This window comes from Salvia splendens, chromosome 21, assembly GCF_004379255.2.
Source record: "Salvia splendens isolate huo1 chromosome 21, SspV2, whole genome shotgun sequence".
NCBI classification, from domain to species: domain Eukaryota; kingdom Viridiplantae; phylum Streptophyta; class Magnoliopsida; order Lamiales; family Lamiaceae; genus Salvia; species Salvia splendens.
Window position 1 is genome coordinate 25,005,753 of NC_056052.1, and position 110,083 is coordinate 25,115,835.

The 110,083-nt window shown below is 34.5% G+C and overlaps 14 protein-coding genes across 24 annotated transcripts; 9 read left to right on the top strand and 5 right to left on the bottom strand.

Moving 5' to 3' along the window:
- Positions 1 to 9,582: 9,582 nt before the first annotated feature.
- On the top strand, positions 9,583 to 14,521 carry LOC121784930 (homeobox-leucine zipper protein ATHB-8-like). Its single transcript, XM_042183205.1, has 17 exons — positions 9,583 to 9,912; positions 10,425 to 10,638; positions 10,731 to 10,890; positions 11,004 to 11,104; positions 11,197 to 11,287; positions 11,377 to 11,472; positions 11,565 to 11,678; positions 11,749 to 11,832; positions 11,933 to 12,088; positions 12,180 to 12,254; positions 12,359 to 12,658; positions 12,735 to 12,920; positions 13,016 to 13,231; positions 13,328 to 13,653; positions 13,763 to 13,868; positions 13,958 to 14,107; positions 14,210 to 14,521. The coding sequence occupies exons 2-17, from the start codon at positions 10,427 to 10,429 to the stop codon at positions 14,354 to 14,356; spliced, it is 2,520 nt and encodes an 839-aa protein (XP_042039139.1). The 5' UTR covers positions 9,583 to 9,912; positions 10,425 to 10,426; the 3' UTR covers positions 14,357 to 14,521.
- Positions 14,522 to 22,349: 7,828 nt separating this feature from the next.
- Positions 22,350 to 26,550, bottom strand: LOC121784946 (leucine-rich repeat receptor-like serine/threonine-protein kinase SKM1). The gene is made up of 3 exons (XM_042183227.1): positions 26,342 to 26,550; positions 23,520 to 26,049; positions 22,350 to 22,899 (listed from the first exon to the last, which is right to left on the bottom strand). Exons 2-3 carry the CDS (start codon positions 25,990 to 25,992, stop codon positions 22,565 to 22,567), a joined length of 2,808 nt encoding a protein of 935 aa, XP_042039161.1. The 5' UTR covers positions 25,993 to 26,049; positions 26,342 to 26,550; the 3' UTR covers positions 22,350 to 22,564.
- Positions 26,551 to 32,781: 6,231 nt separating this feature from the next.
- On the bottom strand, positions 32,782 to 33,651 carry LOC121783952. Its single transcript, XM_042182137.1, has one exon. It carries the CDS (start codon positions 33,482 to 33,484, stop codon positions 32,924 to 32,926), a length of 561 nt encoding a protein of 186 aa, XP_042038071.1. The 5' UTR covers positions 33,485 to 33,651; the 3' UTR covers positions 32,782 to 32,923.
- Positions 33,652 to 40,628: 6,977 nt separating this feature from the next.
- On the top strand, positions 40,629 to 44,054 carry LOC121783400 (monoglyceride lipase-like). Its single transcript, XM_042181454.1, has 7 exons — positions 40,629 to 41,247; positions 42,241 to 42,279; positions 42,387 to 42,457; positions 42,896 to 42,960; positions 43,079 to 43,168; positions 43,260 to 43,352; positions 43,434 to 44,054. Exons 1-7 carry the CDS (start codon positions 40,826 to 40,828, stop codon positions 43,869 to 43,871), a joined length of 1,218 nt encoding a protein of 405 aa, XP_042037388.1. The 5' UTR covers positions 40,629 to 40,825; the 3' UTR covers positions 43,872 to 44,054.
- Positions 44,055 to 44,912: 858 nt separating this feature from the next.
- Positions 44,913 to 45,799, bottom strand: LOC121783605 (lachrymatory-factor synthase-like). Its single transcript, XM_042181731.1, has one exon. It carries the CDS (start codon positions 45,468 to 45,470, stop codon positions 45,030 to 45,032), a length of 441 nt encoding a protein of 146 aa, XP_042037665.1. The 5' UTR covers positions 45,471 to 45,799; the 3' UTR covers positions 44,913 to 45,029.
- A 3,326-nt stretch (positions 45,800 to 49,125) lies between these two features.
- Positions 49,126 to 54,845, bottom strand: LOC121784743 (casein kinase 1-like protein HD16). The gene is made up of 17 exons (XM_042182964.1): positions 54,219 to 54,845; positions 53,737 to 53,868; positions 53,582 to 53,655; positions 53,428 to 53,497; positions 53,267 to 53,322; positions 53,086 to 53,157; positions 52,709 to 52,803; positions 52,534 to 52,600; positions 52,308 to 52,437; positions 52,012 to 52,230; positions 51,764 to 51,906; positions 51,516 to 51,690; positions 51,306 to 51,396; positions 51,067 to 51,224; positions 50,790 to 50,978; positions 50,499 to 50,711; positions 49,126 to 49,957 (listed from the first exon to the last, which is right to left on the bottom strand). The coding sequence occupies exons 1-16, from the start codon at positions 54,309 to 54,311 to the stop codon at positions 50,652 to 50,654; spliced, it is 1,824 nt and encodes a 607-aa protein (XP_042038898.1). The 5' UTR covers positions 54,312 to 54,845; the 3' UTR covers positions 49,126 to 49,957; positions 50,499 to 50,651.
- Positions 54,846 to 57,041: 2,196 nt separating this feature from the next.
- LOC121784489 (histidine-containing phosphotransfer protein 4-like) lies at positions 57,042 to 60,394 on the top strand. Of its 9 annotated transcripts, XM_042182630.1 has the most exons (6): positions 57,042 to 57,227; positions 57,336 to 57,430; positions 58,637 to 58,777; positions 59,770 to 59,841; positions 60,039 to 60,111; positions 60,195 to 60,394. In XM_042182630.1, exons 3-6 carry the CDS (start codon positions 58,716 to 58,718, stop codon positions 60,240 to 60,242), a joined length of 255 nt encoding a protein of 84 aa, XP_042038564.1. In that variant the 5' UTR covers positions 57,042 to 57,227; positions 57,336 to 57,430; positions 58,637 to 58,715; the 3' UTR covers positions 60,243 to 60,394. The 9 variants fall into 9 exon arrangements, 5 of the variants coding, with proteins under 5 accessions (XP_042038564.1, XP_042038560.1, XP_042038561.1 ...); XR_006046714.1 differs by having other exon boundaries at positions 57,042 to 57,827; positions 58,637 to 58,748; XR_006046715.1 differs by having other exon boundaries at positions 57,042 to 57,430; positions 58,637 to 58,748.
- Positions 60,395 to 61,232: 838 nt separating this feature from the next.
- Positions 61,233 to 64,597, bottom strand: LOC121785194 (cell division control protein 2 homolog A-like). Its single transcript, XM_042183573.1, has 9 exons — positions 64,485 to 64,597; positions 63,779 to 63,787; positions 63,506 to 63,690; positions 63,172 to 63,292; positions 62,742 to 62,915; positions 62,247 to 62,410; positions 62,045 to 62,132; positions 61,905 to 61,958; positions 61,233 to 61,618 (listed from the first exon to the last, which is right to left on the bottom strand). The coding sequence occupies exons 2-9, from the start codon at positions 63,785 to 63,787 to the stop codon at positions 61,529 to 61,531; spliced, it is 885 nt and encodes a 294-aa protein (XP_042039507.1). The 5' UTR covers positions 64,485 to 64,597; the 3' UTR covers positions 61,233 to 61,528.
- A 5,321-nt stretch (positions 64,598 to 69,918) lies between these two features.
- Positions 69,919 to 72,073, top strand: LOC121783462 (signal recognition particle 19 kDa protein-like). Its single transcript, XM_042181537.1, has 4 exons — positions 69,919 to 70,049; positions 70,445 to 70,630; positions 70,725 to 70,824; positions 71,766 to 72,073. The coding sequence occupies exons 2-4, from the start codon at positions 70,454 to 70,456 to the stop codon at positions 71,894 to 71,896; spliced, it is 408 nt and encodes a 135-aa protein (XP_042037471.1). The 5' UTR covers positions 69,919 to 70,049; positions 70,445 to 70,453; the 3' UTR covers positions 71,897 to 72,073.
- A 426-nt stretch (positions 72,074 to 72,499) lies between these two features.
- Positions 72,500 to 75,023, top strand: LOC121785159 (mitochondrial import inner membrane translocase subunit TIM17-2-like). Of its 2 annotated transcripts, XM_042183533.1 has the most exons (3): positions 72,500 to 72,623; positions 73,190 to 73,986; positions 74,778 to 75,023. In XM_042183533.1, exon 2 carries the CDS (start codon positions 73,285 to 73,287, stop codon positions 73,969 to 73,971), a length of 687 nt encoding a protein of 228 aa, XP_042039467.1. In that variant the 5' UTR covers positions 72,500 to 72,623; positions 73,190 to 73,284; the 3' UTR covers positions 73,972 to 73,986; positions 74,778 to 75,023. The 2 variants fall into 2 exon arrangements, with proteins under 2 accessions (XP_042039467.1, XP_042039468.1); XM_042183534.1 differs by lacking the exon at positions 72,500 to 72,623 and having other exon boundaries at positions 73,190 to 73,995.
- Positions 75,024 to 76,433: 1,410 nt separating this feature from the next.
- LOC121783346 (amino acid permease 8-like) lies at positions 76,434 to 79,353 on the top strand. Its single transcript, XM_042181393.1, has 7 exons — positions 76,434 to 76,765; positions 77,164 to 77,391; positions 77,567 to 77,660; positions 77,752 to 77,969; positions 78,117 to 78,256; positions 78,336 to 78,563; positions 78,751 to 79,353. The coding sequence occupies exons 1-7, from the start codon at positions 76,663 to 76,665 to the stop codon at positions 79,180 to 79,182; spliced, it is 1,443 nt and encodes a 480-aa protein (XP_042037327.1). The 5' UTR covers positions 76,434 to 76,662; the 3' UTR covers positions 79,183 to 79,353.
- Positions 79,354 to 80,059: 706 nt separating this feature from the next.
- LOC121784426 (amino acid permease 8-like) lies at positions 80,060 to 83,520 on the top strand. Its single transcript, XM_042182564.1, has 7 exons — positions 80,060 to 80,150; positions 80,767 to 80,991; positions 81,251 to 81,344; positions 81,785 to 82,002; positions 82,410 to 82,549; positions 82,644 to 82,865; positions 83,098 to 83,520. The coding sequence occupies exons 1-7, from the start codon at positions 80,060 to 80,062 to the stop codon at positions 83,518 to 83,520; spliced, it is 1,413 nt and encodes a 470-aa protein (XP_042038498.1).
- Positions 83,521 to 83,760: 240 nt separating this feature from the next.
- Positions 83,761 to 86,436, top strand: LOC121783681 (leucine-rich repeat receptor-like kinase protein CLV1a). 2 transcript variants are annotated; one of them, XM_042181830.1, is made up of 3 exons: positions 83,761 to 84,404; positions 84,657 to 85,714; positions 86,006 to 86,436. In XM_042181830.1, exons 1-3 carry the CDS (start codon positions 83,932 to 83,934, stop codon positions 86,323 to 86,325), a joined length of 1,851 nt encoding a protein of 616 aa, XP_042037764.1. In that variant the 5' UTR covers positions 83,761 to 83,931; the 3' UTR covers positions 86,326 to 86,436. The 2 variants fall into 2 exon arrangements, with proteins under 2 accessions (XP_042037764.1, XP_042037763.1); XM_042181829.1 differs by having other exon boundaries at positions 83,761 to 85,714.
- A 786-nt stretch (positions 86,437 to 87,222) lies between these two features.
- On the top strand, positions 87,223 to 92,109 carry LOC121783557 (endoribonuclease YBEY, chloroplastic-like). Its single transcript, XM_042181666.1, has 12 exons — positions 87,223 to 87,649; positions 87,922 to 88,173; positions 88,249 to 88,344; positions 89,438 to 89,615; positions 89,762 to 89,830; positions 89,932 to 90,032; positions 90,138 to 90,230; positions 90,522 to 90,593; positions 91,000 to 91,119; positions 91,204 to 91,254; positions 91,376 to 91,564; positions 91,704 to 92,109. Exons 1-12 carry the CDS (start codon positions 87,257 to 87,259, stop codon positions 91,869 to 91,871), a joined length of 1,782 nt encoding a protein of 593 aa, XP_042037600.1. The 5' UTR covers positions 87,223 to 87,256; the 3' UTR covers positions 91,872 to 92,109.
- The last annotated feature ends 17,974 nt before the right edge of the window (positions 92,110 to 110,083 follow it).

Consider the following 110,083-nt stretch of genomic DNA (forward strand, 5'->3'; position numbering starts at 1 on the left):
TAAATGATCTAAATAGTTAATTTCTCCGTGATTAAATCTTCTGATTTAATTAAATTATTAAACCCCGATTAATTATTTTGAGCATTTTTATTAATTTAAAAAATGCTCAAATTAAATTTTTTGAATTTTTGTTAAAGAATTAATCTTCCGAGATGTTAAACGGAGAACCCTAGTGAGAATAAGATAATTCATCGTTGATCTAATTTCCCGAATAATTAGATCATTCGATTTAATTGACCAAGACCGAGACCCCTGAGCCGAGAGAAAAGTTCAAGAACGGAAAAAATCCCTTATTTGACATCGAGCCTTAATAGATTAATCTCCAATTTAAATATAACATATTCCCTGGCTGTAAACGAGAATCTTTGAAAAGTCACGAGGAAGGAAACAAGGAGAATAAGAGAATTCCACTAATGTTTTTTGCATTAACATTGTTATTTTGCATCATAGGTGTCACGTGACAATATGAGATTGGAGGAATATTAAACTTTAAGGGTGAAAGGACACTAATGCTCCCTATAAATGTATGGGCATTTATCTTAATTTATGTTGGGAATGTCTGTTCACAAAGGTGGTGTTCCGTTTTCTAGATAAAATAGTACTAAAATATAATCTAGGATTGAGTTGTGAGATTATTTTAATTGAAGGGGGTTAGCAATGATTAATTATTCTATGATTATCCATCTAGGATTGAGTTATGAGATTGAATCTCATGAACTAAACAGATTACATATTTAATCACAAGATACGGTCTTAAAAACCGAACACTCAATAGTACTTTATGTGGAATAAAATTTTAAACTATTAAAATAATATGATTGCTTTCGTCATCCATCATTTAAGGAATCATTAAGACAGTAAAAAAAAAGAAAAAAATGATCTCTTAATTTTGAACGTTGCAAATGACAAAGTTGAACTTTAAATAGTGAACATAATATTACAGTATTAATGAGAAATATTAATTTATATATCTATATTAAAATAACAATTAGGCAGAACATCAAATTTATTTATTTGCAAAACATAGTTTTCCATTAAGAAATTAAGTTGATTAGGTATAAATTCACTAAATTAAACAGAGAAAAAGGTAGGCGCCGCCGAATATTCTTGTGCTCCATCCAATGAAAATGCGAAGCTCTCTGTCTTGGCGCCGCTTTTGTGGGGCCCAGCCACAAGCTGTCGGCTCACGCCGAAGCCGACACGCTTTTCCATGCTTCCACTCTCTTTCATACGCGTGTACCGTATTTCCTACGTATCTATCTCAGCGCCGTACCGTATCCGAATCTTTCTTTTGTCGCCTTATTATACCTCATTTTCAACACTTTCATTCAAATAAATCTACTATTCGTCTATTCCTACTACTACTAGTCATTTCATGTTGAAACACGATTTTTTTGTCCTTTTTCACAATTGTATTATTGGCTAATCATCTCTTAATTCAAACATAGTACTACTAATAAATAAATTATTCTCATTTGTCAAGGATTTCACATGGTGGATTGGTGGGTGTTATATGGGAATATAATTTTTATTTCTATTTCTATTTATTTGCTTCCTACGAAGTTCTTGCATCAAAATTTTCATTCTTGAACCAAAAAAAGGCATATGCTTTGAGAAATTAATCTTTTCTAGCTAGGACTATTTCTTATCACAACTAAAGAATAAGAATAGACAAGCATGCACAAATTCAGGTAGATGTTCTATTTTTAATATACTTTCTTTCTATTTCATTAAAAACACAAGGATCTAGATAGCCCACACACCCATAGATCATTTTTATGTAATTAAACTAAAAATATATTAAATGCGGCTAAAAAGCAATAAAATGGACTGTAAATTATTCCCGACCCCTCTCAAAAAACGTGACAAGATAAGAAATAGAATCCATAAATCAATTTACAAAATTTTCGACAAATAGTGATAGGATTTTATACTCAATAGACAGCCAGCTAGGTGATTTATGCCATTAATTTCTAACTAATACTCCCTCCGTTCATTGTTAATAAAGACATTTCTTTTCGGTACAGAGTTTAAGAATAGTGTGTTAAATTGATGGTGAAAAAAGTAAAAGAGAATAAAGTAAGAGAGATGAAAAGAGAATAAAGTAGAAGAGAGAATTACATTTTAACAAAAATAGAAATGATTCAATTAACTTGAAACTTCTCAAAATAAAAAAATGACTCTATTAACATGGAATAGATGGCCCTACTTACACATTTGCTCCTATCTTTTTCAATTTAAAATGAAAATACTCTTCGTTTGGAGGACACGCGCGATGAGGGAGCGTGGAGGTGGGGGAGTTGGCGTGAGAAATAAATAAGGGTAAAGGAAAGAGGAAGGAGGGGCACGATATAAAAAGGTGTAAATGCACCACCCAATCTTCACGCGTGCGGGCCACACTCCCAGAATTGTGGGCCCCCACTCCAGATACGGTCTGCTCCCGTTAACTACACGCCAGACATTTCCCTGGTACACGTGCCTGCTCCTCCTTTTTTTATTTTTATTTTTCTAATTCTCTCTTTTTATTTACATTTATTAGTAGAATTCTAGTGTAACTGTGAATTTATGTGGGTGTGTGGATGTTGTTTGGGAGTACATATAGAGCTGCTCTTTTTAAAATTTTATATGAATTGTTTTGGATGAATACGATTATTGATAAGAATTATTGTATTATAAATATTTAAATAATCATGTTTTCTCTCTGAATGCCTTCTGTTTTAATAATCTTATATTAAAATTTATATCATCTACTATCAAAATTATTGGTTGTGAACGGAGGTACTATACGTTTATTATTAGGGAAAATACTTGACTATAATAAGGTAATAAATAAAAAAAATAATGAATTTGAGTTAATGCGATAATCCAGTTCACATACATAACATTCGACATATTCTTATGAATTAAGACAGAATGTTTTATGACAAGACATAAAACAATCATTAACTATACAAGATGAGAATTATAGATGAATGATTTAGTTTTGCAGCTGGATTTAATGTGAATGAGATGTCGAGAGTGATGGTTTGGTCACTTAGGTGGAGTTATATGGATGTAGCTAAACTATTCTGATAGCCTAATTATGATAGCATAATATTGAGTTCTTTCTAACTATTATTTGGAGCCGATGAATCACCAATTTAATTAGGAAGACAATTTCATTTTAATCAATAAGTATAGGTTCAAGTCACCTCATGATACAATTGATTGATAATAAGAATATAATATAGTCTAATTAATCCTCTAACAAAAATATTAAAAATTGAGGGATATATAGCAATTGAGTCTTTGAAAAGGGTTACTAAAAAATAAAATTTATTTTCAAACTCAATAGTGCATGTGTAGAAACTTTATTGATTGACATAGTCTAATCGAAGGCCACTAATGACTAACCCTCTATCAACGGAAAAGCTTATTCCATAGATAAAGAAAATAAATCACCTAATTTATCATGTTGGTGCATACACGCTTTTAACCCAATTCACTAAAAAGTTTTGGATTGTCAATTTTTTTATTTATTCCACATATAAAATACGAGTAATCGTTTAGATTACGTATGTCATCCTTGTAACTCATTTTTCTTTGGTCTACATTAGAGTGGTAAAATCAATATAAATGTTGTATACACATTTATATAAGTTGTTAGTGTATTGGTGTAGCCACTTCAATTGGTCTGCCATTTTCAACCAAAATATGTTGAGATTTTTCAAAGTTTTAGTGGCAGAATTTGAGGAAGACCAGTGCATAATTTGGAAATATTTGAGAGCCTACATTTTCTACAACAGGAACAACCATTGTTGACTTGGTATAAGAGCATCCACAACTGTCACGCCCGCCCACCCCAGGGGTGTTACAAACGAGGCGATCGTGACCAAGGGACAAACATTAACAATAGCATTTAAGGATAACAGTTCATAAGAAAGGCTCAATTAGCTTAAAAGAATAATATATATCAGAGTGTATGATACACAGAGTGCAAACTCGACTTTAGCTCCAAACAAATGGGAAAAGCTCAATTAAAATCAGAGTGTCTTTTCAACAATCAGCAACTCGAGATAAAATTATCTCAACAATACTTGGCGGAAGCATTCGAGAGTAGAATACTATTATGTATGAAGACATAATATATTCAGAAAGTTTTCTTTACTATCTTCTTTACTTTCATGCTCAACACCCACCGTGCTCGTCACCGCTCAACCTGCACATTTAGAAATATATGCAGGGCTGAGTACAAAAGTACTCAGTGAACACATTGCCGAAAAATACAATTATACATTTTAAAATATTGTCAAGCCATCATCACAGTAACACTCGGGGTTTTTCTTAAAGGCCCGAGTTTACTAAGTTCATTTTCATAAAGTTCGTCTGATCAGACTAAGTTCATTCTAGTAATCTGCCATATCTGATAATTCATAGTGTGTCGGGAAGGTGGCCACCTTCCACGATCACATTGACCGGCCAACCCTTACGATGACACACGGTCCATTCCTTTGTGTACACTAACTCGAATAGGATTTGCGGTCCTATTGGAGTCCGAATTCGTTTCATTCATTCATTTTGGCATAGCACATTCGGTATAACCAAACAGATAGGCATCACTACATAAAACAAAGCATTTATGGCAAGACAACATCTTTAAACATCACGAACATGTGTTCGTGTTCTCATAAAATACGATTTGTATTTTTGTATAAGAAAGCTCACCTCGTTCGTTTAAAGCCTTAACTTTTGTCCCTTCCATTCTCGAAATGCACATGTGAAGGCGCCCGACTCTCCTTCTTCCCCTCCTTCCTTTAACCTCTTTCGACTCCTTTATATATATAGGTTTACCGAAGCTTACTTCATAAGCTAACCCGAAGCTTACTTCATAAGCTAAACCGAAGCTTACCTCCTAAGCTAAATACGAAGCTTACCTCATAAGCTAAATACGAAGCTTACCTCATAAGCTAAATTAATACAAAGAGTTACTTTCTTTTCTCGACAAAAGAAACAAGGTCGAAAAATTTTCAAGTGCACAAACGACGGTCATTTCAAGAACACAATAAAAAGGTTGAGAAAGTCGGGGTGTTACAACAACCGTGCTCTTGCCAGCGGTACGGTTGTGGGCCCGGGCGGTACTATTCATGCCTGCTCTCTGGCAAGAGCACAACACCCACAGCTGTGCTCTTCCGCAAGGACGAGCACAATTAATTTAAAATTCAATCAAACAAAAACATTTCCATAATACTAAAATTCATTAAAAAACCTAAATAATATTACAAATGACAAATAAAATAAAAACGACATAATTAAAATCCTAAAAAATAAAAATTACATAATTAAACTCCTAAAAATTTAAAATTACATAATTAAAATCCTAAAAATTGAGATTGAGAGAGTTGTTTAGTATAGTGTCATTTTTTGTGTTTGAAATGAGAGTATTTATAGATGAAAGTATGAATTTTGGGGTAAAAATAATGAAAAAAATAAATTAAAATTGTGGAAAAAATGGATATATTTTATTAGGAAGTGAGACAATATTTTTTATATTAATTTTGAATTTTTCAGATTTTTTCGATTTTTTTTTAAAAAAAATAATAATAAATGATAAATCAACGGGCCAATCAGAAGCTGCCACGTCACGCCTCGTGCTCTTGCCGCTGGCACAGACGTGCTCTATGCATAGAGCAGCGCCCTGCCAGCGGCAAGAGCGCAATGGTGGCGGAGCTCGTCCTTGCCAGCGGCAAGGACGGACGGTGAGCTGCTGCTCACCGTTGGGAATGCTCTAAAGTATAAACATTCCAGAATTCATATACTATTAATATTAAATCCCATGTATAAATATATTGGTGTTTTGATATTTTTCATAAACTTCAAATTTTAGTCGAAAAAATTATGAACTTATGCGCTGTGTGAAATTTCCACAATTTGAAATCATTATCCCCTATATACATATATAATTAGACCATCCACAACGCGTCTCGCGCCGGGCTCGCGTCTCGTCTCGGAGAGACGAGACCCCCGCGAGACGCATTGCAGCGCCCATCTCGTCGCGTAGCTCGTCTCGGCGAGACACGAGACGAGATGTCTCGCCACGCGCCAGGGACACGTAGCACGTCCCCATGCGTGCGTGACGCCCACTCGCTGGCCAGCGAGTGGGCGTCGTCACTGATGACGCAATAATTCATTTTTTTTTTAAAAATCGATTTTTAATAAAAAATTTTTTTTTTTTCAAACGGTAATATTACCGTTAAATATTTATTTTCATTTTTTAAATTTTTAATTTTTTTACTCTATAAATAATTCTATTCCATACTCATTTCAAACACAAACACACATCTATTCCTCTCAAATCCTCTCTATCACTCCAATTTCCATCTTCAATCAACTCAAACAAATGTATACGTGCATAATCTTGCACAACATGATTGTCCGAGACGAAGGACCCGATGCCGGAAATTGGTTCAACCCCGAATCCCCCGGAAGCTCAATCGCAAGTAGTCCGCCGCGAAGTGGAGCGCATCCATCTATACAAGAACGGTTGGCTATTCGGGCAAGGACACGCGACTCTAGCGCCCACACCCAACTCCAAAAGGATCTAATTGAGCACATTTGGGAAAACTTTGGCGGAGAAGATTAAATTATGTCATTTTTATTTTTTTAGAATTTTAATTATGTCTTCTTTTTTTTAATGTTAAGTTGTAATATTGTTTTAATTTTAATAAAGTGTGTTTGTTTAAATTGAATTGGGTTTTAAAAAAAATTATAAATTAAATTGAATGAATAGTAATTAAGAGACGGTATAGAGACGGTATAGAGACGGAGCGTTGCAGGTTCTGTCTCTTAGTTAAGAGATGGAGGAAAAAAGGACAGTGGGGCCCTCAAATAGTGCTCAAATAGTAGTTAAGAGACAGTTTAAGAGACGGTATAGAGACAGCGTTGTGGATGGCCTTAAGCATCTTTAAATGGCTCGTTACTTTTAAAATCACAAAGTTTGATTATATTCTTATTTGTACCGACTCTTTAAAATTAGAATAAAAAATCACAAAGTTTAAAAATATGCAATTGTCTCACATTGATTTTTGTTTCCCTGGCCAAATGCAATGTTGAGCGGACAAGTCCAAATTTATGGTGATATGGATCAACGATGCAAAAATATTAATATGATGACGTGAATGACTAAACAACGTTGTTTTGAATCGTATGAAACTAAAAAAACTAAGTAAAATAAATTTCATCATTTAAGACAATTAAATTTTCTTGAAACTTCATCATTCATCCGGACAGATCAATATTAAGTTATTTATAAATAATTAAACCTTTAAAATAACAGCAAACTCATTTCTTAGGTAACGATAGAAAATTAGGGACAGGAAATTCTGCAACATGGTTTCACGTTAGAGGATACAATTAATATATACCATCAATGAAATTAATAAATGTTATACTACAAAATTAATAGGGTAACATGTAGGTAGATATCTGACAAGACATTAAATGGGATGGAGAATCAGAAATAGTAAGTGAAGATTGTAGTAATAAAATTAGAGACAAATGGAATGTAGGAAAAATTGTTGATACTTTTGATAACTAATAATAATGAGATGTGTCGAGAATGATGAGGAATGAAAAAAGAGCATCATTTTGCCGGTAAAGCTTATCAAATTTTATCTGTGAAACGCATGCACAACCTCTCTCATTATTCTGTCCTCCCTTCCATTTTACCCCACCCCCACTGCCTCAACAATTTTGTACTATTAGTCCCGACTTAATTGATGCGTTTCATTTTAGTACGAGATTTAACAAAAAGTTAAACCGAGGATGATAAAATATGAAAAAGAAAAGAGAATACGAATTTATTTGTGCCAAACTACAACATATGTCGCGTGGTTTGAGACGTCCCAATAAAAAATAGTTACTGTTTTAAGGAGCGAAATCATCATATTATCGTTTTCATACAACTTATAAATAGTGATTTCAGATTTTTGCTGTAAGTTTTGATTACCATAATTATGGAGTATTAATGTAATTCGATTTCAAGAAACTAGATTTTTTCTGATAGTTCTACAATTGATCATTCTTATGGCATGTTTGCATCGCATCATTGACAAAAGGAATAAGTAATACTAGTGATTATCTGATTTCATAAATAAATGTAGTATATAAAGTTGTAAAGTTATTCATAATACTACTATGGTATCTAATTCGTATAGTGAAAATATTGTATAATCATTGGAGGTATATACCCTGGCATATGTCGCATAAGTATCTTATTAAACTAGTGTCCATTTTTTTCAATAAAAAAGATTGATCAAATGAAACTATTCTTAAATTGTTACTTGTAACAAAACGTTATTTTGTATTATAAAATATTATTGCATGCAAAAAAAGTTAACGAGGATAGAGAATAATAGAGTAAACAAAATGTGGAAAAAAATGTTACAAATATTTGTAAAAGAGTTATAAAGGCTTAAAGAGATGCTTAGTTGAAAATCATCGGAACAAATACAAGAATCTAACTTCTTTTTGAAGACTGAACTTTGAATTTTTATTGGCCAATACTTTTTGCATTTAAATCATATATTCCTTAAAAGAAAACAGGCGTAAATTTTAAGAAATAAACTTTGAATAATTATTAGACATATATACACATGCTCTTTTGATTAAAAGATTCCAAACTTCAAAAATAAATTAAAAAAGATTATCACACTTGTTCTCATAATTCTGGCATGGACACTCAAAAACTAGAAGGGGTGGTTTGGTTGTAAAAAGCAAAATAAAATAAAATAAAATAATAAAACTAGCCATATAAAAAAGTGGGATTTGGCTTTAGCACTTTTTTGGTGATGTTGATATGAGTAGTAAAGATTTGATATATTTGGGTAGACATGATTTTTGGGAGTGGGGCATTTCAACCACCTAACAATGTAATACAATTATTTTATATTTTGATGATACCGTGTAATTTTTATAATATTGAAATTAACATAAATTCCATGTATTTATTGAAGTTCTTCCCACATCTTTAGTGAGTTATTCAAGGATAATGGTATCTTATAACATAAATAGAAAACATGGTTAAACAATTTATTACTACTACTCTATAAATAGCATGTTTATATATTTTGATCTGCCTATTATATCTTTGCTTATTCAAATTCTGAAGATAGTTTAGTAATCTATGGGAGAAATCCATTGAGAATGTGACATGAATTACACATGAATAAACAAAAAAATTTCAGGAATAAAAGGTGAGCGAATAAAGTAAGATTCGAACTTCATTAAGAGCGGAAGTTTTATAGTATCTATTTTTTCATATCTCATTAATAAAATTAATTTATATATTCAAACTTATGCTTATTACTCATTTTCACTAGATTTGATATGTGAATATACATGAGTAAATTTCATAAATAACATATGAACAAATAAAGTAAGGATGGACGAAAATTTTATGTTTACTTATTCATTCTCATTAATAAAAATTTACTGTATTTATTTTTAATACATGCATCATTAAAAAAAATTGGGGAATAATTGAATTAAAAAATAAAAGGAAAAAAAAAAAAACAGCAGCAGAAAGCAAATGAACATTCAAACTGATTTCACTCCTTAAAAATGGTCTCCACTTCCAAATTCTGTCCCCTCTTTCCTATTTATCTATACATACACTCACACACACATCAAAACCTTCCTCATTTCATTCACACACAAACACAAACACATCATATGCATCCATCTCCATGAGTTCTTGATCAATCTCCGAAGCTGATCACCTCAATTAGCTAATTCAAAGAAAGAGGCTTCAATCTTTCCCAAAAAGGGACATTTCTTGAAACCCAAAAATAGCATGGAAGATCTGCGTTTAGTGCTTCACGCTGCAACCTTCTGAAGAAACAAGACGCTACCTTTCGCCTTCGAACAACCCCACAGGTATATAGCCTTCCTCTTTTTCTGCCCTTTTGTTTTCAAAAATTGAAGGGTGGTGGAAGTTTCGAGACGCTTCAGACACAAGTTTTTTAGTAGAATCGGATGTTTACGCTTGTTTGCAAAGACACATGCGATTATCGTAAAAATTAAACAATTTTATGTATGGTGTGGTTAAGCGTGTGAGTTATTTATTTATTTATAAATTGATAGATAGATGATGAACACACACACGCATCCACACTGTAAGAGACGTGTTCCCTTGAATCTCATCTTGTGTGGGAATGGGATGCCATGGATCTTGAGAGAGAAAGTTGCCAACTTTACTCTATTTAGTGTTCACATATGTAGATTCATACCAACCAGATTTGGGATTTCACAGTTTGATCAAAGTAGTCTTCCCTTTTAAGGAAGAAAAGTGGTTTCTTGATATGAATTGATTCTTGTGATGATACTTGTTGTGGGGAGAAATCAAAGCTTTGTTTGTTTGGCTGAGTGAATCTTGATTTTTGTTGAAGTTATGATGGCGGTAACATCTGCTTGCAAGGACAAGATGGGGATGGATAATGGGAAGTATGTGAGGTACACCCCGGAGCAGGTGGATGCTTTGGAGAGGTTGTACCATGAGTGCCCGAAGCCGAGCTCGTTGCGCCGCCAGCAGCTGATCAGAGAGTGCCCTATCCTCTCCAACATCGAGCCTAAGCAGATCAAAGTTTGGTTCCAAAACAGAAGGTATGTATGTGTGTGTGATTCAATTTTTGATTAGACCATCAAAGTTCTTGATTAGTTAGTTATATTAATTTGTTCTTGTTTCTTGATATTAGATGTAGGGAAAAGCAGCGAAAAGAGGCGTCGCGCCTTCAAGCTGTGAACAGGAAATTGACAGCTATGAACAAGTTGTTGATGGAGGAGAATGATCGGCTGCAGAAACAAGTTTCTCATTTGGTGTACGAGAACAGTTTCTTCCGCCAACAAACTCAAAATGTAAAGAGCTTTCCTTTTGAATCCATTGATTAGATTCTCAAGTTGGTTGTACTATAGTATTGTAATAGGCCTCATTTCCATAGTTATGTTGATATAGTCGTGTCGATTGACAGGGAACGCTCGCCTCCACTGATAACAGTTGTGAATCGGTGGTGACAAGTGGTCAGCACCACTTAACTCCTCAAGATCCACCCAAGGATGCAAGTCCTGCAGGGTAAGGAATTCATCGCTCGTTTCCTTTCCTCGCTTTAGAAACAATGCTCGTTCGTTGCTTCAATTTAAAGGCTGTGTTTGCTTGTTTTCTAGACTGCTGTCCATTGCAGAGGAGACTTTAACAGAGTTTCTATCGAAGGCTACTGGAACCGCTGTGGAGTGGGTCCAAATGCCCGGGATGAAGGTATCGTTTCGTCCTAGTTTGGATGATCCAACATCTTAACTCATTTCTGATAGCTAATTTATTGTGGTTCCACTCTTTCTCGTTGGCAGCCTGGTCCGGATTCCATTGGAATCATCGCTATTTCTCATGGATGCAGTGGTGTAGCATCTCGTGCATGTGGCCTCGTGGGATTAGAACCCACTCGAGTGAGTTTATAAACAAACCATTTCTAACTGCAGTTTCTTTTTCGTTCAATTGAGTTATGTTTGATGTTGTATATTCTCGAATGCTTGATCAGGTGGCCGAGATCCTCAAAGATCGACCTTCATGGTACCGTGATTGTCGAGCTGTGGATGTGCTCAATGTGATGTCTACTGGAAATGGTGGAACAATTGAGCTGATGTATATGCAGGTAACAATTTTTAAAATCTCCTAAACTTTCTTGTTGTCTTTACTGAATACTTACGCACCTAATGATTCAGCTCTACGCGCCAACTACTCTCGCACCTGCTCGAGACTTCTGGATGCTACGCTACACTTCTGTGATGGAGGATGGCAGCCTTGTGGTATGTGCTAAACCTCTGCCCAAAAAAAGAAAATCAATATCTTCCCTTTCTGTTTATTTTCTTTCGGGTGAAGACTAAAATTTCGGGATCTGCATTTAAGGTGTGTGAAAGATCTCTGAACAACACTCAGAACGGCCCCAGCATGCCGCCTGTGCAGCATTTCGTACGAGCAGAGCTGCTTCCCAGCGGATACCTGATAAGGCCGTGTGAAGGGGGTGGATCCATCATTCACATAGTTGATCACATGGATTTAGAGGTATTTTATCTCCTATGCTGATTTGTACTGATGCTCGATTCTTAGGCTGATTTGAGCAACAGTTTCTGTGTATTCGATGTTTTTCTTTCAGCCTTGGAGTGTTCCTGAAGTGCTGCGCCCTCTTTACGAGTCATCGACTCTGCTTTCTCAGCGGACAACCTTGGCCGTAAGGATCGATTTTATTCTTCAACTTATGTTTCATGTTTTTCGCGGACAAGTATCTGTTCTCTCGCCTCTTTCTTAACAAAAAGTTATCCCTATTCGTCTCAGGCTTTGCGCCAGTTGAGGCAGATCTCTCAAGAAGTTTCTCAGCCCAATGTAACGGGATGGGGGAGACGACCTGCTGCTTTGCGTGCTCTTGGCCAAAGGCTGAGCAGAGGCTTCAACGAGGCGGTCAATGGCTTCACAGATGAAGGATGGTCGATGATAGAGAGTGACGGAATAGATGATGTTACCGTGCACGTAAACTCCTCCCCCGGGAAACTGATGGGAACGATTCTAACGTATGCAAATGGATTTCCGTCCATGAGCAACGCGATGCTATGTGCTAAGGCATCCATGCTGCTACAAGTAAGTTACATCTGAGATTCAATCTTTTACCAAAACCTTACTTAGAAACATTACTTTAAACGTCGTCTTCTTGCAGAACGTACCTCCGGCTATTCTGTTGAGGTTTCTAAGGGAGCACCGGTCTGAATGGGCTGACAGCGGCATTGATGCCTATTCGGTTGCTGCTGTCAAAACCGGGGCTTGCAGCATCCCCGTTTCTCGCGTTGGATGCTTCGGAGGGCAGGTGATCCTTCCCTTGGCTCACACCATTGAGAATGAAGAGGTTTGTTTCATTCAACATTTTGTGTTAGTTTATGTCTTGTTTTATATAGATTGTGTGTTTTTTAAATTAAATGTTGATTTCTTGTTTTGAAATAGTTCATGGAGGTGATTAGGCTTGAAAACATGGCTCAATATAGAGATGATGTGGTCATGCCTAGTGACATCTTCCTCTTGCAAGTCTGCAACGGCGTGGACGAGAGCGCTGTCGGGACTTGTGCGGAGCTCATCTTTGCTCCGATAGACGCCTCTTTCTCCGATGATGCTCCTCTCCTTCCATCCGGTTTCCGCATCATCCCTCTCGAGTCGAAATCTGTATGTTTGTTTGTTTCCTTTAGCATCTCGTAATCTATCCCTTTGTTGTTCAATCTCGTTCCATGCTAACCCCATTAGGGCCGGTCGGTCACGCAGGACGTCTCGAGTCCTAACCGTACGCTGGACCTTGCATCCACTCTGGAAGTCGGGCCCGCGGGGAGCAGAGCTAGCGGCGACCCAATGAGGAGCTCCGGGACCGCGAAATCTGTAATGACGATCGCATTTCAGTTTGCGTTCGAGATACATCTTCAAGAGAGTGTTGCGGCAATGGCGAGGCAGTACGTCCGCAGCATCATTGCATCCGTTCAACGAGTGGCGTTGGCGCTTTCGCCCTCCCGTCTCACCCCTCATGCTACTCTCCGTCCCCCTCCCGCCACACCGGAGGCACATACGCTCGCAGGCTGGATCTACCAAAGCTATAGGTATACAACTCAAAACACGTTTTAAATCCTAAATCTTAAGCCCTAAACTCGACGAGCAAAAATCACATTTTTCAAAGAATTCTTGACTTTATCAACTCTGTTTTCTTAGGTTTTTCTTGGGCGTAGAGCTACTCAAACCTGCAGCAGAAGGAAATGATTCTATTCTCAAAACACTCTGGCATCATTCTGATGCTGTACTATGTTGCTCACTAAAGGTAAGGCATCACCTACTTTATCCTCGTCTCGTTCAGCATCAGTGGTGTTCGTGTCATTATCGTGTCTAAACATCCCCATTTGCTTGCAGGCATTGCCGGTTTTCACATTCGCGAATCAAGCAGGGCTCGACATGCTCGAGACCACCCTAGTCGCACTACAAGACATGACTCTCGAGAAAATCTTCAACGATGATGGGAGGAAGACACTCTTCGCGGAGCTCCCTCAGATCATGCAACAGGTAAAAAAAGAAAAATACGTTACATTTTAAAAAATTTCACGTACTTTTCTTGATGCATTCGTACTTGCATTTCCCGTCTCTTCAAAACGTGTGTGGCTGCAGGGCTTCGCGTGCCTACAAGGGGGCATCTGTTTGTCGAGCATGGGGAGGCCGATCTCGTACGAACGAGCCGTGGCGTGGAAGGTTTTGAATGAAGAAGAAGATGCACACTGCCTCTGCTTCATGTTCTTAAACTGGTCGTTTGTTTGAGTCACAAAAACCATCACATTTTGACATCTTTGTAATGAGTTGTGACACCACTTCATGTTCAGACTCAACTTTTCTCTCTTTAATTTATTATTAACAGTATTAGTCTTGTAGTTTTAACACAATTTGGCCTTAATTTATGTTAATTCTCTGTTTTTTGAGTTTATATATGCAAATCTGTATAACTTGCTTTTCAATAATTTTAGGCGAATGATAAGTGCACTTTTATAATTACATTGTTTTACTCTGAAAATTTGATAAAATTTGATTTCAATACTTTGTAAGTGCATGTTGCAAGGACATTTAAGAGACGAAATAATAAGGGTTGCGACTATAACTTTTTTATGGAGTTTTCATTTTCTTTTCTAAATTTTATATTTACATTTTTATCAATACAATAATATTGATTTAAAATATCCAATCATTATTTAGTTTAATGAACTTTAATTTTTAATGAATTTCATATTTTAAATTTCATTATGCATTAATATTTTTCAATTTTTAATATGTAAATTAAGGATTTTATTTGTGCAAATTTTAAGCTTTAATCAATGTCATATTTTTAATTTAATTATTATATATAAGTAAATAAAATAATAAGAAATGAATATAAATTAAAAGGCTGAGACCCACACGTCAAAAACTATTGGACGGGACGCTGAAAGTAAATTTTCACCTAATTAAGTTACCTCAAACCAGACATTTCAATATCCTAAAATCCTAATCGATGAAAACTTTGGTAAATAAAGGATTAAAAAAAAAGCCAAGAATAGATATGAGTTTGTCAAGTGTTAGAGTCATGTTTATATCAATTTCTAATTTTGGGAAAACATATCACTATTAAAAAACAAACATCACCACTTGAGTGAGAGAGGTGTCTGATTTCTATTGGTCATAAATTCTCACAGCGACCCTTCCATTATAGAAGAATTGCCTTATCCCCTTTTTTCTTGAATGTGGAGAAACAACATTTGATGGAAACATAAGTGTGCATCATTACTTTGCCTTCTATATACATCGTGGCCACAAATATATGAATTGACACTTTTTTTGTTTCTTTCTAATAATTAATTTTTGATCATTTTCATTGCAGCAAAAGGCGATTCCGTCGCCTTGGCGGCCCCCACACTCCGGCCCGACATCATGTGAGGGGGTTCAATCAGAGTACGCAGTAGCCCGTTAAGAGGGAGGAGGCCTTAACCCACTTGCTGTCAGAAGCCCATCTCTCAAGGCCTCACACTTGTGCCTGAAAGATGGAAGTATTTTTTATTATTTTTATAAATGGTGTGAAGTCGATGATGCACATCTAAACCCAACATTAATTTTAGAAGGCTAACAACAATGTTTTTATTTCAAGAAATGTATATTTACTGATACTTTTAAGGGTACAAATAAAAATACTTTTAAAATATATGAAATCACATACAATTGGGGTTTGGACCTAAAGTTAGTACTAATATAATAAACATAAAGGTATATAATAATCTCGGAAGCTCACAGTTGTCACACTTTGTTAATTTGTTTGACAAAATAAAGTTATCTCTAGCTGTTTAATTTAGCATGCTTTGTTTGTTTGACAAAATATAATTGAGTGGTAAAAAAGTTTTCCACCAAGTCTTATTCACATTTAAATATCATACTAACACTATGTATGTTTCCTTTATCCAGAGTTTGAAGTAGTGAATTTTCCAATTGAATTTCGCCACACCAATTTCAAGAAAATCAAGTTATGATTATTTCTCACATCTTTTTACTTTGAATGTGGTCAAAAGTATAAAATTTTTTTGCAAAGCCCCTTTATATATTATAGTATGAAAGGAAAGTGGCTTTCATTAGAAATTTAAATATATTTTCTTGTTTGGGGTTGAATTTTCCTGACTTAGTTAGTCACCCCAATTTGTTCCCCACAAAAGCAAATATATTTACTTGGAAAATCGATTTTATTTTGTTACTTTGCATGTGTTTCAAAAGAGTAGTTGCATGATTGGTCCATATCAAATAGGCGTGCTCTCGGGCACCAAAAATATGTGTGCCAAAATAAACTTCAAATTGTCGGTTGACACATTTGGATTTTATATCCACACAATACAAAGAAAATATCACATTGTATTTAAATTTTAGACAATATATATATTATTCAATGGATGAGGTTTTATGTAATTTTTAAAAATTTAAATGAATTTTTAATAATATGAAGTGTACATCCTGCTGGGTAAAAATAGAGAGTGATGTTGTTGCATAAACACAAACAATAAACGACCCATTTCAAAAGCGAAGGAGAACATAAATGAATCGAAACACCACAATTTAACACATATGCTAAATGTTCATACAAACAATGCATCTTTTACTAGAGTTGATCATATTTGATAGGCGCATCTTCGTTTCCACACTGAGAATATTTGTGTTGATTTGTGGAAATATGTGTCAATCTAGGAGAGCATAATATTAAACACAAAACACCATGCATAGAATAAATTTGCAAAATATTGTGTATAATACTAGTATAATATTCTTAAACTTGATCTCAACATAACAACAAAATCTTCTAAAGAATATAAAGTTGGTATGATCAACAAGAGTTAATTAGAGTGCAGATGAGATTTGCTCCAAGATTTTCATGTTTAAGAAAGCAGTGGTTTGGCTGTAGAAACTATATTTAATAATAAATAGAGTAGTATAAATAGATGACAGTAAGTCAAAAAAGTACTGAAAATATAATGGTTGTCAACTAGGTCATAATTTATCCAGACAAAAAGGTTTTTCCTCTGACAAAAAATAAAGAAAAAGAAAAAGAAAAGATGATATGTAAGAGTAAATCCTCAGACAAAGATTCTTAATAACACTTTGTTCTATACATGTTTTTGGTCTTGTGCATGTCAAAGCCCAGGCACCAAATCTCTTATTATCAAAAAGTTATAATTCATTACTTATTTTTTACCCCCATTTTACTCAATTTTGAATTTATCTGGTTTTAAAATAGGAAAAAGCCCTTGATTGAAAGTGGGTTGGTATGCATGGATCAGGATTCCCATATAGCCTGCACGTGTGTGCCCAATCAAAAATTATCATTACACAAAATCTTGCGTAGAAAAATAATTACTACTATATATATTTGGAAATTAACCATGGGCTATATATCGAATACAAACGAAATATATTGGTTTTCAGTCTTCCATAGAAAAATTATATAAAGAAATTGAAGTAAATTATACGTTGAGATTGAGTAAATTGATGTTTCCACATGCACCACTTATTTTTATTGTTATTGAATAAATCAACTTTATAATATACACATGCATGGACACAATTAGGCATATCCTTATGTCTTTGCATTCTTATTTTGTTATTTAAAAAACTTCACCTATAACCATGGTGATGAATGATAGTAGTAGTATATTACTAGTAAAAATACATAATGATAAAATTTGAAAGAATTCTTCGATGAGCATATGAACTCCAGATTATTTTAATTGATATTACTCGTATTGGGCCATTGAATAATTTTTTGATGTGATGCAAACGAGTACTCAAACTAAAAATGGCTAGCTAGCAGTACAAAAGTAAATAACTCAAAATATAAACAACATAAAAAGTAATGAGCAAGCATTTTATCTAAAACAATTGCAGAAACAAGAAAACAAAAGCAAATGAGCAACACAGATCAAGACATTATTCGTCAATGCTCATCTACGAAAGAGTATTGGTATATATACAATTGGACATATAATAAAATCGTTTAAAATCATATAGTAAATTAAAACTCCTAACAAAACCAAGCTCACACACATGGTTTTTTTGATCTATCACCACATGACAAATATTGACTAATTTGATTTTAATTTTAAACTAAGCTAATTGCAAACCAATGGAAAATTTTATTTTATATGATCAAAAGAGAGAAGTGACGTTCTTCCAATATCTCTTCAACTCTTTTGATTAAAAGAGGAATTTCTTTTTTCCATATGAAATGAAAAAGGGCCTTTTTCAACGGAAAGAAGAAGAGAGTTGAAGAACTTTTGTGCATGGTCTCCAAGAAGTTATGATTGTAATTCTTTAATCTTTTGAGATGAAAGCAAATATATTTATTCTTTTACTATAATAAAAAGGGCCAAAAGAAACTTCATATTCATGACAGCAAATCTTAGCTGTTTGATCTTTTTCGTATGTCGGATTATTTATTTTTATATGCATAGACTCTTCTTTGGACAGAATCTTCGAGTTCTCATTGTGCAAAAGTAAGAGAAAAAGGGGGTTTCTTGTTTACAATTAACATTGTTGATTTGTTTCAGTCTGTAAAATAAAATTAAAAAATGTAATTTTTTTTATAAATTAATGAAAAAAACTAGGAAATGATTGTGTAGAACCATGATTAAATTTTAAAATGCAGAAAGAAAAAGTGAGTTGAAACACAAGAAAGCTAGAATTGGTTGGAAAGAGTTCTCACATTCGAAAAAATTTGGTTCTTTTGACTTAATTTGGGTAATTCTAGTTTCTGATTTTTGTTGCAATTCAATTTACAAATTAATATGAGACACAATTAGATCGAATAAAAAGTTATATTTTTATTAATAACTTTTAAATTCAACTATAATGTCATTGACATGCACGAATGACGTAACCATGCGATAATTTAAAGAACACTACAGTTTCTTGAATACCAAGCACACTGACTTCAAAAAATAGTTATAACTTATAAGGTTCAAACCTTAAAACAGAAAGGAAATAATAAAATGGAAATAGATAATAAAATTTGAAAATAACATGAAATCCAAAAATGGTATAATGATGTTTCTCCCTATAATTAACGACATTTGATGGTCAAAATCCATCATGCATTAGCACTTGTCCATTGTAAGAGCATGCACAACGGTGGACGCCGGCCCCGCGTCCGTCCGTGCCAGCGAGCAGGCGACGTGGCGACACGCGATTGGGCAACGGCATAGCCGTTGCCTTTGAATATTTTTTTTATTTAAAATTCGTTATTTAATTTTAAATAATGATAAAAATAAAAAAAAAATATTTTCCAAATCCCAAAAATATGGCCGTTTTTTTTGCCCGTTTTTCTGAATTTTTTGAATTTTTTTTTATTTTTTCCCCCAAAATCATCTATAAATACACACATTTATCATCCATTTATCACATCAAATCATCTCTCATTCATCTCTCATTCATAATTCTCATACAAACTATCAACACATTCATCCATCACTCAAAACCTCAAATGGATTTCGCTCATCTTATGGCGGAAGCGGAGCGCGAAGAACAAGAATACTACGAACAACACCGTGCCGCTTACGAAGCATATGTCGCGGTGAAATTCGGCAACGAGTAGTGGTTTTTTTAATTTTTAGTATTTTAATTATGTAATTTTTAGGATTTTAATTATGTCGTTTTTATTTTATTTGTCATTTGTAATATTATTTAGGTTTTTTAATGAATTTTAGTATTATGGAAATGTTTTTGTTTAATTGAATTTTAAATTAATTGTGCTCGTCCTTGCGGAAGAGCACAGCTGTGGGTGTTGTGCTCTTATCAGAGAGCAGGCAGAAAAAGTGGGCCCGGGCCCACAACCGTGCCGCTGGCAAGAGCACGGTTGTGGATGCTCTAATGTTGAGTCCGATTTACTAACTCATTTCACAATTTTGAGATTGTCGCTATTTGCAGGCAGTTGTATGTAGAATTCATTTGATAAGTTCATTATTCTTTACCATTTATAATTAGACCCATTTTGCGATTTTATATTTTTTTAAAATAAAGTTGATAATTTATTGGTACCATTTATTAATGCCACTTTCATCAATGTCTCTCACATGCATAGATTAAACATACATATGCGCTTAACTATGCTAAATTAAATAAAAAAATAAATGATATTCTTAATATGAATTAATTAATACAGTATTTTAAAAATTGTGTGGGCATGAGTACAAGTATAGATTAGAGAGACAAAAGTAGTTATGGACCATTTTTTTATAATATATAGTTTATTATTTAAATTATGTCTGTAGCCTAATTATGCTTAATCAATGGAGCCTTCTATGGGAGCAGCCCCTGTGGTTTCTCTCTTAATATTATTAATCATATGTTGTACGTAAAGTAATTATTACAACATCAACTGCGCAGTCTGTAACGTAATTGAAAAACATTATCAGAAATTATGATGTTCTAGCTCATTAATTATATCATGCAACGTATATATATAAATATATATATATTGATTTTATACTATATAATTAATAAATCAATAATTATTTGAATTATTAAACCCATTTGTTCACTATCATGATTCATGGCTACTTTATTTTTAAGCAATTAATTATGAACCATTTTGTGTAGCTCGACCTAACTATCATGAACTCTCAAAAATTTAAATGTATAGTAGATTGGTTTCAGAGAAGATTCATGAGATGAAATTAAGCTTTTTATTTAAATAATTATTATATTAATAGAAAATCTAATAAATAAAAATCGTATATCAATTTCGTGCTGCGTACATTGAACTTTTGCTCTATCTCCATGATAAAGCAGTGTTAGACAAAGAGACAAAGGTATCATCATCATTATACATCAGCCCATATATAAATAAATAAGATAATATTTCTATATTTTTTGTAATATGGCCCCTCCAACAATTAGAATTTCTTTTCTTTTTTCTTGTTGACCTAACATGACTGTTGATAAGTGCCCTTCTTCCACAGAAAAGCAGGTTACATTATTTTGTTAAAAATAGTTATCGTATGCTAGCTACTGGAAAATGGACTTTCGACAAAATAATAGTAGTAGTAACTTGCTTCTTATAGGATTCAAATCCTATTATTGCAATCATCATTATCATCTAGTAAAGATGCAGTCACTGAATATCTTCATAATTGAAGGACTGAAAATGAATTTTATTTTTCTTTCATAATTCGTGGCTATTCGAACCCGGCAACCCGCAACATATTAATTAATGAAAAACACTTACAAACTATCCCTAAATATAGATTTTCTCGAATCTTATTAAATATACATTTGTTCCATAAAAATATATGCACTTTCTATTTTTGTTCGTTCCATAAAAATATGAGCATTTCCATTTTTAAAAAGTTGTCTCCAACTCTTTATACATACAAATCAATTTATTTACAACTTATATCACTATAGTCCACCATTACAACTCATTAAGCACTAATAATAATGTGAGTACTAATATTCACGAACACTACACTAACTATATTTTTCATCCTCTCTTATTTATCAATTGTGCATTAATTCTCGTGTTATTTCAAATGCGCATATTTTATGTGACGACGGGAATATAGATTTTCTTTAAAAAGCTCCATATGAATAAGATTTTTATCATCTCTGGGATTTGAATTTAGTATGTATTATAATAATTAAATTTTAATTAGAACAATTAAATATTAGTATTAATATATCAATCGCGTCCATTTCATGAGGTGTGTATAATGGGTTAGTAGTAGTAGTAAGTTAGACGCCCAACTTAGTTCTGTTAAAGTAGTAGTAGAAGTATAAATTTATCTTTTTTATAACGAGTCAAACTTATTCGAATTTAACTAAGCAGTAAACAACAAAATATACTCCATGTATTTATTGAAATCTTTAAACAGAATGAACATTTCATTAATTTCTCAAAACTAATTGTATCCATCTCCAAAATGTTGTCACATTTGACTCGGCACGAATTTTAAGAAATATGAAAAAAAGAGGGGCAAAAAAGTTAGTGGAATGTAAGTGTAATGAGTTAGTGGAAAGTGAGTCTCATTTACCAAAAATAGAAAATAAAATAAAAATTGGACAACATTTGCGGACGGACCGAAATGGCAAAAGTGAATATCATTTTACGGATGAAGGAGTATATTATACTCTAAATTCAATTACTACCTTATACGTAATAAATAAGTCTCTAAAAAGTTCATTGAATTACAAACAACCATTATTTCAAACAACGCAAAAACTTAAGAGAAAGGGAAATAATAAACTAGCATAGAAATTAGTAAAATTCAGTTAATTATAAATATATTTCGAAACTTCAATCTCCTATCTACAATTCAATTATACACTCAGTAGCACGTCATTACATCATCAACCAAAACATCCATACGGCCATAGAAACAAAAACTAAAATCAAGAAGTTAAAAAAAAAAACTAAAATCAAACCCTTAACAAAAACAAGATAATTCATAGTACTATAAAAAAAACTAAACATTAGCAAGAAAAAAGCTTATTAAACCCATAAGAAACACACGAACTCGATCTAACGATGGACTCCAAATTCTTGAGCAAATCCGCCGCAGTCGGCCTCGCGGCCGGATCCCCTGCGGTGCACTGCAGCGCAAGGTTCATGGTCTCGACCATCTGATTCTGACGATCAACATCACTCTTCATCACCGTGTCAACCCACGCCTCCACGTGGCAGTCCGCGTAGCAGTACCTCGCCCACTCCACCACGCCGTCGTCGGCCCGGTTCTTGCCCGTCAGGAGCTCGATCAGGAGGAGCCCGAACCCGAAAACGTCGCTGGTTTGGGTCGGCCCTTTTGAACCTGTTCAATTTTTGGTTTTGAAGAAAATACTTATGTAAATAGTAACGTTGCATGGACATATGATTACGTTTTTAATAGTACTATTTTTTATATGAAAATAAAAGCAACACCACTAAAGAATGTACTTGCGACAAAAAGTGAGACTAGTTCCGAAAACTTTCTATGGTGAATTTATGCATGGTTGAGGATGAGGGATTTTAGATTGAAATTTACTATATGTATTTTTTTTATTTTATAAAAAAATGGAATTTCATTCAAGTTAGCAATCATACCAATATTTGGAAGCCATTAAAAATAAAACATAAGGTCCATTTGACACTAGAGATATTTATCAAGTCTATGAATCATATTAATTAGAGAACTTATATAAGCTATTTAAATTACGAAGTTTTTTGACAAATTCTGATCAATCCCATAAAATTAAATATAACATGAATTTCAATTTTTTTGCAATCATTTTATCCAAATGTATTTTTAGCACAATTCTCCAATCTGCAATATGAATTTTAACTTAAAATTTGTCATCTCAAACTTATGTGAAACAAATAATTGAATGAAATAAACCGCAAACTAAAGATGATCACACCAAAAATTCAAGAAATAGGTTATGGATGATTTACCTTGATCAACATAGGAGTGAAGACTTAACCTCAACCTTGCTTCTCCTCTCTCATCCACCATCACTCTCGCCGCCGCAACATCTCCGGCCGCCACACCATGGCAATGCAAGTACTTGAGCGCCCGCGCCATCCCCACCGCGATCTTGATCCGACGGTCCCAAATCAATCCCCCCAAAATCTCACTCAAATTCTTCCCTTCAACAAACTCATACACCAAAACCGCCGCCTTCTCCAATCGACACATCCCAAGCAACCTCACCACGTTCGGGTGGCTGATCTTGCAGAGCCGGGCCCACTCCGCCCACCACTTGGCTGGAACCGCCGCGATTTCCTTCGCGAAAAACCGCTTCTTGTTCACCGACGATTTTCCAACGTATGACAAACCTAGCTTCCCACTACCAATCAGATTCTCCTCTCTCATTGACGAAACGACGTCATTTAATGCGATCGACCGTGGCATTTTCGTGAATTGTAGCTCCCATTCGCCGCCGCCGCCCTCCTCGCTTTCCACTCTCTTGGTCTCGTGGCGGCTCCGCCGCCGAACGGCGAGGACCGCCGCGGCAAAGACGAGCACGGCGGCGAGGAGGAGACCTAGCACGAGCCAGCGGAGGCGGCGGCTTTTCGCGCAGCCGCCGCTGCATGGCGGCAGGCCTGTAGCCTCCTCGCCACCGCAGAGGCCCGTGCCGGCGACGGAGGTGGAATTTATCGCCAGGAATGCCGCCGTCTCCGGCAGGCCGCCGCGGAGGCGGGGGTTGTACGAGACATTGATTTGCACGAGGGATTCAATTTGACCTAAATTGGAGGGAATCGTTCCCGCCAATTCGTTGACGGAGAGGTCGAGCAGGCCGAGCACCGGCATGGCGGCGAAACTGGCGGGAACTTCTCCGGTCAGCCTGTTGCGGCTGAGGTCCAGCGCAACGAGCTTCCGGCAATCGGATAATTGGGCGGGGATTCGGCCAGAGAGCCCGTTCCTGCCCAATTTCAGCTCCACGAGCTGCGAGAACCGGCCGAAACTCGCCGGAATTTCGCCGGAGAAGGCGTTTCCTGATAAATCCAAATTCTCGAGCTTCTCACTGCCAAAATCTCCAGGCAACGGCCCCAAAAACTTGTTTCCCGCCAAATTCAGCATCTGAAGCTGTGCCATGTCCCATTTCCGGTCAGCTATCCCGCCGGAAAGATTGTTGCCGGAGATATCCACAAAATAGACCCTCGGAAGCGCGGTGAACTCCGGCGGTAGATCGCCGGAAAACTGGTTTTTCTGGAGACGGACGCGCTGCAAACTCTTGCAACGGCTTAAATCCGCTGGAATCTCGCCCTCCAAATAATTAGAGAACAGAATCAGCTTGAACAAACGCCCCGACGCGCAGAGATTCTCCGGCAATTTTCCGGCGAGATTGTTCGTGGAGAGATCCAATAGAGTAAGATTGTTCCTTTTCCCAAGCTCTTGAGGTATTTCACCAGACAAATTATTAGACCACAATTGAAGAACTTGAAGATTCGGTAACAACGATAGAGCATTTGGGATTTTTCCAGTGAAATTATTGGAAAACAAATGCAAAACCTCCAATTTCTGCAGATTGATAAACATCTCCGGAATCTCGCCTGATAAGAAATTATCACTCAAATCAAGCGACACCAATTTACCCAAATCGAAAATAGGCTTCGGAATTCCACCGGTAAGCTTGTTGAAGTAGAGAAAAAGGTGCTCAAGATTCGTCAGATTCCCCAACGAAGCCGGAATTTCTCCGGTGAGATTGTTATACACGAGATCAAGATGTTGCAGCGCCGCCAGCTCACCGAGCTCCGCAGGAATCCCACCGGAGAAATTATTGTACCCGAGATAAACCCATCTCAGCCTCTTCATCACGGCGAGATTCCGCGGAATCTCGCCGGTGAACTGGTTCGACGCCAGGGTCAGAACCTCGAGCCCCGTCAGATTAGCGACGGAGCTCGGGATTCGCCCCGTCAGCAAATTCCCGCCTACATCGAGTAGCCTGAGGTGGGAAAGCTGCCCGATGTCGGCGGGGAGTTCTCCGGAGAGAACGTTGTCAGAGACGTCCAGCGTCTCGAGAGACGGGACGCTGGCCGGGGGCGGGACCGCCGCTCCCGTCAGGTTGTTGCTGCTGAGTTTGAGATTCCTCAGATAGAGAGAGGAGAGATTCCGTGGGATTTCTCCGAAGAAGTGATTGTTGGAGAGGTCGATGGATTGGATGTAGGGGAATCTGAAGATGGATTCCGGAATCTTCCCTGAGAGATTCTTTCCTGGCAGATGAATCTTCGCAACATGGGAGGAATCTAAGCAGGAGATTCCGTCCCATTTGCAGAAGGGTTTTGAAGGATTCCAGTTGCTGAGGGTTTGAAATTGATCGTTGATTGAAGATTTAAGTGAGAGAAGTAGTTCGAGATCGAAACCTCTGCATGCTGACACGAACACGAGCACGAACAAAAACACGAATGCTTTTGATCCTCCCATAGTGATAATTTGAATGAAAATGTGTTTTAAGCTAGTGGAAGTAATGCTTCATTTTTTCTGCAAAAATGGGAAATTAACAAATAATTGTAACTATAAATCTTGGATCTGATGATTGCATAATTTTTTAAAATAGCAATTCTATAACAGAAGCAGCTTTTTCACGAATAAAAAACGGCATTTGGCATCATAATTAGGACAAGAAAAAGCACCGGCAAGAAAGCATCAAATACATAAAATCAGGAGCTTTTGCATGAAAATAAATTAAATAAATCAGAAATTAATTAATAATTGAAACAACCCTCGGAATAAAAGGAGGGTTTTAATTAATAAATTCAGACGACAATAGTACCTGATTTTCAGTCCAAAAACTGCAGAAGTTTGATGTGCAAGAAACAAGGTTTTTTTTGTTTGAAAAGAAGTGGATAATTGAAGAAGGCAAATATAGTAGGGTTTGTGGCAAGAATTTGTGAGTGGTGTAATAGACAAAATATTTGGAGAGAGAAAATTGTGGATATATACGACAATGGAGGTTCTGAGCTAGCTAGGTTTTTAAATAAACTCCCCTCTCTCTCTCTCTCTCTCATAAAATATAGTATAAGGGGGGAGGGTACATATGTTGGGTGAAAAGCTATGGCTTTTGTGGGATATTACCAAAATACTCCTTTGATTGGTTTTGAAAGTGACAAAGGGAAAATGCATTGTGTAACCGTTGAAGCTCAAAAAGTTGGTGAAGCCATGCTTATTATTCTCTTTGCAATTTGGATTTATTTGATGATACATTGCAAAAATGGTGTGAGCTAGCTTTTGTTCTCATGTGTATGTGTGTGTGTGTGAGAGAGAGAGAGAGAGCATAAGTGTAACTTTGGTGTTACTTCATTTTTTTCAAGTTCATAAGTTCAACTTGAGTGGCCTAGGAGGTGGATTACGAAAATTGTGTTTAAATTTTTTCAATTGCAAAATTATAGTAAAAATATAATGTCGTTTTGATTGAAGTGGTACCATTCGTCTTTTGTTCCATCTGAACTGACTCATTTCTTTTTTACATGCTTATTATGAGAGTGTGATAGAGAGATGTGGTATGGCACAAGCTAGTGTAACTTTGTTGTTACTTTATTTTTTAAGCTCATGAAGTTCAAAATGAGTTTAAAATTTTATTTTAAGTTTATTCCATTCGACTTGGCTCGTTTCTTTTCAATATATAGTAATTATTTGGGAGGATAAGATTATGCCTAAAGATGGCTTCCAAATCGAAAATACTATGACTTTTGGCTTGTTTTATTTAATTTTACTAAGGGCAACTGCAGAAATTGTACAACAAGCCACAATACTTATACAACTATGCATTCGTAATTAATGAAAACGAAATTCATAACATTCTTGCAATAATTAGATATACTATTTCACTAGATTTCTTGAACACTGTGACAAAATTGTGTCAGCTGTGGTTTCAGACTAATAAAAGCATAAAGTAGTGGAAACTGAGATTGTGATAGAATAGAGAGATATACTCCACATACAAATATGTGGTACAAAAGTTTATACAGCGTGAAAGGGAAAATACATACGATAAAAAAAAGAACAATATATTTGTGTATGTGTACAATTAAAAAGTAGAATATCTTTTTGCTAATCAAAATATGGGTGCTTTTTGGGACCCTCCCATTCAGCCATTCTCTTTCGTGAAGGACTATACAGTGTGATGTCTTTGTCAATTTAGCATGCTTTCTACTAGTATGTTTTATCGTCTTCTTCTATTTATTTTATGTGGGGAGAAGCATTTCTATAATTTCTATTTATAAGATTTTTTTTATGTTTGTATTACATCTACTGCCCCATTTAGCCTATCGCTTCTTAGTTGAGTGTACGTGCGATTTTAAGGACGGGTGGAGGTGGGGTCGTGCGGGATATGCCAATTCCATCGTTGGCTTATGAACACCGTAAAATTCTAGTGTTAATAAATTTGGTTTATCGAACCACTATTCATGATATGTTGCTAGTTCTGATTTCACGAGTTTTGTTTCTTCAATCCGTTGCTCTTACATATTTACGATGATAATAGTCTTAAATTTAATTTGTGTTGATTTATGGATATTCAATGGAAAATATCAATCATATTCACTTAAATAAAGTTAAGGGTTTATTCTCATAAGCCCATTTAGTCTCATTCAATTTCTTTTTCCTTTTTTTTATTATGGTTAAATGTCGTGTCATAGTAGATTCGAATTCAAGACCTTTGACGTCGAGCATTAACTATTCTAGTATTAGGCAAACACAATCTTATTTTGTTTTAGCCTTTGAGAGGGAATGACTTAATTGTTATACATATGTGAATGGACTTGAATTAATAGTGGGAAATCAAGTGCTATTTTGGGCTGGTTAGTCAGTAGTATACCGTGACAATGAATCCATTAAGAAATTAATTTTTAAATAATATTTTAAACAGTAAGATAATTACTACTTTATAATTGTTCCGAACTCTATTATCAAGTCGATAATAATAAAAATCCAAATAATGCTATTACAATATTGATTATGTGATAACATCAAAGTATAGATCAGATGTGCACCAACACATGGCAGCAATATGTATTTCCAAAATTTAAAAAAACAATCCAAATACTATCAAGATTGTAATTACTATAATATATAAGAGTATGTTATATATTTTAATTATATATTGAGCATGATGAAGTTGTAATGCAGTACTTGAGCCACTTTCATGTGATATTGGAAAGTTAACTTATACCATTATGTGCTGTAAAGAGCACAACAATCCAAAACATACCCTAGCTTTTTTCACTTAAAATTTTAATTTTCACCTTTTTGTCGATTTAATTTAAACTAGTCCACCGCATGCGTAGAAGAAAATAGTAGCCTATTATTCTACAACTAAAGTTAATAAATTATTTTTATATGTAGATAAACAAAAGAGCCACCAAGTTCCTACTTAGTAATCATTAGCTTGATATATTCTTATTTTTTAATAACATATGACTCCTTAATTACTTAATGACTCCGTACGAAAAATAGTCCTTTTCTATTTTAATATGTAAAAGAATACTAGTTTTTATTTATTTATAGCAAAATTTTCTTAAAGGTAGTACTAATACATTAAACAAAATATTACTACATATTTTCATATTTTTCATATTAATATGCATCGTCCACTGTCAACACTATTTTTTATAGACGAATAAAGTATTTATCATGCATCATCCTAAATAGTTACACAATTAGTCATTTAAGAATTAAAAAATGTCAATTATTACTTTCAATGAAGTACAATAATAAAATATTCACTAAAAAAAATACAAATAATTACGATCTTGATCTCCGGTATATATTGTAAATAAGATGGGGCACGATGGCCTAGGTCTGTTGAAGCCCGCCTGATCTGGGGCTCGACTCGGCCATTATGAGCCAATCTGACTTAGCTAGGCTACACTGGATATTTTTATATAAATCTAACTAAACTTGAAGGTCACATATTTGCCTAGTAGCCATTTTAGAATCAAATAAAATTAAACGTACACCAACAAAATTAATTATAAGAACTAATAGGTATGACCTTAGAATTGCACGTATTAATGTTCTAGAGCATTAGATCCGGCAAATAGTCTCACACAATTAGTTACAATGACAATTGAATGACACATATATGTGAAATACTATAATATAGTCATTTTTATTTTAACCCATTTATTAGGTGAGATGAGGTAGGGGTGACCCAATCCCACTAAACAAGATTTGTCCATTAAACAAAATAAAAGGCAATTTTTGTTTACAAAATTGTAAGTGTGAACAAGAATAGTGTTCCACTTTCACTAGTTTGTGTGCGTGGTCAAGAAAAGATCTTAAAATTTACCCAATTTCACTTAACAAAGTCCAATATTAAATAACATTGCACTTCTTTTCAAGCTATAAAATACATTATTTACACTCATCATTATCAAGAGATAATAAAGTATTTAATTCCTCTGGCGTTTGAATGAACTACACAAGTTGGTCAATATATATTTCATTTTATAAAAATCTTATTATAAGAGGCACATTGGCCACAAAATGGTATGGATTATAATCTACAAGATATATTAAAATATTAATTACATAGTGGACATTATAATCCATCAGATAATCACAACTCAAGTTAATTTTCTCTTCTTTTTCTTTTCTAAAAATCCAGCTTTTTCTGTTTTCGAAAAAACTATTCTTTGATTTTTTTTTTTTTGTAGAAATTAGCTTTTTCTTTTTTTGTCAAAACATTTTAATTAAAGATTCATTATATTAGGGGACATGTCTATAAACGGGCCAGCTGAAACTGAGTGGCCCAATTATTTTATAAAAAGATGCAATTTGAAAGATACGGGCCTTGTCTGGGCCCGGTTATGTCCAATTATTAGTTTATCAGGGAATGTCGACAAACATATTTTCCAATAAACATTTTTAATATACTAGTATTTCGCTTTTTTTAATCACTGAAACTAATTATCCATCACCGATGAAAAATTAAATTTATTACTACTAATTAATATCCCTTCAATATATTATGTACAATTAATGTTATGGAACGTCGGATTTCATCTTGAAAATTCAGAATTACTGGGATATCACATTCATTAATTGCATAAATGCTTCCATCTATAATCACATAGTATTTTCAATAAGAAGCACTTCTCCTGTAATTTTTATTAATTATAAGAAATAAACTTAAGAAAAAAATAGTGGACTTCGTAGCTAAATTACACCGGATTTTGTTTTTGCAAATATATCGAAAAAATATTTTTTTAAATAGTAATTTTGTGCTCATCGAACAATTGTTACATCATCTCCAACCATACCCCAAAAATGAGTTTTGGTGTAGAAATCTTCTCCAACCATATACCAAACTCAAACTCATTTTTGGTGTTTTTCGTGAAACAACACCAAATATGGTGTTACTCTAAAAATTTTGTGAGACTAAAACTAAAAAATTATGTAAATTTTGAATTTTGTGTCAATGGTTGGAATAAAACTACTTTTTAACGTGACATATACTCAAAAATGAGTTTGAATTTAGTGTAAATGGTTGGAAATAGCCTTACCAACGGTCTCTCAATAAGCAATATCTTTTTTTCTTTTTGTATTGATTTAACCGTTATCAAGTATGATTGAATTCACATGCTACTTTTTGAAAAAAACAACCAAGAGTGGTCCATTATTTTCTCATTTAAAACCCTAAAGCAAATAGAAAGTGCACGTGTGAGACTCAATTATAGGATTGGAACATTGAACTTTGTGTTACCTTCTTCAGTAATGGGGAGGTAAAGTTTTTTGGATTGAGAAGTATGGGACCATTTTTACTTATCTATACACATATATATATATATATATATAGGGTTTTGATCCATGCAAAACCATTCTTAATACAAAAATGCAGAACCAAGCATACAAAAGTCATTTTTAGGTCATTGTAAGCTTATTTTTACGTCATTATAGTAAGGATGACATGAAATAATCTTAACATGACCTCAAACCCAAAGTTTATAATATGACCTAAAACTGCTTTACAATGACCCTCCGTGTTTTTGTTTAATTATTGACCATTGAATTGTCAAATCTTATGGTCAGGATTTGGTCTGGATTTTGTATTGATCATTTTCCTATATATATAGGATTGTGAACAAGTACATAAAATCAATGAGTTAGAGATAATCGAATACTTAAATATATACTCTGCCTATTTTTTAAACTATTTTTCATAATGATTTAATTTATCCATGTTTTGTGTAAATTATTATGCAAAAGTCTTTATCAATAATCTGAATTGCCTAAAATATATTTTTTGTGTTTGTCACTTGTTATTATATTCATCCAGTAATTGGGAGATTTATCCACCACAGATATCTGTAATCAAAGAACTTAAAATGATTCACACCAATTATCACTATTCTAATGGATTCTTATAGATATGTGTTGTGTTGCAGTTTATGATTGGCCAACTATTGAATATGAATTTAGGACCACTTACTAGAAATGTAGCCATTAAACATCTTCTTTATCGCACTCGTTTTACTTTTGATTTGCATTTTGTCCTTTAATAAATGATAAAGAGGATGATTGTTCATTTGTATCAATCAATTATGCATAATTTGGAATAGATATTACTACATGAGAAATTATTGATTGTACTGGTATATTCTAACATTAGATGGAAGAGTTGAATTTAATAATTCATGTGATCGGACGAAACATAAGGTTTACTCCTATTGATACTAATTACTAGTACTAGTTAATTAATTACGTCTATCTTATTTCACAATTTTCTTTACTTATTGTCGAACTTATATACTAAACGGCTGTGTTACAAAATTTATATGCAGGAAGTTTAATAGCAAACTCTTTTTCCGACTTCCGTCCGTAGGTAAATGATTGTCATTTTATGATATTCACATGTCACATTTTACTTTACTATTTTTAATAAATTAATTTACATATAATTATTTATGGTCAACTAACTTTTTCGTTTTTACATCTAATATTTTTGAAAGAAACACCATTAGCCCACAGAAGGCCCAACCCAACAAATTTGGGCATCTATATTAGATCCGTTTCGGTTAACTAGAATATGCAGATTCAAAAATTGGACCCAAATTAAATCGACATCAAATCCAACTCCTTTGTTTAACTTCGGTAATCTTTATCATTTTTTTAATTAATTCTCTCTTTATTTAACTTGCCAAACACTGGATTTTTTTTTAATGCTAAAAAACCCCTCCATCAATTTGGGACGGATAACATGTTACTAACTCGTTTGAAGTCAGAAAATTACACTATCAAATCAAACCAAACAACACTAAAACCAATTAAAAACCTTAATGAATCCCCCTTCTCTTTATTGACATCGATCTCACATACATTAATTGATCACATAATTAAGTCAACATTAATTAAGCTAGGCCTTCTTCCAATCATTAATCTCCTTAGTAATTGCCGGTATGCAGCTCGAACTCCTAGCAATTCCCCCCCTTTGATTCGTGCCTCCCTTATCCCTAGGGCTAAGTGATTTTGCCCGATTTTTCCTCAAAATGTCTCTCATTACCTCCGCCTGGCAGAGCACTGGGTATGCTCTGCCAAGGCGGTTAAACCTAGCGCACACGCTCACATGCGCATGTAGGGCCTCCTCTCTCTTCCCGCCGTTCTTCTCCATCTCCTCCTTCACCGCCTCTGAGCAGAGCCCACATATCATCTGGCCATAGGTCCCACGCACTTTCTTCACGTACTGCGGGGTGCACTCCTCTAACATCCCGCAGCACTCGCACTTTGCGTCCTCGACCTCTGAGATCGTGGGCAAGGGCGGGGCGGGCTTCTCTGGGACGGCTAGGGCTTCCTGGCTCATGAGCTCGAACGAGATGTCAGAGATCGTGCGTTGGAGGCCCTCCATTGAGAGCCTCGAAGGCTTCTGATTGTTGTTGTTGTGCTTTTGGAGAAAGTTGTTGTCCATATTGGGTGCCATTTTGGATTCAAGAGAATATGTAGGGTTTGTTGAGTTTCAATTGTTTATATAGAGAATTGTGTGTGCTTTTTGTCTAATTTTTGAAAAGGTGTTGGTTAGGTTGAAATAGGTGGAATAAGCATGAAGAATAGTAGAAAGTATTTAGTGAAATTCAAAAGACAAGTTCATTTAATATTGATGTAAGATAGTAGTATAACCCATGCAAGCTATATATTTATAGAGTGATTGTTAAAAAATTTATGTGGATAAGATTTTAGCATTGGTATGTATGTTTGTGGTTTTAGAGAAAGAGAGAGATTCAACTAGATTCATCATGAAGATATGTAAAGAATTAAATTAAAAACTGAATTTCCACTTCTTCAAATATATCACTACCAAAATCACGTATTCGAAATTCTTCTTTCATAGTTTTATAGATATATATAATTCTGATTATTTTTCTCAATATTTGATGGGAAATATTTTTAAAACTAGTTAGCTTATTTAATATTAGTAAATAATTAAGGTCATACTTCCTATTTAAGGAAATCTTGAAAACCCTATATTAATAGTAGTATGTGATAATGAATAATATATGTAGCTTTCACGGATATTGTATTGTAGCCATGAACTATTGCTTTTGTTGATGAACACACAATATCATGAAACTAATACATCAAAATGTCTGTATCTTTCTTTTGTAATATTATTAAATTTTTAGGGTCTGTTTTTTTGCTAAATTTGCTCTCCTGGATTTTGACATAGGAGTAGTATATAGTGAGACCAGAAGGAGATAGATCCATCACGAGAAAGTCATCAAACGAAATTTATGGTGTAACTATTTTAAAGAAAATAAAGTTTTCTTTAGCATCGTATCAAACTCACAAGAGTCTTGATGTGTAGCCAAAAGCAGTAACTTATTTGGCTTTTCTATAGATGTTTTTTTATCACTCAACCACGTATGGATTGTATGGTCATACCTCATTTATATATTATCATACAAATATTCATATATGTGAATGTTCAAAATTAATAACGGACAATTTCGTTGGAGAGTATTTTAAAAAACGCCGTCTCACTGCAAAAAACTTATTTTTTAATGATGCAAAAATCAAGACGCAATTATTTGCGTTGGAAAGTTTTAAAAAATAACAACAATTTAGGACGCAGAAGAAAACATTTTGCTTCCTCTAATTTTAGCACCAACAATAAGGATATTTTTTTAAGCGTTGGTGCATGGTATACGTATATTTAGAGACACAAATTAGCATCTTTAATTGCACTGAAAAATGTCCTTAACGGTTTCTTTGTTGTACTGACCGTCGTCGTCTATTTACTTGACGAGAATAGTGTAAACCAACGGATTTCGACTGTCCCCTATGCATTGAAAATACTTGTAAAGAGTTAATTAGAAAAAATAATTATTTGAAATTTCAATTGGTTTAAATGTAATTTATATCCGCTGTCAAGCAGAAAGTTGAGTACATTCTAAATTGTATGAACCAAGAATCAAAAGCTTCCCCTCCTCAAAAAAAAGAAGAAAGAAACAAAAGCTTCAAGCAATTAATTATCAGTGGATCAAAAAATAGGCATATAGCTATGGGGATGCAATTACTGCAATTAATTTTTTTTCATCTCCTATATTGTTGCTGTCCGTGAAAATGATATGGCATGTTACTACTAAAAGTGAAATATAAAGCTATACATAAAGAAAATGTATGTAAATGGGAAATCACGTGTGCAATAGTCTCGAAATTACATTTCAAATTTAGAAAACACAGATATTAAAAGGGGATTTACATGTTTAAATATAATCGACATTTCATTGCCGGAGTGAATAAATGAACAGTTGTAGAGAAACGAGAGCAAAACTCCGGCCTCGGATCTGGCATTGGCACCTTATTAGCAGAATAATGTGTTAAATGAAAGATGAATTGATTTGACTTTTTTTGTTCTTAAATTATACATCATCAACAATAATTTCTCAATCTATTAATTGGAGAGAAAACGTCTTACCAATTGAGTTGCGCTGCTTTATTGTAACATAGAATTCGTTTTTGACTTAAATGAAAGACATTTGTATCGCTTTGCCTCAAATTGACTTATATTATGGAGATAAAGATGATAACCAACTAGTATTAATTTTTGCCATTGAAAAAATGTTTGTTTGCATCATGAGAACCAAATTTTTATTCATTTTCAAGTAAACATCCCCTCCTCTTATAAATTGTTGAGATACATAAAGCCCAAATGAAGTATGGCCCATGGGCCATATTATGATTACATAATGTTGATTGGATTTTGAAGAGCTTTCTCCAATATGAGCCAGAATGTCAATGCAGCTCAAACGGCCCGGCCCATTTCGGCCAGATATAGGAGAATTGAAGTTTTCCAACAACAAAAAAATTACGCATTATTAGATCATAAACTGATAAACCTAATCCCAAAAGTCTAGATATAGATATGTAATAACAACATGTGCATCTATTTAAAATATATGGAGTACATGATTAGCAAAAATTTGGGAAGTAATAATTAGCATAGGGTGGGTGGGCACAGAAAAAATTAGTAGATAATAGTATATTTTTTAAAAAATTATTAAAAAAATATATACGTTTAGTTGATTCAAATCAGTGATATTCGATCTACAACAAAAGTTTTGCATTTTGATTGTAAAAACTGTGCCAAATACTATGGCCATTTGTGACGTGCACGACCCCACCCATGCCAATTTGACAAAATCCAATGCACTATTTACAAGCTCAAAATCAGATTTATTTAAGTATTTCAATCTGAGCTCATTTTAATATATTTTTTTTTTGTGTGATAGGACTTAGGAGAGGACCCTTTGATGAATAATTGACACCGACCGAAAAGTGAGAAAATAATGTACATTACGCCGGACCCACAAAAATTGATAGAATTAGCACATTATTGGATTTAATAGCTTATTTAAATTCCTCCACTAGACTACATACTACTAATGATACAACTTGCTTTATTTTTTTAGGCGAAACCGGAATTTTATCTAATAGTCCCTCCATCCACCATTGAAAGAGTCATTTTAACTGGGCACGAGTTTTAAGAAATTATTTGACTATATGAAAAAAAGTAAAGGGAGAAAGTGAATGGAATGTGAGACGTATTTAAAGTATAAGTTTTATAGTATTTGATTGTGAGGGTAAAAAGTTGGGGATGTGAGATCTGTATGCTAAAAGTGGAATAAAGTAAATGGTTCTATAAATCGTTGACAAACTAAAATGGCAAAATGATTCTTTAAATCGTGGACGGGGGAGTAGTATTAATCATCATTATTAGAGTCCGTAAAATTTTTGCATGATGTGAAAACACGACATTATAAGGATACAATAATTTCAGGTTGGATTCAAATAAGATTCATATAACTCATTAATACTATTGATATGTAACTTTTTTATTTTATTATAGTTAAATTTAGGTTATTATTTTCTCACTTTCATATGCACCTTAGGTTATCGTGTCGATGTTTGCGTTGCAGTCGTGTCATGTCAAGTATGTGTCGTTATCGTGTCGTGTCAACATGAATCGGATCGTGTCGCTAACACGTTCGTGACGTGTGCAAATCGAGCTCGAGTTTTGAGTTCCTTTAACATGTTATATTCAGATTTAACCTTAACCGGTAAATTATTACTAGATCAACACAATAACAACTTCACTCATATAAAATTTGTTAGTCCTACGAGATAACTAATTAGATAATTTTCCTGTCCACAAACTCAATTCAAAAAGTGTTTTTGAAAAGGAAACTAAAAAAAATTAAAATTGATATTGATAAAACAAAGATATACATGAGCTGTTTAATTATTGGCTGTAATTGACTATAACAGTCACACTCTTGATAGAGCTGTTGAGTCAAATTTAAAGAGTGTTACTTTTTCAGCCTCAAATTATACATCGAGGAATGAGTTTCAGCCGTGGAAGTATTAAGTTGAAATCCACAAATTAAAGGATTGTTGGTTTCATTTAATGTAGCCATCGACAAAAAAAAAAAAGAAAAAAAGAGGACAATATTGTGGGATGAATTATTTATGGTCATAAAACACAATATTAGCATATTCAATGAGTATAATAATATAATTATGCATAATTAAATTATTTGCAAGTTGTGGTTCAAGTTGGTGGTATATCTTAGATTAGTTTTTTTAATTTGTTAAAAAATTACGTGTCCTTAATTTTTTGTTGTTCAAGTTGATTCGATACATATTCTTTATTTACAAAAATACTCCATAAGTTTGTTTCGTACGCTTGCATTCAATTTCTGGACTTGTATTTGTGTTAAAAATATGCGAAAATGATAAACAAACCAAATTAATTGACTAACCAATTTAGACTTGATAGTGCAATTTAAAAAAGAATAAGTATTTTTTATTCAAATTATAATTCGGACGACTCTTGAAAATTTTGAAATTAACCTTTCCTACTAAAGGCAGCAATCCTTGCATTAACCTTATCAAAATTATCATGAAATCATCAAATAATTCTTGAAAAATGACAAATAATTTTATTGAGTTAATTTCTTCATTGATAATATATATATATAGATCTCGATTTTATCGTGTAAAATTAAATTTAGGCTAAACAACCGAATCCTAATTGAGGAACAACCGAACAACAACATATTATATTGTGTTTAAATACTATATATGCGTGATCAAAGACAGTTACAACAATCATAATTATCATAATATTAAATAGCATTAAATATATGGAAATTGGAGATCATATAGTGATTCAAAGAAATAATAGACCACGAGTGAAGTACTTTCCCACATGCCCACCAATATTAATTTATGAAATAGAATCATAGATTTCTCCAAACCACAACCTTATACATATCCACAAAACTTGGCCTATTTTAGTAATACATTATTTCGTTTAACTCATTCAATAAATTAGTTTATACAGCTACATGTCTATGATCTTATCTTGACACATACCTCATCATCACATGTTTGTTGAGCTATATTCATTTTAATGGTAACGAGATTGGGTGAAGAAAGATGATAGTCAAAATAAAATTAATTGCGTGGAAAAAAATATACAAGCAAGACTATATTGGAGTTAAATTGTTTAATGGTTGGAGTCAATAAATCAACCCCAATTAATTGGATTGATTTGCTTCTGATTCTCATTTCTCATTTTATTTTGATTGTGTGGCATAGTTAAACTTACACTATTTTGAAGTTTATCATAAGGATTCACTACAAGAAAATGATGACTTACCTACAAAATAAAAATAAAAAATAAATTTAAAAAGTTAGTCATAAAGGCATCATAGAGTACTAAATATTTGATGATTATTTTTAATATTTTCAATTTCCATCATAAATACGTCGTTTAATTACTCTAGTTAGTAACTTCTGAAATTACTTCATCGTTAATTAAAATAATTAATTAATATGAACATATATTACAAAAAGGTTTAATCTTTTCCTTTCAAATAAATTACACAATTTTCGAAATTCCGTCTGAAAAGATATGGGATGGGTTAAATCTTACAGTATTTACAAGTGTTGCAAAAAAAAATACGAGCTTTCCAAAGCACATTGTTTTCCAAATCCCACAATAAATTAAAAAAGCATTATAAATTCTTCCTAAATGGCTAAATGAACTAAACCCGGCACCAATAATAATAAATAAAAACTTTAATATTGGTGACTTATCTTTTGAATTAATCAATTTATTTGAAGGCATTGATTTCCTCACGACCGATGGGGCCACGCTAAAGGTGACACGTCAGATAAAGCACCGTTTTACTGTAGCCCGAATAACAGGAAATCCCCACCTCCTTTTCGGACATGTCTATCTTTTAATAAGTCCACAATCATTTTAATTCCGCCAAACACCTCCTTCCCATTTTCTGTAAGCAGCTTTCTCCCTGCGATTGCCTTCCCTGCAATTCACTGCAGTCGTTCCTGCAAATTCTTCTCAGCTCTTATTAAATTTGAATTTTATTATCGTGGCATTTGATAATAAGAGGTAAAATTTCTTCGTATAATCACGTGTAGCTATTAACATCTATAATTAATGTCGGTTTGTGCAGCCATTTTTTTATGTGGAGTGCTATTATGTATGTGACTATAAATTTATTCAGTTTGCTTGAAGTCAATAACTGTTCCAATAAAATGGCATTGGGAATTTGGGATGGAAGAATAAATGAAGAAACAGAAAATTAAGATTTAATATGTGCGTGTACGATTTAATTGTCTCTATAATTATAAATTATGGTCATGATTTATCCCATATTTTCAAATACTCTCTCCATCTCAACTAAGTGGTCAAAATTTTTGAGAACAGAGATTAAGAAATTGTGCTAAATGGTAAGAGAGAAGAATAAAGTACGGAAGATAGAAAAATGGTAGTAAAGTAGGTGAAGGTATAAAGTACTAATAATGATTGAATGTTTTATTTTTTTGTTAAAAAAAATGACTTATTATAGTTGGGACTTCCCAAAAATGAACGAAGAGAATATTATAGTATAATAACATTGAAGACGACATTTTTTTCAGACAAATGCGACGCTGAGTTGATGTACATATACAAAATTTTGGTAATGTGCATAAATAATAACACAAACTTTTACTAATATGATGGCATGTACAATTAAATGATGTTTATCCACTCCGTCATTAAGGTAAGTGATTTGAATATTTTTTTGGAGTGTCTCAAAGTAAGTGATGCATTTTCCTTTTGTCAAAAAATAATTTTCATTCTTTCTCATATTATTCTATATTCTCCTACTTTACCATTTATTCAAATATTTCGGTGAAAAAATTCATTGCTTTATTCGGAACTGAACGGAACAGAGTAATAAACTTCTCCCTTAGACTTTCATGATTTATTTCCATATTTTAAAGGTGCTTGAATATAAAAAAGGTCTCATTCATTTTATTTTACAGGGCAATACACCAAAAAACACTTTAAATTTGTAATGAGACCCTTTTTTTTTACTATCATTTTGTGAAAAGATAAAGTAGTAATATTTAATTTCTTTTGACAATAAAATGTGCATAAAGTCTCCAATTTTACAAATAAAATATTTTTATTTCTTATTTTAATACTCCATATTGTCCGATTGTAACGAAGATTCACTCGTGGAGATCAAAAGGAATTCGGATATTCTAACTTGACATCACTGTAAAACCGAAACCGTAGACGGCACTCCGCACCATCAAAATTTCGTCTATATAGTAATCCCGGTAACGCGTCAAAATTCTACCATCAATTCCTCTGCGTAGACGACCTCTCCATTTTTTTCTCTCTCTACACAATTCCATAGACGAACAATATATCAATTTCACCGCAAAAAAGAGGAAGAGGGGAATGGACGCGGCGGCGGCGGCGGTGCCGGTGGAAGAGCTGACATCCGGCGCGAGCGGCCGCATAATTCCGGTCTTCAAAAACCTCCGCCAGTCTATTCTCTCCTACGACTCTCTCCGCAGATCGCTCCTGCTAATCTATTCCTTTTTTGTGTGGATCCTGCTCCTTCTCCCTCGCCTCCACCGAATTTCCGCCGCCGCCTCGCCGCCGTCCTCCCCCCGGACGGCGTCTTCGTCGGTAAGGCGTCGGAAATTTGGAATCCGGAGAGACGAGGAGGACACGATGAGGCGCAGGGCTTTGGCTGAGGAGGTTGAGATGGCAACGGAGGGTAGTAGCTGGTGCAGATGGACGACGTCGTTGTTCTTCGGAGTGAAGTGGAATGCGCTCTTCTGTAGGTCGTGGCTGCCGGTTTCCGGTGAATTGAGGTATAATTTTGGTCGTTTTGATTGATGTGTGATGTCGAATTGGGGAATTTTTTATTTTCGCGCTTTCGCTTATCGAATTGATTTATTCTCGCTTGCTATCTATTTCCACACGCAATTGTTGTGGCCGTACGAAGCTGAATAAATTTTTGTTAAACTTTAACATGCTTGAATCGTGACTGTGAGAAGAAGGTTTAGGTTAGTTGATTTGGAGGTTTTGTATTCAATAATCTCAATATAAGAATTGGACAGTTACGTTGTGGAATTTCTGCTGGCACTAGAATTATGAGCTGAGAATTAAGCATTTCACTTGATCATGTGCTCAATTTGATGCAGACTTGGAATTAGGACTGATTGAGTAATACTTTTTGCATTACCTTAGTCCTGCTTTTGGTGAAAATGTCTTCTCCATTGAAGATAATTATACATATTAGAATTTGTGCCATAGATTCTTCGATTCGTATATAAATGGAAAAGTGTGTTATTGTGCTAGTTTGTGTACATAAACAAGCTGATTTTAGTCATAGGAACTTGTATCGTGTGTGTTATTTGTTTGTGCTCAAGTGTGATCCTCTCTCCCTCTATAGATATCAATACCATTTTAATGAGCTTCCTATAACAAGCTATGCCAGCTTCTTGCATAGATATAATTTCAAGATATAATAGCAAAACATTTGCAAGGAAAATGAATTTTGTTGACATAGTACTAGAACAGAGTAATACTTCAGGCCAATTACATGTTCTGGTTCTACATTTTATAATTGAAGCTTCAATACTTTCTACGTATACACCTACCGATTATACTTAGCATCAAAGTTTTAATTTTTCTTTAGGGGTTAGAACCTGAGGCTTTTACTATTAGGTTTATGATGAAATGTCTAGATCCTACTTCTTATTGTTTACACACCTTTGCTCTTTTTGTATTTTTTTTTCCTGGAAACAGCCTTCTTTCATTTGCAGTTCTTATGTTTTACTCATTAGTGTCTTATATTTCAGGGGCATTCTTATCATCATACATGGGCTAAATGAGCACAGGTATATTATTACTTGACCTCATCTTTTTTTTCTTTGCCATAGACAAACGAGAGCTGTTGTTGCTAGCTATGATTAGTAATACTAACCATGAAATATTCTCCTTGCAGTGGGCGCTACACTAATTTTGCTAAACAACTAGTCTCCTACAAGTTTGGGGCATATGCAATGGACTGGATAGGTAAGTGCTCAGAGTGTTTTCAACCATCTTCTAGATCTTGTACTATTATTTAAACATCTGCTGCTCCTGAATCACAAAAGTATATCACAACTTGTTTTTCTCTTAGATTTCCTTGCTGATAATAATTTGTCTAATTAAGAATGATAACAGGCTCTGTTTATTTTTAAACCAAGGCTTTAGCCAACTGATAGTAATTATACAAGCCAGGTGTAATACTAGCCACATTCCGCCACTACATAGAGTAATATTGATGCCCCATACGAAATATAAATGTAAACAGTTTGTCTTGAAAAATTTGCAAAACCAAACCCACTTTCTTGGTTGGTTTGTGGTCTGCTCTGATGTCATTCTGTCTACTGTGATAAACGAAATGCTAATGACTGAAGTTCTGCCACCACTTAAGTTGCATTAAAATTGGTTTCGACTCTTCTTTGGTAGGTCATGGCGGAAGCGATGGTTTACATGGATATGTGCCTTCACTCGATCACGTTGTTGATGATACTGTAAGTTCAGCTGTCCATGTCTCGAGCAGTCTATTCTTTTGTGATAGTGTCATATTACTTAAGAATATGCTAAGTTAACAAATTTTTGTTAATGATCCCTGTTCCATTCTTTTGAAAGGCGGCTTTCCTGGAAAAGATCAAATCGAAGAACCCAGGTGTACCGTGCTTTCTGTTTGGTCACTCGACTGGAGGGGCAGTTGTCCTGAAGGTACGTATGGGCCATCCAAGCCAGATATCCTTTTTCACGTCACATACTTAACTGTCTCCTTACTTTATCCGAAACCTGATTGTACGAACAGGCTGCTTCGTATCCCCACGTAGAAGAAATGCTTGAAGGAGTCATACTGACTTCACCTGCTTTACGCGTCAAGCCGGCCCATCCCATTGTTGGCGTACGTCATATATTTTCATTCTTGAATAGATTTCTAAAGAACTAAAAAAATAAAGTTGCTTATTGCTACCACTTTGTGTAGGCCGTTGCACCAATATTCTCGTTGGTGGCTCCAAGATTCCAATTCAAAGGTGCTAACAAAAGGGGAATCCCAGTTTCGAGGGATCCCGCAGCTCTCTTGGCCAAATACTCGGATCCGCTGGTCTACACCGGACCAATCCGAGTCCGTACTGGACACGAGATTCTGCGCATTTCTTCATACTTGATGCGCAACTTCCGTTCCGTCACAGTCCCGTTCTTCGTCCTTCACGGAACAGCCGACAGGGTCACTGATCCATTGGCTTCCCAGGATCTGTACAACGAAGCGCCATCTGAATTCAAGAACATCAAACTTTACGAGGGCTTTCTGCACGACCTTCTGTTTGAGCCCGAACGTGAAGAGATCGCTCAGGACATCATTGACTGGATGGAAAGCCGACTGACTCCTGCCTGCCCGGAGGAAGCTAACGATCTCTCGTGAGACGAGTCGGACGACACCCCGGAGGTTATCAGCAGGATGACATTCGAAGCTTTCTGTTGGGATAACGCTGATTTTGATCGGAGATTTCAGTGTGTAGACTGTAGGTCTGGCGCCATGTGATTCGAAATTTGTATATAAGGACAGTTTAATTCTTTAAAATCGTGTTAAATAGCGCTTTTATAACATATCTTGTTTGAAGAAACAGCATGAAATACATATTCGATTGGAACTTTGATCTGCGATTTTACACTTTTGCAACCGCTTTTGTCATTTAGCATCTGACCTCAAATCATTTGCTTATAATATTTGGCAAACGGCAAACGAAATAAATGTAATTTAAATTCAAATTTTTGGTTAATTTAGTTAATCTTATAACATTAAAACTTGTAAATTGTTTAATGAGACTTTTTCTATTGAAATTAGTGCGATGTGGAAACTATAGATTTCCCAGTGTGTAAAAAACATTGGTTCTTCTAGGTAGACTTGAAACATCGTCGTTCTAATCATTTCATTCAATTTTAACCCTTCCCTCTTAATTTGCATATAGTATGAGTTATTGTCGTCTATACTTTATGACTTGAGTATTTAGGATTTGTAGCTTCAGTTTACGACTCCGGTTTGCAACTCATCACTCCCAAATCGTCTTTGGACACATATAAATCTAGGCATTAACTATTGGGACTTTTATGATTTAGATTTTTCTCATGGGAAAATTGAAAATTATAAGTCGAAAGGTTCTAATACATTGTGCATTAATTCCAAGTGAAATTATTAGTCTTAACATTTTATAGGTGCGCACTAAATTACTTGCTCGTATCAAAACTCAAAAAGGAAAAACATAACAAATAAATGAAGCCAAATAATTGAACATTAGAAAGTACTCCTACAGTAGTCCCATTTGGGAGCATCCAATGAAAATGATGGTTGCCAGAAAAACTAAACAAAAAATCTTAGGTGGGATTATTACAACTTCAATCTATCACGCCAATATTCAAATTGTATATGGGCCAATTTAATTAATTATATGAGCCAATTCGGATATGATTAAACAGTTTCTTTCTTCTCAATTCCAAGCTTCCAACACAACCACAATTCACAAATAAACTAAACATGATTTTTTTTATATAAAAAAAAAAGTAAACAAATTCTGACTTAAACTCAGCTTCCAACCCCCTCCCTCTCCATATTGGTAGCCATCCCTTGCAGCCCCACCGCAACATACTTAGCCAAATCCTCACAGCTCATCCCCTCCACCGGATCCGCCACGAACGACCATTCGATCTCGCATCCCGCTTCATCTCCGCCGTCCATCACCTTCATCGTTGACTCATACCGCTTAAACCCCATGTTACTATCCACGACCTCGTAGCTCAGCCGCTTCTCGGCCGGGTCGATGGCGGTGAGGCGCTCGCGGCACCAGTGGCCCGAGGCCGAGGCGGCGCAGTGGCGGACGAGGGTGTTGACTTGGAAGCAGGTGTCGATGGTGGGGAGGAACTTGTGGAGGCTGAAGAAATCGGCTACGAGCGCCCACACCTCGCTTGCGGTGGGTCGGACGAGCTTTGCGCTGGCTTTTCCTTCCCATTTTGCTGATTTCTCCATTTTCTTTTCTTTTGTGAGGAAGAAGGAGAATGCTGTTTTTACCTTTTATATTGCTGTGAAAGGGAGTTTTTGTCGTTTAAGCTGGTTGGAGTGTTCAAAAGTTTTGGCACCTTCCGTTGAACACAAAAAACATACTCTACTACTAGTAATTTGGAATTTGGACTGTCTAAATTAGACTAATTTTAAACATTATTAATACACTAGTTTTATTATTAATGAAAAATGTCATATATTTAACTTATCAAAACATTTGATGGACTCACCAAAATGAGAAAAACTTTTCTAGACTGATATAGTACTCCATCTGTCCAACGTCTATCAATAAATATCTCACAGTTAATCGGCATGGATTTTAAGAAATTATTTGACTTTGTGAAAAATAATGAATAAAAAGATGTGAATCTTAATTTATAATATTGGTCTTACGATAAAAATGTGAATGAAATGAATTATTAGAATTTGGAGTTTACTTACCAAAAAATAGTAAAGAATGAAACTTATATTCATTGTCGTAAATGTTTATTGTGTGAAAATTAAGAAAAGAGTATATATTTAGAGGTGATTTTTTTCTATTTCATACATAAGAAAGTTTCATATTTTTAATCGTAATGGCTGGGTCGAAATTCTTTTTCAATTAACCCAATTTGGCACTATATATAGTAATTTACATGTATTGTTTGACGATTAATTATTAGAGAATTTTAATTGTTTAAACTATACCCTCAAATTATATACTCCCTCCGTTTCATCATAGTTGAGGCGAAACTTTTCGGCACGGAGTTTAAGAAAGAGACGTTGAGTGTGTTGAATAAATAGATAAAATAAGTAAGAGAAAGAAAAAGGTGGTGAGAATAAAGTAGAAAGTGAATAAAGTAGAGAGAAAAAAGTAAGAGAGAGTAAAGTAAGAAAGATAAAATAATTATTGTATATGGAAATAACTCAACTATGAAAAAACTTTTCGAAATGGAAAAATGACTCAACTATGAAGAAACGGAGGTAGTAATATTATGATTTCTTATAGTACTATTGTATATGTGCATTAATGCATATTTATGTGGACGAGGAGTGTTATATTGCTAACTCAATACTTAATTGTTAACTATAACTAAATAATAATCATTAGATATTTAAATTAAGGGCCTAGATAATTAGCCCCGGAATGTCAATACGATCAACAAAAAACGTCAATAAGGGTATTAGGTCAATTTACAACAAATTAGTTGTAACTAACTTTTAAAAAATATCTCATAACTTTAAAACGCATATAACTTTCTCGATTTAAATTATTTTTTCGCACAACATATATCAAATTAAAGATAATTTCATAAGGATTATAACTTTAAAGATAATTTTTCGTACATCAACAAATGTCAACATGATATATAAAATATGTCAATATGATACATGCAGAATGTCAATATAAGCAATGTGTTAGCATTCTCAAAGTATTGTGTTGACATTCTCAAAGCATTGTGTTGATATTTTTGAAACAATATATTGACATTTTCATCCAAAACCCTAATTTGGTTGTTTTTTTTATGTTTTTCGATTTAATTAATAAAAATGAAAATTACACGTGGCAAATTATAGACAACAAATTTTCTAAAATCATATGGTCTTAAATTAGTTGTAGTTAGCAATTAAATGATTAGTTAGTAGTAATTGATCACTTATCAAGTGGACCTACTTGTATATTTGTGTAAATTAAACAGCACTAATCAATACTCCACGTATATGATACGGATAATATAGATGCCGTGCTTTATATTCCGTCTTAGCTTAGCAATTTGACATCTCCAATGGAGTAGATTTAATTAATTATATCAAAAAAAATGTGGAACTAAAAGTGACTGGTCAAGATTTCGATTTGAATTTATATTTCCAAATTACAAATATATTTTATAATTCAATTAATTGGTGATTAGCTAAAATTAAACTGATTTAGTCATTTTATGTAAACACCACTTAATTTAATTAATTATATTCATCAATAACTCATCCCTATAAAATAGGAGTTTATATTTCCTTTTATATTAATTACTGTATGTTTTTAATACTCCATATAAAATAGATATGATGATGACTCATAAATGTCATGAACATATATTAATTATTTATGAACCAGTGCATTAATAAATTCAGATATATATGAGAATTTTATATTTTGATATCTTCGACGGTTTTTATTTTGTGAGAATCATTTTAAACTAAAACTAAAACCAAGAATCATTTTGTGAAAATCTTCACCAACTAAAACTATCAAATAGTCCAATTCTCTAGAACTTTTCATATAGTCTAATTCTCTAAAACTATCGATGCCCCATTTGTCTGCAAATAGTCCAATTCTCTAGAACTTTTCATATAAACTACTAACAAATTGCATAATATTTAGAAACAGTCCAACAATATTCTTAATGTGTTTTTTATTTAGAAGAGAACAATATTTAAGAATATGAATAGGAATATGATTTAATTCTTAGTGACAAATTTATTAACGGTGGAGTTATTATTGGCATGCCTTTGCATTTATTCTCTACCCCACCACTAATTATTGTGCACCGCCAATTTCAAATGGAAATTTCACAAGTCAATGATGATAAGAACAAAAGTTAGTACTACAAAATTGAAAAAAAAGAAGAAAAATGTGCGTATTGCAATTGCATTTTCAAATTGGTATAAAGTGATTGATATGATATCACATAATTAAAAAAAAATTAATGGCAAGTGCAACACCAAATCGAAATTGGGTAAATTACGGGGTTTTTTTAATCATTTTGTCTATTAGTATTTCACAATATATAACAAAATTCATGATTTCCTCACTACACATATAGTCATTTATCTTAACCAAACTTCTAAGTTACTACAAAAATTGTAGTAGAACCGAAACTTGGCAAATAAGTGTAGTAATACTTAACGCAAATTTGAAACGACATTATTTAAAGTGGTTATACAAATTATTGGGACACCTCTTTTAAATTAATTGGAAGATGGTGTTTTAAATTGAATAAACTGTAAATCTCTCTCCCTCACGACACAAATACAAAGACTTCAAAGCCCTTTCAACCACATTTTGGTTTTAAAAAAATCATAAAAGACTTGAAATAGTAAAAAGAAAGCCACATCCAATTAATTGAGATAGTTTTGCTGACCTGTATTTTCCATTTTGGAGTCGTCTTTATATAACAACTTTTTGGTTGGTGATGTCACGAAATTCCGTACAAGTTTGGCGTAATATATAAGGGCTGGTTTGATACCCTTTTTTTTCTAGGGTTATCACATGTTTGATACAATTGTGCATTTTCTTACAAGCCCGGGAAATAAATCTCTAAGGCCCAAATATCTATTCGTGCAAACTGCTGTTAGCTTTTCCTACCCTTTTGGTAGGAAAATATAGTATTGAATTAGATTACTGTTTCAATTTTCCTTTTTTCAGTGGTTGGCATTTTTTTCCTTAATAAAAGTAGGTGTTTTAAAGAGTTCAAACTTTTTTAAAAAAAGTGATTGTGAAAAAAATTAGATTAGATAATTTACTTAAAATAGAATAATACTAATTTATGCAAAAAAATTAAAATAGAAAAATATGACTATGGATTGCGGACGAAGATATAGTGTTAAAAGGCTCATTTGATGTTATTTGGGGTCTGGTTGGTCATTAATAAGAAAGTCAAAGGGTGAAGATTAAAACTATGAATATTCACAAAAGGTGTAGAACAGCAACATTATTCACAAAATGCTTTCTTTATACCTTAAATAGGTTTCACATGAAAACGCCGCAGAAACTTCAGCAGCAGTTGGCTGTCTTGTTAAGTATTGCTCAAACGATCTGAAAAAACGAAGCAAGTTAATGATAGAATTATCAGTGAATGAAAATCAATGCTAAAACTGAGGACAAACCGAAATTCACTGGGGACGGGTGTGAGCCCTTCCACAAGGACTGTAAGGGGCGAGCGAGGGGAAGTCGGTAAAGCTGACACCATGATCACAAACTATTTCAGGGCTACTCTGCCCTTAGTCATGTGAAAATATTAGCATAAGATTGCAGATCACTATAACCCAAACAAGACACTAGCCAAATGCAAATGATCAATATATAAATGCATAAAAGAATCAAACAAATAATCCAACCCTTGAATATTCATGAGTAATTGCTAGGCATCCACAGTAAAAACTACAGAGACTGGGCAACACAACAGACAGCATCATCAAGAAATAGGGTCTAAACATAACATCCTTTCCTTTTTGCCATACGGAATCCACACTCATCTCATGAACATAGGAAATACAATTTTACCTGTGTGAACGATAACATATTACTAAACTGCCAAATCAGCAGGAGAGTTTTGACCGGGAGCCTGCTAGCTGCACCTAATAAAAAGAGTGGGATCATAAAATTACAAGAATCCAATGTTAGTAGAAGAAATGCAGGGGCAATGAGCTGCAGTTTCGGAGGTCATGAAGTTGTTGATGCACCTCAAATCTCCTTTCTGTCAATATGTCAATGCAACATAAATAAAAGGTTAGTTAGCAAAGCAAATAAGCAGTTGACAGCAGTGAGTAGTGATGTACTCAAGTAAGGATTAAGGAAAGATGCCTGTGGCATATGCTTGATAAAGAAGAACGACAATCCGCTCTATAAATTCACATGTTCAAAATGCTACTAAAACAGAGAAATGATACAGCACGAAGGACCCCTAAGTCAACATTCAATAAGTATATCACAACTCCAAATCACAAATCCCATTCCTCGGAATTCTCTGGGCCAGCTCAGCAAATAAAAATAACTCAGAAAGGAAGAATTTGAATTTAATTTAAAGAATCTAGCCACATTGCAAAATCTGAAGGTATGTACCATAGTACCACCAGCAATGAAAATATGGCATGTGCACTATGCTTTAAAGTAACTACCGTTCAAAGCTATACAAACTTTAATCAGTGTGGGAACACTGCCTAAGGTAGACGAAGCTGTAGCACAGTGCACAGGTTTTTACATATAATTTTATACGTTGATGGTCAGAGTAAGCATACATCAAACTGCCAGTAGCTGCAACCAGATCAGAGCAGCAGAAGAAAAAGGGATCCTGGTTCTCCAATGAGACAACAAAATTTGCTCGTAACAAAATGAGTAACTGCCAATCCTCTTTAAGTCCTCTAAATATTTCTCAGCATTATTCTCACGCCTCAGGATACAGTTCTCCCATAGCAGACAGATGCAATATATAGATTTTTGGCCCATTTCTCCTGCAGATAATCAAGCACTGTAAGAATCAAGGAGAGCAAGTTCATTAAATATAATGGAAGAAGTAGAGGGAAGCTAACCTTGACATGTGTGCTTGGAAAAGCAGAAGTTCGAAGAGTCTCCTGTGTTTCATCCACAGGTTTCCTTCTTGGAACACTAAGAACAAGAGCAGTTTGATCCCATGTTGCTGCAGTTGATGTGATACGATATCCAGCATCCCACCTCTTATGAATACCTTCACTTGGATAAAGAAAGTCTAATTCCACCACCTGTATCAATTACAAGAATGATTATCAGCTACTTTATATCAGGGCAGCTAAAACAAGCCACAATCTGAAAGTGATAATCTGGAAATACTTGATCAGAAAACCCAGCCCCACGAGACATAACAATTGCCCATTTACTTCCTGCAGTAGCCATTGCAGTAACATAGAAACCCTCTCTCCATTTCTTGTTGATCCACTTAAATGGAAAAGACTCGCTAACTTTATATGATTGCTGCAGATACTGGGTACCTGTGTTTTATATGTCAAAGTCATTACAAGAACATCAATGCAATCAAAATAAGATTTCATACATTGAAATGCAGAACTAACCCTTAGACATAACTACCAATGAGCTCCCATTATTAGCCCCAGCAATTGCACTGATATAATAGTTGTTATCCCATTGTTCCATAATCCATTCCTGCAATTAATCCAAGAAAAACAACCGATTATCTCAGACCACAAACTATATGAAAAAATAAAAAATCATAAATAAGCAAATTAATGTTGCTATAAATATTATAGATGTGGGGGGGAGACCTTGTGAAGGAATAAAGGTGACAGCTCATAAACTTGATTAGTAAAGCCAATCCCTGCATCCATTATTAAGGCCCAGAGGTTTGAACATGATGCCACAGCGCTGATAAATAGCCTATCTTCATTTCCTTTATCAATATGCTGAGAAAGTCTCACATCCGCAACATTGTAGTGATATCTACAAGAAGAGATACAAGGTGGAGCCTATTATTATTCTGAACACCTAGCAGTAAACAGTTAAAACATGATACCTTTGCTTCATTGGCCGTCGAGCATTATACACGCTAATCCATTGTGTTGCAGGCAAACCCATGCGAACCTTTTTCCTTGGTTGTTCTTCATCATCATCATCCATCATAAGCCGTCCCCTTTTTTGTCCCACTTGATATACAAGCTTCAAAATAAGCAATAAGTTTTAAGAAACAAAAACCATAACTTCTATTAAGTGTCAAGGTCAGGAAACAAGCCTAAGTCATACACCGAACAATTCAAATAATACCTTCTGAGCACCTTCAGTTTTTATTGGCCTGATATCAGGATTTGGACCAACTATCCCATCAAACAGGGCTATATATTTAGCATAGCTAGGCTCCTCATCAAACTTTAAGTTAACAACATACTCCACAAACTGCCTAAATGGTACAGGACAAAAGCCACAAAGAGATTCTGGAGAGGTCGACATCTTCTTTTTGCAAACAAGAAAGCCTTTATTTTCACCCTAAATAGAACATAAAATAATTGTCAAGTATATATATTACTCAAATGTAAAATATAAATTCCAGACCGATGGCTAACCTGGTATCCTTGCCAAGGAAGCCGACCTCGGAGAAGAAAAACGAGTGTGTATGCAAGGGACTCCAGATCATCCCTGCGGCTACCAGTTCTTCCAAGATGGGCATGAGCACTAGCATAACGGACAGTTCCTCTGCAAGACCAACGTTCTCTTCATGTTAGAACCATGAACAGAGCAAAATATCAATATGGATATAGCGACAACAAGAAACTATAAATCATATTTCACCTAAACACATCTGGGCGTTGATCGTAATCAACATGAAGACCAGTAGAATTATCACGCCAACTGGTCGCTGCAAATAAAAAGGGCAAATAAGGATAAATTTTCTGTTGTAAATTGAAATATATGTAATATGGGCGAGTTCTTTTAGATAAAAGGCTTAGCATGCAAGAAATAATACCCAGGCCAAGATCCACCAAGAAAAGTTTTTTCTCATCCACAGTTCCAGGTGGACCAAGCAAAAAGTTCTCTGGCTTTACATCTCCGTGCACATATCTGAAATTGACATTTAAACTATAATACTATGCCTCAATAAGCTTCTTAATCTCAGCACTCTTAAAATGGCTAATTATGTTCCCTGTATTCAAGAAACAAATGCAGCGTGGAAACACTAATCGTTGTAGCAGTGAAGTAAATGCATATCTTAGTATGTTATGCCTAGAAATTAGCATTTCATTCATAGGCCTCAAGTCAATTTCTGGAAACAAGTCTCATAAAAAGGTCATAGCCATATCAAATCATATCAAAATAGGAGTAAATACACTTTAAAATACTTACCCTCTAGAGTGCAACTTCTCTAAAATGGAGATAGCTTCAATTGCAATGCATGCCACCATTTCTATGGACATTCTGCTACAAAGGATATTTACACATGAGAGCAAGACCTCATCTATGACAAAATGAAAATAGTACAAACAACAAAAACAATCTTAATTTCTTCTTGGAGAAAGACACTAACGTGTGGGAATTGTTATTCCAGACATCCCACAGACTAGGGCCAAGTATATCCATAACCTGAAAGTTCAAAATGTTAATACCAACCTCGAAAAGAGAGATTGAATTTTTTTTTATAATATATAGTATAAAATGAAAAAAACATGATATATGGGGATCATATACCATAATATAGTAGTCACTTTGACGTCCCTTGTAGTGTACACGTGGTATGCCATGACTTCCACCAAGGGCACTACGAAAACCCAAGAAATTATTCATAATAAGCAAGCATGCACAAACAAATATTAACAAAACAATGAAAATAAGTGAGACTCACTTGTAGACTTGCCACTCATAGGGTGGTCCATAATTACAGCCTTTGCTACTCCGATGCTCGAATTTCAAAGCAACCTACAACAAATAAAAAATGATATATCAATACCAGAAATCCCTGCAGCATGTAAAATAATCAGCAGATGATGTATTATATACCTCTAAAGCTCCAGGACCTATTCTTTCATGCGGGATTGGAGGGTTGATTCGGCGACCCACATACACTTGTCCGAATCCCCCTTTCCCTAGTTTTCTCCCAACCCGATATGCAGGAGAACCACCAACCTGGACCTGTTAAAGATAAATCAAACACCAGTTATTACAACAAGCCAATTTAGCAGGAAAAAAAAAAGTTTCACCTGTGGAAGATTAAGGTAAGATTTGTTTTTCAGACAGGGGGTCTCCTACTACTCAAATTAGCACACAAGATTTTAACTTCAGTATAAACAACATATGTAACGTAACTCATAATACTACATCACCACCCCCACAAACCTCTTAACACGTTCACCAACCCTCGTCGTCACCCATTAACGGTATAACGTAGCTCATAAAAATCAAAACATTGCAATAATATTCCATAAAAAGTCCGCATATGAGGAAACTCCCTACATTTTCTCCATATAAACACATCACACTACCTTTTCCGGGAGGGGAGTGCTCCCCTCATCCTCAGCTTCCCCCCCTCTGTCGCTGCCTCTGCTGCCGCGGCCGCCACTATCGAACTCGTCCATTTTCTATCTCGCTTAGGTTACCAGACTATCTCAGCTCAACTACTATTCTCAGTCTGAACAAAATTATCCCCGCAGACACAGCACACTTACATTTCCACTCTTACAACCATCATTATGCGCCACCAAAATCCGTTATCCCACCTACAGCTGCAGATACACTATTCCTCTGGAAATCCGTACAATTTCTTCCTCGCCTCGATTAATCCTTATCCGGGCCAGGTCAGGGACGTCTGCGCATGCCTCTACAGAATTTCTCAATATCCGTGATCTTCCATCGACGCCGTCGTAGATTTCCCGAGCTATGACTCACCAAACTCTCAGATCGGCAGCGTCCGGGTCAGAAATGTCAGTGAAACAGGGAGAAAATACACCTAAAGGAAATCGGCGATTGAAATCGATAAATGGAAAGAAATTAACTTTTTTGGAAATTAGGGTTCATGAATTGGGGAAAATTTACAATCCAAAAGGTCGTGAGAGAAGGAGATAGTGTGCTTGAAGAGATTGGGGAAAATTGAAATTTACTGTGTTTGTTTTTTGTGGGGGCGGGTATCTATTTTTTGGTATAAGGTGACGTGTCAATATATAATTAGCTGTGGAGTTTTCTCCTTCACTCTATTATTGGTGTATTTCAAAATTCCAATCGAATTATTGATGAGTCAAATTACATTATACTCTTGTGCGTACGCAAAAATTAGCTTTTTCGATGTGAAAGCCAAGAAAAATTATAAAGAATGCATTTGGACTAATAAAATTTGTTATAAATTAAAACTCTTCAAATTATACGCAAAGAGTGTCCACACTCTGATTCAAATGCTGTTCTCATTTAACAAGAAAATACTGGACAACTTTTCTTTAGATTTCAATATTCCCCCATCCAAGATCCAAATAAAGTTATAATGTTTTCATATTTGAAAACTAATTAAGTGAAAAATAACAATCAAATTTTGCTAATTTCCAACTAAATACTTTGCTCATTTCGAACCTTCAATGCACCTAAAGCCCAAATTATTGGATTATAAGAGTTGGTAAACTGGACTACCCAATGTTAAGCTATCTTCAGTCCACCTCATATTATATTAGTAAGACATGGGTAACTTTTAATTTGAGATAATTAAATCTATATTCTAGGTTATGGCATTTATTATTGAAAATTATGTCAAATCTCTTAAGTCTTAACCTTCAATAAGAAGCTACACAATTAAACCCTCAATTTTTTTAATACTAATAATCATACTACTAGTAATCATAATTGGAATTTATATCCGTTTCGCATTGATAAAAATATGGATCAAAACTTACTGTCCATTTAACATACTAAGGACCCGTTCAGTCTGGCAGATATAGTGTGTTAACAGCCCAAATCCAAATATTTCGTACTGTTCAGTAGACATGTTTTTAAACATGTCAGCCCTCTATTAACAACATGGCCCGTCACTGTTCACCAGCATTTGACTGGATGTAAATCTTCTACAGAAGGTGTTATTAATTTCTGACTCCTTCAGATTATTTCAGCATTTGACTACTTTACCCCACCAAACTTGATTTCCCCCAAATTTGAATTCCCCCAAATTATCATCGTCACCCCCTCAGTCCATCCCTAACTCTCTCTCTCGCGCGCACGCCTCTCTGCGATCGACGCCGGAGGAGTGGCCGCCATGACTGGGCGCGAAAATTACCTCTGTTACATACATCACTCCATTGCTTAACCAAATCATACACATCTTTTCAGAATAAAAAAATCTCAATCGACTCACAGCTCATAGCATCTGCTCCGTTAATTTTGGTTGTTGTTTCCTCACACATGGGTGTCTTGAATTTCAAACAGCTCACCACGATACAACTTAAATCGAGATTCAAGAACGCCTCTCCGCACGGGGAGGTTCCCGCTCGCACCTTTTGCTCGCACCTCAGGGAGATTCGGTCGTACCTTTCGCCGCTCAATGAGGTTTTGTAGAAGTAAAGACTGTGGTTCATTTTTTATTACATCCAGCCTTTTTGCCCAAAATAATTGGGTGGGAGTGGACTCAAATTTGAGATTTCGTTTCCCGCTGCTAAGTTTTTCCGAAGTGTTGAGCAGGGAATTTTGAAGAGATGGTGGGGGCTATTTGGTCAGATTACATGTTGGAAGAGGCAACAGTTTTAAACTAGTCACCATTTCATGTTCACTGAACATGCAAACTAAATTCTGTTCAGGTGGGGCCCACCACCTAATTCAGCCACATATTTATCTCCCGGCCATTAAAAAAACCATGAGAGTGAACATGCCCTAATAATATGATAACTCAACCGGGTGTGTTAAGGTCCTTACAGTTTTCTTAGTGTAAAACAATGTTGTGATATGCTACATTATTACACAAAAAATCTACTTTATTAACCGATATACATTATTAGACTGAAAATTTATATTATTAGACTAAAAATCTACATTGTTAGACAAAAATGTTACATTATTACCCGAGCTACATTACTAGACTAAAAAGCTACATTATTACTGTATATGACACGTGAGTTAATCTAATAGTTAGATCACAAGATCCAATGGACGACAAGTGTTTTGTGTGTTTTTCAAATATTTAGTGTAAGGATATGAATATTGTCCTAATTCCATATATACCATATAAAAAATGTTGTAGTATATATCACAATAAATTAATCTATGCTTTTTCTCTTTAAATACTAGTAATTTATTCAGAGACAAAAACATGAATTACTTATTCAATGCTTCCGAAGTTGAAATTGATACAGAATTGGCCGAGTTATTTTATATGAATACCTAAAGATAGAGGTTTTTTATGTGTGAATACTTGTAATTTATTCGTTACAATGCAGAAATGATCAAATCAAAGCTCTGAATTTCAATCACCAACATCAAACGCTCTCTCGTTTCGTAACAGCAGCCGATTACTCTACACCAAGGTTAAATCACCGGTTTAATTTCGCTTTATACTTGTCAACGTGATCGAGTATCATCATTCCCGTAGAATCTGCATCGTTTTAGGTTTTCATGGTACGATTTTCGCGTAGGAACTGGTATTTTATAGAAGAAGACTATGATCGGCCGTTTGAATTTTTTAGCTGAATTCCGGTTTACAGCGATGAGATTGCTGATGATGAGAAAGGTGAAAATCGTGATTCCGACTGTTGTGGCTTAAAATCTACGTGATTATTGTAGTTCAAATTTTGTTTGGCTGAATTTTGGTTTGCAACGATGAGAGTATGAGATTGTTGATGATGAGAAGGGGAACATAGTAATTCTGAATGTTGTGGCTTAAACAGTGAGTGACCATTGTTGTTTAGCTGAATTTTGGTTTACAACGATGAGATTGTTGTTACTGAGAAGGGGAAAATAGTAATCTTGGTTTTTTTGAATGAGATTGAACCTTGGTGTATAAAGTCATATATGCTCATTTTGACCCCTTACTGCATGGATATTCTTCATTTGTAGGTTTTTACCAGGAACGCGTAATTGGTTAAAATCATGACGGTTATACTGTGTGCCTTCTGGAGCTTATTCTAGTGAGTTTGATTCGTTGTTTTCGTTATGATTTATTGATTTCAAGAATAAATCAAGTTTTTCCAGTTTATATTTCATCTCATATTTGATTTGCATGAGTTTTGAATATGTGCCGTTTGGTTTCTTATCTGTTACTCGGTGAATAGTTTGGTTGAGAAATGAAGCCATATTAGTGTGGGAAGCAGATTGGATATTGATGTTTTGAGGTTTAGGGTACTGTGACTACTGTCTACTTGCATACAATTTGATTAGAATCCATGGGTGTGTCAATGAGATGGTTATGCTTATGCAGATGAATGAATTTCTATGACACTTACTTTGAATGTGAATCGTGTTAATATAATCCTTCACCATGCCACAAAAGTTCTGCAAGCAAATAAGTACAGTAGATTTTAGTTCAGTCCAAAAAGTCCAAGGCCCAAATATGATGGATCTGATTTTCTTTTGTATACACCTAGAAACGAGACATAAGGAGGTTTGAGCATGCTGAAACATGATTATGGCTCCAAATCCTATGAAACATCATTAACTGTAGTTTGGGGTTAAAAGTTTGGAAGCTTGTTGGATGCAAAGGAATACTACTTCTTTACATATTTACTTTTGTACTGGAATGAAGTTGAACATATGTGAGGATTATCATGTCCTCAGTGGGGTTCCTTATCAACAACGCAGAGGAAAAGAGAATCCATTGTCTCTAGTGAATGAGTGAATCAAAATCATATTCTTATGGATGCCTTAAAGCATTTGTTTCTTTAAAAAAGCTGGTTTTGTGACCACTCTCATGATCTCATCCACATCAACACGTGGACAGAGACTGCTCATGGCCTCATTATTCGTGGAACATTTATGAACTATGTTCTCACTTTGCACCTTATGGTGGAATTACTGCAATGGCGATAAGGATTGATGCTGCTTATCCAAGGGTAAATTCACTCTCTCTTTCTAATCATTGGTGAGTTTTATTTATTTTTAAAATAGCCCTGTCTCTTGGATTCCTCATTTTTGTAGTTTATTCCTCCTGTTAATTGTGGTTCATTGTCTTAGCTCTATGAATTAAACATTTTTGCTTATTTTAATTCATATAGTTCTATGGCAATGATATCCGACGTGTTTCAATTATCTAGTCATCATACTTGCCTAGAAATATCTATTTGGGGAGTTTTACAGAATACAGAATCTACCAATAAGTTTCAATTATCTACCACTACCCGAACCAAATACAGAATCTTTTTGGGGAGTTTTACAGCATGGACAACTGTGGGTTCTCATCACTTATTATTGACTATAGGCTAGGCTAGGCTAGATTTTACATCTTAAAGTGTTGTTCGTGTCTGCCCATCAATTACTAGGGATAATTCTGTGCTGGTATTTAGTCTTATTGTATTTCACATCACACATAAATATGCACCACCTGTATGACATGTAAAGTATACACAAACACAAGTGATTGTGTTTAGTAAAAACTGACTAATTATTGTGAAGGTTTTGTGTTAAGTGATTGTAATAAGAATAAGAATACTATGTTTATCATATGAGTTAGCCAGAGAAATTATGGCCATGATATTTTCATTGATCCCTTGGAAGTGGCACGCAGGGTGTCCTAATTTTCTGGAAAAGGATACAAAAAGTTATATCAGCTAAAAGTGGTATCCCAATTATTAACAAATGACCGACTCAGAAAAGTTTGATGAGGATAAGAACTCCTTGTGACACAAGTGTATGAATATGAGCGACCTCGGGTCTTTTTCATTTGGTCTTTCTAGTTTCACTTACAGCATCCGCAATTATTTGACTGTTCAGAGGGAGTGATCCTTCTAGCATTTAAATTACCAGTAGCACTCAGAGGCAGCAGCTCTAGGCATATACTTGACACGATTCCCTTATTTTTCTACTAATTTTTTGTGTATGTTTGATCATATTTGGTCGGTGACTCTGTATCTGTAGCATTGGAGCTAAAAAAGTTAAGAAGGAATGCACACAATTTCAAGAATACTGCAAAGTAGAGAACATTGATGGGTAATTTTGTTTCCCTTATCCTATTCTTACATACCAAGTTTATACTAGTATATATATATATATATATATGTGTGTGTGTGTGTGTGACATGTCCAGATTTTAGTATATTACACCATTTTGGCAGGGTTTTATTAATTTGTTTCTTCGTTATGTAGTATTCTTATTTGTAGTTATAATTTGTGTATACTCTATTGTAGGTGCGTGAGAACATTCAAAGAGGTAAAACAAGAGCATGCAACCCTCAAGAGGAAGCTTGAGAACTATTTTCAGGTCTTCCTTGTTTTAAGTTTTTGTGTATAGATTACACGTGTATGTCTACAAATTAACCGCGGTTTTTCCTTTTCGTAATTCAGCTTGTAAGAGAAGCTCGTCTACATCAAAGCCGCAATGCGGAGGAATGAAGATGGTGATTCCAAATAAGTGAACGTTACTACTTGTAGAATGAAAAACTGTTGACTAAATATGTAAATGTTAGTACTTTCTTAGAATGAAATAACTTTTCACTAAATAAGTAAAATGTTACTATCAGTAGAATGAAAATAACTTTTGACCAGGTGAATACGGATGATCAGTTTCCGTACATTCTTGAGTTGATTTTTTATGCTCCCACCTTCAAATTTCGGTGTCTTTAAATACGTATCTCATAGTCATTTTTTGGAATAAATATCTCATTTTATTTGTAATATTTTTTATAAATGGACTTTTTACTAATTAATTTATAAAAGTAGAATTTAAATTCTATTATTTTTTTTATATTCACTTATCTTTACATTTTTTAAAACATGCATCAAGTAAGACATTTATTTTTAAAAAGTTCGCTATGAACTTGATACAGATCCTGCTTTCAATTGGATATACGAGAAACTTCATTATTCATTTAAGATCACATAAATACCATGATGGTCCATTTCACATATTCCATTCGATGATGAAAAAGTTTCTTTCAATTATAGGAGAATGTGGCTCAAGGCATTTTTTGTGAAGGACCAATCTTAACTTACTAGAAAAAGACAGAATAATTGAAGCATAACTATTCCTGATTGAACTGTGAAGAGATGAATCGAGGAAAATAGTTTCAATGATTTCTACATTTAAAAAAGACTAAGAGTTGTCGATTCCAAAGGAATGTATAAATTTGTTATTGCAATTCACCATTCAAGTTTAAATTTTGAAATCTAATTTACGATCACCCCTCGCCCGAGAGTTTGTTGTAGATTTAATGAAGTTATTCCAAAAAAGGTGTTAAAAATCATGGCAGAAGTGTGAATTATTTTTATTACAGAGTACATGTTTGTTAGGGTAGATAATTCATGTAGAGATTGAATTCAATGAACAAAAATGTCCAAACATGCGCACTGTGATTATTTTAAGTAGTATGTTGAAAAACTGCATAAGGCAACACCATAATGTACTATAGAGCAAACCAAATTTAAAACGTCTTGTAACAACCCGATCCTACAACAAACCCGACAAAAATGAAGCAATCACAACCACACAAGGAGGGCCATTAGCAAGTTAGAGAACGAGCTACTGTTAAATCCAGAGTTGCTTTGCCCAGAACAACCCGAGAAATCAAAAACAGGGAGGTAGAATCACCCGGATATCATGTGTTTCGTATCTGATCCATTATAACCTCACACATGCACAAAATAATATACATTTGCACCGGGATGCGGATAATACCTTATTAAGGAACAAAGTCAATATCCTTGAAGTACTCGTGCTCAAGAGCAGCCCTTGCCGTGATTCTTTCGCTCGGATCTAAGCAGAGCATTTTCTGCAAGAGAGAAACTATACATTAGTTATCCTAACATCACACTATCTTTTAGTATTTGATTATATAAAATGTAGATTGCTAGTCTTAACAGATGTAAAAGGAGGTCAAAATTAAATTAACACTAAAAAACGAATGTAGATCAAATTTCATGCCAGTGATATCCAAAGACAAACCACTTTAATGCAAAACAAAGTGAAGGATTGAGCAATGTAATCTTCATTTGAAGTTGTAAATACTATGTGAAGAAATTAGAAAATTTTCATTAATATTGTTCTAAGCAACTTACACGAAGGAGGTCAAGGCCAGATGAATCGAGATTTGGTACCACGGTTGCCAGATCCTGCAAATAGAGAATTCAATTAAAACTTCAATAATCTGATAGTTTCAGAGTAAGGGGCTGAAAATGTAGATGTGTAGACTAATCACCTTGGATGGCCACTTTGGAAATGATGATTTAAAATCGGGCAGGGATGTTACTCCAGGCCATGTGTCTTCAGTTGGGGTGCCCACGACCCTGCATTATGTTAATACAAAGCATAAATAGGTAACTTTGGTATAGAATGAAAATCGGTAGTGGAAGGAAAAGTTGATGATTGTGATTAATGATTTGTTGTTCCAGATGTATCACCTAAAAATTCTGAACAGTTCATCAATTTCAGAGTCCCCAGGAAACAATGCATGCTTGTTTACCATCTCAGCAAATATGCAGCCAACTGACCACACATCAACAGGAGTAGAATAGTGTCTCGATCCTAGGAGTATCTCTGGAGCCCTGTACCATAGAGTCACAGCCTACAAAAGAGAAAAAATGTATCGGCCAGTTTGTAAGAGATCCTTTCTTGAAGTGAGTTTTAAGATGATCATAGACTATTATGTGAAACTTCCAGCCCAATTTTGTTTGAGATAGACACCCAGTGAAATTGGAAAGGAATAAGGTTGAATAAAGACCAGAATAGAATATGAAGCAATTTCCAAGGTTGGGGTTCTCATGAAGTCATGTTTTAGAAGATCAGAAACAATTCTCACAAGTCACAATTGCAAACCACACAATTGAGGCAGTCAAAAGGTTTTTTTCTTTTGTAGAAAAGCCTGCCATAATAGTATCATATTTTGAAGCATCTACCTCGTGTGTAAATGTCCTGACAGGAATACCAAATGCTCTGGCCAGTCCAAAGTCAGCAAGTTTCAGTGAATTGGTACGTCGATCTATTAGCAAGTTTTGAGGTTTCAAGTCCCGGTGAAGTACGCGATGAGAATGACAATAGGCAATTCCACATAGTATTTGGTACAGAAACGTCTGCAAGAGTGAAGCCAACTTAGTAATAATAGTAGTATTAATTTGCTAGAAAAAGACTATTCAAAACACTGTATGACGTATCATAACTTTATGAAAACATTCCACACATTGTTATTTAATCATTTCTATCTAGTCTCTGAGTGACAAATTTTTTCTATTTATATACTTGCATGGTTCAAATTTAATACTTACTATATTTAAATATAGCAGTCTCCATAGATAAAAGAAAAGGCAGATTGAAGTGAAGTCAACTAACTTTTATGAGACGAGGATCCTGTGAGAATTCTGGACAAGAATCCATGTGTTTCTTTAAATCCAAGTCCAAGTATTCGAATACCAAATACAAACGCTTCTCACTGTGCACCACATCCTGCAACCTGCAACACCAGCATGAGAGGAAGTTTAGAGCACAACCCAGGAAATCGGAGATAGCTACATTGAATTTGTATAATGAAGCAAAAATAAAGTTATCTAGAGTACAATGTCATACGGATGAAGCAGAACTTTCAATGAGGTTATCTAAACCAGACAATAGCATATTCTGTGAGAATCTAATTTTGCTAAGCAGCCAAACTGTGTTTTCATCATACCTCACAATATTTCCGTGCTGCATCTCTTTTAAAAGAGAAATCTCTCTGATAGCAGTACTTGGCACCCCCTCATCCTCTTGCTCCAGCCTAATTTTCTTCAGCGCAATGGTTTCATTAGTTACACGATCACGAGCTTTATATACTACTCCATATGTTCCCTCGCCAATCTTCTCCACTTTTTCATACTGCACCATAAATCATATGTTATCAGGACTCACAAAAAACATAACATTGCTAATGCGGAAATTACTAATTAGCGAGAACGAGAATCACCTGCTCCATCTGTCACCATTGATTTGATTCACCGTCAGTTGAGGAAGGACAAAGGAAATGTCAGAACACAATGCACAAGTGTGTGTAACGCAAATAATTCTATAAGAAAGTAGCACATCTCATGGATATTTATACTTGCTCGGAAAAAGTTTTCTCAGAAAAACAGTGCTGAAATCAACTGTAGTAAAATATATCTTCATGTTTCCATAAATCACATAGATCCGTGACTTGAAGTCAATTTCGACCATTCAATCAAACACAAACCATCATGAAACAAATTCCATATCCAATGTATCTATCTAGCATACAATGCAAGCAAAATAACAAACAGATATGGTATTGACTCGCGTCAAGAGTAAAATTCCGGCATAAAGCAGCATAAAAATTACTAAAATCGACATGCATTCTCTTCATTTCGAGAAAATAAAGCAAAATTAAAGTAACTACACAGATCAACCGCAAATCAATACGCGATTTAGTAAAAAGCAACCGATTGGTATGAGTCACCGTCGCATCCACCAATTCACCGGTTAATATACACGAACAAGATCAATCACAGCTAATCAGTCAAAGCAAGTAAATAAAAAAAAACACGAGCATTAAAAAATCAGATGATGCGAGAAAAAAACACAGTTAACTTAGTTGCATTTTGATTAAATGCAAAAGCAAGCAGAAAAAAACTTCATAAATCATGGCGTGTACGTACCAGAGATCGGTGAATTGCAGAGCGAGAGAGAAATGGAGCAAGTAAAAAGGGATGGAATAGACTCAGTTTACTGCATTTTACCCTCGCCTGAGCTTTTATATAAGGTTGGCTTTGAATTAATTTATTTTTTCTCCCATTTTACTATGCATCCATTGGTTTAACGTTTTGACCAAATGGTAAGTCAGGTCACTTTCTTTGCTTTTACTTTTCCTTTTCTTTCTTTTTAGCAAATTTACCTACTAATTATTCTCATGCCTATATAATTATTTGAGAAAAAATTATAAGTATCCCAATATTTGTGGGACTATAAATGAATATCTACATTATTAAAATTGTCAACAATTTTATCATATCAATCAGATTTTCGATAATTGATTGCTGGGTAGGTCAATAATTTATGTGTGGAATGATATTGATATGGAGTAGGACTAGTACTATATTACATTCGGTCACAAAAATAGTGGACGACATAGTTTCATAGAAATTTTGAGAGATAAAGAGAAAAAAAAAGCAAAATCCTTCTCGTTACAAATATAAAATTTATCATAAATAGATAAATACTGATAATTTGTTGAATAGACCAAAAGATCAAAATAAGAATATTTTTATGGACGAATATAGTATGTGTGCGAATGATATTGATACACTTGTTTAATTTACGTTGTTCTGACTTTTCTGCTTATAATCATTCTCTGCCATGTGATTTTCTGCAAAATACTAGTGTATTCAATCAATTTTAAATAAACTTAAAATCAATAACTTGTAATGATAAAACAAGATTAAGCCCACACAAGGCCCATGATAGGCAAATGGATCATACATGGGCCTTACTTATTTTCATCGTTAAACATAATTTAATTTTGTAGTAATAAACAAAATAATTCCCTACATCTGACAGTATGATTTATGAATATCTTTTTGCCATTTTAATATGCTCAGTGATATAAGTCTCAATTCATTTTTACTTATATCCAATCAGCATTTTTAACTCATACCTATTTCGTTATATGCAAAAATCAGTAATAACTACTAGTATACAATTGCTATGTCAGTGTTTTGACCAAAGACTGAATTTTTTATCCAAAAAACCAAAGCAATATTCTCAATCTCATTGATATACAATTATTTGATATATAAAAAAAATAAAAAAACTGGAAAATGCTATGTGAGGTTGTTATCCTTGTAAATAACGCAGGACCATTAATTAAATTTATGGTCCAAGTATAAATGAAAGCAAAAACGACGTTTCCAACTATTTTCCATGATTCGTTCTTTTTCCTTTTTCTCTCTTTTTTCTTTTTTTTCATTTTCAATAGATTTATTTTCTTTTTCCATTATCAATAGACTCATTTTATTACACTTATTTTCAATGGGATCGAATAGAGAAAATCAAATTACTGCTCAAAATTGTGTCCAATGTTAGGCACGTATGCAGCCTTTTTAAATCAATGTATATTTCTTTCTTACCAAAAATACCTTTTTTTAAATTTTAACTTCATCAATCATCATGATTTGTTGTAATTTTTTTTAAGTTCCATCTTTATTTCGAAAGGGTAGTAATCGTTTCAGTTTTCAGCCGGTGCTATTGCGGGATTCAAAGCTGCAACCATCGCTGGCGTTGTTGCATCCATTCCTACTATATGTTTTATCATTCACTTATTGCTTTATAAAATATATAAATACATTTTCAAAGATTACTGGACGTAAATTTATAAAGTAGAATTAAGGTAGAAAGAAAAAAATAGTTAGAATATTATTAGCGTATATTAGTAGATTTATACTATGGATCAATAGAATTAAAGTTGAAGATTAATTTTCATGGACGACTTAAAATGATAAAAATGAGACGATGAACAAAGCAAATAGTATATGCAATTAGTATTGTTGTGGTATTTGATTTCAATCATTATTAGAAACCTCAAAGTAGTAGTAAATGAAATTATGTTATATTTGTACTCCACTGGTCAAGCTCTCATCATACCTTCAGGTATAATTATACACATTTCCCGATAATCATATGATTTTACTACATTCTCGCCATTATCAGAATTAATAAACAATAAACAATAAACAAATAAATTGTAACAAAAAATATACGAAATCTCATGCCCAAATTATTTTGTTATATCATCCGCTGCCTTACTATCATGGACACTCTCATTGCTGCGGACAAGACTATTTTGGAAAGGAACAAGAAAAAATGTGTATGCTCGGTATATTTTATGCACACATTAATATTAATATAGGGATAAAAGATGAAAAAACGTCAAGGTTGAGATAGTATGTGCTCTAAAATAGTCTTGTCCCTATGATAGTATGTGCATAAAATAGTCATATAAAGAAAAAATGCGTATGCTCGGTATATTTTATGCACATATTAATATTAATATGGGGATAAAAGATGAAAAAACTTCAAAGTTGAGATAGTATGTGCTCTAAAATAGTCTTGTCCCTATGATAGTATGTGCATAAAATAGTCATATAACGAAAAAATGCGTATGCTCGGTATATTTTATGCACATATTAATATTAATATAGGGATAAAAGATGAAAAAACATCAAGGTTGAGATAGTATGTGCTCTGAAATAGTCTTGTCCCTATGATAAAAAATAGTCTTGTGCATAAAATAGTCATATAAAGAAAAAATGCGTATGCTCAGTATATTTTATGCACATATTAGAGTATACTAATTCTTTATATGATAGTAATGTTTTCTAGTACTACTATATATCCTAATGTACTTTATTTGGCCCCAATATATGATTTTTACTCCGCCACCGATTACATCATTCATATACTCACTGTGATTATTAACTATAATTGCAAAAATCTTAGGGTGTGTTCACTTTGGTAGAATTGGGTAATTCTTGGTTCAATTGGGGAAATTATGATTGTTCACCTTCCATGAATTAATTGGAGGAAGTCTTAGAATTGAGGAGAGGCCCACACTATTCATAGAAATGGTCAAGAATTGAAATCTTGGACAGTAGGTAAGATTTGTTTTTGCATTGGTTTCTCCACCAAGATTTGGAGTTGATTTTTCACATTTTGTTAGGAGTAAAGGCTCGAGACTAAGGTACCAAGGGAGGGCAGCGCCTGCCAGAGCCACCATTGCGATGCCTACCCGGTCCTCAGAAGGGGTTTCCGAGATATAAAAATATTGCTCCACCCATGCAAGCCATGCGAGGGCGTCCGAGCCATCAAAGGTAGGCATTGGCGATGTTGATTTGTTGCCGGCTGACACCGAATTAGATTCCCAATTTTCAGAGGACGCACCGTCCTCCGGCGTTGCTTTGGACTTGTGGTTGAGGGCCACGAAACCCGCACGCATTTCCTCTATCAAGGAGTCGAGTTTTGACCCCAACGCCGAGACCCGTTTATTCATCTGCTGGAACTGGGCGTTGAGTTCTGCATTAGCCTTCTCCAAACCGTCTAGGCGTGAATCTCCCCGAGAGTTGACAATCGTTCACCGCACCAATTGTTAGGAGTAAAGGCTCGAGACTAAGGAACAAGAACATAAACGAACAAGAGAAAGAACTCAATATAACTAATCAGACTAGAACAAGAAATAATCCTCACGAAGGAGGCCACGGCTACGCCGTCTAAATTCTGATCTCTCCAAAAGATCCTTCTATCATCTATGTATCTCCCTATATATAGACGATTGCTAACACTAAACTAGGAACTGAAATAAAAATATAACAATAATTGATGAAAGATAGGAATTGAATTAACAATAAAAATATAACAATAATTCGTGCTAGCCCTAACTTCCAAATCTTCTCGCTATTCCTCCGGATTTGATGGCCAAACGACCTCCCTCTTTCTTCGCTTGTAGACCACTCCCCTCCAACAACATCCGTATCACATTTGCCCAAACTTTCCACCTTATTACCTTCTCTCTCACTCTTTTGAATTGTTATTTTCCTTTTTTATTAGTCAAATTTTGAATTTGGGGCTACTATTTTCCTTATATTTTAGTTTAAAACATATGAACTGAACAAATTGGCCAAGAATTATATATATGAGATATAATGCATCAATTCTTCAAAGGATTCAATTCTTGGAGATTTTAGAATTAGAAATCTAATAAATTCTTCAAAAGCCATAAAATAAATTCTTGCCGAATTAGAAATCTAATAGGGTGAACACGCCGTTAAAGTAACAATCTAGGTAAAAGCATAATAAAAAAACATGTACCTATATATTTATTATAGTATCAATTCCATTTTATTTTTGAAAATATCCTATCAATTGATCACTTGTTACATCCACCATATTCACAAGTGTATTCATCGACTTCTAGTACCCGCTAGCAAGCCGTTCATGCCTTTCTGACACTCTAACAGACATTTATTTTTATCACAGCGACTATTGGCGGAAGATTTTCTCTGCATGTAGTTGTCGTTAAGCTAACTACCGGGCATAGAAAAAATATTAGTTGTATTTTCAACTATTTTATAGACAATAATTCGATAATGGCCAAATACATTTTTTGCTATTGGAAAAAAATAATTAGTAGAGACTAATCCCTAGTACCACTCCTTTACTAGACCCGCCTATAAGTAACTCTTATCTACATTATTCTCCTTTTTACTTATTATCCACTTTAACTATTTATTACGGTTATTTCAAAACGAGTGCAAAAAATAAGTTGCGAAAGAAAGAGTATAATAAAATGATGATTTTGTGGGAATTGAACGGCTTTTTAGTGTTATATATAGGGATAAAAGATGAAAAGAATGTCAGGGGTTGAGATAGTATTTGGAGATAATGAGATTTAGTTGAGTTCACAAAAAATTTGGATGAGTTATTTAAATTGACAAAATATATTGAGATTTCGATGCAAGTAATTGTCCTTAAAAAGACAGGTTGTTCCTAAAAAAAGGATTTGAGAAATTAAATATGCCATACTTTATCATTATTTTGGATTTGGTAATGCTCTTAGATAAGATGATATTAATTCACAATTATTCTTCAACACTTTTTGGGTTCAGCCAATATTAACTCACGAGGACTCGATTCATTTACATAGGGAGTAGTTATTTCTTTCCTTTTATTTTGAAAGATTTTCCTATTGAATTATGGTTGCTAATTTTTATGTGAATAACTTATGTTTCAATATCATTATTTTTAAATAAAAAACAAAAAATCACAATTTATTATTTTTTTGTAGTTTTTTCAATGGAAAATTTTGAAACTAATAGTTTGACATTGAACATTGTCATTCTATTTTGAGTTTTAAGTAAAAAAAAAAGTGTTGATTTATCTGGGATGAAATGAATTTATTGTCAGATTAATTTTCATTTTATTATTGTGGAATAATTTATTATGATTTAAAGATTATAAGATTAATTACAAAAAGTTGTGATTTAAATGATTATTATATCAATATATTTTTTCAATCTCATAAAAAGCCCATTCAGTTGGAAGCATTATTATCCAAAGTTGAGGCCCAATAACGCAAAAGACTACCAATTCTCTCTCTAAAACTTCTCACACCACCACCGCACCGGCGTTCCTCTCCAGATTTCTCAAAAACCCACGTCGCGCTGCCGCCTGAGGTACATCACCAATTCATTTCTCCTTGTTTCTTCGGAGCGATCGGTGCAAAATCTACAATTTATTCTTTGATCTTCGGTTTTGTTTTTGTTTTCCGTTCCAAATCAAATTAATAAGATGTGGTGTATAAATGATGGGAGTATCTCGCCGTCGATGTTTATAGATTACTTCATGATGTATTTGAGAAGATTCAGAATGTTGAACGGGAATTTAATTCGCCTGACTCGATTGATCTGTAATTGTGTATAACTCGATTTTTTGCGAGAGTAGATTCTGATAGAGGAATTATGAAAAGTTGAGAATTGACATGCATTGATCAATTTAGTGTGCTAATCGATACAAATTTTAAGGATGACTTTATGGTATATTGAATTGATTTACTTTCATCTTATTTTAGGACAAAATTATGGATGTCGATTTGCAGAATATCAAGAAATGGGTGATCTTGTACCCGATTTACATAAATTCGAAGAAAACCCTAGCTGAGGGGCGGAGAATCAATGCCAGCAAAGCTTGTGAAAACCCTACATGCACCGAGGTTTACGATTGCTGCACTCACCTGAAAATCCCCTGTGTGATTGAGGTATGCTCCTCTGATTAGTTTCTTGTTGTTGTTAATTTATATTTTGATGTATAGTAAATTCGATTGGTTTGATTGGATTTTACTTTCACATCAGACTGAGAAGGCATACCCTCGAGATTTTATGCAAAGAGGTAGAGTGAGAGTGATGTTGAAAAAGGCAGATGGTAGCTTCTCTAATCCAGCTATTACTTCGAGTAAGTAGCCCCCTCTGGTCTTGTTGTGTGTTTGCAGCACTTTTTTGACCTTTGCTATGGTGTTTTCCGTCTAATTTGGAATTTGGGATGATTGTCTTTTTATATTTTGATTTCATTTGTCTGTGGTTAATGTTAGCATGGTAAAGGTCTATGATATCTTATGAGATTGGTACAGTGTATTAGAGTTGGGGGTTGCTGCTTCAGGAGTAATTTTTCTGGCGGCCATATTAAAGGGAAGTCGGGAATTTTTCTTATTGGTGTGTCACTAACTCACTGGTCACAGGCATGCTCTCCACCGTGTTGCTCTGCACAGCATGGTTGATTGTATTCACTCACTTAGCTTGAAACACAAAATCTCTTATTGAAAGTGCTTCATTAAGTATTCATGAAAGGACTCAGGCAGACAATGAAAAGGATGTTAGGCACATTTACAGTAACACTTTTCTAGCTCTAACAATGAGTTATGTTTCGAGGATATGTGGTTGCCTATTTAGAGGATCATCTCAGTGAAGACATAAGCATCTAAACAGGTTGTTTTATTGATTTGCACCACCATGGCCGTCTGGGTACTTGTTCGACTAGTGAAATTGACAAACCAAATTTTTTCATATCTCAAAGTAGCTGCCATGAAAGGTCTAAATTAACCCCATACATTTAAAGTTTTCAACACAATTTCAAAGCAATTTCTAATGCAAAAACAGTTTCTTCCCTTTGTGCTTGCTTATTGAATAGAAGAGAGGTGTTTGTTCTTACTCTCGTTCCTGTTCCACCACTGTTTTCTGGAGTAACTTGTCCTAGGCTTTCGTCTAGTGGAATTTTGAAGTAATGCCTCTTATTATGTCATTGTTATGTGTGTTTTTATGTCATGGTGATTGGTTACTCGCATTGGTACCATGAGCTCTGTCCTGGACTTGCTAATTCGATCTCCTGCTGTATTGCAGGGAAGCAACTAATGCTTCAAGTTGCAGAGCTGGTTCCTCGACATCCGGGTCGAACGAAGAAACAGGAGGCTGCCACATCAGCTGCAGCCGGCTCTTCTAAATCTGGAAAGGGTGGAAAGAAGAAGCGGTAGAACATAGTGTGGCTCTGCGAACTTCCCATGCTGTTGTGAGACATTTTTGGAGATGGTGTTGTACTTCTTATTGGTGGATTGTTCAAATGTCCATTTGTAGCTGCTTTAACTAAATTACCTGTTTATTAGTACATTTTTGGTTTAAAAAAAATAATTATTGCACTTTTACATTGCAAATGTCTTGGCGTTTGTTATTATTCCACATATATTGCTGAACATCAACATATTTAGTTCGTGTCTCATTTTTGTACACTCCCTTTTAGGTTTTCATATGGATATTAAATATTAATGGTGGCTTTTTCAGTAACCTGATTTATTGACTATAAAATACATCATGATAAAATTCTCGCATTTTATCAAAAGATTTCCCAACCAATTACAAAAATATGCTACAAGGTAAATAATTCGTGAGGTCTTTTTTTTTTCTTGAGGCTACATAAATAAATTAATAGTTACTATAAATTGACCAATATTAAGTAGTGCAAATTGTCAGAAAAATCAGAAACTCTATTCAAATTCTGGTAACTTTGAAAATTATCAGAAAATAATCAGTAGTTAATAAATATAGACGAAGCCCAAATCCAAAACTAAAAGTCTAAAACTGTGAAGCCCAAATCCAAATTATAAACTCTCTTCTTCTCTCTCCTCTCGATCTCTGTCACCGGCTTTCCCCTAAGGCCTAAACCCTTCACCCTTGAAGTGTCGTCACCAAACGACGCATTCTGAGGTAAATTCTACTTCTTCCTATCTCTTTCTTTCTTCTTTTCCTGTTTTGGCTATTGAATTCTTCGCCGCGTAATATACGAATGCATTATTTTCTCGCTTATGATGTTTTGTTTATTTTTAGCTATATTTCTCCCATTAACTTATCGGATAATTAATTGGTGGACTGGGCTTTTTGTGATATCAAATACTATGTTAGATTTCTTCACTCCAAAATATTCGGATTTGAGTTTTGCTGATCTCCATTTTTAGTTGTTTTTTCAGCTCGTTGTGATTTTTGTAAAAATTGTTGAAATATTTTGAATGAAACGAATAGTACTTTAAATGTCTGGAATTTAGCGAAATGGATGTGTGTTATTTTGTTTAGGGATTCACTGAATTGATAATCAATTGAGTTTTTAGTCAAGTATTTTATAACTATGTTGTGTGCGTGTGTTGTGATGAATGAATTTTGATGGAAAAGTAGCTTGATCTTTGTTGTGTGGAATTGATAATTACACATTATATGATCATTCAAACAAGCATATACGTTTTGCTTTTGAAAGTGGTCTAATTCGTGTTAATTTATAGGGGAGGCGATCAAGATAATTTGATTTGCCGGAAACAAGTGTTAGGAATACTTTACTTGTGTACCTTTTATCCCGTTGGCTTGCCGGAATTGATCTATGGGCACTCCGGAAACATCTAGAGAGCCTTGCCCGGATCGTATCCTTGATGACGTAGGTGGAGCTTTTGGGATGGGGGCTGTTGGTGGTGCAGCCTTCCATTTCTTGAAAGGTACCTATAACTCTCCCAAAGGTGAGCGTCTGATGGGGGGTTCTCAAGCAGTTCGCATGAATGCCCCTCGTGTTGGTGGGAGTTTTGCAGTGTGGGGTGGGCTCTTTTCCACCTTTGACTGTACAATGGTGTACATGCGGCAGAAAGAGGATCCATGGAACTCGATCATAGCAGGTGCAGCAACGGGAGGCTTTCTGCAGATGCGTCAGGGAATGGGTGCTGCTTCTCGGTCAGCATTGTTTGGTGGCGTTTTACTTGCTTTGATTGAGGGAGCTGGGATAATGTTGAACAAAGTGATGAGTGCACCACAGAACTTACCTCCTATGGAGGATCCCGTTCCAAACGTGGCTGGTATGCCTGGATATCCCGGTCAAATGCCTGGTCAGCCTCCAGTAAGTGTTGACAGCATGGGTGCAGGATCTTCTTCTTCTTCCTCATCACCATCTTCATCTTCTTCGTCATGGTTTGGAGGCCTATTTGGTCAGAAGGAAGAGGCAGCTCCAGGTGATGGAAGTAAGACGAAGGTGTTGGAGAGCTTTGATGCTCCAACTCCTCCAACGTTCGAGTACAAATGATGAAGGGATTATCTGGTAAGTGAGGTACTATCATGATTTTCATTTAGCATCTATTACATGTAACTGTTGATTGATTGGTTTTGATCTTGCATTGTTACATTAGTCACGATTTGGGGATCCAATACTGGATTTGTTTGATATAGGCTTTTGTTAAGCTGCATATTCAGTTTTGTTTTTTGAATTTGATAATTTTTGTTTAAGTATTACTTCATTTATCCATAAGACCTTCTGGCGTGCCTTACATTTGTTGCATATATTATAGCCATGGTGATGAGCTTTGATTCTTTGAAAATCTAAAATCCCCACTAAATTAGATTCAGTGTGAATGCTATCCACTTATTATGATGTCTCTTCAGTTTTTGACTCTTATTGTCGTGTCTTTGCAACATCCGTATAATGGCATTGTGAGACACCCACACAGCCACACCCGCACACACACTTTATTAAATGTAAAACAACCGAAATGCTATCTATCAAAATGGATGTTTCAAGAATGATTCCTGGTGAAAAAGCTCATGTCTTAGGAAGATGACTTAATAGAAGGCATAAGCCAAGCTCACTCATAACTAAGTGTTTTGGCTTAACAGCTCCTTCATCAGCTATGGCTACAAAAGCTATTGTTTTGGGTTGAGAAACTCGTGTTCAGCAGTTTGAGTTCGAATTGTATTAAAAAATTTAGGACTGAAAAACCATAATTTTCCGTTGCAGTTGATGTTAGCTTGTATGTTTTTCAATTTCAAACACTCTATGTTTTTCTTGTATGATGCTATTGTGACATAGCTTGATCTTCTTGTGTGACTCTGCAGGATTATCCGCTGATGGTAGTCAGGTTTCGGCATTGTGATCCACGCACGGTTGGAGATTGATGATAAGAGCACTTGAAACTTGTAATAAAAGCAGCTTCATCTGTCTTTTCTGTTTTTTTTTTATAATCTTGATTCGTCTGTGTCTGTATTTTGAATCTAAAATGTGCTTGCTATCTCAGGAACTTGACACTTTAATATATCTAACATAATATAGTATTTCAATTAGACAAGGATTTTATGTTTTTATGTTTTTGATCTTATGACAAGGATTTTTTAGGTCGTGATCAAGCTTTTTTTGTTTCCCAGATTTATTCAGCCAATTATTGTACCATTTCTTTCCTTTCACATTTCCCTCATTAAAATGTTGTTAAATTGATTAATCTTATCCACATGCATCCATTGTCATTGTTTACTTCTTTTAGACCAGCAAATGCAGATTGCATTATTTTGAAGAATCTTGTTACAAAGTCGAGTAAAAGGAAATCTTAACAGAATTTGGTACTCCATTATTCAGTATTATTTCATTATATTGGACTGTTCTTTGTATATAAAATCGACCCAAGAAAGTGCAATTATTTTTATCTTATCAAGGAAAGTAAATGCTCTTTAGACATGTCATCAAAAATTTATTCGTAACCTAAATATTTGGGTTTCAAGTTTAGTTGGGAAGGCATCACCTTTTTCTTCAATTCTGTGTTCACGAGTGTCTATTCAAAAGCAAATAATTACCATGATAAAGATGATATAATTGCTACAAATTCCCTTCAACTTGTAAAGATTTTTTTTTTATTAAGACAGTAGTTTGGAAAAGACAATTTTTTTTCTTTCATTTTGGGAGAAATACGATCAGAAGGAGTTAATTCAAACACTAGGCACGAAGAAGTTGTGACCGATTGTGATTATAGTTGTACAAATTTGAAGAGTCTCCAACTTTTAATTGGTCAATTGCTACTACTAGTATATATTTATAGAAAGAAAGCTCGAAAATTAGCTTTTTTGAGGTTGATGGCAAATATTATAAGGGATGATACTTATCGAAAGGAAATTATAGGAGATCGTATCATTGCTTATTCTCCATTTACAAGATTATGCATCATTGCGTTCTTGCTTTGTGTAGCACTAATATAAACTATCCAAATTATTATCCCTTGACCCATTCTCATATAAAATTTGAAAAAGATAAATTTATACCGAGTGAGACGATTTCTCTTTAATCAATACTAGATTGGATTCATGACCACTACATGATAAATGAAAATATTATTGATCCACTTTTGAAAAATAACCACAACTAGTAGAAAAAACAATTGTAATAAATAAGCTAAAGATGAATTTATCCAGAATATATATTTTATTCCTCAAGATGTATATTACCATTCAAACTTGAGCATTTATTTTCACCAGTTTTCTTGAAAATGGGTACATCGATGATTTAAAATCTCTTTTCACTTTAAAAATAAAGAAATGATTCTCCATTTTAGCATTAAAGACAATGTGTGCTTTACACTTGTCTCACCTTTCACTGCAGTCTGAAATTATCATCAATCTTGATAACACAAGTGAAGAACAGTCAACTGCTATTGTTTTTTAAAATTTCCAAAATTCCCCTTTTTTAAAAAGAAAATAAAGTAGATATAAAAAAAACCCCCCACCTCTTCATCTTTTCCCTTTATTCAGATTTGCTCAATATCTACTTCTTTTCCACCCTTTTTTCAATATTTTATTGGATTATGGAATACTATTATACAGTATATTTGGTGCATGCAGGTCTATAAAATCTGCATTTTTAGTGTTCTTGTTTCAAAATTTCTAGCAACTGCAAGAGCATATTAACTCTAATAAAAAATCTAAGTTACTTATTTTAGTGTAAGAGAAGGAGTTAATAATGCAGGGATTTAGAGACCAGATTTTTAGCTCTGAATCTGGTTTGGAAATTCAGAAACTTGGAAATGATGAGTTTGATGATGATGGGAAGCCTAAGAGAACAGGTAAAAACACTACTATAAAATCATTTCTATTAGAAAAATTGCATTCATGTTTGCTTGAACTATTTTCATAATGATCTTCCCATTTAAATGAATCAAAATTAGTAAGGAAAAGTGAGAATAGTTTGAAATATTGCAGTATCTTTCACTCTTTTATCTCTGTTTTGAGTTTATGGAGTTGTTAATTTCTTCATTTATTGGCTTAATGCACATTACTAAATCACTTCATCTAAAAAATATGTTCATATAATTAATACATCCAACACTATGCTTACATATGCATTATACTACATAACACTTGAACTTACATATTTGTGCACAGATTATTACATCCAAAATCAAGTTTATATATGCATTATAAACAGCAGCTGAAATAACATACATTTGTGTTGTCGAAATAGGAAACGTTTGGACTGCAAGTGCACATATTATTACAGCAATCATAGGCTCTGGAGTTCTCTCACTAGCATGGGGAGTTGCACAGCTTGGATGGATTGCCGGTGTTGCGACTCTTGTCATTTTCTCCGGCATCACATTGTACACGGGCAGCCTCCTTGCAGATTGCTATCGATCCCCAGTTACTGGAAAACGCAACTATACTTACAAGGAAGTTGTCAAGAACAACCTTGGTAATAAATTTCTTGTTTCCGTTTTAGACTTTTCTAAATAAGTAGGAGTACTAAATTTTGTATCACATCTCTAACTTACATTACACTTGAAATTACATATTTGTGTTGTCTAAATTGGAATCATTTGGTTCATCTTAAAACTTTCCTAAAGTTGCATATTTAACCTATTTTTTAGGTCAAGTGATGTATATGTTTTGTGCAACGGTTCAATATGTGAACTTAACCGGGATGGTGATCGGATACACCATCACAGCATCGATAAGTATGGCGTAAGTATGATGAAATTTTGTCTAAAATCTGTCATGAGACGGTGCTGATCTTCGTTATGACTTGTGAGACGATCTTTGTGGTGTTCTTCAGTGCTATCCAGAAGTCGGATTGCTTCCATAGCCGAGGCCATGGGGTTTCATGCAGTGTTTCTCACAATCCATATATGATAGGATTGGGAGTTCTTGAGATTTTCCTGTCTCAAATCCCCAACTTCCACAGGCTGTCGATGCTCTCTGTCGTTGCAGCCATCATGTCTTTTGCATACTCGTCTATAGGCGTAGGGCTCGCCTTTGCAAAAGTTGTTTCAGGTTATGAATGGATACCTTTTCTATAAACTCTGTTTTCTAGTGGTTGATTGGCCTAAATGATCTTGAAATATTGATTTTGATGAGTTTGATCAACGCCTCGTTTGTTTGAAAGATCTGCATAAGTAACGTGGTTCTTGGCTCGAGTAGGGGACAGGGGAAGAACCTCGCTCACGGGTGTAGAAATCGGGGATGGCCTAACAGCAGCGGAGAAGATTTGGAGAATGTTTAGAGCCTTTGGTGACATTGCTTTTGCTTACACTTATTCTCAAATCTTGGTTGAAATTCAGGTAGTTTTTTTTTTAAATATGTTGCATTTGTTTGTCACACATTAAGATAACTAAAATATTTGCATGATTAATTATTTAGGATACACTAAAATCCAGCCCTCCTGAAAACCAAGTGATGAAGAAGGCCAATGTTGTTGCTGTATCAACTACTACAGCTTTCTACCTGATGTGTGGCTGCTTCGGCTATGCTGCATTTGGCAACGATGCACCCGGGAATCTGCTAACGGGCTTCGGTTTCTACGAGCCCTTCTGGCTCGTGGACGTGGCCAACGCCTGCATTGTGCTACACCTAGTTGGAGCATATCAAGTATACTACTATGATTATTCTTATCCTTGTCAAATGGGCCTAGCCCAAAGCACATGTTTGAAGTGGCCTGGATTGGGCGGGCCCACCTATACTGGGCATGGGCTAAGTTGGGTTGTGCCGGCCCATTTGATAAGTCTAATAGTATATCTCTCTTCTTCTTTTTTGACAATTTTGATGTTCCTTTTAGGTATTTGCACAACCTATTTACAGCGTTGTGGAGTCGTGGGCGAGGAAGAAGTGGCCGAGGTCGGTGCTGGTGACCGGGGAGTACACCATAAGCCTTGACAAAAAGCAAAGGGTTGTGATCAGTCTCAACTTTTTGAGATTGATATGGAGAAGTTTGTTTGTGATATTTGCAACTTTTGTAGCATTGTTGATGCCATTTTTCAATGATGTGTTAGCTTTGCTAGGGGCAATAGGATATTGGCCGTTGACAGTGTATTTCCCCATTGAAATGTACATCGCCAACAATAGGGTTGGGAGGTGGACCCGTAGGTGGCTCGGCCTCCAACTTATCAACGGTGTGTGCTTGCTCGTGGCCGTGGCTGCGGCCTGTGGCTCACTCCAAGGGCTCGGGAAGTCGCTCGAGACCTACGAGCCTTTCAAGGTGAAGGACTAGGATGGTTCATGGAGATGTAACAACTCTTTATAGAAGAGTTGGTAGTTTTTCTATTTGAAGATGTTGATTGGACTAAAATTTGAACTTTATAATGTTCAAAATAAACGTGAAATGTTTGACATGTGCTTCTGAAGATAGTAAAAGAAATGAGGAATACTATAAGTTATAGTACAAAGTTATATATATCCTATTTGCCCATAGATGTCTTACTTTATGACAACTCGATTTTTAAGAAATGTGAAATGATTTTTAAGAAATATGAAATGATTGATATAAGATTTTTGTTTCCTATACTTTCTACCAATTCACTATAGCACTCAGAGAAAAATTAATTGAATAATTTATTATGGGGTTTTATAGACAGATTTTAGGTGTTACTATTCATATCAAGGACTCGCATACATCACAGCAATTTGAAGTATTAAAAATGGATGCATCTGTTTAACTTTATTACTCCATAAATAGTCTTAGCTAGTTAGCTTTGTTATTTGATCAAATCTCAGAATACAAAATAAGTTTCATTCGTCCATTAAAAATTTAAAATCTTAATTTTAGGACAATTGACTTGTTTTATATGGCTTAGTCTACTGCCTAAACAGAATCTACCAATTCAAAAGGTCATATTATCCGTAATTAACGTCTATAATTCTGTTAAATGCCATCGTAGATTTGATGTACCTATAAAAATATGGAGCTTCTGCTCAAAGCTTCTTCTACTTAATTATAAGCTTTTTTTCATCAAATTCAGATATTTCGTAATTATTAGTACTAACTTTTACATACAATCGTTGTAACAGTGTTTTTAGGGAGTATTTTGGTCGTGTTTATTTTATGATGAATTAGCTATTATTGCAGTCCTCATTTTTTATAATAATTCATGGAAGAGGTGAGAGATCAGAATACACAAGTTGAAGGCATTGAATCTGGATTGGAAGCAGATAAATCTCAAAACTCAATTAAGAGGACAGGTATTTCATTATTATTTTACTAATTTTATGGGTATCTTTTACAACATCAAAATGTTTATTTGCTTCTCTATCCTTAATTTTGTAATCCTACATTTGAGTTCTCTAGATCTTTCACTCTTGAAGCTAAAAAAGTGAAGAAAATGAAATGTTTATCTAAATGAAAATATGGCCATATAAATTGGATTTATGTGAAGTAACATTACTATTGAGAGCTGCAGCACCCCCAACCAAAACATGTTTTTTTGTCTTCCAACATCATACTAAATATTTAATAAAAAAAATCTTTACCTACATCACTCTCCGCGATCCACCATTTTCGATTTTACCAAAAATGGATGTCTATAAAAAATGTCTTATTTAATTTTTACTACCATTTTTTTTATAAATGAATCTTGCATTCCACTAATTCGACTAAATTTTTGCACTCTCTTTCCTTTATGGTTTCTTTAATTCGACTAAATTTTTGCACTCTCTTTCCTTTATGGTTTCTTTAATTCGACTAAATTTTTGCACTCTCTTTCCTTTATGGTTTCTTAAACCCAATCTAATATAACACTTTGAACAAAAGGAGTATGTTCGACTAGCAATCTAATATAACACTTTGAACATGAATTAGGCAATCTATGGACGGCAAGTGCACACATTATCACAGCGGTGATAGGGTCGGGAGTTCTATCACTAGCTTGGGCCATGGCGCAGTTGGGATGGATCGCTGGCGTCACAACTCTCGTCGTCTTCTCTGCCGTAACATTGTACACATCGAATCTACTAGCAGATTGCTATAGAACTCCTACCGGCGCGCCTTGTCATACGTACACACAAGTCATCAAAAATAACTTCGGTATTCATAATTTGTGTTTGCACCTTTCAATATTTATTAAAAAAGACGCCTTTAGCTTAAAATCGCACTTTAAAACTCTCAGTTTTGAAAAAGTGCGATTAGATGCATAATCTGACTATGGAATGATGAATCATAATTAACTGAAAAGTGATTCATGATTCCGTAGTCTGATTTTGTAATACTAGGTATAAATCGAACTTCTTTTCCTAAAATGCTTATATAAATGAATCTGAATATATTTTTTTTTGTGTGTACTTAGGTGAGGTGATGTATGGAGTGTGTGCCACGGTTCAATACGCTATCTTAGGCGGATTGCTGGTCGGTTACACCATCACAACATCGATAAGCATAGTGTATGATATAATGATATGATGTTAATTTATTTATAAGCTTAGGAAACAATCAAGTTTGATTAATTCGCAACTTAAAAAATGATTAATTATATCGTATTTTTTCAACTGTCCTACGATGAAATATCCTTGTGTACTATGCGTCTGGATTTATTGACGCGACACATGTATACATGTATAAAAATTAAAGATATAGCTGACTTGATATATTAACCGGCAGTTGAACGTTTTGTTCACATATTATTTTTCGTATGCTACATACATAATTTCCCCAAATCCGAAATTATAGGACAATTGAGAAAAAATGTCAAAGTGATATGATTAGCCATTTTAAAAAGTTGCGGAACTAACCAGAAGTTGATCAAACTGATTTTTCCAGTGTGCCCTATGCAATATTTTTAATTATATGAAATGATTTATGGTGGATTTAATTATATGTATAGGGCGATTGAGAAATCAGAGTGCTTTCGCAACAAAGGGCATGAAGCTGTATGCAGATCTTCTCACATTGAATACATGATTGGGATGGGAATTGTTGAAGTATTGTTATCACAAATCCCTAATTTTGATAAACTATCATTCCTCTCTTTATTTGCAGCAGTTATGTCTTTGGCCTATGCCTCCATAGGCGCAGGCCTCGCCTTTGTAAAATTCGTTTCAGGTACAATTTCTATAACTCTTAAATCATTTTTTTTGCATTTGATGATAGTCACGGTGTTAAAATAAGAAAACCAGAAAAAAAACTTATTGAAACAATGCCGTTTACTATTTTATTCGATAGTGACATAGTGTTCTTATATGTTTCATTTTGTCAAAATGGGACACTGTCATGACATGTCTCATTTCAGTTTTATTATACTGTACTATTTGATAAGTAGGTTTTCCATTTCACTATCGTAATTTACTGACATTTCTTAGATTCATTCGCATTTCTTAGAACTCGTGCGACCATGAAGAAGGGCGTGAATTGACGAACATACGGAAAAATATTTTTAGAAAAGTGTGAAGTTAGAAGAAAAAAATTGTCTAAATTGTTGTGACAAATATTTTCTTGTATTAATTTGACAGGAAAAGGGGGAGGGACGAGCCTTGGTGGCATCGAGATCGGTATAGGTTTATCTCCTTCTCAGAAGATGTGGAGAGGGTTCAGAGCCTTTGGTGACATTGCTTTTGCCTATAGTTATTCCATAATCTTGATTGAAATTCAGGTAAACATATTATAAGAATAAAATAAAAAATGTGACAATATATTTGTGTCTTATTACATTTGCTAAGAAATATAATTCTTGGGCCTTGTTCAAGGATACACTAAAAGCAACACCTCCGGAAAACGTAGTGATGAAAAGGGCCAATACCGTTGCCGCGGCGACCACGACCGCATTCTACATGATGTGCGGATGCTTCGGCTACGCGGCGCTCGGGAACCACGCGCCCGGGAATATGCTCACCGGCTTCTACGAGCCGTTCTGGTTGGTCAATGTTGCCAACGCCTGTGTTGTGGCGCATCTTGTCGGGGCATATCAGGTTAGCAAAAAACTATTGTTATTATTTTTAAAGCATTTATATGCGTGGCGCATCCATAATTTTTTATTTGTGGGTGCGAGTTATACGACAATGAATAGAACCTTCTACCACTAGACCACTAATGCTTTGTTTGTAAAAATCTCAATTCATTATTAAGATGTTAGTATTTTTTAGTACAGTTGTACCCCTTGTTCTAAGTTTAAATTAAATCTCTCGATCGTAAATTTTATAGGTATGCGCGCAGCCCATCTTCAAGGCGATCGAGCAACGGACCCGGAGGAGATTCCCGAAATCGAAGTTCATCAACGCAGAATACAGCATTGGCATTGGCAAGCATAAATTGACCATAAATTTGTTCAGATTGATTTGGAGGACCATGTTTGTAGCACTTGCAACCCTAGTTTCAATGATAATTCCATTCTTCAATGACATTCTAGCCTTGCTCGGGGCTGTGGGGTATTGGCCTCTGACGGTGTTTTTTCCCATCGAGTTGTACATCACCACGAACAAGATCCCGTGGCACACGTGGCGGTGGCTCGGCCTTCAGACGATCAACGTGACTTGTTTGCTCGTGGCTGTAGCCGCCGGCTGTGGTGCCGTTGAAGGTCTTAGCAGAGGACTTAAGGGCTACACACCTTTTAAGTTTGTAGAGTAGATCGTTGGTTAAATAGGATTTTGTGATGTTTTTAGGTGATATATTTTTAAATTTATAAACTTTGGTCATTGCATATCAACTTTAAAATTTATCCGTGAAGTACCAAACTATTGATTTGAACTCATTTTGTGATATTGTACAAATCAGTTCAACATTATAATGGCAATAGCAAGCAAGTAGTAGGAACAGAAAAAATTTAGTATTGAAAATTTACTACTAAAAAAAAATTTCTTCCTTGATTTTACTATATTATGGAGATAAGTATATCTATATTGACGTGTTCTTCCCACTTTACCAGAGTCAACGTGGAAATAGTAAGACATCACTGTTAAAAAAAGACACATATACTTTATGCATTGACTTGACTTGGAAAATTTATGTAATTCAAGAAAATACAAAAATTTTGCAGCAATGGCACCTCTTCTCCTCTTCATATTGCTAACTCCTCTACACCTTCAAGTAAACTCACAAGACTTGTCTTCTGAGCAAGCTATTCTTTTGAGCTTGAAACAGCATTGGGACGCTCCCTCCTCCCTACGTTGGTGGAATTCGACCTCATCCTCCTGCGACTGGCCAGAAGTCAAGTGTGCCTTTGGCACAGTCACCGGCCTGAAACTAGCAGACAGCAACATAAGAGGAACAATCCCATCAACGATATGTCTGCTAACAAACCTCGATTCGATCTACCTGGCTAGAAACTTCTTGTATGGGGACATACCTGCCAGCCTTTACAACTGCTCGAAACTAGTGAGGTTGGACCTGTCCATGAACGAACTGTCTGGGAAGATCCCGGGTGAGCTGCTGTTGCATAAAAGGCTGACGCATTTATGGCTGCATGGAAACAGATTGGTCGGGGCGATACCTGCGCCTATAGAAGCAGTGAGGTTAGAAGTTCTTGATCTCTCTCAAAATTACTTGAATGGATCGATCCCTGATGTTGTAAAGAATTTGTTCAAACTTACGTCATTGGATTTGTCGATGAATTTGCTTGATGGGGAACTCCCCACCGGACTGTTCCAAATGAGTCTAAATCATCTGCTTCTTGGTTACAACGCCATCTCCGGCCAACTGCCAGAGCAAATGAATTTGTACAGGCTGCAAGAGCTAAATCTTACTCACAACAAATTATATGGCAGATTTCCGAAAAGTCTAACTGAACTCACGGGATTAAGGACACTGGATTTGTCTGAAAACCAGCTATCTGGAGGCATAGAAAACGTGGTTCACCTGAGGTCGATGAGCGTACTCAGGCTTTGCTCTAACAACTTCTCAGGAAAGGTGCCACGCGAATTTGTGAACCGGTTCTTTCATGAGAACTGCTTTGATATTTCCAACCTCTGTTCTGAAGACCCGAGAAATGGTCTACCAGGAAGTCGGGAATATCTGAAATGTCAATCCAAACACGATGAATCAGAGAAGCATTTTGTGATAATGGTAGTAGTGATAGTTGGTTGCGGGGTTGTAGTATTTGCAATACTTTTCTACTTGCTACGAAGATGGTTGCTCAAGAGGCATAAGATCATTGATTCAAGACGCGGGCAAATCTGGCCTACCAGTCCTTCTGTGACTGTAGAAGACGAATGGAAGATGATTACATTTCAGAGGTTGAAGTTCAATAAAACAGAAATCTTGTCTAGTCTTGCAGATGAAAACCTGATTGGGTATGGAGGCTCGGGAAAGGTATATCGAGTTTTCGTGAATGAAGGAAGCATTGCTGTTGCTATCAAGAGCATTGTGAATCCCAGAAAATCAGACCACGGACTCGAGAAGGAATTCCTAGCAGAGATCAAAACGCTGGGGACTATATGGCACAACAATATAGTGAAGCTTCTATGCTATCTCTCAACCAAAGAAGTGAAGCTTCTCGTCTACCAATATGTCGAGAACAAGAGCCTTCACCAATGGCTTCACGGCAGAAGCAGGGAAATATCATCTGCTGGTGACTGTCCAGTCACCAAATTGGAGTGGCCGATGAGGCTACATATCGCCATTGGAGCAGCACAAGGACTATGCTATATGCACCATGACTGCTCCCCAACTATCATACACCGTGATATCAAGTCAAGAAATATACTACTGGACTCGGAACTCAATGCCAAAATAGCAGATTTTGGACTCTCAAAACTGCTCAGCAGGCAGGGAGACACAGAAACAGCATCGAGTATAGCTGGAACTTTTGGCTACATTCCCCCCGGTATGCGTTACACAAACCCCAACATCTCTAACTGATTGTTTATTTCTAATACTAGTATATACTCCATCTGTTTTCGTCCCTTGTTGAGTGATTCATATTCCATTTTAGGACATCCAAAGGTAAGTGAATCGTTTCCTTTTTTTTGGCAAAAATCAACACTTTTAATCTCTTACTTTAATTTCTCTACTTTGTCTCTCCTACTTTATTCGTTCTTTGCTTAACTAACTAAACATAGTTTTATTAAATCTCGTGCAAAAAATAAACGCCTCACTAGTGAAACATGGATTTCAGAGTATGCCTACACATCAAAAGTGAACAGAAAGACTGATGTTTACAGCTTCGGAGTGGTGCTACTCGAATTGACTACAGGGAGAGAAGCTGTTACTTACGGAGATCATATGAACCTAGCAGAAAGGGCACACCTACACTACAGAGATACAAATGCCATTATTGATGCAGTGGATGACGAGATCAAGGAGACGATCTACATGGATCAAATCATAACCGTTTTTCGGCTAGGAGTCATCTGTACTGCTACATCACCTTCTAATAGGCCATTCATGAAGGATTGTTTGCACATTCTACAGAATTGCAGAAGAGATTCTTCCTGATCTTGTAGTCGAATGACTTCGAGCTCAGTGTAAATAAATCCAAAGCTATATCGTGTTACATGTATGCATGAAATTATGCTTTTACCTGAAATGCAACATTGTTTAACAAAAGTGAAAATATTAGTACCTGAAAGCAGCCTCAGTTGATCCCCAATTCACCATGAAACAATGTTTGATCTTAATGCTGAAATTCAACCTCGGTTACGCATAAATTGTCGAATACAACGACGCCAAATCCCTCTCGCGCATTTCATCAAACAGCTTGCTTACAAAGCTCCTCCATCGAGTTACTGAAATAATTTCGAAGTTCACCTGAGAGAGAGAAAGATTGACATTCAATAAATAAACTCCACTATAATATGCTATCACCCATTTAGATCCAACTAAATAAATAGTGTATTAATTGGTTGCTGAATAAAACAATAGTTTAGTTTCAAAGTCATAATAAAGAATTGGTTTGGTTGCAAAGTCATACAAATCAATAGTTTAGCTGCATAATTAGAATTAAATTAAATGATAATAATAAAATTAAAATTAATGATAATTATTAATTACCGACCGAGAATTTGGGGAATTTTAAGAATTTACAATAAACACACTTTTTAAAACTATTTCCATAAGTTATTTTCCCTTTTTAGTGTTTATAATGGACGTTTCCATTGAACTCCATAAATTATTATTGAACTAATTTATATACTACTATTTCAATTTTCAACTACGAAATTTGAGTATCTTTTAGTAATTTTATTTTTCTTGTATTTGTACTACTTGAATAAACCGGCTAATATCACCGCCGCCGCGGGATACCGGCGACGTCGCTATCACATAGCAGCTCATTAATAACAATAATTAATTCTTCTAATTAAATATTGTATATAAATCCTAAAAAAATCCGCATTTGGTAAAAGTGTAAAACCGTGGACTGAACTGTATGCTCTCTCGCCTCTCTCCTTTCCTCCGCGCCGCACCTCTCCCCCCTCCTTCCTCAATGGCGGCGCGCGTTATCTCTCGCGTGCTCCCCTCCATTACCGCCCTGCCTTCAAGACTCTCTCATGCGCCGCCTCATCGCCGATTCTACGCTTTGGCGTCGTGCGCGGAGGTCGCATCTATTTCCGGAAGGAGGATATTTGTCAGCGGTGGTGGCTCTCGTATCGCGCGCTTCGGCGGCAGAAATGGAGGTGTTGTGGTGGCGGCAGAGCGGAGAGAATATCGGAAAGTTAGGAGCAGAAGAGTCGCGGTGGCGAAGAAGAGCAAGGAGAAGGAGCTGGAGCTGAGCGTAAAGATTTGCCTCGAAGAACAATTGCCTGAAGATCCTGAAATTCTGGTAAATCGACTGATTTTGTGCTTGTGCTTGAATGCTCTTCTCCTCCAGCCGTTTTTATTAAATACGTTTCTCGCATTTGACGTGTGTTTCTTTAGGGATAAATGATTTTGTAAAACTTTTGCTAGTTGAATTACTCGTTTTCGGGATTTAACAGAAATCATGCGTCTTAATATTCCAATGGCCCTGAAATTAGCATTTGAGCAGCTATGCTGCTTATGTAGCAATAAATTGATTATTTTGACCTTTGATTGCAATTTTTTACTCATGTTTAGGATATAACAGAAATCATGCGGCTTAATGTTCCAATGGCAATGAAATTGGCATTTGAACGTCTAAACGGTTCAGAATATACAACAAGAGACACTGTAATAACTGATGTTGGCGGCTATGAGAGTGTTGAGCTGTCAGTACTTTTTTGCAACGACGAATTCATTCAGAAACTAAATAAAGACTGGAGAGGCGAAGATCACGCGACAGATGTCCTTTCAATGTCGCAACACATCCCTGAGCTCAAGCTTCCGATTGTAAGCAACACTAAAATCTCTTTATTGTATGTAGACAAGATTAGGTAGCAAACCTGATAGGCATCTGTGTTGCAGCTAATGTTGGGTGACATCGTAATTTCTGTTGAGACGGCTGCACGGCAGGCAGAGGAGAGAGGACACACTCTTATTGATGAAATTCGTATCCTCATGGTTGGTTTAACAGTTCCTATTCAATGGTTTTGTTAATGATAGAAAAGGGGCCAGTGGTTGAAGGATCACCATTGGATTGACTAATTGAGCATGTTCAACTAACTTCTCGTCTGTCTAGTTACTGGTTTTGAAATTCTGAAAATTGGAAGAATATACGGGCTAAAATTTGATATTTTTGTTTTAGATTTGATATGACCATGTTTCTTAATAGATACGCTCATCTTCAGGCACTTGAGACTTACATAGGAACATTAGACAAGCTCTTATAATATTCCTACTGGTCTTTGTATGGATTCACCTTTACTTCGAAAAACATATTGGTAGAACTAGTTTCTTGATGATATTTCCCTAGCATGTTTTTGGTGTGGTTGCACTTGCACATGCTTTATATTAAACTAGATTCACAAAGTTGAGAGATAGGTGATTAGATTGTGTAACAAAAAATGTAGTTTTGCACAGAGGCGGACCTACCTTATAGCTTGGGGGGTCCTTGGGACCCCCAACCATTTGATGATTTACTATATTATATGTATGTATACGACATAAGTTAAGTATGCTTGCTAGCACAGTTAGTAAGGGTATTGGCTTGGAACCCAGTAAGCATGGGTTCGAATCCCCTCTATTGTAACTTTTTGGTGTTTGGTTTCTCATTTATTATTAATTGATTTATTTATCTACTGTAACTTTTTGGTGTTTGGTGTCTATTTTGTTTCTCATTTATTATTAATTGATTTATTTATTTTGTAACTGGCTGGATTTTTTTTTCTCACATTAGAATTTGTGTAATTTTTGTTTATTTTTTTATTTGCTTAAATATTGCTATTCTATAGTCATAAAGTGGGTAAAATAGGAGAAAGAAAGAGAAAATGTGAATAAAGTAGAAAAGAGAAAGATAAAAGGTGAATACTAAATTAGGAGTGACTATCCATTTTTAGTAAGAGACTAATTTTGGTGGACGGACATAAATGAAAAGATGAGCCTATTTTTTTGTGGACGGATGAAGTAAAAATTTGGATCCCCCATTATTAAAATCCTGCGTCAGCTGGCTGGATATTAATTTGTTATAACTATCATAATGGCTTTTATATTCTAGGTTCATGGGCTGCTACATCTTTTGGGTTTTGATCATGAGCTAAGTGAAGAAGCAGAAAAGGAAATGGAGAATGAAGAGGAACTTATGCTGAAGGGTCTTGGTTGGAAGGGGAAAGGTTTGATTCACAGTGCGTATGATGCTGAAGCCAATGGTGCTTCATGTGATCATCCGTCAGATGGTAATATTCTGAGTGAATTCTCATAGGCTGTGCTCTTCTAACGTAAACATCTAAGTGGATACCTTCATGCCATAATTGCCATTCATTTATAGCTTTATTTCTATTTCTGATATCCCAGAGAAATCACATTTCTGAATTGTCAAAAGACAGGAAGAGAGCTGGCAGTCTCCGGTTTTACAAACCAAAATTTGGCTACATCTTCTGCGATATGGATGGTATATGAAGTGATTTTTTTCAATATGGTTTTCAGTTTCTACAAACAGGATATCACTGTGATTGATGTCTCACTATGTATTTTCAATATTACAATTTTAAGGTACGCTTCTCAACAGCAAAAGTCAAATTTCTTCATCAACAGCAGAAGCTCTGAAAGAAGCCTCGTCAAGGGGTGTGAAAGTAGTGATAGCCACTGGAAAAGTATGAATGTACTTTTTTAACATCCTGGTTGAACATCTGTCGTTCTTGCTTGGGCACAATTTGCTCGATGCTGCTATCTTCTCATTGCTTTAACCTGTGATACAGAGTCGCCCAGCTGTGATGAGTATTTTTAAGAAGGCTGGTTTGGCAGGCAAAGATGGCATCATTTCAGAATTATCACCGGGAGTTTTTGTACAGGTCTAGCTTTTAACATGTCGATTGAGCATGTGCATTGGTGGTTTCCTTTGTCAGTTTTTTCACTTTTTGTAAGGGATTGGTTTCTTTTACTACTATTTTCTTTTCCAACTTTCAATTTACCATCATTTTCAATTGTATTGTAACATAATCATTTTACATATTCGATAAAATACTGACGTGATTTGTGTAGTTGGGAACCTACTATGATATTAATTATTTGCTCTGTGGGTTGGAAATTTTATCATGTGTATCAACTATACACTCTCATATGCTTTCCATTATGAATTCCAGGGGTTGCTTGTCTATGGGAGGCAGGGACGAGAAATATTCAGAAAGAATCTAGAGCCTACAGTCTGCAGAGAGGTGGGTACATATCTTTTCCATGTCGATGTAAATGTCCTGCAGTTTAAAATCTCTACTTTTTTTTGGCAATTCCTAAAACTTGTTATTATTAAGTTTCTATATAAGCTGCTAATTTTTTTGTTCAAGAATAAGTGGTCTTTTCTTTCATTTGGTTATTTATATCTTGAGATCAAGCAAATATCTTACAGTTGATCTTTTTTGTGTTATCTGGCTGATTTATGTCTGCTGCCTGATTATTCTTTATAGCCTTGCCTGAGTTCTGACAGGGCCGCATTCTTCTTGAGTGTGTGCTTTATCGTTTTTAATTCTTACTAACTCGGAGATTTTTTGGTATAGTCTGTGTAGAGAATTCGCAATTTGTTTTCCATCAGGTAGCTTGAAAAAATTTGTGTGTTTCTGCTTGCAGGCACTTCTCTACTCTCTCGAGCATAAAATTCCGATCATTGCCTTTACTGAGGATAGGTGCTTGACATTGTTTGAACACCAACTTGTTGACTCACTTCATACCGTGTACAACGAGCCAAAGGTACTTTTTATATATATAGTGCCTTTTTATACTTTATTTTAAACTGTTTATGTTAGTGAGTTCACATTTGGTTTCTCATTATAGGCAGAAATAATACCATCAGTTGAGCAGCTCATGGCAGGCGTTGAGATACAGGTTTGTTTAACCTTTGCACCCTTTCTAATTGCTAGTATTGTATATGCATATTCATTTTTTCCGTTTACTTTTTGTCACCCGGCTATTGTTATTCATAGTGCAACACCACGATCGTTTGCAGAAGCTCCTTTTCTTAGATACTGCTGAGGGAGTTGCTGGTACTATACGGCCATATTGGGCTGAAGCTACAGGTGATCGTGCATCTGTTGTCCAAGCACAACCGGATATGCTTGAAATTGTCCCGCTTGGCACATCTAAAGGAGGCGGAGTAAAAATACTTCTTGATCATCTTGGTGCTACTCCGGATGAGGTATATCGCTCGTCCTCATATCTTGAGATCTCAAGTCAGCATGATTCTGATCAAGGATTCCAGTTTAAGATGCTTATTATCTATATTTGCAATTTTCGTCAAAGTCTTGTGTTCATCGGTGTTTCTCGTTTAATACTAGGTCATGGCCATTGGGGATGGGGAAAACGATGTGGAGATGCTGCAGTTGGCTTCTTTGGGTGTTGCTCTCAGCAACGGATCAGAGAAGGCGAAAGCTGTAGCGAACGTCATAGGCATCAGCAACGACGAAGATGGAGCTGCTGACGCTATATATCGTTATGCATTCTGAGACGCTGGCTGCAAATCGTATGAAGTTGGTGTCGCTCTTGAAGGTTAATGTACCTTGAAATAAATCCCATTTGATTGAAGAGTCTCTTGATATTGAGACTTTCGGTTTTGGTTTATAGCTGTCTTTCGACTCTCATTATAAACTCAGAATTTTGAGAAAATTCATTCCATTCTCTTGAATGACTTATATCAGGAAAAACAAAATTAATAATACTCCTTGAAAGCCCAAATTTTCTGCCTTTTGTTGTCAAGTTCACGTTGATAATGATCGTTACATCATTACTGTCGTCTCTGAATTGGTTATATGGGTTCAAGCCAGACCGGTTAAACATTATGTTTTCGGGCCAATTCGAAACAGCTATCGTTCCAGATGAGCCTAGGTTGGCATGTTAGGCCAGCCTAAAAATCGCGAGGTTGTGCAAATCATTCGTCCGACTTAGGTATAGAGGTGAAAAACTAATTGTAATGATGGGTTCCTAAGTTGGGTCATTCTAATGACTTAGACATCTGTAATGAATATTAGAGGATATAGTATATCATAGACGACGATTATTAATAATAAGGTTTCCATTTCTTTAGAAAAAACATGACTTATAGTTGCATCTAACGAAGACAGTATGTATAAGCTACGTCTTTAGGGAGATGCAACTTGCCTCTCCTACTTAGCTTTTAAAACCAATGGTAGGTTATGCATTTGGCATCCACAAAGAAGACGTAGCAGACAATAGCTTATACATACGTCTTTGTTAGATGCAGCTTGCATGAGATGAAGACAGTAGCAGACACAAAGAAGAGGTTAAGGGGCTTAAGTCTCTATCGATCTTTTTTTAAATAAAGTTTTCAAATCTATCCAAAATTTATGTAAACTGTTATACAAAAATGATGTGAATCCGGGTGTCCTAAAGAAGAATCGAAGAATCGGATTTGAAGACAAATCCTTTCACAAAGAAGGAGAGGATGATGTGAATCCGGATATTCACAATCATAGAATACAACGATATCAAAGGCCATGGGTTGATTGGGGTCCGAGAAGAGGGTAGAGACATGACAAGGAGCCAAGCCGAATTCGGAGGTCTGATTCAATCTGGAATTTCACTATGAAGATAAAGTCCAAATGCTCTCATCAGACCACCATTGTCTTCATCGTCGAAAGAGCTTCGCGTGAGTATCTTGCATGCCTCAATCGGAGCCCGGATGAGGAAGTTATGATCATTTTAAGAAAGTCGCGCAATGCAGAAAGAAACACGCGGGCGGGTGTTTTGCCAACCCGAAAACACTCGGTCATGCGTTTTTGCCGAGAGGTCAATTTTTGTCCATAAACTTCACGCGTGCGGGTGAAATGAGCCGTGGGAAACACCCGGTAGTGTGTTTTGTCCGGAATGTGACTTTTTGACCAATAATTGTTTTATTTTACTCATTTTTCACTTCTAGTATAAATACTACACTAGGGTTTGTTCTTGGCTGCTTGGAACTCATTTGTAAACAAACAAAGTCTCAACATTGAGCATTCTTCTTCATCTTTGAAGATTTATCAAAATCCCTTGTGGTTGCACTTAATCTATTGTCGGGCTTAGATTAAATGTTAACGTATGTAATTCTAGTTCTTGTGTTGCTAGTTTTGTGGAGCCGTTAGATTTTTGCTTTGGTGAAACTTGTTTTGTGTTGTCTTCATTGTTTTGTAGAAGGTCCATAGGTTCTAAGCATCTATCAAATCATAACACATTCATCCTCTTCCTTTTCCACCATTTTTATTGTTTCATTTCTTGTTGGGTTTGTTTGGGTTGTTGAATATTTACAAGAGCAAGTCCGGGGCAAACAAATGTGTCTTGAATCCCTAAGATTCGCATTATTTGGTATCAAGAGCCATTGGTTCTTGTTCTTGTAAGAAAAAAAAAAGAAAAAAAAATATATCCCCAAAGGGTGAAATTGTTAGAAAAATTGTCAGAAAAAAAAGATATATCTCAAATTTTATCCATGGACTTTAGCTATAAATTGATATATGGGTATGTCAATATGATTATTCCAAAGTTATAGACCAAAATTACATCAATTATTAGGTCTATTGTTGTTGAGTGAATTTGTGCACACAAAGTGTTAGTTGTTTTGTCCCTTGGCCTAGCACCCTACTTTCACGGATCTTGTGGCTTCTAGAACTAGTAATTACTTGCCTAGTTGCATATCTTGTTTGTTGAAATTGTGGCACCCTTGTGGATTAACATCTTTGGGAGCAAGTGAAGGAGAGTATCCTAGCCATCAAATTTCTAAGGCTTGAGTGACATTGAGTGTGAGTTTTGGGGAAAAAGGGTATACATTATGGGAAGTGAGCGCCTCTATTCTATGACTGTGAATATCCGGATTCACATAAAAAAAATATCTATATAAATATATTATTGAATGAAATTAGAATACTTAGTCACTCTCAATTTTTTTGCCCCCCCTAAATGAAGTTGGTTTATGTGTAAGTGTATTATCGTTTGTAACCAATATATGTGTCTTTTCCTGGTTTCGGACATTCGGGAAACGATGAGAAAAATGTATAGAAACCCTTACATTTAGTAGTAATATTTAACTTAATTAATTTTTGATTATTACATATTCATTCATATGAGGGAAAGAGAAATAAAGATTAAAATGTTACTCGTGACTATGCTTTATGTACTATACTTTCCAAATCCGAATCCATGGCCCAACATTTTTTAATTTTCTTTTATGTTTGAGGAATGCATGGACCAAATTTTAGAACCAATGAAAGTGGAACTTTGTTGATTAATGAAAGAAAACTCCACCACCACATAGCCTACCCGCCTCCGCCGAGTGCTCTCGATCGCTCCTATTATTCAACCTTTATTTAACATATTTTATTTTTTCTTCAATTCAACATAAGACAATTTTGAAGCTTATGTTTCAGTCTGAAAAATTAATTTATCATTTTGATGATTATACTAACAATTTTGGATGGACCTAGATATTGAGATGAAATCACTAAATGTCTTCCATATTTCTTACTCGAGTAAAGGCCAAAATTGGTCCTGAACATATAGCCATTTTACGATTTTGGTCCTAAACATTATCTTTTGGATTTTTTGGTCCTGCACATATGGACATTTGATCATTTTGGTCCTGCACATATGGAAATTTGATCATTTTGGTCCTCCGTCAACATTTTCGTTAAAAACTAACGGTCAACATTATCTTTTGGATTTTTTGGTCCTGCACATATGGATATTTGATCATTTTGGTCCTGCACATATGGAATTTTGATCATTTTGGTCCTCCGTCAACATTTTCGTTAAAAACTAACGGTCAACGGCCGATTTTTGACTAAAACAATGGGTTGGGTCGGGTCGTGTTTGGGTCGGGTTTGGGTTACACGTTAAGAAAAAAAATAATTATTTTTTATTAATTAAAAAATTATAAAACTTTAATTTTTAGTTATTTTTGTTGATTAAAAATATTATAACGACTAAAACATGATGTTATTATACGATTTAAACATGATATTACACGACAAAATAAAAAATTATCAAATTAAAATAATCATTTTTTAATCAAAATAATAAAATTAAAGTATACTAATATTAAATCTATATAATAAAATTAAATAATTAAAAAATTATTTTTAATAAAATCTATACTTTAATTTTATTAATTAAAAAATATTAATTAATTTTTAAGAATATTATGCTTAGATTTTAACGAAAATATTATGCTTAGATTTTAAGAAAATATTATTTTTTTCTTAACGTGTAACCCAAACCCGACCCAAACACGACCCGACCCAACCCATTGTTTTAGTAAAAAATCGGCCGTTGACCGTTAGTTTTTAACGAAAATGTTGACGGAGGACCAAAATGATCAAAATTCCATATGTGCAGGACCAAAATGATCAAATGTCCATATGTCCAGGACCAAAAAATCCAAAAGATAATGTTGACCGTTAGTTTTTAACGGAAATATTGACGGAGGACCAAAATGATCAAATGTCCATATGTGCAGGACCAAAAAATCCAAAAGATAATGTTTATGACCAAAATCGTAAAATGGCTATATGTTCAGGACCAATTTTGGCCTTTACTCTTCTTACTCCCAATTTGTGTAGGAATGATCTTGAGGGTATTTAGCATCTCCTAGTATTCCAACAATTTGATTTAAATCGTTTTAATAAGAGATAAATACTCCATAATTTTAAACAATTTCAATAAAATTAAGAATTTTAAAAAACTTTTGCAGGGAACTTAAACCCCTCGTTCCTCTCATTTGTATCTGCCACTACATACATACATACATACATACAATCTCTACCACTAATAATAGAGGTATCGAATGCGAACCCGATAACAGATTCAATTAAATTGACCTAAAAATAGACCAAATGATCCCTTTAAGGTTACTTGATAAAATTTGAACGATTTTATAACGATTAGTACGGTCATCATAAAACTGACGAACATAAATCTAGAAATGAACTTAAGTAAAATCGGCCTAAAAAGCTAATTCTTTATATTCCCTCTGTCCCATTAGAAATGAAACGTTTTCCTTTTTGGTCTGTCCCATTAAAAATGAAACGTTTCTAAAAATGGAAACAATACTCAATCTACTTTTTCTTCTCTCTTACTTTACTCTCTCTTCATTAACTAACAAAACAACACTACATAAAATCTCGTGCCGAAAAGCAAATGTTGCATATTTAATGGGACGGAGGGAGTATATGGTAGCCTCGTTTATGGTTTTTTTTTTTGAATTACCATGATCTGCAATATAAAACTTTACAAAAAAATATAATAATACTATATATGTCCACAAAAATAGATAAAATTGTAAATATCACTGGTTTTAATGTGCAATTGGTAAATGTAAGGAAGTAGTGTTAGTGATTGTAGGATCCACATTTAGAATGATGTGTGGGGTTAGTATTTGTTTAAAACTTTTCATATTTAAAATTAGTACTCCCTCCGTTCCTTGTTAATAGAGGCGTTTCTTTTCGGCACGGAGTTTAAGAATAGTGTGTTAAGTGGTTGGTGAATAAAGTAAGAGAGAATAAAGTAAGAGAGATGTAGAGAGAATAAAGTAAGAGAGGGGGTTACTTTTTACTAAATATAGAAATGACTGAATTAACTTGGAACTTCCAAAAATGGTAAAATGACTCTATTAACATGGAACGGAGGGAGTATAATTTTGGTGGACAATCCAAAATAGTAAAATTAATCTATTTTTTGTGGATAGACGTAGTAATTTTTATTTTATTTGGAAACCCTAAAATCGCAAATTTTTGTTGCAATAATCGTGTTATCGAGTTGCCGAACAGTTGAACCATGCTTGGGGGAACATCTCAATAACCAAAGTCGTATATTTAGGCTTTTAACATTCTCGACTTTTTCCAAAGTTTTTTTTATTTCCTTCCAAATTTGGGTAATGTTTGGCTCCCATGATTTTCAAACTTTGTAGACAACGAAAACAAACACTAATGGACCCATTATCCCCACCTCAGCTTTTGAAAATCCAAATTTCCTGTTAATATCTTTATAGTAAGCATATTTTTCAACATGCAAGAAATATGACCACAGTTTAAAGACTGTGATCGAACCTATATTTGTTACTTTCCTCGATATTTTAAATTTTCATTCATTTGAGATTTTTTTTAATTGATTTAATAAGAAGAGTTGCGTGTTCCAAACTTCAAGGACCATATCCCGAAAAGCAATTATTATCATTATTTATTTTATTTCGGTTTATTACCATTAAATGGTGGGTTTGTTTATTAAGGGGTAGTTGAGATGAGAGCTGTCCTCAAAAAGTGCAGTTTAGCCACCATCGTGGTTTTGGAAGGATTGAAAATGACTTCTCACGCATTTCTAAAAAATCATAAATACATTGTAAATATTCATATCTGTATTTAATTTTGCGTGTCCTTGCATGTATGACTATTTTAAATACTCCCTCCTTCCAATAGAAGATGTCACACTCGTGGGACAACACGACATTTTAGGAGGTTTTGTTTTGTGTGTTAAATGGAGAGAGAAAATATAATTTTTATATTAATGTGAGAGATAATTTTTTTCAAAAATAAAAATGTGACATCTTTTATGGGACAAACTCAAAAGGAAAGTGTGACATCTATTATAGGACGGGAGCTAAAAAATCCAATGAATGAAACAAATATAACAGCCGATATCAAACGTCAACGAAATAATGCAATAACTTAAACAGTAATACTACTAAATAAATAATAATAATAATAATAATAATAATAATAATAATAATAATAATAATAATAATAATTTTTTGAGGTACACTTACATCTACTTGTTACTATACAGATACATATTTTATTTTTTTCGGCATAATGAGTAATGAATTAACCCTTTAATATTGAAGTGCGAAGTGCGAGGACCGATTAGCCAATTTAAAAATACACTAAGATATTGTGTAATAATCTACGATAACAAAATATACAGTATATTTTGACCTGCGGAAAGTAACGGAATATTTTTTTATGTTTTTGGTTATATAACGGAATATTTTTAAACTTTAAATGATCGTAACTTATTCCTTTTAAATATTCCGTACATTTTAAAAATAAAGGTTTTTCATGGTCTTCCATTTTAAGGAGTATATTTTTCATAATTAAAATGTTACAGAACATGAAATAAATAAGTAGTGGTAACATTTTAGGGAAATGATAAAAGAAAAAAAATTCAAAAGTAAAACTGCCATCCATATATTTACGGCATTATGAAGAATAAATCAATAAACACACTAATATTATTACTCAAAAAATACATAGTTTATTTATAGTAGTATTTTAAACTGAAAATACTAACCCTGTGTTTATAATTAATTCCCAGCCTTTCTCTTTCTAGAATAGAATAAAAATGTTAGGTAGCAAAGCTACAAACATATCCATTTTCCACTTATGTAAATTCAGGATAGATAACTCATTTACATTAAGATTAAATGATTTAAAATAATTTAAAATACACTATCTTCTTTATCAAAATGTTCATCGATGTATTAAAAACTTAGCAACTCAATAAGTGTTTTAAATTGCGAAAATAGTTACTAATATTCTTTATATTATATTACTACTTTTTATATTATTGCTATTATGATTATATCCCACCATTTATTTAAACCTTTTTTGTGGTAGGTAGTTGGGCAAGAGAGGTGGTAGTTGATTTTGTTTTGAGTTACAATCAAAAAGTCAACCTTTGTTTCACTCATTCAATATTTACTTTTCAACATGGTTGTTTAAGAAAATTTATCAATTCTATTGAGTAGTAATTAAGTCACACATCACATAGATCACTTAACAAGACCTTCATCTTGATATGTTGATATTTTAAATTGTTTGAGAGTTCAATTTAAACGAGTGAATATGTTGACTGATCACATAGTAAAGTTACGAGACTTAAATACATCGTAAAATAGACCTTAGACTTTACTAATTGCGTTCCAATAATATTTTATTATAAAATTCATATTTTGTGGAATATATAATTTGGGACATCAGTTCTATTATTTTTTTTTGTTACATTTTCTAAAATCTGTTTCAGTCCAAATAGAACAAGTTATTGAGAGAGTATTGAGCATTATTACTATTTTTTTACATTAGCGATGTGAAAGTGAAACAATATCAAAATGACATCATGGGAAAAATGCATTATGGAATTAATATTCATACTCGAAATATATATTACTCCTAGTATATTTTATCAAATTAACTAAATAAATCAAACCAACCTTTATATATTGGGATTACATTTCCTATAGTAGACTATAATAGTAGTTCATCAATTTTTTTGAATGGTCAATCTTCGAAGATTGAAACAAGATTTCACTGTCGACTGATTTGTCGCTATGGTTATGATATTTAGAATATTTAAATTATGACATGTAGTGTTGGATTTTATTCTATATGTATAATAATATATTCTAAAGGGTAGTTTTTGAACTTCATTATTAGTATATAGTACTACATTGATATATTTATTTTATTTTATATTTTATTGCTCTGACAACCGGTGTATTGAATTTGTTTTTGGTGAAATTGGACTAATCTTGTTCAACGGGTTTGCGAATTAAGACTGAAATTTTTTCAGTAGGTGGAACGTGGAAGATTTGAAACCGTGACATCAAGTACATCATAATTTCGTGTTGCCAACTGCACTATATCTCGTTGATTATGATTAATTTATTTTTGAGCGTAGGCAACAGGTTTGATTGAACTCCTGCCGAGTATCAACAGTTTAAGTTTTGGGATAATTATATTAGGAGTATTATTTTAACTCAATAAATGACGTAGTTCAAAATAATTCACACCTAGGAAAAAAAGGAAAAATAAGAGAATCGTGAAAGGATATTCTTGCATCTTTCAAAATTGTAGTAGTAGTACTTATTTTTATAGCCGCCAAATAAGTAATTCAAAATTCATTAAGATTACTATAACTAAATAATATTGGTAGCTCAATAAATCATAAAACACGTTAGAAGGATCTAATCAAAAGCTTGAACTTTCGGAAGCCAGAATTTATTGTTTTCCATATTTTATTTGTAGAAAGGTCAATATTAAATCCAAAATTATATAAAAAAAATTAAAGAACAATTAAATTTAAGGTTGATTTAAAAATAAATATATAACACTGCCATGTACTACTAAAATATAACGGGCGATTGGGCAGTTAATTGATCCTCTTCAATCTTCACAATCATAATATGTTTAATTAATTATAACACTAAATAATTTATTGATTATTTAGGTCAAATACGTAGTCATAACAAATCTCCAAATTATGCAATATCCCATGATTAAATCTAGTACTTTCTTCTTCTGCTTCTTCATAATAAGCCTGTGATAATCACAAGCTACTTTATATAGAAGCAAAGGTGTAGGTGGCGTACAGCTAAATAGGTATTTTTACAAAAAATAATAATAATACACGTCACCATTTTGATTTCACGTAATTTTAGTGTACGTGTTATCTTATTATAGTCACTTAAGATTATACACAAACGAATAACACCATATATAATTCATGCATCAACGTCCAATTTTGTGACACGTTTCTTGACAAACATGCCACTTGTTTAAATTGACACTCTTTTTTTTGTCCTCTTCTATTTTTTACTATTTTAATTAGTGCGACGTGTGTGTTTTTTATTTTAAAATTAGATACCTTGGAAATAAATGGCATTTCAGTCGTCTGACTATTGTTAATAATATTCATAAATCTTTTTTTAAGTTATTCTTGATTTATAAGTATGTCCCTCACACCTTTATTTTCATTAATCTAACTTATTTTTTCAAACATTTGCTAAAAAATTAACGAAAATACATATGCTATGTAATTATGTATCTATTGAAATAAACAGCTTTAATGAGGTGTTTAAATTTTTGAAAAAGGCCTGAGTCGCATCACACATTTTAATTTAAGGCCACATGTTTTCCCACTTTTATCACATTATTATTTTTGGTTTTAGGGATCACTTACCTTTTTACTCTTACCCTATTAGTAAATAATCGCGTATAAGTATAACAAGAAATTGCATCCCACAAAAGTGGAAATTAGGGTGTTAAACTTAAAAGTAAAATTGTGAAATGAAGTTATTTGTTCAAGATGGAAAAAGTACTCCAAAATGTAATCTGTACATATATTGTGTGATATTAAATAAAACAATAACTCCATAAGTATCGCTATATGAAATCGAATTTTTAAACGACGCATAATTTGTCATGTGATACTATAACATTACATATCCATACCCATCATTAAATATTCATATTAATATTTTAAAATGTCACCCTTTTATATTTTAATATATATTTTACTTATTAAATGGAGTAATAATATACTTTTATTTTATTATAAAATTAATATTTTTCTATTTAATTTTGTTCACGTCTATTCATATTAATATTTTAAAATGTCACCCTTTTATATTTTAATATATATTTTACTTATTAAATGGAGTAATAATATACTTTTATTTTATTATAAAATTAATATTTTTCTATTTAATTTTGTTCACGTCTCTTAAAATGTGTGTCAAGCTAAAATGAGATATTTATTTATAGACAAAGAGAATATATATATATATATATATATATATATATAGGGTAGTGATCAATGTATAACTAATCTTAAGTGTATAACTAGAGAACAAATCTCAGCCACACATCTTAATGGAACAAATATTATTTATTTTAATTATACAAAATAGGCCAAGGGTATTTTAGGAAATTATATTATGAAATTTAAATAACTATGTAATTTCCGGTGCGGATGAGAGAGAGGAAGAGGGAGAAGAGCTCGGGTTCCCCGTCGATGAAGGGGACGGCGGCGCTGGAGTCGGAAATGATCTTAGAGAAGAAGGATTTGGAGCCGACTGAAGATTGGAATCGTGGTGAACTCCGTTTTTCGATCGCAGCATGATTCTCTGTTTTTTTCAGAAGATTTGCAGAAAGTGGAAAAGCTACAGCAAGAATATTTGATAACTTGGAGAGTAAAAAGGGATGATTGATTGTGAATTGAGAAAACGGGAGAGCAAAAGATAGTTTCCTAAGGTGGAGAGGAAGATCATGTTTCCTGATGAAGCTGGTGGGAAGCTATGCCATGTCAGATTTTTTAATGGCAGCACCGCCTCTCCAGCTTCTGATGCTGTGGAACAATTAGGCCATCTAATGCTTTCTGGTATACTCCGCATATGCTCGGTTTGAGAGAGAGATTCGGTGATTGCGTACGCCTGAGTATGGCCTGTTGCGGTCGTCCATTGCGTGAATCGCGGTTTTCTCGCGGATCGTCGGAGAATCGCACGCAGTAGATGTGTTTTACGAGTTTTAATAGAGAAAGTTGGTGATAAGTGCTAACTATGTTGATACTGATCTGTAAGCAAAGATTTGGGTGAAGAAGAAAATTAAAGGAATATTTTTGTAAATCTTATGCTATTAAATATTCATTTATGACATAGACAAGTTTCATTCCTATGTATTGCAAAAAAAAATAATAATTGCTTCACTCTTGTTTACAAAATATTTTACTTCACTCTTGTTCACAAAACACATCACTCTTATTCTGATTTTACTTCACTCTTGTTTACAAAACACATCACTCTTATTCTGATTTTACTTCACTCTTGTTTACAAAACACATCACTCTTATTCTGATTTTACTTCACTCTTGTTCACAAAACACTTCACTCTTACTGTGATTTTACTTCACTCTTGTTCACAAAACACATCACTTTTATTCTGATTTTACTCCACTCTTGTTCACAAAACACATCACTCTTACTGTGATTTTACTTCACTCTTGTTCACAAAACACATCACTCTTACTGTGATTTTACTTCACTCTTGTTCACAAAACACATCACTCTTATTCCGATTTTACTTCACTCTTGTTCACAAAACACATCACTCTTACTGTGATTTTACTTCACTTTTGTTCACAAAACACATCACTCTTATTCTGATTTTACTTCACTCTTGTTCACAAAACACATCACTCTTACTGTGATTTTACTTCACTCTTGTTCACAAAACACATCACTCTTATTCTGATTTTACTTCACTCTTGTTCACAAAACACATCACTCTTACTGTGATTTTACTTCACTCTTGTTCACAAAACACATCACTCTTACTGTGATTTTACTTCACTCTTGTTCACAAAACACATCACTCTTACTGTGATTTTACTTCACTCTTGTTCACAAAACACATCACTCTTATTCTGATTTTACTTCACTCTTGTTCACAAAACACATCACTCTTATTCTGATTTTACTTCACTCTTGTTCACAAAACACATCACTCTTACTTCGATTTTACTTCACTCTTGTTTACAAAATACATCACTCTTATTCTGATTTTACTTCACTCTTGTTTACAAAACACATCACTCTTATTATGATTTTACTTCACTCTTATTCACAAAACACATCACTCTTATTATGATTTTACTTCACTCTTGTTCACAAAACACGTCACTCTTATTATGATTTTTTACTTCACTGTTATTTACAAAACACTTCACTCACTCTTAGCATGATTTTACTTCAGTCTTGTTTGCAAAACACATCGCTATTTTACTTCACTCTTGTTTGCAAAACACATCACTGTTAGCATGATTTTACTTCACTCTTGTTTACAAAACACATCATTCTTAGCATGACAATGCTTCACTCTTGTTTACAAAACACATCACTATTTTACTTCACTCTTGTTTACAAAACACATCACTCTTAGCATGATTTTACTTCACTCTTCACTCTTAGCATGATTATTTTTGGGACAATTCAACATTGATATTATAATTAGATCAGAGCAAGAAGAAACATAAAGGGGCTACATCTGAAATGCATAGCTAAAATCTCACAAAATTCAAATACTACACTACATCCCATCATAAAAATTGCAACGATAGCTTATCACCTAATGTTAATTCCCTAATTAAAGGAAATCAAAACTAAGAAAAACAGAAGATAAATTGGGAAATGCAGGCTAAATCATATCATAGATCTGTGTGTTCCAGCTCGGGGTCAGATGCCACGATCATGTGCGACAAGATGTCGTAGAGCGGCCCGCCCTTGGCCATCGCCTCCTTCTTCTCCTTGATCACCGCGATGAGCTCCTTCCGGAGCGCCGCCGCCGCCTTGTTGACGGTGGCAGTGTTGTTGGCCGCTGGAAGAGTGATGATTGGAGACACCGATGCAGATTCCTTCGTCGGGGAAAGAGTCACTTGAATCGCTAAAATATTGATAATTTCCAATCGAATTCCTCTTCAATCGGACGAATCGGCGGTAGGAGAGCTGAGAACTATTTTGCAGAAGAAGGAAGAGGAGGAGAAGAGAAGAAAGCGGTTTCTTTTTCAAATGCCAATGATGTAATCTAATTTTGGATGTGCAATGACCATTATACCCCCGCCTTATTATCGTGGAGTAAATTTGTGATTGAGGGAACTAATATCTCATTAAATTCAAAAATTCATACTAGCCCTTGATTTTTTTGATCTTGTGGCTATTATTTGTTCTCTAGTTATATGGTTAAGAGGTGTTTGCCATAGATCATGACCCTATATATATATATATATATATATATATATATATATATATATATATATATATATATATATATATATGATTGTGATCAAGATAGAACCATTCTTAAACGTAGGTCGTTAGATCTTTTAATCCAATGGTGTTGATTTGCACAACAACTTCCCATTACAACCAAAACTATTATTAATGGGTGAATGCAGATAAGTGAAAAATAAAGCATGCATGGACTCTTCTTCGTTTCATTCATTCTTCCATCAACATGTGAGTTTTTTCACATGTTGAGTCCGGAATGTCGTGAAAACATAGTCTAATATGTATGATTTTTAATCTTGACCGTCATTTTTTCCTCATCCAATGAATAAAATATGTAGAGTTCTAGGTTCTACACTTAAGAATAGTTCTATCTTTAACGCAACCCTATATATATATATATATATATATATATATATATATATATAGGGGAGCATTATTCTCCTTTTCACATCTTAGATCATTTTTACTTCTTAATATTACGCGTTAGATCTAAGGCATCAACGGATCAGATTGATTCTATAAAACTGGTTCCGTGTTGCATTATAGAAGGTAGTTGTATGCATTACAGGGTTATTATTGACATTTGACGGAAAAGTAACTGCCACATTTTGATATCTGCGAATAATGCACCACATGGTCACGAATAATGCATATAATTGACTATATAATGCACAATATGTTAACTGCAATGCATACGAATAAGATGTACCATGTTATGATGTTTGGACACACGTTTCTTGTTTCCCCTAAGGGTTTACTAAGCTTAGGGGCTAGGGTATAGTACGTAGACACGTATGTAATCTTCACATGGTAACGAGTAATGGATATAATTGACTATATAATGCACAATTTGTGAACTGCAATGCATACGAATAAGATGTACCATGTTATGATGTTTGGACACACGTTTCTTGTTTCCCCTAAGGGTTTAATAAGCTTAGGGGCTAGGGTATAGTACGTACGCATTAATAACAAATTATAAAACGATACGAATAATTCACCAAATTGTCACGAGTAATGGATGTTATTAACTATATAATGCACAATATGTGAACTGCAATGCATACGAATAAGATGTACCATGTTATGATGTTTGACACACGTTTCTTGTTTCCCCTAAGGGTTTAATAAGCTTAGGGGCTAGGGTATAGTACGTAGACATTACTAACAAATTGTTGTTATTGGAATATACGTATGTGCATTATTTGGTTTAGGTAGTGCATTATGTAGCTGTTAATTGTCATTATCTCAGTATATTATGCATTATTAGAGGTATTGTGTATATGGGTTAATCAACGGATTGAAGATTACATACGTGCATTTAGTAATGTCTACGTACTATACCCTAGCCCCTAAGCTTATTAAACCCTTAGGGGAAACAAGAAACGTGTGTCAAACATCATAACATGGTACATCTTATTCGTATGCATTGCAGTTCACATATTGTGCATTATATAGTTAATAACATCCATTACTCGTGACAATTTGGTGAATTATTCGTATCGTTTTATAATTTGTTATTAATGCGTACGTACTATACCCTAGCCCCTAAGCTTATTAAACCCTTAGGGGAAACAAGAAACGTGTGTCAAACATCATAACACAACACATCTTGTTCGTATACATTGCAGTTCACAAATTGTGCATTATATAGTCAATTATATCCATTACTCGTTACCATGTGAAGATTACATACGTGTCTACGTACTATACCCTAGCCCCTAAGCTTATTAAACCCTTAGGGGAAACAAGAAACGTGTGTCCAAACATCATAACATGGTACATCTTATTCGTATGCATTGCAGTTCACATATTGTGCATTATATAGTCAATTATATGCATTACTCGTGACCATGTGGTGCATTATTCGTAGCGGTTTCCAGCCATTATTAGATTACTATTGTACCCTCATAATGCACAAAATAGGACAAATAATGCAACACGGGATTAATTACCCAATGTTGATATTGACCGTCCATTTCTCTAATCTAATGGCTGATATTAAGAAGGAAAAAGGAGGAAATATAGGAAAAGGAAATGAATACATCCATATATATATATATATGGGTGCATTATAATGATAACCCCAATTTCCGTAATAACCCTATAACTAAATCTGGACCACACATTTTTAAAATCACTTGGTCTAGATTCAAACTTAGATTTACTTCATAAAAAAAAGTGTGGGGGTAAATATGTCATTTCGCTCATGATAAAATGTACGTATCCAAATTTCGCTCATTTAATTTCTGAATTTCGCTCATTTTATCATTTTATCAGTCAGTCAAAAGTATCATTTTATCAACTCAGAGTATCATTCTATCCGGAAAAACTATCATTCTATGCAATAAACCTAACATATACTCCCTCCGTCCCGGACTACTCGCACATTTCCTTTTCGGCACGGAGATTAAGGAATGAGTGTATATCAAAGTCAACAATTGCGGCTGTAGGTGATAATTTTTACTAAAAATGGAAAGAGTGCAAATAACTTGGGACGTCCAGAAATGAAATAAGTGCAAGTAGTCCGGGACGGAGGGAGTATCATTTTATCATTTTATCAGTCAGTCAAAAGTATCATTTTATCAACTCAGAGTATCATTCTATCCGGCAAAACTATCATTCTATGCAATAAACCTAACATATATCATTTTATCATTTTATCAGTCAGTCAAAAGTATCATTTTATCAACTTAGAGTATCATTCTATCTGACAAAACTATCATTCTATGCAATAAACCTATCATTTTATCATTTTATCAGTCAGTAAAAAGTATCATTTTATCAACTCAGAGTATCATTCTATCCGGCAAAACTATCTTTCTATGCAATAAACCTAACATGTATAATTATATCATTTTATCAGTCAGTCAAAAGTATCATTTTATCAACTCATAGTATCATTCTATCCGACAAAACTATCATTCTATGCAATAAACCTAATATAATCGGCACAATACATAATATACAAACCTACAAAGCAGTAAACGTATCATTTTATCAACTCAGAGTATCATTTTTATAAGGTTACTATCATTTTATCCGCTTAGATTATCCTTTTATCAGGTAAAAATATCATTTTATTAAACAAAAATGTCATTTTATACACCAAAAATACCTATCATTCTATCGGCTGAAAGTATCATTCTATCCGGCAAAACTATCATTTTATGCAGTAAACCTAACATTTATAAGCTAAAAGTATCATTTTATCAACTCAGAGTATCATTTTATCCGGAAAAACTATCATTCTATGCAATAAACCTAACATATATCATTTTATCAGTTAGTCAAAAGTATCATTTTATCAACTCAGAGTATCATTCTATCCGGCAAAACTATCATTCTATGCAATAAACCTATCATTTTATCAGTCAGTCAAAAGTATCATTTTATCAACTCAGAGTATCATTCTATCCGGCAAAACTATCATTCTATGCAATAAACATATCATTTTATCATTTTATCATTTTACGTGATATTTGTCGAAATTCAGAAATTAAATGAGGGAAATGACAGTTTTACTCCCGCGCTTTTTTTTTATGAAGTAAATCTAAGTTTGAATCTCAAAACTATCATTCTATGCAATAAACCTATCATTTTATCATTTTACGTGATATTTGGCGAAATTCAGAAATAAAATGAGGGAAATGACAGTTTTACCCCCCGCTTTTTTTTATGAAGTAAATCTAAGTTTGAATCTCAACCGCATGATTAGAAATATGTGTGGTCCAGATTTGGTTATAGGGTTATTACGAGATATATATATATATATATATATATATACACTATTAGGGATGTTTTATATTGTTAACTCACCCTTTAATTCCTAACTGCAACTAAATGATAGACATTAATCATTAGATCTTCAAATCAAGGGCCAAAATCATTCAACTCCCGGGTATCAATGTCATGCACAAAAAATCTGAATTAATATATTAATATCAATTAACAATAAATTAGTTATAACTAATTTTTAAAAAATATCTAAAAATTTTTATGCATATAGCTTTCTTGATTTAAATTATTTTTTCGCACAACATATATCAAATTAAAGATAATATTATAAGGATTCCAACGAGATCTTACAAGAATATGTATCAATGTCAAAATTTGATAAAATTTTCGTAAATATTCATAAATTTCGTAAAACAGCTTTATATTATCTTACACAATATGTCAATATAGTGCTTGTAAAATGTCAATATGAAATTGTGTTGAAATTGTCATGTCTTCGTGTTGATATATTTAATGCACTATATTGATATTGTGTTCTTAAACCCTATATTGATAGTTGTTATTATCTTTTTAATATTAAAAATAAAAAATAAAATTACACATGACAATTTATAGACTATTAGAGCATCCACATCGGCGAGCAGGGACACGTCCGTCTGTCCGCCGCTGCAATCACGCCGCTGGCACGGCGCTTCTCGATGCATCGAGCACGTCCGTGCTAGGGAGCAGGCAACGTGGCGCGTTCTGATTGGCCAACGGCATATCCGTTGGAAAATCATTTTTTTAATTTTTTTTAAAAATCGAAAATAATAGCAAAAAAAATATTTTCACAATCCAAAAAAAGGCATTTTTTTGCCCGTTTTTATGTATCTTTTTATTTCCCCCCAAAATCATCTATAAATACACACATTCATCATCCATTTTTCACATCAAATCATCTCTCATTTATCTCTCATTCATATTTTTCACACAACTTATCTACACCTTCATCTCTCACCCAAAACCTCAAATGGATTTCACCCATCTCATTGCGGAAGCGGAGCGCGAAGAACAAGAATACTACGAACAACATCGTGCCTCTTATGAAGCATATGTCGCAGCGAATACCCCCGCCCCCTCATCAACCAACTAGATCAACTAGCCGCTACATTCATCGTGATCGAGAGGGTGCCCACGAAAGGCTCGTTGCCGACTATTTTTCTGACCAGCCGCGGTTTCCGGAAGATTACTTTAGGTGCCGTTTTCGCATGTCAAATGGCTTGTTTATGCGTATTGTCAACACATTGTCTGCCCATGTTGAATACTTCCAAACAGGTCAAGATGCAGCCGGTCGGCAAAGTCTCTCGGCGTTGCAGAAGTGTACGTGTGCCATCCGACAACTCGCTA

Excerpts from the sequence above, each read along its gene's own strand:
- LOC121784930 (XM_042183205.1), top strand. The coding sequence starts at position 10,427 with ATGATGGCGGTAACATCTGCTTGCAAGGACAAGATGGGGATGGATAAT. Across the intron at positions 11,833-11,932 it reads TGGAGGATGGCAGCCTTGTG|GTGTGTGAAAGATCTCTGAA; the intron begins GTATGTGCTAAA and ends TCTGCATTTAAG. Across the intron at positions 12,255-12,358 it reads CTCAGCGGACAACCTTGGCC|GCTTTGCGCCAGTTGAGGCA; the intron begins GTAAGGATCGAT and ends TATTCGTCTCAG.
- LOC121784946 (XM_042183227.1), bottom strand. The coding sequence starts at position 25,992 with ATGGGAGGATCAAAAGCATTCGTGTTTTTGTTCGTGCTCGTGTTCGTG. Across the intron at positions 22,900-23,519 it reads TCACTCCTATGTTGATCAAG|GTTCAAAAGGGCCGACCCAA; the intron begins GTAAATCATCCA and ends AAAATTGAACAG.
- LOC121783952 (XM_042182137.1), bottom strand. The coding sequence starts at position 33,484 with ATGGCACCCAATATGGACAACAACTTTCTCCAAAAGCACAACAACAAC.
- LOC121783400 (XM_042181454.1), top strand. The coding sequence starts at position 40,826 with ATGGACGCGGCGGCGGCGGCGGTGCCGGTGGAAGAGCTGACATCCGGC. Across the intron at positions 42,961-43,078 it reads ATCACGTTGTTGATGATACT|GCGGCTTTCCTGGAAAAGAT; the intron begins GTAAGTTCAGCT and ends TTCTTTTGAAAG. Across the intron at positions 43,353-43,433 it reads CGGCCCATCCCATTGTTGGC|GCCGTTGCACCAATATTCTC; the intron begins GTACGTCATATA and ends CACTTTGTGTAG.
- LOC121783605 (XM_042181731.1), bottom strand. The coding sequence starts at position 45,470 with ATGGAGAAATCAGCAAAATGGGAAGGAAAAGCCAGCGCAAAGCTCGTC.
- LOC121784743 (XM_042182964.1), bottom strand. The coding sequence starts at position 54,311 with ATGGACGAGTTCGATAGTGGCGGCCGCGGCAGCAGAGGCAGCGACAGA. Across the intron at positions 53,498-53,581 it reads TATGAGTGGCAAGTCTACAA|TGCCCTTGGTGGAAGTCATG; the intron begins GTGAGTCTCACT and ends GGGTTTTCGTAG. Across the intron at positions 53,158-53,266 it reads TGGAATAACAATTCCCACAC|AATGTCCATAGAAATGGTGG; the intron begins GTTAGTGTCTTT and ends CCTTTGTAGCAG.
- LOC121784489 (XM_042182626.1), top strand. The coding sequence starts at position 58,716 with ATGGCGATAAGGATTGATGCTGCTTATCCAAGGGTAAATTCACTCTCT. Across the intron at positions 59,842-60,038 it reads AAAGTAGAGAACATTGATGG|GTGCGTGAGAACATTCAAAG; the intron begins GTAATTTTGTTT and ends ACTCTATTGTAG. Across the intron at positions 60,112-60,194 it reads AGCTTGAGAACTATTTTCAG|CTTGTAAGAGAAGCTCGTCT; the intron begins GTCTTCCTTGTT and ends TTCGTAATTCAG.
- LOC121785194 (XM_042183573.1), bottom strand. Across the intron at positions 62,411-62,741 it reads TCAGGACATTTACACACGAG|GCTGTGACTCTATGGTACAG; the intron begins GTAGATGCTTCA and ends TCTCTTTTGTAG. Across the intron at positions 61,959-62,044 it reads TTCCAAAGTGGCCATCCAAG|GATCTGGCAACCGTGGTACC; the intron begins GTGATTAGTCTA and ends CTCTATTTGCAG.
- LOC121783462 (XM_042181537.1), top strand. The coding sequence starts at position 70,454 with ATGGATGTCGATTTGCAGAATATCAAGAAATGGGTGATCTTGTACCCG. Across the intron at positions 70,631-70,724 it reads AAATCCCCTGTGTGATTGAG|ACTGAGAAGGCATACCCTCG; the intron begins GTATGCTCCTCT and ends CTTTCACATCAG. Across the intron at positions 70,825-71,765 it reads TAATCCAGCTATTACTTCGA|GGAAGCAACTAATGCTTCAA; the intron begins GTAAGTAGCCCC and ends GCTGTATTGCAG.
- LOC121785159 (XM_042183533.1), top strand. The coding sequence starts at position 73,285 with ATGGGCACTCCGGAAACATCTAGAGAGCCTTGCCCGGATCGTATCCTT.
- LOC121783346 (XM_042181393.1), top strand. The coding sequence starts at position 76,663 with ATGCAGGGATTTAGAGACCAGATTTTTAGCTCTGAATCTGGTTTGGAA. Across the intron at positions 77,392-77,566 it reads AGTTGTCAAGAACAACCTTG|GTCAAGTGATGTATATGTTT; the intron begins GTAATAAATTTC and ends CCTATTTTTTAG. Across the intron at positions 77,970-78,116 it reads CTTTGCAAAAGTTGTTTCAG|GGGACAGGGGAAGAACCTCG; the intron begins GTTATGAATGGA and ends TGGCTCGAGTAG.
- LOC121784426 (XM_042182564.1), top strand. The coding sequence starts at position 80,060 with ATGGAAGAGGTGAGAGATCAGAATACACAAGTTGAAGGCATTGAATCT. Across the intron at positions 80,992-81,250 it reads AGTCATCAAAAATAACTTCG|GTGAGGTGATGTATGGAGTG; the intron begins GTATTCATAATT and ends GTGTGTACTTAG. Across the intron at positions 82,866-83,097 it reads ATCTTGTCGGGGCATATCAG|GTATGCGCGCAGCCCATCTT; the intron begins GTTAGCAAAAAA and ends TAAATTTTATAG.
- LOC121783681 (XM_042181829.1), top strand. The coding sequence starts at position 83,932 with ATGGCACCTCTTCTCCTCTTCATATTGCTAACTCCTCTACACCTTCAA. Across the intron at positions 85,715-86,005 it reads TTTTGGCTACATTCCCCCCG|AGTATGCCTACACATCAAAA; the intron begins GTATGCGTTACA and ends CATGGATTTCAG.
- LOC121783557 (XM_042181666.1), top strand. The coding sequence starts at position 87,257 with ATGCTCTCTCGCCTCTCTCCTTTCCTCCGCGCCGCACCTCTCCCCCCT. Across the intron at positions 89,616-89,761 it reads ATGTGATCATCCGTCAGATG|ACAGGAAGAGAGCTGGCAGT; the intron begins GTAATATTCTGA and ends AATTGTCAAAAG. Across the intron at positions 90,231-90,521 it reads CACCGGGAGTTTTTGTACAG|GGGTTGCTTGTCTATGGGAG; the intron begins GTCTAGCTTTTA and ends TATGAATTCCAG.